This window comes from Notothenia rossii (genome assembly GCF_949606895.1).
Source record: "Notothenia rossii genome assembly, chromosome: 5".
NCBI classification, from domain to species: Eukaryota; Metazoa; Chordata; class Actinopteri; order Perciformes; family Nototheniidae; genus Notothenia; species Notothenia rossii.
Genome location: NC_136903.1, coordinates 14,456,564 through 14,570,355, shown reverse-complemented (window position 1 = coordinate 14,570,355; position 113,792 = coordinate 14,456,564). Strand labels below are relative to the sequence as shown.

General features: G+C 40.0%; 10 protein-coding genes and 1 long non-coding RNA gene across 15 annotated transcripts; 1 reads left to right on the top strand and 10 right to left on the bottom strand.

The window, feature by feature from the left end:
- Positions 1–1,932: 1,932 nt before the first annotated feature.
- On the bottom strand, positions 1,933–10,955 carry LOC307041677 (uncharacterized protein). The gene is made up of 31 exons (XM_079685146.1): positions 10,588–10,955; positions 9,657–9,708; positions 9,535–9,552; positions 9,378–9,449; positions 9,188–9,280; positions 8,712–8,834; positions 8,271–8,327; positions 7,265–7,354; positions 7,097–7,189; positions 6,926–7,000; positions 6,646–6,732; positions 6,479–6,562; positions 5,987–6,061; positions 5,768–5,863; positions 5,528–5,605; positions 5,353–5,445; positions 5,204–5,272; positions 4,985–5,068; positions 4,801–4,893; positions 4,640–4,714; positions 4,421–4,504; positions 4,236–4,328; positions 4,075–4,149; positions 3,880–3,960; positions 3,713–3,796; positions 3,565–3,627; positions 3,374–3,442; positions 3,183–3,251; positions 2,966–3,091; positions 2,726–2,876; positions 1,933–2,633 (listed from the first exon to the last, which is right to left on the bottom strand). The coding sequence occupies exons 1-31, from the start codon at positions 10,903–10,905 to the stop codon at positions 2,171–2,173; spliced, it is 3,183 nt and encodes a 1,060-aa protein (XP_079541272.1). The 5' UTR covers positions 10,906–10,955; the 3' UTR covers positions 1,933–2,170.
- Positions 10,956–11,025: 70 nt separating this feature from the next.
- Positions 11,026–14,839, bottom strand: LOC307041683. The gene is made up of 4 exons (XR_013808844.1): positions 14,701–14,839; positions 13,379–13,452; positions 13,010–13,119; positions 11,026–11,241 (listed from the first exon to the last, which is right to left on the bottom strand). It is a non-coding gene; the product is annotated as an uncharacterized lncRNA (long non-coding RNA).
- On the top strand, positions 11,251–16,704 carry LOC307041679 (aromatase-like). The gene is given in 10 exon segments (XM_079685149.1): positions 11,251–12,242; positions 12,932–13,122; positions 13,396–13,546; positions 13,627–13,781; positions 14,045–14,304; positions 14,306–14,427; positions 14,510–14,624; positions 14,721–14,883; positions 15,352–15,590; positions 15,662–16,704. Coding segments are annotated over 9 exon segments (1,572 nt in total). The 5' UTR covers positions 11,251–12,242; positions 12,932–12,986; the 3' UTR covers positions 15,893–16,704.
- A 65-nt stretch (positions 16,705–16,769) lies between these two features.
- Positions 16,770–28,223, bottom strand: ap4e1 (adaptor related protein complex 4 subunit epsilon 1). The gene is made up of 21 exons (XM_079685145.1): positions 27,888–28,223; positions 26,968–27,039; positions 26,726–26,849; positions 26,475–26,548; positions 26,279–26,400; positions 26,021–26,180; positions 25,772–25,938; positions 25,591–25,664; positions 25,369–25,491; positions 25,176–25,285; positions 24,949–25,088; positions 24,419–24,531; positions 24,213–24,331; positions 22,055–22,357; positions 21,355–21,466; positions 21,142–21,280; positions 20,812–21,061; positions 19,721–20,236; positions 19,021–19,211; positions 18,781–18,941; positions 16,770–18,363 (listed from the first exon to the last, which is right to left on the bottom strand). Exons 1-21 carry the CDS (start codon positions 28,026–28,028, stop codon positions 18,203–18,205), a joined length of 3,372 nt encoding a protein of 1,123 aa, XP_079541271.1. The 5' UTR covers positions 28,029–28,223; the 3' UTR covers positions 16,770–18,202.
- A 501-nt stretch (positions 28,224–28,724) lies between these two features.
- Positions 28,725–33,455, bottom strand: gnb5a (guanine nucleotide binding protein (G protein), beta 5a). The gene is made up of 11 exons (XM_079684657.1): positions 33,198–33,455; positions 32,465–32,601; positions 32,261–32,302; positions 31,696–31,772; positions 31,472–31,604; positions 30,989–31,132; positions 30,801–30,892; positions 30,508–30,556; positions 30,324–30,420; positions 29,879–30,045; positions 28,725–29,777 (listed from the first exon to the last, which is right to left on the bottom strand). The coding sequence occupies exons 1-11, from the start codon at positions 33,331–33,333 to the stop codon at positions 29,766–29,768; spliced, it is 1,086 nt and encodes a 361-aa protein (XP_079540783.1). The 5' UTR covers positions 33,334–33,455; the 3' UTR covers positions 28,725–29,765.
- Positions 33,456–34,214: 759 nt separating this feature from the next.
- myo5c (myosin VC) lies at positions 34,215–45,278 on the bottom strand. 4 transcript variants are annotated; one of them, XM_079684123.1, is made up of 40 exons: positions 45,147–45,278; positions 44,723–44,833; positions 44,456–44,627; positions 44,226–44,370; positions 43,992–44,148; positions 43,533–43,676; positions 43,367–43,448; positions 43,150–43,257; positions 42,960–43,066; positions 42,619–42,884; positions 42,450–42,531; positions 42,212–42,352; positions 42,005–42,127; positions 41,792–41,875; positions 41,558–41,689; positions 41,347–41,444; positions 41,154–41,240; positions 40,961–41,072; positions 39,999–40,210; positions 39,747–39,912; positions 39,508–39,654; positions 39,261–39,425; positions 39,049–39,145; positions 38,904–38,967; positions 38,515–38,789; positions 38,366–38,429; positions 38,199–38,279; positions 37,895–38,075; positions 37,700–37,793; positions 37,560–37,623; positions 36,990–37,158; positions 36,827–36,911; positions 36,648–36,746; positions 36,379–36,533; positions 36,041–36,130; positions 35,754–35,904; positions 35,389–35,674; positions 34,982–35,156; positions 34,811–34,891; positions 34,215–34,688 (listed from the first exon to the last, which is right to left on the bottom strand). In XM_079684123.1, exons 1-40 carry the CDS (start codon positions 45,171–45,173, stop codon positions 34,536–34,538), a joined length of 5,232 nt encoding a protein of 1,743 aa, XP_079540249.1. In that variant the 5' UTR covers positions 45,174–45,278; the 3' UTR covers positions 34,215–34,535. The 4 variants fall into 4 exon arrangements, with proteins under 4 accessions (XP_079540249.1, XP_079540250.1, XP_079540247.1 ...); XM_079684124.1 differs by having other exon boundaries at positions 39,049–39,142; XM_079684121.1 differs by having other exon boundaries at positions 34,811–35,156.
- Positions 45,279–50,235: 4,957 nt separating this feature from the next.
- Positions 50,236–66,792, bottom strand: LOC307040909 (unconventional myosin-Va-like). Its single transcript, XM_079684119.1, has 40 exons — positions 66,583–66,792; positions 65,612–65,722; positions 64,872–65,043; positions 64,518–64,662; positions 64,251–64,407; positions 64,028–64,171; positions 63,574–63,655; positions 63,363–63,470; positions 62,563–62,669; positions 62,177–62,442; positions 62,008–62,089; positions 61,794–61,934; positions 61,533–61,658; positions 61,173–61,256; positions 60,766–60,891; positions 60,036–60,133; positions 59,831–59,917; positions 59,605–59,713; positions 59,294–59,505; positions 59,046–59,202; positions 58,562–58,801; positions 58,159–58,407; positions 57,820–57,913; positions 57,589–57,731; positions 57,288–57,401; positions 56,187–56,321; positions 56,019–56,075; positions 55,129–55,356; positions 54,944–55,011; positions 54,789–54,863; positions 54,511–54,709; positions 54,017–54,110; positions 53,773–53,919; positions 52,899–53,053; positions 52,727–52,816; positions 52,493–52,643; positions 52,130–52,409; positions 51,589–51,763; positions 51,421–51,501; positions 50,236–50,883 (listed from the first exon to the last, which is right to left on the bottom strand). The coding sequence occupies exons 1-40, from the start codon at positions 66,607–66,609 to the stop codon at positions 50,731–50,733; spliced, it is 5,469 nt and encodes a 1,822-aa protein (XP_079540245.1). The 5' UTR covers positions 66,610–66,792; the 3' UTR covers positions 50,236–50,730.
- Positions 66,793–68,004: 1,212 nt separating this feature from the next.
- Positions 68,005–70,031, bottom strand: arpp19b (cAMP-regulated phosphoprotein 19b). The gene is made up of 3 exons (XM_079684120.1): positions 69,813–70,031; positions 69,223–69,345; positions 68,005–69,134 (listed from the first exon to the last, which is right to left on the bottom strand). Exons 1-3 carry the CDS (start codon positions 69,855–69,857, stop codon positions 68,964–68,966), a joined length of 339 nt encoding a protein of 112 aa, XP_079540246.1. The 5' UTR covers positions 69,858–70,031; the 3' UTR covers positions 68,005–68,963.
- An 896-nt stretch (positions 70,032–70,927) lies between these two features.
- rsl24d1 (ribosomal L24 domain containing 1) lies at positions 70,928–73,382 on the bottom strand. The gene is made up of 6 exons (XM_079685354.1): positions 73,221–73,382; positions 72,259–72,372; positions 72,108–72,180; positions 71,954–72,017; positions 71,696–71,781; positions 70,928–71,346 (listed from the first exon to the last, which is right to left on the bottom strand). The coding sequence occupies exons 1-6, from the start codon at positions 73,299–73,301 to the stop codon at positions 71,270–71,272; spliced, it is 495 nt and encodes a 164-aa protein (XP_079541480.1). The 5' UTR covers positions 73,302–73,382; the 3' UTR covers positions 70,928–71,269.
- Positions 73,383–74,823: 1,441 nt separating this feature from the next.
- LOC307038389 (protogenin B-like) lies at positions 74,824–90,884 on the bottom strand. Its single transcript, XM_079679774.1, has 20 exons — positions 90,772–90,884; positions 89,814–90,113; positions 86,769–86,913; positions 85,957–86,090; positions 85,577–85,873; positions 85,170–85,329; positions 84,808–85,055; positions 84,069–84,233; positions 83,488–83,793; positions 82,461–82,646; positions 80,442–80,537; positions 80,145–80,331; positions 79,810–79,937; positions 79,488–79,658; positions 78,934–79,116; positions 78,220–78,343; positions 77,989–78,127; positions 77,748–77,858; positions 75,621–77,655; positions 74,824–74,879 (listed from the first exon to the last, which is right to left on the bottom strand). The coding sequence occupies exons 1-19, from the start codon at positions 90,836–90,838 to the stop codon at positions 77,275–77,277; spliced, it is 3,528 nt and encodes a 1,175-aa protein (XP_079535900.1). The 5' UTR covers positions 90,839–90,884; the 3' UTR covers positions 74,824–74,879; positions 75,621–77,274.
- Positions 90,885–93,400: 2,516 nt separating this feature from the next.
- Positions 93,401–106,368, bottom strand: rfx7b (regulatory factor X7b). 2 transcript variants are annotated; one of them, XM_079683211.1, is made up of 10 exons: positions 105,955–106,368; positions 103,667–103,700; positions 102,329–102,413; positions 101,733–101,820; positions 101,518–101,640; positions 101,317–101,433; positions 100,740–100,824; positions 100,446–100,653; positions 99,630–99,925; positions 93,401–99,533 (listed from the first exon to the last, which is right to left on the bottom strand). In XM_079683211.1, exons 1-10 carry the CDS (start codon positions 106,080–106,082, stop codon positions 96,192–96,194), a joined length of 4,506 nt encoding a protein of 1,501 aa, XP_079539337.1. In that variant the 5' UTR covers positions 106,083–106,368; the 3' UTR covers positions 93,401–96,191. The 2 variants fall into 2 exon arrangements, with proteins under 2 accessions (XP_079539337.1, XP_079539338.1); XM_079683212.1 differs by having other exon boundaries at positions 101,733–101,772.
- Positions 106,369–113,792: the final 7,424 nt, after the last annotated feature.

The window sequence follows — 113,792 nt, the reverse complement described above, 5'->3', positions numbered from 1 at the left end:
CGTTTCATATATTATTCTGGTATGGGCTGATCTGCATTCTGCACAATGAGTACTTTTACTTGATTGAGATTTTTAATGCAGGACTTTTACTTGTAACAAATAATTCTTACACTCTGGTACTTCTATTTTTACTTGAGTACAAGATCTCAGTACTTCTCCTACCTCTGATAATAATAGTAACTTGAACTATAATAAACATCAAAATGTATAGTTGCTTTATATTTGGTATTATAAATGAGAATCTATATATTATATAACTACACTAATAATGTTCTGTTTTCGTTTTTGACAAAAAAGTGAGCTCTAGTCATATTTTTCTCCAGAGGAGGATTAGTAACATTCCTATCAGTCACACTTTGCAACTTGATCTCTGCATATACCCTCTTTGTAAATCAACATCTACAAATTTAACTGACATAAAGTCTATAATGGTCATTTAAAATGGAGAAAACATGTGGTCTAATTGTATTGAGAGCCCCAGGTGGGCTAAGAGCTGCATTGATGTCTCCTCCTGGCTGGTTTTCTCTCTAAATCAATCACATTACTTTTCTTTTCTTTACTGCTCATATCACTCTGTTAGTGGGATTAGATCCATTGAAGACTAAGTAAGCCAGCCAGCAATAAATAAATGAAAGTGACTTTGATTTAGAAAGAGGACATGATTTTTCTCTGGCTGTGTGATCAGAATGGTAATGTTTGACAGGTACATTTTGTCTTCTGGATATTAAACCCTCTTTTTGCTCAAACTCATCTATCAGTACTCAATGTGTGTATAATACATGTAAAGCCCTTGATCATAATTATATGTGTTATCTTACATAACATACCCACAGTGCATCAAAATTACACGATACATTTAGTAAAATGAATTTGTTTATTTCATTATTTTGACCGTGAGAACTCTGTTTCAACAACAAATATTGCACCAAATGAGGTAATATGAAAAGATTATTATCGAAGCAGACTGTTGCAGCTCTGTGAATCTCAACTGTTAAGCCCTGAGCCTGTTTTTCAGGCTCGAAAATGATATTCCCAGAACAAATGACCATATCATCCCTTCTAAAAGGGTTAAATTAATCATTGTTCTCAAAGTAATGATAAACCTGTGAGTTGGATGTAGAAAAGTCAGAGTCAATATAGATGTTTTTTATTTTTAAAGAAAATTCAGATTGAACAAAGTAAAAAACTGTAAATTATAGTGTCCGTCCAAAAAATTGTTTTTACTTATAGTGAAAACTAACCTTGGATGATGGTAAGGTAGACTAAAAGCTTTAGGAACCCAAAGTACAACATATAATAAAAAACACTTCTGGGGTCATTTGGGTGGATTTTCCATATCTCTGGCCCCCCTTGGTCGATTTTGCTGATTGACATCTCTTTCTAACCGTCAGAGCCAATGGAATCTAGGGAAAGTCCCCCATACACACACAGCTTACCAAATAAGGAGTGAGAGAGACGCGTAGAAAAACCGGAAGCTGCGCTAACCTCTGGTGGCTACCATTAGCAGCTAATTTTTCTTCTCTGATTTTTGGATAAAAATTGAATGATGGATTATCAGTGAGTATAGTAAGTGACAGAGACATTGCTATAACCTATGGATTGACCTCGTTTTAATGCCATTGAACACGACTTTTGATCAGAATAACAGCTAAAGTGAGCATATCTCCGTGTTTTGCTACCTAAAGCTACTTGTGTGTTGTCTGTATTTGCTTCCCTTCACGAGTTCAGATCGCTCAGTGATCGTCCTTATATTTCTATAATCTGTGGACTCTCAGGATTTAAGCTTGTTTGTGCAGATCCAATAAGTATATCGATCAGTGTAGCTAGAGTTCTGTGCTAATGGCCTTAAGATTCTTTCGCTCGTAGCTAATTCAGAGGCTCGGCGCTAGCTTTGTCGGTTTTTTTGAAAAAGAAAAAAAAAAGATACATGGATATAAAACATTCTTAGTTTATTGAATATTAAGATGCCCTCAGACGCTGTTTCCTGCAGATGACGCGTTTTTCCCCCAGTATCGGTGGTGCTGTGTAGAAGAGGTTAATAAAACATTTACAAATTACCCTTCATCCTTCATGCCGCTTACAGTAAATCAAGCATTGTGGTCAATAAATTAATTTCAACTGAATGGGAGTTGAAAAATAACTTTATTACTTACAAGGCTTGTGGTAATTCTTAGGTGTATTTGAGTTTGACCTTGCAGATCTTTACACTGCTGTTGTCCCACATGTACAGAACTTTTTTTTTCGGGTAATAAGACAGCATAGCCAGGGTGCCATTAGCTGGCCTCAAATCAAAACTTGCATCCAGAGGACTCTCTTTCATCAAATCAAAGGCATATGTGACTCTTCTGTCTTTATCATCTGTAAAATATAGCACCCCACATACAATGAAAGTATTGCCTGCTTTAGTTGTAGGGTAGTGAGTGTTAATGACAGACTCCACGGAGAATGTGTCAGGATTTAACTTTGCAACCATTGTATCATCTTCTGTATCCGCAGCAAAAATGACCCACAGTCCGTTTTCATCCACGGCAAACTTGAAATACGTCTTTGAGTTGCGGGAAAGATAGTTCAGGTTGTTATATCTGCTGTTTGCCATGGTCAGAGTTTTGGTTCTCCTGGTGTTCAGGTCAAATCTGTGAAATGATAATCAATGGTTAGTTAAATAGACCTAAAAAAAAGTCAGTATAGGCAAGTTAATAAAAGTATGTATACCACTAAGACTCACTTTATAAGTCTGTTTGATCCTCCGTTGTGAAAATAAAATGAGCTCTTGTAAACGACATGACCACAGCCCTGGAAGAACCCATTGGCATCTATTGTCTTGGCTGTTGTATTTGGTGATGCTGAAATGTTCCTGTGCTCCACCAGATGTCGACCTGGAGAGGCAGTGTTTTCAAGTTCAAATATACACATGACACAAGTCTGTCTGACTTTTGGTTTCTTTATAAAATGAAAGGAAAATCACCTGAAAAATGATAGGCCAGCCAGTATCGATCTTGATCAACCTGGGATGCGTCGGACATCCAGGCTCCAAAAGTGCTTTGCATTTTGGTGGCTTTCTCTGAACATTTAATGTTTCTAATGTTGCACTCTAAATCAAAGACACATATGCCCTTCAATATTTGTTCGAATTGACACACTTACATTCAAGCATTATTTGAAACATGATTTCCATAACTGACCAGTTTTTGTCAATCGTTCATTGTTTTTCACATTGATCCTGTTAATAGTCTGGAGTGGATATGATGAGTCTAGAAAAAGGGAAGAACAAAAAAAACAAGATGAAGAATAATTAATCATTTCATTTTAAGTATTAGAAACTAAAATTAGTAGTTCATATTATATAAATATGGGACACAAAACACAATCATACCCCTTTCCATGGGTGTATCATTAATGTTTCCAGTGTTGTTGACCCTCTCCAGGTCTACAGATAGTGAGGCTGCAACATGAATGTAAACACAAATAGATTAACACACAACAATAGTGTAATAGTGCAGAATCATTAATCATACTAAAACCAAGTGTTACCTTTACATATTATTCAAAAAGAGTGCTTCCTACCTTTCAATGATGGCTGTGTAGCATTATTGAGTGCATCACTGTTTTGGTCCGCAGACAGTGGAGCTGTTTAATGAAATAAAACATTATATGTATTGTTTGTTTGAAAGTAACTTGCTTTCCTGTTAATTCAAAACAGAGTGCTCCTTGCCTGTTATTGTCGCCTCTGTAGCATTGACCCTTTCGGTGTGCTTCGATATGTCGTGGCTGTCGTTTTGAGGAAGCAATACAGACTCTGAAATTAAAAGTATTGGGTTTGTTTTCATTTAGTTAAAGTTTGTCTTAACAGTATCCTTGCTGCTCAAAATGGTTGTTTACCAGCTTCAAAGGTTGTGTCTTGATGTTTCTCAGAGTGAGAAACATCTCTGTAGATCTCAGTTGAATATGGTGTTGGTGATTCTGAAGAAAGAAAGAGGATATTCAACAAAAAGCGATGGAACCGATGATAAATAAAAGTGTGAAACCAAATGTGTGAATGATCAATATTGATACCATTTGATGACAGTTGCTTACCACTTCTCACGGGTTTATCAATAATGGTTCCCCTGTTATTAAAGGCATCATTGCTTTGTTCTGCAGAATCCGGAGCTTTTTAAAGAGAGGACACATTCAATAAAACGATTTAAAGTTATGGTCATTTGTTTTGCTAATTATTCAAACATCATATATCCTACCTGTTACTAATGTCAATGTTGCCTCTGTAGCATGTTCACTCTTGATATCCTTCAGTGCGCCATGACCGTTTCCTGGATACAGTGATACTGACTCTAGAAGATAAAAAAAGTATAAGTGTTTTGTTTTTTCCTTCATAGAGTCAACGTTTGTCTTCGCAGTCTCCCTCTGGCTCAACATGGCTTACCAGTTTCCACTTTTATGTCTTGATGTTCCTCAGAGTCAGAAACATCTATGTCGTTGTCAGTTGAATGTGGAGTAGTAGGTGATTCTGCAGGGAGAAAGATAATATGCAATAAAAAGTGATCAAACAGATAATACAAATCTCTCTTTTGAGGGAGGAGGAAAACTAAATGTGTGAATGAATAGTGATTCCAAATTGCGAACCCAGTAGACCGTTTCTTACCACTTCTCACGGGTTTATCAATAATGGTTCCCCTGTTATTAAAGGCATCATTGCTTTGTTCTGCAGAATCCGGAGCTTTTTAAAGAGAGGACACATTCAATAAAACGATTTAAAGTTATGGTCATTTGTTTTGCTAATTATTCATACATCATATATCCTACCTGTCACTAATGTCAATGTTGCCTCTGTAGCATGTTCACTCTTGATATCCTTCAGTGCGCCATGACCGTTTCCTGGATACAGTGATACTGACTCTAGAAGATACAAAAAAAGTATAAGTGTTTTGTTTTTCTCATAGAGTCAACGTTTGTCTTCGCAATCTCCCTCTGGCTCAACATGGCTTACCAGTTTCCACTTTTATGTCTTGATGTTCCTCAGAGTCAGAAACATCTCTGTCGTTGTCAGTTGAATGTGGAGTAGTAGGTGATTCTGCAGGGAGGAAGATAATATGCAAAAAAAAGTGATCAAACAGATAATACATATCTCTCTTTTGAGGGAGGAGGAAAACTAAATGTGTGAATGAATATTGATTCCAAATTGTGAACCCAGTAGACCGTTTCTTACCACTTCTTATGGGTTTATCAATAATGGTTCCCCTGTTAGCATCACTGTGTTGGTCTGCAGAAAGTGGAGCTTATAAAAATAAATGAAACATAAATAAACATCATAAAGTTATGGTCAATAGCTTTGCTCATAATAAAAACATTGTATACCTCTTAATATTGTTATTGTTGCCTCTGTAGCGTGTTCTCTATTGGTATTGTTCAATGTGCCATTACCACCATCCTGGTTAAGTGATACTGACTCTACAATTAATAAAGAAAATAGTTTTTATTTGTATATTCAAAGTTTGTCTTAACAGTCTTCCTTTGTGTCAACATTACTTACCAGTTTCCACTTTTATGTTTTGGAGTTTCTCAGAGTCAGAAACGTCTCTGTTGGTTGTTGGATGTGGAGTTGGTGATTCTGCAGGAAGAAAGATGACATTAAACCAGAAGAGATGGTAGTGATATTAAATCATATTAAAATGTGATGTCTTTATTCCTGAACTGCATATCATCAAGTCCTCAGCTCATAAACTTGGCTGTTGTTTATTTCTGTAGAAGATTAAATCCACAGTTTACTCACCAGTAACCTGGAACATCCAGTTAATCCATCTCTCAACGCCAGTTAATTTCTGGTTGTTGTTGTTGTTGTTGTTGTTTTGGGGTGATAATGAAGAGTCTAAAAGATTATACGACAAAGAGATATATTGTGAGTAGTCTACAACTTTTATAAGGTTAGGTGTATATTGTGCTCCTCCACCTGTTTGAATAAACAGCAGCAGATGTGTATTCTGATTCTTACCACTTTTAATGGATGCATCAATAATGGCTCCACTGTTATTGAAGGAATCGCTGTTTTGGTCTTCAGGAAGTGGAGCTGTTGAAGGGAATCCATTATTAAATGAAGTTTTAAAAAAGTAATTTTCACCCCTTTTACTCATAATTATTGAGTTATTCCTACCTGTTAATAATATAGTTGTTGTATACTGTATGTATAAAGGAATGGATAGTAACCAGATAAATAGATGAAACAACTTTTGGATTTAAATGATTATGATCATTTAACATGGCCTTTTTTATTTTTATTATTTATTTTATTCCATGTGTTTATGATTTGTTAAAAATACATGAATAACAAATGTTTTGCTGAATTTTTATGTCCTACCACACATTTTTCACTTTATGAGTTATAGTTTAAACTAAGAAGGTCTGAAGGATTAAAAAGATCTGATACTGACATTTCTATTGAGAAAAATAACAATACTAGGTCTTAAAATAAATCCTTCCAGCTCACCAGAATCTGTATCTCGAAGTATCTCAGTGCCAGTAACATTAATATCATCTGCGGCTTCATGAGCTCGATGTTGCGTTGGTAAGACTGTGGAGAGTCAATAAGACAGCATGAATAACAGAATGAAGTTAAGACCAAACATTTCATGGAGGAGTCGGAGTATCTCTTACCTGCTAATAACTTTATTGATGTCTCTGTAACATTTCCTGTGCTGTTTTCAGTCCACGTGTCATGTCTGTAGGCTGGACGCGGTGACACTAATAAAACAGAATTTAGATGACCATATATTTTTTTACTAAATGAAATACTAAACAAGTATATGGTATACTTTGTCTTGAAACAACAGTGACTGGATAACTGTTAACTGGATTTTATATTTGTTTTTAGAGTGATCTAAATCGAAATGTGAATTGGTGAATACTCAGATCAAACATAGTGAACGTTTCTTACCACTTTTCATTGGGATGTCCTTAATGTTTCCACTGCCATTGAAGGCGCCACTGTTTTGGTCTTGAGAAAGTGGGGCTGTAGAATGAAACATTATGCAACAGTTACAAACATTAACGCTGTTATAGCACCTTTAATCAGATATTTAATTATAATTCAAAACACAGTTAATACCTGTTAATAATCTGATTGATGCTTCTGTGACATTCTCTGAGTTGGTTTTGTTCAAGGTGTCGTGGCCATACTCAGGATGACTTGATACTGACTCTAGATGGAAACATTAAACAAGATGAAAAGTGTTCTCAGGTCTTAAAGGGAAGTTTTCACATAATGGATGCTTACCAGACTCTTTACTTGTGTTGAGAGTTTCTTTAAAGGCAGTAACATTCAGTACGTCTTGTCTCTCATTGGCTGCGTGTGGTGTTGGTGGTTCTGTGGAAATAAAGATATAATATAATGTTAAAGGAAAAGTAACATGAAGACTAAAGTCACAAACAGCATATCATCTAAATCAGGGGTTCCCAACCTTTTTTCCCAAGAGCCCCCCCAAATGACTCCTGTTGGAAGTTGCGCCCCCCCCCCCCCCCCCCACACACACACACACAGCGGTAATTACAGTTTAAAAGTCTCAAAAATGCTACAACTATTTTCAAAAAATGGATGAATGTGAAGTATTTTGTTAAAGGAGGATGAAAGCGTAATTAAGGAGCACTGTTGGAGTGACTTTGATGGTTATTGGACTCAGGATTCATTCATTTGGATTCCCGCTGTATGAAGAACTTAAAGGACGGCGCAAGTGGAAACAATTCACAAAGAGATTAAACTGTTTAAAACTCATGCTCAAAGTAAGCCGGATTTTGCCGATGTGTTTATGTGGATTCAAAAGTCCTAAATAATCTACAAAATGGAGGAGACCGATCTGATCGGAGCAACTGTGAAAAATAATCCAATTGAAACCGGCATGGACAATGACTATGTTTTAGAAAACCCTGGTTTGGACACTTTATGGGCAGAAGAAACATTTCTATTAAAGAAAGAATTATACATTTCTGTCTTTGTATGCCTTTAATACTAACTTGAATGTTTATTCAATTTAATTAGTCAATGATTTTTTATATGTTATTGTAATGTGGAGACAAGGCTTAGTGACAATCATGTATTGCCTTACAATTATATGTAAAAAAAAAAAGTAAAAAAAGTAAAGATAAAAAAAAGTCTAAATATGATATTTGGCCTCAAATCAACTGAGGCCTGGCGCCCCCCCAGCGATCTTTGGCGCCCCCCAGGTTGGGAACCACTGATCTAAATGATTAACTCATAATTGTTGTAGTTCTGAATGTCATCCTACCAGTGTTGTTTATTGTTGAGCTGCTGTTTTCTTTATCCGCCAAAGAAGGAGATGAGTCTAGATATGAAGGAAAAGATTATAAATGAAGTTCTAACTTTTAAAAATCGTTCTAAAATCAATAATAGAACAAATATGATGTATAGAAATTATTTTTAAATATTTAAAATTCGGCATTTAGGCCAATAAAATATATTTTTAATTTTTCAACCACAATTCCTGGCTGGCAGTGTGTAGATCCCTGATTTAGATAAGATTAGATTCTGATTTAATAAAAAGAAATACAATGTTCAGACACCAAAACTTGAAAGTTGAACGAAATATAAAACGAAAACAACATTTAAATGAATAAAAAAGATGTTGTTGTTGTCAGGTAATACTTTTCTGTTAGAGAAGAACTAACGTGCTGATTTATTAATAATGATTCAGTGAAGATGTTCTCACCCGTCAACATGTTGTTTTGGTGGATGTGTTCTTCGATGGTGTTGTTTCTCACTTCATTATTACAGTACCGAGCAGGACAGGGGGGACCGGGTGGGCCGGCTGGGCCCCTCGGACCAGGGGGACCTGGAGATATCAACAAATAGTTAATGACAGTCGCTCTCTACAACAAGATTACAACATTAAAGCTTGAAGGGAAATCAAAACGTTTTTTTCCCCCAAATTAGTTCTCAAAGGTTTTGGTTCTCTTTTTTACTATATCCCACAATAGGATTACGTTTGTAGGAAAACATGTTGACCATCTTATTATTTTAGAACGTCACAAGTAGTGGAGCTAAACAGTTTAAGTTTGTCCTCTATATAAAGAATATACAAAACTTCCTGATGATATAAAATAAAGAGACAGCTTTCCAAATGTTATCTTGAGTCTGATGATCTCTCTGTTAATATACTTATTTATATCTGGTTAAAAAAAATACCTTCAACGAGAATGCCATTGCAGGTCTCTCCTTTAGGTCGGGGGAGCCCAGCGTCTCCTTTGGTTCTGCATTCTCCTTTTTCGCCTGGACGTCCTAGTCATTGACAGATTATTAGTTTAAAACCACTGAGTTGAGTTCCGGTGCACGCCCGAGGAATTATTCTGTTTATTTCAGACGGAAGATCTCTCACCTCTCCTCCCTCGTCTCCCCTCCAGCCCTGGCACTCCCTGCTGTCCTGCTGACCCCGCTCTGCCTGGCAAACCTAACAGGAAAAAGTGCTCTGAATGAAGTAGCAAATTCACTTTAAAGTAATAGTTTATGCAATTAATTAAGATGCCCATTTTTACCTTTTGGGCCAGGTGGACCTGGGGAAAAATAAAACATTGAAATGTTTAACACAAGTTAAATAGAGTAGAGCAGCACACATAAAAGCCACAGCTGATGTATGTCCACAGAGTATGAAGTGCACCTGTTAAACAGACTCCTCTGGAGCCGTTACACAGATCCATGAGGGCTTTGACCTGAAATGAAGAAAACAGAAAAAGCAGATGAGGTCGATGTTGATGGTAAACACATCTGGAGGCTTTCTACAATTCAGTTTGGTTTTTAAATCACTTGGATGCAAACATATTATTTTTCTTTCTCGTGAGACATCTCTCAGGATTTGAAAGACAAAAACAAGATACAACTATAGTTACCTCGCATTTAAGAGCAGACACGATGATTTGACTAATTGATTAAACACAATTGATTAAAGCAGCATTTTGATAATTGATTAATTGTGCATGTTATCTTTAAGCCAAAACTGAACTATTTCTTCGTCTTCTAGGATGGATCGGACAAAAAAAGCTATTTGAAGTTCCTTCCTCTCGGAACTTGTATTGAGCATTGTTTTTACTATTTTCTAGCACATCACAGTTAAAAACAATTAACCCATGCATCTGAAAAAAGTCAAAGTTATTCAAATAAAGTTTTTGTTTGAGTATTACTAATCATTACTTATGATTATTCATCTTTCCGGTCAATAGTAAAAGTAGATATTGTTTTGGTAAAGCACTTGTGTGCCTCTGATATATGTGCTGTCAAAACACACAGGAGCGCCCGCTGGAGAAAGGCCAGGTTCCCGTCAGATGTGAGTGCAGTAGAGGGAGGAGCCGTCACGCTCCACTAAGTATTTATCCAGAAAACTCTCAGTGGAAAAAGATCTCTGCAAAAAGACTTTTAGATTATTTGCATTACTCAGACATGCTTCTTCTCCCAAAAGGGACAAGGAGAAGGAAATGTCTCTATAAAAGATGACAGCAAGGAGTTGTCGATTGCTCCTCTGTTCTGCCTTATAAAAACATTCTCCACTAGTCACATGTTCTTAGAGCCCACATTAAAATCATTAGGTGTCTTACAGGAACCATGGAGTGTGCCATCATCATCATCATGTCTTTCTCCTCTTGGTTCAGATCCTCCTCCTGGTGTCGTCTGCTGCGTTGGAGCTTCCTCAGCTCTCTGGTCTCTGCAGGGTCTTGGTTCAGGACCCCCGCCTGCAGCCTGCAGCTCTGGGACAGCTCCTGCATCTGAGCCTCCAGCCGCACCAGCTCCTCCGTCAGCTCCTTCTGTCGAACCAGCAGGAACACCAAAGCTCCTGAGCTCAGCAGCAGCAGTGCACACAACCCCACCAGCAGCAGCACTTTCCACGCCAGACAAACTCCACTCCTCTCCTTCATGTTTGTGCCCTGTTGCTGCTCTTCTGCTGCAGAGTAATCTGAGCTCTGACACTCACTAGCACATACAGCACATATCTGATAACCAGCCAACAGATGACACGTCAGAGGGAAACTACGCGGGAGAGAAATCAACATGTCAAGATCTGTTTGTAACTCGTAGGACCCAAATGATGCATTGCGTAAGAAAAAGCATCTGGGAAACAGATCAAGTGTGTAGGCCTGCTTGATTCAGAAGCCACTTATGGACATATTTCAAGAATGACATACCCTTCACACACAGTGTAGTGCCTTTCTTTATTCTCATCCTCTTTCTTTCAAAATTGCCATCAGTCAGTCCTACGCAAAATGACATGAAAGTGGAATAAATAAGTGGTGAACAAGGGGATCTTTCTTTGGATCGACAAAAGAGCTTTCACATTGCTTCCAGTAAGTGTGTGGATGTGTGTGCGTGCAATACAATCTCTTTCTAAAAAATTGTTTTCATGAATACTGTTATGGACATCCAAATGGAAGGTTATAGTTACATGTTTTTCTCCCCTTGTGCTGGTGATGTTTCCCAAAATCTATAATTATCAAGTTGAGTCTCTCTACTACAATGAGAGCTGGCTTGGCAGCCAATTCAGGATAACCCCCCCTCCCGACATCTTCTTCAGCAGAATAACAGCTTTTCATTTCGGCTATTCAGGAGCTGAGCTGGAAGGACAGCTCATCAGAAGCAAACAACTTCTGCACAGACACTGATTTTAAAATGTGCATCCATGCTTATTTTGGAAGTAATGGAGAACGGACACTCATTTCAAATGACAAGTGTTTCCATTTTAAAGATGACAATGTCTTTTCCCCCAGTTTCCTTCCTGAATGGCTGGTTAAATCCCTGCTCTCTTTGACACGGGTCAGTCTGACCCAGCTAATTAATTTCCCCTGAATACCCTCCTAACTGGGTGAATTGGACAGTGGGGTTTCTTTCTTTTGAAGAAATGTGAATAAACCCCTATTAATAAAAACTAAAGATACAGAGTACATCGTATGAAAGACCTGTGGGTTTTGCTTTCTTATGAATAAAAAGACTACACTTTTTGGTCCCTCTGAGGCTGCTTTGTGGTTCAGATGTGCGCTGTTATCCTGCCTGTTCACTGTTCGGCCATGTAAAAGTCCTTGTAGCCCCAAGTGGCAGTGTTCCTAAGCAACCATTAAATAAGGGCTTAACCAAGGATTTATAAACACTTGAACCAGTGCGATTTATGAGGAGAATTAAATCATCTGGAAAACCAGCGGAAAGACCTGCCTCTTTTCAAACTTTCCTCTCACTCTTCAGGAGCAGGACACTAGCAAGAGAAGTAAGTGACGTGATTTGATAACTTGTGCATTTTAGAATTTAAATACATTTTCGTAATAGTAACACGATATACATTTAATATATACTGTATTTGCTATATATTTATTTTATGTTGTACTTTTCATCCCTAAATCATTCTTACCTGGTTTATATGTATTTGAATGTCATTTGTCGATGTTATTATTGTGTGCTGTTATTCTTGCTTATTTATGCTTTGCCTTAAAAATCAATAACATAATAAGTAAATGATTTTAATAAATAGATATAAATATTTATTTTAATAATCCTGTTGAAGGTGAATTGTGTAAAAACGTCTTGGTGTGCAAGCAAATGTTTAACCACCTTTTTAGTTGATACAAATACATTAAAACATGTGGACTTTGTTCCTGTGTTGAGACTTAGCCACTAGAGCACTAAAGTGAAACTTTTTTTTGAATTTAACATTTTGAAATGTAATTTAAACTCTTATTCTGCATTGTGTTTCGATGTAGTTCTGCCTCAAATATACTCAGCTAACTCTATATATGCTCTTGGGAGAAGAGACTAATGTTATGAGCATGATAAAACTGCTGTAATGTATAAAGAAGAAAAGGTAATCAGGACAAGAGAATTACAAGGGATTTAAAGGTAGACAGTTTACGGTTCTGTTTTGTAACTAATGGATTAGTTTGTGCTGTCCTCTGGCGAAAGGAGACAGACCTTTATGTGCAGAGGACAGACAGAGTGAGGTGCGTTTGTGAAGAGGATGCAGCCGCTGGAGAAACTCACTGCCATCCTGATGGAGGTCGACTCGGTGTCTGAAATCACCGCCGCCCTTCTTCTTCTTCTGCTGCTGCTGCTCTTCACTGTCTGGAGTCGAACACACCGCTCACATATACCTGGTAAAAGACTTCTGTTCTTATACTTAGCTCGAAAGATTCATCCAATTGTGTGCAAAGGACTGCAGGTGTTGGCAGATAGATACGATTTTTTTAAATGTTCAGCGTTTTGCATTTGAATAATCCCAGTAAATGTTCATAATTTAAAGTAAATGTTTCTGCATCATGATATTAACACAATGACATGATAGTTCACTGATTTCCATAAAGTTAGACCTGTTTTAACTTAAGGCATTGGAGCACACAGTTAATGTATCACCTGCTTCCCTCTGGCAGGTCCTTTCTTCCTGGCAGGGCTCGGTCCTCTCCTCTCCTACAGCAGATTCATCTGGACTGGGATAGGAACAGCAAGCAACTACTACAACAAAAAGTATGGCAGCATGGTCCGAGTCTGGATTAATGGCGAGGAGACCCTCATTCTGAGCAGGCAAGTCAACAGAAATAAACAACTCTGTACATTTACCCATTATTATCTGATAAATCTGTAGTAAGTCAAAGCGTCTTCAGGTCCTCAGCAGTGTATCATGTTCTGAAGAGCGCCCACTACACGGCCAGGTTTGGGAGCAAGAAAGGGCTGGAGTGTGTCGGGATGGAGGGGAGGGGGATCATCTTCAACAGCGATGTCCCGCTCTGGAGTAAAGTGAGGGCTTATTTTTCTAAAGGTGAGCAATTACCTTACACAAGAGAGTATGGAGTCAACGTTTTTTGGTGCATTATTTTTCCTCTTTCTTTGAAGAAACATCTACGTATACAAAAAATATAACCAACGTGGACTTTTCACTCAATTAAAAAGTTTTAAGGGGCCCCATTATGCTCAAAGGGAATTCCAATGGATAAAAGGAAAGCTCTCTACAAACATCAAGTGTCTCTTTTCAAACCCCTGCAGATTAAAGTCTGGCAATCACCACTGTCATTTGTTTTACAGCTCTGACAGGCCCCGGCCTCCAGAGGACGGTGGGGGTCTGTGTGAGCTCCACAGACAAACACCTGGACCGCCTGCAGGAGATGAGCGACCCCTCCCAACACGTGGACGCCCTCAATCTGCTGAGAGCCGTCGTGGTGGAAATCTCCAACAGGCTGTTCCTCAGGGTGCCGCTCAACGGTCAGCAGCAAATGTATAATACAAACTGTGAATCACCTGCCAGCAAACATATGACATTGTTCTCATGTTTTATTGTCTGCTTATAACTCAGAAAAGGACTTGCTGCAGAAAATCCAAAACTACTTTGAGACCTGGCAGACAGTTCTTATAAAGCCTGATATCTTCTTCAAGATTGGATGGCTGTACAACAAGCACAAGACAGCAGCGTAAAGCCGCACATCACAACAACTTAACATCTGCCTCGTGGTTTCTTCAAGCTAATCTCTCTGTTAATTGTTGTGCCAACAGCCAGGAGCTGCAAGATGTGATGGAGAGCCTTCTTGAAGAGAAAAGGAAGATGATAAATGAGTCTGAGAAGTTGGATGATGATCGTGACTTTGCAACAGAGCTGATCTTTGCTCAGGTATGTCTCTTTTAATACATCTATTCCACCAGTCCTATGGTTCCCATCCTGATGTCATGTCATGTTTGCTGTTTACCTTCATTTTCTTTTGAACAGAACATCGGAGAGCTTTCAGCGGATAACGTCCGGCAGTGCGTGCTGGAGATGGTGATTGCTGCACCTGACACTCTTTCCATCAGCCTCTTCTTCATGCTGATGCTTCTGAAACAAAACCCAGACGTGGAGCTGAGGATAGTGGAGGAGATGAACACTGTTATAAGTGAGTAAATGTGTGCTTCATGAATTTCAGTTTCTCTCTAACGAAACTTTTCCAACAAACCTTTAAAGGTGGGGTAGGTAATTTTGGGGAAACCAGCTCGAGTGCGCTAGAATTTGAAAATACACAGCCGGAAAAAATCTGCCACTTCCTTACAGAGCCCCTCCTCCAACACACACGAACGCGCAAATGACCAATGAGGGCACGAGATAAGTTTGTGCATAGATGGAAGGCTGACAGGCAGGTAGGCCATCCAGTCATTTTAGCGGGGCCGGCTAAAATGATTGGTCGTGCTTTTTACAGTGCTACAGCTTCCACAGATGACATTTTTCTATGTATTTATTGTCAAAGCACTTAAGATATACATTGCTATCAGAATGTTAAGAGCATTCCATGGAACATAACAAAAACTGTATCTCGATCCGGTTTCTCAAACTTACCTACCCTTTAATGCTGCTTTTTCATTTCCAGGTCAAAAAGATGAAAACATTGATTATCAAAGCTTGAAAGTGCTGGATAGTTTCATTAATGAGTCTTTGAGGTTTCACCCGGTGGTTGACTTCACGATGAGAAAAGCTCTGGAAGACGACAGGATCGATGGCATTCAAATCCCAAAAGGCACCAACATCATTCTCAACATCGGTCTCATGCACAAGTCTGAATTCTTCCCCAAACCAGAGGAGTTCAGCCTGATGAACTTTGACAAAACAGTAAGTCATCTGAACATTACGCTTTGTAAACAGATACAAAGCCTCAGTGTTTACCCTCTTCTGTTTGGCAGGTTCCCAGTCGCTTTTTCCAACCCTTCGGCTGCGGGCCGCGTTCCTGCGTGGGCAAACACATCGCCATGGTGATGATGAAAGCCATCCTGGTGACCTTGTTGTCTCGTTACACCGTGTGTCCTCGCCGCGGCTGCACGCTTGACAGCATCAGGCAGACCAACAACCTGTCGCAGCAGCCGGTGGAGGACGAGCACGGCCTGGCCATGCGCTTCATCCCCCGGACAGCATGAACCCACACAGGAAGCACCGAGACACACGCAGGGGTTAGATTTGAGGAAAACCAATACAAAGTATGTAAAGTATCAAACTGATACAAAAATATTCCTTGGCCAAAATGTAATAAGTTGCAAAAATGCCACAAACATCAGCAATTTCAAAGTTTGAAATTTTGTTTGGAAGTTACATCAGGTGTTTTTACTACCTTGCCATTATTGACCTTTAGAAAACAAGGTTGGAGGTTTTAGCTGATACAGAGCAGAGAAGGCTTGCTTTGCCAGCCCTTGGGATAACAGGGTGGACATGTATACATAGTTTGTTGTCTTGAGGTCACAAAAAACAATATAAAGGCAAACGAATAAAACTACATTTGATGTGTTGCCAACTTCCTTTTGTCTCATTTGCTTTTCACATTAATCCTAGTTCAAACCTGTTCAGATGTACTGTTGTTATGTCGTGTAAATATGTGTTAGTGTGTTTTGTATTCATCTGTGTTTTCTTTGGAAGCTCAGAGATGCTGTTGGTCTGTTTTTAAAATCCCACCCTTGTTTTGTTTTTCTCTGCTGTTTAAGACTCAAGCACAGGCCAAAAAGAAGGTTTGCAGGGATTATCTGTACCGTTTTCAAAAGAAATGTTTGATCTTTCAAACAGGAGAGGAAAACAAATTGCCAAGATTTCTTTTTGACATCATGGGGAAATGAAATCACACCTGGAAAAAATCATGATTGATTTAAGTGTTATTTAGAACATAGGGAGAAGGGCACTTCCTATCCTGTGCACCTCATCAGAGTATTAGTATCATATGAAAATATTTTCTTTACTGTAATAGTCTTTTTTTTGCTTCCAGCTAATATGTGTGTATTTAATGAATGAATAACAATTGAGTCAAAGTTTATTTACATGTGTATTTATTCATAAGTTAGCAGAATGCAGTGACAGGCACAACATTGATTTCCTCTGTACCACAGGCACAAATCAAACACGCCTCCTGGCATTAGATCATAAGGCGTTGGGTTAGAGTTGAGTTTCACACACATTGTTAACTTCATGCCGTGCCTGCAGTCAGGACACAGGCCACAAAGAACTTCCCTTCAGGTTGGGTAAACTAAAACAGGCTGAGACAAGTCAAATCTCTCACAGCACGGTCAAATGAAGGAGCACTGTGACTTTTTTCTTTCAGAGAAATTAATATAAAATATTTTCTGTAAGAATATAAATCCAATAAATATGTTTTTAATACTGCATTGATACAAAAATATAATAATCAAAGACCACTAAAAATCCACCTTTCAGCGAAACCCACAGAAACATGAATGCATAGATCACCATATCACGCAGAAGGCAGCGTCTGCAAAACATGAGGGAAAACTGAAACGCTCCTCACATTAACGCACAATATGGACATGGAAGAGTTAAATGATCATTGCAATTTTTATGACGACACACTCTCTTCATAGATGTAAGAAACAAGTATAACGGCTGCATTCAGTGTCAGCATAATGCAGTCCTTAAGACGTAGAGACAAACAGGCATGTAAACATTTTCCTTGTGTTTAAACTTCAGCCATAAGGATGAGCAGGTTGAGTTAGAGTGCTTAAAATGTTCCTATCATGATTTGATTCCTAACCAGGAAAAATATATACATTTAATTTGGTACTGCTAAAAGATCCTTCCTGTGCTTCTCCTCAAGACACCTTATAAACAACATCAAGCAACCCAATGCATGTGTCCTTGTGTCAGCGCTTCACTCAGTATCGCCTGTACATCTTTTCACTGATTACAAATCACTGTTATGATTGTTCTAGCCTAGAAAATAAAGCAGATTTGATATCAATCATTTTACCAATCAGAAAGCAGGACATGATATTTGAGTATTTAGCATGCAGACCAGCAGCAAAACACGTACTGTAGAGATTCATGATTTCCCCTTCATACCAAGAAAACTATACTTATTTCCTCCCTAACAGTGTTTCAACCATAGAAGTATTCAAGTCATCATGTAGCCCTGTCGAAATCTTAAGACATTATTGTTATTCTTTAACATCAAACACCCTAAGTAGCTTAAAAACACAATCTCTTGGCCCTGAGGTTATTATTACCAGCCATGTCTTTCAAATTCTGTAAATAATTACACCAGTTCAACGATCACAAATGAATGCTTCATGGACAAAACGTTTTAGTTGTAGTGGAAGAGATAAACAGATGGTTAACACAGTCATATAAAGATTAAATGCATCTGTGTTGTCTACTTCCTCTTCAGTGTTTAGGGTTTGGTGATTGTGTTGCTCAGCAGTGTATGTTTTTGGGGGGGGGGGGGGGGGGGGTCAGTGCTCCTGTAAGGCTCTCTGACAGAAGTACATCAGGCAGTCGGGCAGGTCGGGGACCGGAGAGCGCAGCCACACGGCCAGAGTCCCGGCGTGCAGGCGGCAGTGCATCAAACACGGCTGATCCTGTAGGAGACGGCAAGCTACAATGCCCTCCATGCCTGGAAGGACAATTAAAAAGGTTATGTATTCAGTAATAGCATGAAATATAAAACATATCAACAACACACATATCAATCATTAGTCAAATACTGCATCACATATGTAGGTCCATTTTTAAGTCAACGTGTAGGTCAGTTTGAGATGCCTTCAAATAATAAAAAACAATTCAACAGGTTATTTTAGAAACAGTTGTTACAAGTGGGAATTTGCAAAGGCTGAGACAACGCATTCATTCACAACTTGATGCATTCTCTCATACACACAACCTTACAATCATTTGACTTTCATGCCTACTTTCAGCCTCCTATGGCAACAGCTGTGACCAAAAAAGAGAGGGAACATCTTGTTGCCTGGACTGACGGAGCAAGCTATGGAGCTGCCGCGGTTGCCTCAAGAAATGCTAAATGTGTTTTCACCTATGATTTCCACGACATGAAGCTGGAGTTTCTTCTTCAGCACACTCAGAGAAGCTGCGAGAGGTTCAGGGTCGTCACTGATCAGCGTCAGGTTCTGCTTTGTGTCGTGAGAGAAGTCTAGCCACATCGTCCCGTACTCCTCTGTGGACAGGGTCAAAGGTCTGAAGAAAACGTTTGAAATAACAGTCAGCAACTAACCGTCTCTGCACGGACATTTGGAGAAAAGGAAAACAGAATCACCTGATGAAGCTGGAGAGAGGCAGTTTGTACGAGAACTGCACCGACTGAGGCGTCCCGACAGGAAACTGGTAAGAAACCGTCCCGACCAGTTCAACGTGGACTGAGGGTCTCTTCACAGACAGGGAGTACTGACACACTGCTACACTGTGGCCCCTCGCCCCCCCCACTGCACCGTCACATTCACAGGACACCTGAAACACATGACAACACACTGCCATTTAATATAATAATAATAATAATAATAATAATAATAACAACAATAATAATAATAGCAAAGTTGTATCTGTTTAGGACTTTTCTGTGTGCTCAAAGTGGGTAAAATAAGCGAGATATTAAATAAGATAAAATAATAATAATTAAATAAAAGCAACACAGAAATAAGACACAATTAATAAATATAATAAAATATAAAAGTAGTAAATACAAAAATACAACTTTTAAAAAAGAGAAATAATGGTGGGATGTTACTACGGTAATTAAAAGCGTAGTTAAAAAAGTAGGTTTTAAACTGAAGTTAAAAAATGTCTGCAGAGTTTTTGGACTCATTCTTCTTGGTAAGGGGTTTTTAAGTTTGGGGAAGTAGTCAATAAAAGCTTCTTCCCAAATTTTATTTTGAGGGACTTTGGGAATATAAAAAATATATATATGAAAGGCTGATAACTATAAGGCTACAAAATAATGTGCTCCATAATTACTGTACCTCAAGTTCCTCTGAGTCCAGCTCCAGTAGAATCTGTTGGATGTCAGAGTCAGAGGAGTTGTAGATAAAAACCACCAGCACTAAATCACCCTCTTTCTGCACGTGACAGGCGGAGAGATCCAGGCTTTGGTCGGAGCTCAGAGAAGTGATTTCTGAGTGAGAGAGTCCAGAGAGTTCAGCAGGAAGATAAGAACTGAGCAACAAGTCTTTAGGTGGCTCTTCATGTGGAGCCGGATCAGCTGCAACCAGAGCGTCATCCCCAACGAGAGAGGGGCTGCTTCCCTTCACGTCACTGTCAGGCAGCTCTTCATCACAGGAGCCGTTAGTCTGTTCCAGAGGAGAGACGTCCGGCTCGGAGGTGATGCGGGAGTCCAGGAGGTTGTTACACATCAGGGTATCCACGGTGATCGGTGGAGAGACCAGGGAGTGGGATATGTTCTCGCTGGCACCAGAGGATGAGGCGGGACTTCTGGCTTTTCTTCTGAAGCGCTGGGGTGTCGGCTCAGATTTCCCCATCTGTTAAAAAGAAGATGTTATAACAGGTGCACTTACAGTGCAGGGTTTTTGGTCTGTTATATTTGCAAAGGGCTTCAATATCACAGCAGAGTGGGAAATAGAGCTGATACAATGAAATTATAACAATTTTTGTAACTGAATATTTTAAATAATCTTCAGAACAAAAATGGCAACATTTGGCTCCAGCATCTCTGATATGAGGATTGTGTTTTTTTTTGTATTGTGTTAGATTTTGGAAAAGACATTTAAAGATGTCAGCTCAGGTTGTGTCTTAGAAGACTTTTCAACATTTCTTGACATTTTATATGAAAAAATGTCTGATTTAATTGAGGAAATTAATGGCGGATAAATAAATTTAAAAAATCATTAGTTTGTAAAACATTAATCCTGCATCCCCCTACATTTTGAATTCTGTGAAGTTGCATTAAGCACCAGATTCTTATGTCACATGTCTGCTGCTGCTTCACAGTAAATGTTCACATAAGTCTTCATTTGATCTGACACTAGAATTATAATATCAGACAAATGTGTGCATTCCCACTTAAACGGAAAAATATAAGAATCCAACATCTCACCAAACACACAGAGCTGTGGGAGCTGAGGCCCACAAACAGCGACGAGGCCAGCTGCTGTTTCTCTAGCTCGGGCTCGGGGGTGGGGGTGGGGGTCTGGCTTTGTGACCCGTCAGCCCCTCCCTGCTGGCTGGGGGACCGGAGGGTACTGGGGACCTCCACATGGGCTGACTCCTCCGCAGGTTCCCTCTGCGCCAGGTAGCCCTCCTTCCCCCACACCCGCTTCACACCATCCAGCTTCAGACTAGAGGAGCTGGTACAGAAATCAAAGTATGAGCATTAGACCAGTCGTGCATTTGTGTGTAAGCTGTTGTTCTGTGTGAGTCTACATACCCTCCTTTGTGAGAGAGGTCATTGCTATTGCCCGACAGCCCGGAGCTGATGGACAGCAGCATGGGAGACTGTCTGTCTGTGATGCTGCAGGAGGACATGCTGAGGGGCAGGGACAGGCCGTATGGCTCCAGGCTCAGCGCTGAGGAGGACAACACAGTCAGCACAAATCAAAACAAAGCCAAATCTGCCACAATCTGAAGCTCAGTGTCTCACCTTTGGCCTGAGCTAGTTCCTCCTGCCGTTGGTGCGGAGGCTTGTATGGAGCAGCGCCAGCAGCCAACGCCTCTGACACAAATCCATCCAGAAATGAAAGAGAGGAATCCACCTGGAAAACAACACCAACAGTATGTTAGACTTCTCCTTTATCCTGAGATCATTCTGAAGAGTTAGAGACTAAAGAAGTTACGTGTGCTTGCAAATCAATATCTTATCAACTCTTAGTTGTGCAACAAAAGACCACAAAATGACTAGAGGAAGCATCTTAATCGAATTAAGAATATTATTATTGTTCTCTACTTCCATCCGATACTTAATGCAGTTCAATCGAAACCCACCAGACTACTTAAAACATGCCTAAACAGCCGCTTTGATCTCAACTGAAAGGATGATGAAAACAATCATTAATGTAATTAGCTGGTTGTCATGGCGGGCAAGTGCATGCAAGTCCTGTTTCCCTAACATCAGATAATGAGCACTTAACTCTGCCAGACAGAATGAACTACAAAGAAACATCATACTCTGTGGTTACAAGAAATAAAACGTTTACAATGTTTTTCTTTCCACAAGTTTCAACAGGAGCAGATACAGTGTTTTTATGCAACCTGTTTCTAGGAATACTGATGGGAAACAACATCACATTGATAAATGCCCTACAATGTAACATCATTATTGTAACTCTGCAGCCCCACGTTACCTCCAGGGGCTCCAGGCCGGTGTGTCGGGGTAACACCCGGGCTCGTAGCTCCGGGTCCTGGCTGAGGTGCCGCAGCTCCTGGGCCCTCTGCCTCAGCACCGTGTCCAGAGAGCTGCTGTATGTCTCAGAGACCCCCCGAACCACAGAGACACCGGCCCCTCCCTCACAGAGCTTAGTCATGGCCATGAGGACCCAGCTCTTAGTCTCACTGCTGGTGGTCTTCATGTCTAACAGCTTGGCCAGCAGCCTCAGGACTGTGTCCACTTCAAGGTCCGCTCTCAAACAGGAGTATTCCCCAAGGACCTGTGCATGGCAGAGGGGGGGCCAAGCTTTAGTGTGTTAATCACTCAATGTGGAAGGAAAGGGTCAAAAGTAGAATTGTTGGGGTTGTTTTAAGTTTTAACTGCGACTTTGTGTATTCTTGTGTCCTTCCTGTGAAAATGAGTTCCTTGGTCTCAATTTTAACTCTTAAAAGTATGCTTATGATCTTGCTGGACATGTTTGAAACTCTTGGTCTGGCTCTTGTCTTGTAAGACTTCTTAAGTGCCCGTGAGCTTCCTGAGATCTTGACTGATCATCCACCAGGAGACACACCAGCATGACTCTGCTTTTATCGCCTGGGGCATAAAACTTTGATATTAATTCCCTATCTGAGTAACTTAGGCCACAAACTGTTTAAGATATTTTAGAGCAGGGGTTTTCAAAGTGTGGGTAGGTGAGCCCTCCCCTCAGAGAACATAAGAACAGCCGCGCCCCCCCTCCCAATTATTATTGCTGTTATTATTATTATTGTTGTTGTTGCTATAATGCAAGGGTATTCAATTTCATTTCAAAGAGGTCCAGTAAGAGAAAATGTAATTAAATGCTCTGTTTTCGCTGTCTACCTTCCGCCATTTGAAATTACTCCGACTGTTTCTCTCCTCTTGTCTCGTCTCTGTGTGGGTTTGAATCTATCGTGCTGACTGCACCAATTTGATTGGCTGAGTAGCGTCACCTCCTTAAAACATTAAACAATAACTTTTTTAAACCTTTACATTTTTATGTTTTAAACATATTGTATAAAACTCCCCCACTACTCGGACTATTCCTTGCACCCCTCTAGAATAAGCCCGAATGGTCTCAACCATATTGAATCAGTAACGTGCACTTGTTATTATAACAAGATCGCAAGGACACTGGTAGCGATCGGAAAATTGAGTGTTGTTCAGTTTGTGTGTTGTGGAACATGCGTGTCCGTGCATGATAATATACCACACACCAAATTACAATTGCATGTTCAATTCACTACCCTGGAAGTTAATACAGTTGTTAAAGTTGGAACAGCCTGTGGACAGCCGTTCTTCCTTGCATGTCAGTCGCCGACACCTTCTTACAGAGGACAGGCACATCTAGCTGCAGCACGACCCGTATATTTCCGCACGCCGTGTTCTCAAGACATATTTTTTTTAACATTTTCAACATGGTGGATAAATCCTTATATGCTCCCGGTAACACACTGAACGTCAACTTTGCTTCCTTATTACACTCACCCCTACTTTAGTGGGAACAATGAGTCTGCGTCTTTGATGCACACAGGAATAAACGCAGATCATACTCTGGCTGCAGCCTTTACCGGTACTCGCTTTTGATCAAAGTCAATGCGGAAAACCTGCACTCACACAGGTAGGTGGCGGTGAAGGGAATGAGCACTTTTACAGCCTTTTTGGCGAGGTGGGGGAACTCGGTCTCCACAGACAGCCACAAGTGGGCAAGTGTCACTTTACTCGTCTTTTTCTCGTTCTTTTGTGTCTCACGCTGCGCCTCCCCTGAAGCTCTCTGGCGCCCCCCAGGGGAGGCGCGCCTCACACTTTGAAAACCGCTGTTTTAGAGCATTCCCACATTTAAATTATATGGTTTCTCTAAGGGGATTGCAGTATAACATTTCTTTTTTTATTTTACTGCATTTTATTCTAAACTGTCTGAAAACCTAATTCCTCCTGGGGACCAAAAAAAACTTCCTGTTCTGATTCTGTCTTTCATCTTCTTTTAAATGCCTGCATATTGTGAAGTTATAAGTAGAGTATGAATTAAACCAGACCTTTTTGGTTACGCTGCTTTTTGTTCTTCTTATCATTTCAGAACATTTATACAAACTGCTCTTTGTCCCACTAGCACTCACCCAGCTGATGACTTGGAGGAAGCGCTGAGGCAGTTTGCCAGGCTCTCCTTGCAGCAGAGAAACATACGAATCCACAGCAAACAGCCTCAACTTCCTGTCTTCCTCCACGCTGTCAAACCCTGGGTCATTAGAGGAAACAATTGCATTGCAAAATGATAATAAACATTGGTATCAAATGACTGTAAGTAAGTGTTGGGGTATCTCACCCTCAGACAGGAGTTTCAGGAAACTGTTGGGGATGTCCGGCTGCATCGTGTCTCCTCCCACTGAAAACACCGTGCTCATGGTCTCAATGAACCACTCATTGTCCGGTGCATATGTATAACGGTTCATAGGAAAACATTAACACAATAAATACGAACAAACAAGGTATGAATAATGATTAACAGAGTTTGTAACCCTCTCTATTTGAAAAAAACAAAAGGCTTGTTTGTCAAGATCGTGAGCTTCCAATGGTCTGAAACAAGACAGTATGTTGGTTGGAATAGGCCTGAATAATTGCCTCTTGAGTTCAGGTGCATTAGGAAGCTTATCTTTTAGGAAAGCTACTTTTCTCCATCATGAAGTTATACAATGCAAAATGTGCTTCTTGAATCAGAAAAGCAATTCCAGTTGGAGGCTCTTATTTCAACATGTATAGCAGCGTCATTTGTGACTGGTGTACTTCATAATTTTCTTTCCATTCTCTGGGAGCAGTGGGCCACCAAAAGATACAAATACACGTGTTAAAGGATATTTTTCCGCCAGTTCTGCCACCTTCCCCACCAGGTCAATGGTGGTGTAGTCATCTTTGTTGATGCGCAGAAACTCCAGCATCTTATCCACGATGACTGTGACATTCTGGGCGTTGGTGATCCGAAAGAGTAACTCCAGAGTCTACAAGAGAACAGAACGAGAACTATAATGCTGCAAGCCCACCATACTAAGACACCTAAATCCAGACTCCAGCAGTATCTGCCTCACCTCACGCTTGATGATGAGGTCGGGGTGATCGAGACACTCGATGATGGTCATCTGATGCTGCAGGGCCAGTTTGGGATCCTGCTGGACCACGTAGGTGAGGGCCTTTAAACCTACAGAAGCAATTCATAAACCAGTTACTACAGTGTACATCTGAGATCCTGATTGTTGGAGAAAAACATCATTTGAATCTTACCGAGATATTTGAGGTTAATCTTCGATGACAGAACAAAGTTGCCAATGCACTTTGCAGCTTTTTCCAAAAGTTCCGATTTGGGATGAATTGTGTAAATACATTTTACACACTCAAATAATATTGCTGTAAATATAAAACAGATTTCAACAAGTCATTAAAGACATTACTGAAATGATTTCACACAACCAAATGTACCAAAGCAGCATTTTAAATGTCACATACCATAGGTGATGTTATGATTAATCTCAGCTCTTCGTAAGGACTCGTCGAGGACTTCATACATGATCTCACTTGTACTGTCAAAAATAATGACGGACTCAAAACATGTACTTGCAAGCATTTGAGTACAAAAACATCAATGCATAACCCGCAGATTCCTGTGGAGAAAATAATGAATATTTACCTCTGGTCATTCTTCCCAAGTAAGCACATTATTCTGAGGAGCTGAATTTGCAGCCATGGAGCAGGAACACTGTGATAGTTGAAATCCATGGGCAGTTTTCCTCCCACCACTTGCTTCAGTATGGTGACAAAACTTGTCGTCAGGTCCTTATAACCTTCTGGATTCTCCTGTAAGAAAAATAAAAAACCAGTGATGAAACTGGATCAGTAAATCAAAACGGAAAGTCCAAAGTCTAGAAAAATGTATTACCTCGATCAGCTGTAAGTAGATGTGTAGTGAAGCTGTCATGACGCCGGGGTCCTTGTCACACAGAGCTTTGCGAAACTTGTTGTGGATGTGTTGAACTTGATTCGGTGCTATTAGGTAGAATTTATACAGTGCCAGGACTGCTTTTCTTCGAATGATTTCCCTTCAAAAGGTTAGAAGAAACCCTTACTATCAAAAGATTTAGGCAGATTTTTCACGTTGTAGTTGAACACATATTGGTATCTAGATAGCATTTCTTACTTTGGGTGGTTTAGTTTCTCCTCCACCAGAGGAAGGATTGCAGGAATCATATCTTTGGGAAACATCTGGCTGACAACAGTTAGAGCCATGCACACCTCAATGAGGTTTGTGCTCTGAAGATCCTGGAAACACAACATACATCAACACCTTGTGGCAACACCGCAGATCACAAAATGCTGTAATGCCAAACACCTACCTTTAATACAGTGTTCACAAGAAGAAGAAGCAGCTCATGACTTTCATTCAGGAACAAAGACACAGCGAGATAACCTAAAAGTCAGACGCATGGAATTATTCTTCTGCCTAAAGCACTATAGGAAGAGGCAATGGACTATGGTCAAAAAAAGGTTTAAAAGTGATACTTATTTAACTTAAAAAAGATGCTATTCATGAGATTTAGTCAGTATTGCAAAAACACGAATGAGTGATAATGTCAAAAGAACATACCGACTCTTTTCTCCAGAGCGGTGCCTTGTTGAGCCAGTTTGATGGCATGAATATAGCTGAACGAAGCCTCATAGCCGAGCATTTCACAGTAGATCGCTCTCACCATGAGCTCCTTCATCTGCCTCTGAATCAGATTATGACACAAGGAAGAAGTGAACAAAAACATCTATCATTTTAGACATCAATGGACCTATTTCAATTATTTGTGACCAAATCAAATTGGAAAAAGAGGAGATTTGTACCATGGAGGTGTTGGGGGAGGAAACCTGTTCTTTGATGGATGTTAGCTCACGCTGAATCAGTTTTTCCTCCTCCTGTAAAAGGAGTAACACAATTATTATCACATACAGAGAAAATGCTTGTTTATGTTGATAAGACCATCAAAATGACATACTTCAGCTGATGAACTACATATCAGAATCTCAAAAGTATTAAACAACTTTTGTGGTGACGTTATTAAGTGAGATATTATTTGGTGATGTTATCTCTGACATAGTCTGATCTGTATTTAAAAAATATTTTAAAATAAAGTTGTTATTAAATCAACCAAAACAAATACAAAAAACGTTTTCTTGGCGTAGTATGTTATGCTGGTGTTCAATGAAAGACAAGTTCTAGTGACTTAAGCGATAGACAATGCTTCAAATTGAACATTAGTTATTATGTCTAGTTAATAACATTGACTGTGTAACTCATTCCTGATTGGTGCGTTCAGGTGTGTGTGGGAAACTACAAAACCAAGGACTTTAGAATAAGAACAGCAGCAACACTTTTTAATAACGTTCATATTTTCCTTCAGGATGAACTTTTCTGCAACCCAGTGTGTGAATGCAAAGCATAGTGGCAGCTGACTCTTAACACACTTAAAATATCTGGGTTTATAACAAGCACGTGAACGTACCAGCAATAACAAGTTTTAAAAATAGTCCCAGCTCTGATTTCACCTGTGGTAGCACGTGATAATAACAACAACAGAAAGGTTGTCTATAAATCACTCCAACACGTAAGGAATATAATAGAAACAGGATATAAAAGCCATTCAGTAAGTAGATTAAAACACAAATGCCTCTTTTTTTTGTTAGCCCTAAGCTAACGTTAGAGCACATGATCAACAACACACATCTAATTTCTCCTAAGCTCCAGTTTTTGGGGAAAGACTCACATGTTTGGAGGTCAGCTCGGTGATCCCTCTGATGAGGTTTCCTAGCTTCGAGCTGGAGGACAGTTTATTGGATCCAGGCTGGGAGTCTAGAGACAGCAGACCAGGCAGAGCTGTCAGGGTTTTCTCAACAACATCGCTCATTTTGTCACCGAGAAGAGGGTCCTGGAAGCAGTTTTGTTTCTTTCTTAATACACTTATTTAATCATCTATCCATCTCAGTAAGAGTTTCGTAAACAGAGTCAGGGAAAATCTATTGTTAAACAGTTAAAAATATCATAAGAGGTAAAATGCTAGCTTGCAAGTCGGCCATTGTTTTGAATCAGCAGACTGGCCAAGGCTGGGTGGCGATGTCACTTCCGTTTGTGTTTAGGGAACTTTATGTAAACCTTCAAGGGAGACACAACAGGGAATTGGTCAACTCTTTAACTAATAGATATTAACATGACGTTTCCCGTTCGATTACTTACATTACATAAGTTACCTTACCCATTAAATTGTTTGTTTAAAAGTGAAAATGATGAATGCTAATTTGCATGGATTTCCAGAAAAGATATCTGAACAGGAGGGATTTTTTGGATATCTCTTTTTATTACTTCGTAAATAATCCTGTCATCAGCAATAACATTTAAAAAAGCATAGACTCAAATTTAAAAAAGACACCTTAATGTGTATTTTTGTTCTTATTGTCTGAAAGATGACATGTTATGGAAGCAATATAGAAAAACAATTCTAAATTAACCAGTGCATTAAACAGAAACAGTGGCTGAAAAGTTAAAATAGATCAGTAGAATAAACTAAAAGAATACAATAAGGTAGAGAACAATAAATACAAAGGGATGATATTCAAAACTCAGTTTATTATGTTTTGTAATACTTTAATAAACAGTCCCTTTATTAACTGTACACTTAACTACAATAAAATAATTACATTAAATATGAAATTACAGCCATTGGACAACTGCATGAGAACATTCTATGAATTTAAACATGTTTTTATATATTAGTATTTAAATATCTAGAGGGCGACCAAAGGTTCAGGGTGTTTGCACTAAATGTGCACATAGAGCAGGAAATAACAGAAGGATGAGAGGTAAACCTTTTAAAATCATAAGGAAGGGAAATCATCAGCATGTATTTTAGGTTACCTGTAAACATGTGCTTTTTTTTAGAATAATATCGGCAGGTGAGTTGCTGTCAAGGCTTCTTGGGCGCACTGGGTGTGGAATTAGATATATTTCCATCTTAAATAAATCACAATTCTTTACTTTTGTTCACAATATTATAGGCCAATGCTCCTTCATGTCAAATTCTATTCATAACTTATATTGATTTATTTTTACAAGCCAATCTAAACATCCTCACTTCTAATACTCCCATCGCGATACATTTTTGGTCTCAAAACATTTCATAAAAACCCTCAGTGCTTTTCCTACAGATGCGTTTTGTTCCTAGCATCCCATTTTCTTCTACAGACTACATTCCTCCATTATTTATTGTGTGCAAAAAACAAATGATTAAATAAGTAATGTCCTTTATGTGGGCACATACAATACATCACTTTATTGTGTCACTTCTACCTTAGACTGACGCTAGTCACTACCAATGATATTTTCTGTAATATACATTTTTCATCTTGAGTTTTAAGTACGTCTGTGCAATTTTCTTTTGAAACATACTGTAGAAGCGCGTGCCATTTGGATACATTTTCTCTCTGAAATATGTAAATCTACCGTGGCCATGAGACTGGAGTATATACAATGCTATTAATATGCCCTATGTACAACCAGAACTGAGTCTCTATCTCTGTGATTGTACTTTAGCAAACAGAAACGTTGATGTTTCTCAGTAGGTCTGTCTACCGTTTATTCCTCTTCATCCTCAAGCCCAGATCTGGAAAAATCAACAGAACACAATCAGAATCCTCCCCAGAAATGTCACTACACATTGCAAAGCTGTCGGATCAGATAATATTAATAACGGACGTCTCATACCCGAAGAGTGTGGTCCCAGGAACCTGTGCAGAAGGACGTCCCATCCGGGGAAACACGCAGCGTACTGACGCGGTTCTCATGTCCGAACAGAATAGAGACCCGTGTTCCTTTGAGAACATCCCAAACATTTATGGTGTAGTCGTTATAGCCAGCGAACAGTAGCCGCCCTGAAAGAGTAAAGAATAAACATTAATCATTTTAACTCTAATAAACAAAATAAATCATTCTAAGCTGTTTGGTCGATGTTATGAAAGATATGGCACATAAAAGAAGAAATAAATTATATTTAACAATAGGAAACACGGTTCAAACTAGAAAACCAACAAAATAATTAAAAAAATTGAATTAATTATTATGAAGATGCCATTTATAGAAGTTACCACACTTAGCTCTTACTGAATATCTAATCTTATATAATATCACCAAACCAGTGTTTATATCTTACCACTGAGAGAGAAATCCACACTGGAGACCCCAAATATGATGCTGTCTTTGGAATAAATCGCCACTTCTCTGTCTGCCCTTAAGTCATACAGGCGGCACTGAAACAAAGGTCAATGTTTTAGTGTTAATAAGATCACTTCAAATGTTTTAAAGTGCACTTTGTGTGGTAAATATCTTATACTTACTGTAGCATCATCTGAGCCAGATGCAAATGCATCCCCACTGGGATAGTATCTATTCAAAAAGAAACAGAAACTTAAGACTAAATACTTCTGTTTTTATAAGATTTCAATTTAAATGACTTTTAGCGACTCCCAGTGGTGGTATGAATAATAATACTGTGTCTTAGAATGAATTAGCTAAAGCATACAATTTAAACCTAGATTGAAAAATGTTTTCTACAAACAAAAACATTGTATATCAGAGCAACTAAAAATACGTTATAAAAAATTGCTTTCTACACCTAAAAAGTACCTACCGCACACTATTTATGTCTGATTCATGAGTTTCAAAGGACTGAATACACTGTCCTGAGCGCATGTCCCACACATTGGCCTTCTTATCACAGCCCTGCAACAACAGAGAATAAAGCAGAATATGACCAACTATTTAAAATAATTCAGAAAAGTTGAAATAGTAAGTAGCTATAGTGAAGGGTTTTCTCACCCCTGAAACAAACGTGTTTCCAGTCTCGGAGGGAGCCAGGTCCAGACAGAGCACGTCTGCTGCGTGTCCATGGAAACTCTGCAACAGCTGACCACTCTCAACATCCCACAATGCACATGTCCCGTCCCCGCTGGACGTCAGGATCTTTAACATAAGCAGAAAATGAGGAGGAAGGAAACTGGTTACTCTAAAGATCAGTAAAAGTCTATGTGGGCTAGCAAAGTGTTATAAATGGATTGTATTTGTCGTGTTAAACATCATGTGACCAGGACATAAAACCAGGAGCTGCTGTGAATTATTAACTAAGTGGGGGAGCTTCATCCACTGGAATAGTGAAGGCAGTGATTTCTGATTAATTATGAGAGAAATAGGAAGGAAGAAAAGCAGCTGGTTTTGCAAGACATTTTAATTATCTTTGCAATTGATATTTCTATAAACATTTTAATTACTAGATGTGTTTTTGTGTTTGATGGATATTCTCACCTGCATGTCGGAGTTGGTGAAGCTGCAGGCTGACAGGTAGTTTGTGTGCATGGCCACCGACTTCTTCTTAGCAGCCAAGTTCTCATTCTTGTCCAGAGACAGAGGATACACTGAGCATTTATTATCCAGGCCCCTGCAAAAAGAAGATAACCCCATTCAAAAACAAAGGGAATCCAGACTGATGATAGTCACATTTGGATCATCACGGGTACAAAGGCACTCACCCACATGCTACAGCACAGCCGGAGGGGGCGTAGGCGCAGGCCATCACCCAGGTGCAGGGCATTGTCACAGCATGCTCCTAATAAATATCAAAAGACACAGCTGCATGAGTCGCGCCGGGACAGGCAGATGAATCAGATCAATTCAATCTAATTACAGCAGAACAGGAAGCTTTGGTTACACATTATTGTTGTTATAGGTTTTCCAGAAGCAAAAATGTAACATTAAATATAATTTACTATCACTATTACAGTACATTCCCGTTTTTAATGAATTTATAATTAACTTGATTTTCAAAGCTATTTATTTACACACACATATTCGTTAATATGTGCCTGTTGTCTTTTCAGATTTGCAGTTACTGGACAAAGTCACGTTAAATTAAATGTTTCTGTTGTTACATATATTTTACTTCCAAAGTTTTGTTGCATAATTTTTTTTCAAATAAATAGATAAAAAAATGATAAACAGTGTTTGACTTTGTGAAAATTATTTTCTTAAAAACCTCAACATTTTACTAAAAGGGTTCTGTAATAAAATATAGGTATGTTGAAAAATAGACATTACCTTATTGGTGGTGAAAGCATCCCAAACTATCACTTTCCCATCCTGCAAAGAGATTAGAACAAGATCGATATAAAACAAATGTACTGTAGGCCACATGCAATTCTAAGCCAGCTCTCAAATGAACTATTAGATATTGAAAATATGGACTAATCACTAAAGCATAAAAGTCAGCAGGAGCTTAAAGAGTGTTAGAGAGTGTGTTACCTGAGAGGAGCTCACGATCCTCCTCTTGTCCTTACACCAGTCCATACACAGGACTTTGTTTCCATGGCCCTTCAGAGTCCTCCGGGTCTTCATCACAAATTGACCCAGCCCCTCCACCTTCTCTGCCACCTGATGTACTGTAACACACACACACACACACACACACACACACACACACACACACACACACACACACACACACACACACACACACACACACACACACACACACACACACACACACACACACACAATGTACAGTACATTAAACATTGTTTACATCCTGGATTAATTTGTCCAGAAGCAAGAAGGATTAGGCCAACCATCAAGAGAGCAATATTTTCATCTTTGCATAATCATGTCCTCAAATAGCTCATGTGAGCATCTCATGAAGCAATAACAAGAGACTGTTCCTATGATTATTTCCTACAGCTTATTTTCCATTATGGCAAGCTGAGACATGATTGGTCAAAAAGCACAACATAGCAGTGGGCTGTGAAATGGGGAAGCAAACAAACAGCCTTCTCAGGTCCCCTGTCAAATATCTCAGGTACCGTCAAGCGTCAAGCCTACCAGGTCAATAACAATCAGACACATTAACGCCTCTGTCAAAGTGGGCGTAAACAAATCCATATAGAACATATTTGTGTCTAATAATGAATGTTGTTCTGTGATTCGTCCCGTCACACTGAGCGCAGCGGAGACTCGAGGCCTCTCCATTTTCAGCACTCACGCTCGACATCGTGCAGCTTCGCTCTCTCCTCCTCCAGCTTCGACTTCAGCGTCTCCGACTCCGTTTTCAGATGCACGAGAGTCTCGTTCAGCTGTACCTCCTGTGTCGCCATTTCAGGGATGAGAGGGGATCTCATATATTTCCTTTGTGCAGGCAGCGATCGGCAGCGAAAAGGCTTAAAGCAGAGCTAACAGCTGATGCTGCTGTCATGACGTCACAGGGAGAAGATGCTCCTCCGGTTTCCAGATGGAGGAGGAAGAGGAGGAGGAGGGTCCTGCATCCTGGTGATGCTGTTGCTGCATCCTCAGCAGCTCCACTACTCTGCCGCTGAATAATGCATTTAAATAGTTCCGACATGGAAAACCCAATACTGTTTGTTGCTGATTCAAAAATCACAGCAGCAGATAAATAAGGCAAATATGTTTATGGAATCAATTATGCAACAAACATGTTTTCATATTAAATAGATGTAACAAGAAATGTATCTTTAAAAATATATTATGTTATATACTCTTGTTTTAGTTAAATATTTAAAATCTTCCAACATGGAAAACTGAATACTGTTTGTCAGTGATGCAAAAACAAAGCAGCAGATACACTCCAGGTTTTTAACATATAAAACCATTTATTTTAATGGAAACATTTATTCAACATGTTTTAATAGCTGTTACACAAATCTTTAAAGAAATAGATTAACATTTTATGAAATTCTCTGTTTTGAATTAATTATTTAAATACTGTTTTATAGTTTCCACTTCCTTTTACACTTTAACAGCGCCTGAAAGCGCTGAGGTCATGTCCTTAGTTGGATCATATGTCAGTATGAGACTTCCTATATATTTCAATTTGGCTACTTTGGCTAACCTCATCAGAAAGACTCTAAGCAGCATTTAAACCTTTATGTTGGGAAAAGTATTATTAAAGGCTGCTTTTTCTAGATGTATTGAGCTGAATTCAGGTAACAGTGAAGTAACAGAGACAAGTACAAATCTTAACACTGAAGGAGATAAACCCAGGGAATGGCTGGGGGTTTTATTGAGAGAAGATTGAAACACCGAATCAATTAAAAAAAAACAAGAGTTGCTGGTTCATTTTCTGCAGGTTTAAGTTAATATGAGAATATATGGTTGCAGTTCGAACTAAATAAATGCTTGAAAATATAAGAATCTATAGAAAATATATTTCCTTATGGAGGTGATGTACTGCGAGACATGACTTCTATTACACCTATATACTGTTTATTTAAAGTGTTTACATATTTATATATACAATGACATACACAGCCATAGATTCCTGCACTATGAATCAGTCATGAGGAGTGAAAGGTCAGGATCTGTGTCAGATCCTGGAGAGGAAGCCCAGGTGGAGGCTGCTGGGGACCTGCAGCAGCTCCAGGGCCTGCGCGGACGGGCAGAAAGGAAACGTGACCTGGAAACGATAATCTGAGTCCAGCATCAGCTGCGTGGACCCGTCGCGATCTTGTAGTAACGACTGCAACAAGGAGCAGATAAGCATACTTAGTGAAGTACAAGTATGGCAAGTCTTTGAAGACATTACAATCTATTTCACATTTGAAAAACTTGCTAAATTGAAAATCACCAAATCAAGCTCACCTGAACTTTTCGGACAAATGACGACGTCACTCTTTTCTCAAAATCATCAATGGGGGTGTAGGAGTTCAGAATCTTGACAATCTGCACATTTGAATGAGAGTATTGTTTCAGTGTGAAGCTGGGTGTTGTTATATAACAGAAATACTGCAGGTGCGAAAATGAATGAAGTACCTGAACGGGGTTCAGTTCAGTGCATGTGCCGGTGATCTCCTTGGCGTCCTCGTCGGTGGACTTGTTGACCTGCAGCAGCCAGGCGGCCTGAGACAACGGCCTCAAAGTGTCCATCGCATTCGAGCTCTGCAGCTCCTTCTCCTTCAGCCATTCCTCCAGGTAACTGATGTTACACCTACACAAACAGAGAAGCTATGAAATAATATATTTTCTGTATTTTCTTAAAAAGGCATTTAACGGCTTTATTAGTACCTCTAAAGATAGACAGGCTGCTGGTCGAATTGAAACCTATATCAGTATTAGTACAAGGGACATCCTTCTACGCCAGGTGAGCTACTTGGCACCCACTATAACTATTTTGTATCAATGTAACAATACTATTTTATTATCAAAAAACAACCACACACCTGATTTGCATCCCCTTCCTGCAGGAGCACATGTCTTTGCGCAGCATGATGCTGTTGAGGGTGGTCGCTCCCACTTGGTAGAACATTTGTTTGACAGCCTGTTTGATGAGGCGCTGCTCCATGCCGTGCTGGCTCATGGTGGATTGGAAGACACTGAGCTGCTGAACGATGGAGGAGATGGTGTGTGTCTCTGAGTCCTCGTAGATGCTGTTCGAACGCTTTCTAAAACCCGTCGGCTTCATGCTGGAAATCCCTTGTAGACTCTCGTGCTCCAACATACCAGGGACTGTCAGGAGAAAGTAAAGCAGCACACTTAAGGTTGAATACGGTTCAAATGTGATAATGAGGAACTGATGAGGAAATACCAATTGCAGGAGAGAGGGTCTTCTCCATGATTGAGATGAACTGATGGTAGATTTGAATGGCCAGGTCGCTGAGAATCTGTCTGTGTTCAGACAAATCAAAGTTCTGCAGGCAGTGTTTGTTCTGGCGAGGAGTATTTTGTTTTAGGAACTCCTTTTTTAAAACCAGAAAGAAAAAAAGAGAAAGTGAAAATATAATTTCTACTGTACAAGATTTTGTTAACAGATACAGCAGCAACAACAACAACAACAACAACAGTGTAACCAGCGTGAGTTCGGTGAAGACAGACCTCCTCCCCGCTGTACTGCTTTAGACAGTTGAGCAGCTGATACGTGTTGGAGAGCCAAAAGGACAGCAACTCAAAGTCTTTGAGGTGACTCTGAAATGAAAAATTGTCCTTTCATTAATTTTCAAACAAATGATTTCTTTCTAAATGTGTAGCTGTTTATCCTTTGCACATTATCAATATCACAAAATGAATTAATAATAGTAAATGAAACAACTGCATACAATCAGGCTAACTAATCTTAGATAGGATTATTAATAACAGCATTTGGATCATAATCATTATTCGTTTAGCAAATCCACAGTCAAGATAAAGGCTAATGACATGAAACTCAATCTCACCATGATGACTTTTTTGACAGCACCGATGACTCCATTCATGAGAGTCTTGAGTTTGACTTCATCGTTGAGGTAGTCGGTGTGGCGCACGCACATGAAGAGGATGTAAGCCGGCAGCCCGGGGATCATGTTGACCACCACACCTTTGGGCTTCAGATCTATGAGTAGAATGTATCAAGTTTGCTGTAGTTCAAATGTATTCCTGCTCTATTAGCATTAGTAGGGCAGACACAGTCACGAAATGAATGTAGAATAATGCAGAGGACGAATACCCAGAATGATGTTTTGAATGAGTCTGGATTCATCCTCTCTCTTGTACTCCAACATGCCGAGGAAGTCTTTGGGGATTGCAGGCGCAGACGTTTGCTTTGCTGTGTGACAACCATAACAGAGATGAATATGGAGGAGGTGAATTCATTGTATGAAACGTTAGCACAAGCCACAATGCTACCTCTCTGTGATGTTTCAAGGCTTTTCATTTGCTTCTGTAGCTTCTTTATTAATCTGTCTTTCTGGTCGAGCTGCTCCTCAAAGTCCTGAAAAGAAAAGCAGGATGTGTTTAAAGTGTTTCGTTCATACAAGACATTCGGACACTTGCATTGTATCACACACACCATATTGTCAGCGGTTAACTGTGAAGTCTCCTGTCTCAGTTTGCTCTTGGCCTCGCTCTCCATCTGCAGCTGTCTCTTCAAGTGATCGTTCTCCTCTCCCAGCTCCTCCACTCTGCCTTCGAGCTCCCTCTTCAACTCCTCCAGCTCTTCACTTTTCTCCTCAAAGTGCCTAACGAGCAACAAAATCAGGCCGACTCAGAAATTACCATCACTTCTATAATCAAGAAACCGACATTGGTTTCTTGATTATATCCCAAAGACGACCATCCCTTGTTTGACTGTTTCTATACACCGATTGAATGTATATGTATAGATGTGTATGTATGGTCACATGTATGTATGTGTGTATGTGTATTGAATGTATGCATATGTACATGTGTAGACATTTGCTATTTCAAACAACCCCTGTGTACTTTTTCGTTTTTATTTTACTTTGACTAATTTTGTTTGCTATTTCATTTGTCACTTTCGGGTCTCTAAAAATATATGATTTGAAAAACTGTACTTGTATTATAATGTGACCCCAAATAAATAAAGAATAATAAACCGACATCAATCCAAGTATCTTACCTCCGTTGTGAGCTCTCTTCTTGAATCTTCTTTTGAAGCACGTTTGTGATCTCCTCAGTTTTGTCTTTCAGAGTACATAAAAAAAACATTAACAAAAGAACAAGGAATGTGCAAAAGAGCTTCAAAGGAAACGGATGTACCTGTTAGTTCTCTGCTCTGCTCCTCTACATGGGCCTCCAAATCTTGTTTTTGTCTCTGAAGCTCTAAAGCCTGAACTTTCAGCTCCGGGATAACCTGTGGATCACGTTAAATAAGAGAAAAAGCACAAATGACAGCATGTTCCGAACCACATCTATACCAAGAAAGTAAATGTGGCCAAGAAGTTAATTACGCACTGAGTTCTCGCTGCTGAGCCTGGACACTTCTTGGCGAATGTTCTCGTTGACATTACTTTTCTCCTGGAACAGGTTTTGCAACTTGCTGTTCTCATTTTCAAGGTGGTCCACTTTCAATTTAAAGCCTTCCACTTGGGTCTCATAGCCCTCCTTCTGCTCCCTCTGGTGGTTTTCCAGGATTCTGCCACAAAAGGTGAAACCATGTCAAACAGGATCAAAGGTAAACAAGTCTATCACACAGGCACAAAACTGTTTATACAGACATAAAGTGAGAGGATTGCTACAGTCGTCAGTCAATATAGACCTGGTCGCTTTCTGTAGACCATCAAAGGCTGCCAGCAAATCTTCAACTTCACAGTTCTTCTCAGAGTCGTCTGGAGTTAGCCTTCAGAGAAATAATGTGTGAGATTAAAATCCTAAATGAGCTATGGAACAACTGTGTGAAATAAAAACCTCAAATATTTGGATTACCCCAAAAGACCGCTCTCTTCAACGACACCACCAAGAAGTTGTCTCGTGATATCGTTCATTTTAGCTGCAAAGAGATATTTAGGGATCATCATCAGTTTGTAGTTATGTGTAATACTGTAGGTATTCTTTTCATAACTGAAGGTATGTACCTCTGGCTTGTTCTGACTGCTCTCTCATCTTCCGGTCCATGTTATTTCTCTGGTTCTGCAGGTTGTTGAGATCCTTCCGTAGCTCGGGAATGATTTTGACATGTTTGGTGAGTTGGATGACCTGCTCCTGTAGTTCAGCGTTCACCTGGTCCCCCTCCTCGATCTTTCTCTGCAGGCTGACTCTCTCCTCTTTCAATCTCTTAATCCCCTCTTTCAGAGTTTCCACCTCCTTCTCGTGGTCAATCCTCTGGATCTCAATGTTGTTCTCTGCAATTCTGCTAACAATCAACTCATCACCCAACGTATTCAATGTAACCACGGAGCCACAATGTGCTTTTGCTAAACAAATATTTGATCAGTGCTGTAGAAAAGATGCATTCATGACTCACTTTCTAAACCTTGCTTCATGTTCTTTCTCTTCCTGAAGATTCGTCTTCATATGGTCAAAGCTCTCTGTTAGAGTGTTGAACTAGTTACACATGTGGTACGAACTACAATAAGAATAGCATGTATAAGAATCATGACTCCTTTTACCTTTGGCTTCTTTGGACGAAGCGTCAAACTTTTTCTCCAAGTTCTGCTTTTCAAGTTTGAGTGCATCTATTTCCTTCTGAAGCTGTGTTGTTATCTGCTGATAGAATACAACTGCTTTAAAAGGGCTCCTGAAGTACACTTCATAACCAAACAGAATGCTGCAAATACACCAACTACTGTATTCGATTCCAAGCATCAACTTCATGACTAACCTGGCTAGCATCTTCTTTCACTTTCTTCTCTCTGGCCTCCAAAGACACTTTCTGGTTGGTTGATTTTTCCAGTTGTGCCTCCAGACCCTGCAGCCTGTCCACGGTGTGAGAGTGGGAGTTGGCCAAGCTGGAGAGTCTTTCCATCAGTCCACGGTTCTCTTTGTTCTGTACGGAGACAATTATTTAGATATATCCTCGTCATAAAAGCCACATCTGATAATGATAATAACCTTGGAAGCATCTCTACCTGCTCTTCAATCTTCTTCCTGAGCTGCTGCACCCTGAAGGAGAGCTGGACGTTGATCACCAGCCGACGCATGGTCTGAAAACGCCGCCGTGCCAGCCATGCTCGGGCATACTTCTGTAAAATCAGGGCTTTCTGCTCCTCCACCATCTGAGGAGAGAGTTAGCAGGGCATGAATCCCATGTGGTTACACTTGGTAATGTCACCATATCAAATAAATTATTAATCAACCTCTCTCTGACCTTTTTGTAGAGTTTACGGGCAATCCGGCCTCGTGTGAAGGACTGGATGGTGACGGTGGCCACACGGACTAAATGGAAGATCTGTCTCATGCGGTAACCTCTCCAGCACCTCTGGATCACCAGCGCTGCCCAGCCCTGCTTCAGAGCCGCAGCAGTCACTGTTTTACTGCAAAAACAAGTGGACGTTCATGTCATAAACCTGACATACACAACAGGAAGGCATGCAGGAAGAAATAACTGTAGCCCTCTAACCGGATTGTCTTTGTTCCCCGGATGTACTGTTGCAGGATGATGGCCGCCTCTCTCATGCGCAGGAACTTCCTCCTCTTGCTCCACCCGCGGACGTGTTTCTGCAGGGTCACACAGGCTCCTCTCAGCCGGTCCAGACGCAGCTTCTCCAGATAAGCTACCTGACCAGCCCGGAAGAAGATCTTTGTCCGACCAAACTTGTACTGGTTGGAGTCCTAGAGATCAAACCACAACAGCTATAAACAAACAAGCAGTGCCCAGTATTGCATGAGAACGATGCATTTAAATTAAAAGTTTGTTTAATGTGGGATGGATCAGTTTGTTTGTGTTATTCTGTGACTTATAATATAAACGAGATATGAACAAGCTAAGCAACAGAGGCAGCGATAGACCAGCATCCCCTGTGGTCTGCATGGTATAATAACAGTTTTTTCACAATGGATTCTGCTGGCAAGGGGAGTTGATTATATAACGGTGGCAGTTTCCCGTCTGCTCCCTCCCGTTGATAGCATTACATTGTTTCTGTCAGGGTTGAGTGAAGCAGGCAGGACCCAAATGCAGATTTCAAAGAAAAATACCTTTATTCCAAGGCCAAAATGTCAAAGACAGAACTCTACCCAGTGAACACAGTCCAACAACAACAAGGAACTCACAAAGACTAACAGAAAACACAGAACCTAAATGCACACAGGACTAATCAAACAACACCAGGTGAACACAATCAGGTAATCAGGTAGGAGGGAAAACAGACAGAAAGCAACAGGCAACACAGGGGGTGAACACTTTTCAAAATAAAACAGGAAACCAAAGACAGAAAAAGACAAGACAAAACGCAACACAGACAGATCGTGACAGTTTTACTTCCTTGACGATACTCTTGCCTGTTCCTCTTGACTGTGCATAAGTACCTCATACCGCCCCACTTCAAATATAGCAAAAATAACACTTAAAAAGAGGCGTCTAACCTGAATCAACCTCTGCAGCACGTTCTTGCAGGTCTGTTTCTTGTCACTGAGGTCTCCTTCCTGATGTGACATTAGGATACTGTATCGGCTGTAGAACTCAATGTATGTCCACCTGCAGACAAAAAACATGTTTGCCTTTAAAAACATGAGCATTTGGACTTATTTTTGGGAGTCTCATATAATTGAGAGTCACCTGGAGGGATAGCTCTGTGCACTAATACGAATAGTTTCCAGGACTCCACAGGCTCGCAGCTGCTGCACCACCCTCCTGGAGTCATATCTGGAAAAACAAGCAAACACACGCTTACACCTCAGACACAAACGTGCACAACGATTTAGGAGAACACACAGTGGATGGTGTCAAACACAGTTTAACCAGCACTCACTCAAATGGGAGCTTTTCGTCATTGGGCTTAATGCAGCGCACATAATGAGGGGTGGTAGCATTCAGTGTTTCCATCAGTAAAGAGAGGGAGCTGCAGAACTATATCAAGGAGAGAAAGGAAACAATGACCTTGGTAAATACAGATTATTATGGAAACTTCACCGAGGGAGTTTAATCTCCAGTGAGCAGCAACAGTAGGTAAACATGTTCACCTTATCTCCCACTGAGGCTCTCTGCTGTTTATTGGCTGGTTTCACTCCGGGTCTGGCGGGCCTCACTTTGACAACTTTAGTGGTCACAGGTTTTTGCTTCTCCTCTTGGAAAAAGTTGGCCACAAAAGGAAACTGAACGAAGTAGAAATGCGATACAGTTAGAAAAAGAAAGCTGCATTGGTTGGCAATCATGACACAGATGACAAGCTAAAATAAAACAGGGCCTTTGATTACCTCACTGACTCTCAAAATGTCCACCAGTTCCTCATAGAGAGTGTCTCTGTTCTTTTCTAGAAAGCCTCTGCATTGATATTCCACCTGTTAATGTTCAAACACAGAGATACAAATCAATCAGGAATCCAAGAGGCTTATTAATGTATAACAGAAGAAGTAACTTTGTTGCTAAATCATGCGTGAAACGGGTTCCTAAGGAATATTGGGCTGGACCTTGTCAGCAAAGTGTTGAATCACAAACGCCTCATTTGATAACCTGGGCTTCTCAAACAGAGGGTTGTCATCGAGATATTTGAAGAGCTTTTGCAGCCAGCTTCGATCCGTGCCCTGAGGAAACTGTGGAATCAAATGAAATATGTCAAGGATGCAGAACAAAACAAACATTAATAGTTAAAGTTCTCATCACATCCATTCAATTACCAAACATTCTTCATCAAGCAAGTCCAGGATCCCCATCTTTGCTTCAATCAGGTCAATGACCGGCTGGTTGTCATAGAAATCTATCAACGTCCATGGGATGTCCTCTTTCATGTACTCCTCTTGCTCCAGCTTGAACACGTGCTGATTGAAATGAATAAAGACAAGAGAATGACCCTCTGAGTGGATAATGGTTTGTATGCAGTGTTTTGCAATGATTTGGGATGAGTGTGAAGTTTACCAAGTTAAACTGCTGCTGAAGCTTCTCATTTGCATAGTTGATACAAAACTGTTCAAAGCTGTTGGTGTCAAATGTTTCAAACCTGAGGGCAGAGAAAAATCAAAAATAGCAACTAAAGTGACCTGAATCATCAAGCAGCTGAAAAAAAAAAGTGATGTATCTGAAGTACCCATAAATGTCCAGAACACCAATGAAAGCGTGTTGCTTTCCTGGAACCTGCAGTGCTGTGTTTATCTTGTTGATGATGCAGTCAAACAGGTGGGCATAGATCTGCTTGGCTAGGGCATCTCTGGCGTTTACTGCCCGCTCTCTGGGCACCGGCTTCACCACCGTCTCCGCCACTAGAACAATCCTCCGGTGGCACAGCCAGCGAGCCAAACACTCTGCACTCACACCCAGCAACTCACAGAAGACTGCCAGGTGTGGATCGCTGGGCTGGAAGATATGGAAACCATATTTTAAGATCTCACCTCATAAACAAAATGCATAGCTGAAGAAGTTGGGACTCACTGGAACTGATGATTTTCCATCTCCAGAGTTTTTGATTTCCAAATTCCCCAAATGCAGAACTGCTGCCAACACTTTGAACACATCTGACTGAAAGTCCTCCATCAATCCTGGAGAGGCAGAGAGAGAGCAAGGTTACATTAAGCCACACTTAAAGCCAGATACAGTCTGACAGATTACGTGTTTTTTTTACCCAGGAGTGAGAAGGTCCGCCGAGTCTCCTCCATGTCTTTCCCATCATCCACACCTTCAATAGTGATCTCACCGCCCATGCAGGTGTACGCAAACTCATCTGCACTCACTGATGACAGGAATATATGATCATCTCATCATACAATCTTATAATACAGTTATACAATGAAAATGTGTAAGATTGGACTGTAGAATAAACCCTCAGGACAGACACTCACACAGTTTTAGATTCTTGAACTCAGGCAGGTGAGCACAGGAACACATCTGGTAGAAGATGTGATAGTTTCGCTCGTTGTCTGCCTGAATAACAAAAGGTACTATTGTTATGGATCGGATATATACTATAAAGAATGTGCCAACAACATCTTTCATCTTATACACTACCTGAAAAACGACTCTGGATTTCTCTAAGAGATAGGTCCTCATGTTCGCTCCAATGATCCGGTACCGCCTGTCAAAGCCGATCTCTGTGTATTTCCCAAAACGGCTGCTGTTGTCATTCCTGGTGGTCTTTGCATTTCCTATTGCCTGAGAGAAAATCCCCTCAGGTCATCATTTCTCTTTTGAAGTTCTCACAAGGATATCAATTATCTTAAATCTAGCTCACCACAAGTTGTCTTAAAAAGTAATTGAGTGCTACATATACGTTTTTCGTTGTCAGAGTACTGAAACATTGTCCATTTATCAACCTTTCCCAACTTAATAAGCTATTGTTAGCTCTGTTCAAATACAAAATAAATAATGCCATTTTTTAAAGCACTATGAGCTGTACTTTTAGTATAAAAAGTTCTGTACATATAACAGTCATTACTATTGTTTATTGGAGATTTTACTAAAACATACCTCTGTTATCGGATTGGATGCCAGAACTTTGTCTTCAACTCGAGTCTGACTTCCAGATTTGCTTACAACAGCAAAGTACCTCATAGCGTACCGAGCAGACACTGTTTTCCCGGCTCCAGATTCACCACTGACGATGATGGACTGGTTCTTATGGTTTCTGATAATAAAAAAACATATATACAACTATAACTAGACTGTATATCCTACTTTATGATCAAACCAGCTTTTATTTACCTGGCCATCTGTTTGTATGCTTCCTCTGCCACTGCAAATATGTGAGGGTCCATGTCTCCCATGTTCTGGCCTGAGTAGGCATGAATGATTGCATCTCCATAGATATGAAGCTGTTTGTAAGGATTTACAGCTACCAGTATAATACCTGAAAATGAGGAAACAGTAAACTGAGCCAGGATCACACACACTGTAGTGCTTATATAAAGTGTGCCAGTGAAAGGAGACAGTACCACAGTAGGTGTAGATGATTTTGGACTCCACAAAGCGCACTTTAAGGTTGTGCAGGACTGCAGGTTCATGCAGGTAGCTGAGAGCCGTGAGGTCGTTCTCCCCCACCAAGATGTCCGGGTTGCGAAGAGGAGGGAGTTGTGGTTTTGCCGGGTCAACAGGGTAGTGGTTCTCCTGTACAGAGATTATGTAAAGTCATCTGTCACTTCCCACCATCATAAATCCATTGCAGTTGCATGTGTATGTTTTATTAGTCACGTTTTACTTACAGTGCCATCTTCAAGCTGCAAGTCAAGAACATTATCTCCAAGATGAAAGTCTTTCAGAATCTCAGCTGATCTCCACACATGACCTGCGTCTGGTATCCACACTCTGTTGTACTGGAAAGTTTTAAAAGTTACAATTTAAACATATATTAATGTTTACAATAGTTGTTAAAACAAATAACACTGTAAATGTAATGATGTAGTTATCATTCATACATTCAGTACAGTTTTATTAACAAGTAATAAAGATATAGGTGACATTTAAAAAGTTAAGTAAAACAGTTATATGAGAATATAAATCCAGCTTCCTCATAGTTATGTCTCTGCAACCTGCCAGAGCCCTGAGAAAGTTTCCATATGTTTTTGTGAAACTACATTAAGGTATTATTTTCTCTATAGTATCACAGATATGTAATTTTTCTCTTACCTCGGTGTAGAGTTCCAACAGAGCCATGTTTAATCATTATTGTCTTAGCCTCTTTTGTCAGTATATTTAATTATCAGCTGCTGTATCATTGTGCTTTCCAGGTTACCAACGAACTCCCTCCCTCCCCCTCACAAGTTCACAACTATGCGAGAATCACCAGAGTCAAGAGAGATATATTTACTTAGCTTATCCGGTTGTAACTTTCAAAATAATGCTCAGTGAACTAATCCAAAATATCTTTTTGAAATTCAGTATAAATTGTATTTCACTATTAAGGCATACTTTGTTTTAAATGGCAAAAACATTTATGGCTGTCTGACAGGTTCAATTCTATGTAGGCTATGTGTATTTGTAATATTGGGTATTTTTTGCATTTACTTTGGAATTAAAGTCTGACTCAACTATGATGTTCAAACATTTATCATTTATTCCCATTCACTTTATTAAACTGATCTGTAAAAATGTGTTTGGAAGACACATTTGAGGAGTTACAAGGAGAAGAAATGTATATGTTAGACATTTATATTTAACACTTTTTTCATTACTCTTTTGTTTTTCTGTAAAATAATGGATACCCTCATCTATCTGGACCTCTGAAAGTAGACATTGCTTCATTTTGAGAGGTAAAAAGTGAACATTATTGAGGCTGCTATAACATTAATAATCTCAAAGTTACAAACCTGATGCTTTTATTTTTGAAGGCCTCGTCCCTCCTGCTGCAGTTGTTTCTCTTCCTGTTTGACAGTCGCTCACCTGCTGCGGACTTTGACTGAAGACTCCGCCCGCTCGTCTTGTGACAGCGGCTGACAGAGTGGGAGTGTTCCTTCAAGGATTCTGACAACAATAGAAACCGGATGCTGATCCTCTGTCAGCTCACCATGAGGATGCACTTCAGCCACTGCTTGACCACAAGGACTTGAGCAAAGAATGGAAAATATGACATGATTATGATACGAGTTTTACAATATCACTGCACTTGTTGAGGAAACAGTGGGAATGCCAGGGTTGTAACTTCTACAAGGAAACACATTCCTGGTGTGCACAGTCTGAAGCTTTTAAAAGATGGATTAATCAGTTACGAACTTTTAGGTATTCACAAACACAGAGCAATGATGAACAAGGAAAAAATGACATGCTCTTGCTGCATGTACGGTCCAGATATCACTTTAGACTGGGAGAAAAGAGTTACACTACACTGCTTTTTTCTAGATCCTACATCCCCAAACAGTTTCCTCTAAAAAGTGGATTCAAGCTTCATTTGACAAATAGATGAGGATTAGAGTGTGCATACAGTATTTATCATTGTAGGATACCTGATAACACGACTCATCATTACAACAGTGAGTGTGCTAGTGTCAACAAAGACAATACTTAAACATCATTTAAATATTCTAAAAACTCAATGTGGGACTCCCTGTTGTTTCTTGAACTTCGAACAAACCCCACTGAGCTTGAGAAACCAGATCCAAAGCAACTTCTGAAGTAGTGAAACTCTTTGTGTTGTACTGTTAAGCAAGAAACCGGAGTGTTGCCACACTGCTGCTTGCCTATTTCCTTGCTGCTGTCCTGACGTGGTTTTGCTTCGGGAACATCGTGGATGCTGTTGAGCTGGACTGGGAAAATGGCAAATGTCGTGTTTCTGCTGTGCCTTTTTTTGACTGTGCTGGACAAGGAGAAGTTCGCTAGTCATCCTGAAAATTCTGCTGGATTCGGGTCCGTTCTGCCGCCCGCAGTGGACATCCCCTGTACAGGTTCGGATGGGTTGCACAAACAATTGCTAGTTGCACTGTCGCGGACATTCATTTCGTCACATGTCTGTCTTTCTCACATGCCTGCCACAATGGTCCTTCAGAATTTTTTTTGAACTCTAATCTCACTTTTGCGAAGTTTGCTGGTGACTCTAGAACAGCTGAAAATGTATGTGTGTTGATTAAGAGGAAAAGGTGCTTGGTATTTTTATTGTTGTTACTATCAGGAAATGTACAGCCAAATCCGGGTCCACCTGGTAGTTTTAGTCAAATAGCTACTCCTGCTGATTTTATTTCTAGATCGGGGTTAGGTTTAATTCATTTAAATGTGCGCAGTCTGTTACCTAAATTAGATTTTGTCCGTATTTGGGCGAGTTCAACTGATGCTGATGTCATTGTCTTATCAGAAACGTGGCTAGACAAATCGATCTTGGCCTCTGACATTTACATAAATGGTTACAATGTATATCGCACTGACCGTCCTAAAAAAGGTGGTGGCGTTGCCATTTATGTGAAAAATAAGTTTTGTGTAACAAAAATGGTTTCCAAATATGTTAGTAAACAACTAGAATTTTTAGCTGTGAATGTCGAAGTAACAAAGGGTCAACAGGTCATGGTGGTGGGTTGCTACAGGGCCCCCTCGGCTGTCAAGGACTCCTTATCTTCATTGGCAAAACTGTTATCTCAACTTTCCTACAAGGAAATAGTGCTGCTTGGTGATTTTAATTGGGACTGGTTAACTTCTGTGTCAGAGGATTTTAAAAACCTGTGTACCTCTTTGAACATTACTCAGATTATAGACAGTCCTACTCGCCCAAATATTAAGTCCCCAAATAAATCCTCCTTAATTGATCTCATTTTAACAAATGTTCCATATAAATACTCATCTGTGGGAGTATTTGCTAATGATGTGAGTGACCACTGTGTTGTAGCCACAATTAGGGACACTAAGGTCCAAAAAGTTAAACCACGCATCATCACAAAGAGAGATAAAAAACACTTAGTGGAGCAGGGTTTTTTACATGATCTGTTTGATTTTGATTGGGGAAAAATCGATCTGTGTGCTGATGTAGAAACTGCATGGTCTTATTTTTATCTTGGTTTTATACAAATTATAGATAAACATGCACCTCTGCGTAAATTTAGAGTGAAGGGACGAAACAATCCCTGGTTTTCTGCTGAACTGTCCAGTCTCCTTCATGAGAGAAACAATGCCTGGGCAAAGGCTAGGAAATCAGGCTCAGAGGTAGAATGGCTACGCTTTAGGCAGCTAAGGAATAGCTTTACTTCACATGTCAAAAGTGCTAAGTCAAAGTACTATTTGTCAGTTACCACAGAAAACCTGAATAATCCTAGGAAATTTTGGAAAGCCATAAAATCGATTTCCACTGGTGATATCCCAAATGAGCTACCTCCGTACCTCACCACAGCATCTGGCATTATATCAGACAGGGCCACCATGCTAAATTGCTTTAATAAGCATTTTGTCTCTTGTGGCTCTCTGTTTGATTCTGTCACTGACTGTGCTTCTGTTTCTGTGAACGCTCCAGTCCTTGACTCTGAACAATGTGGTCTGGAAAACCCTTTCAGTTTTACTCCTTTAACTGTTGGTATTGTCCATGAAGCCTTATCCAAGTTAGATCCTAGGAAACCGGCTGGCCCGGACAACGTAGAACCTTTCTTTTTAAAGATAGCTGCAGATTTTATTGCTCCACCTCTTACTTCTCTTTTTAACCTCTCCCTCAGCACAAATACAATTCCTAAAGTATGGAAGTCTGCTTATGTCCTGCCTCTACTGAAAGGAGGGGAGGCAACTATTTTAAATAACTATAGGCCAATCTCTAAATTGTCAGTTTTGGCTAAGGTGCTCGAACGACTTGTGAGTGAACAAGTAAAGGAGTTTTTATGTATAAATGATATCCTGTCTAAACATCAGTCAGGCTTCAGGAAGAAACATAGCACCATCACTGCAACAATGAAAGTGGTAAATGATATTACTAGTATGCTAGATAATAAACAGAGTTGTGCAGCTCTGTTTATTGACCTTTCCAAAGCGTTTGACACCGTTGATCATCGCGTCTTAAAACAGAGGCTACTCAGTACTGGCATATCCAGCCATGCAGTGGGGTGGTTTGTGAACTACCTCTCTGAAAGGTCCCAATGTGTTCACTTTGATGGGCTGTCTTCTGAGTGGTTAAACATTGCTAATGGTGTTCCTCAAGGTTCTGTTTTAGGTCCACTTTTATTCTCCATATATATCAACAGTTTAGGTGAAAATGTGGATGAAGCTACTTTACATTTTTATGCGGACGATACCGTGATGTACTGTGCAGGTCCCTCCATTCAGGAGGCGGTTGTTAAATTACAGGCTGTTTTTAACATTATTCAGACTCAGCTCTCTGAACTAAAGCTTCTTTTAAATGTGGATAAAACCAAGATAATGCTCTTTTCAAAAGCTAAAAAGACACCAGAGCCTGTTTTAGATATTGTATCAACGCAAGGAACAAAACTTGAAGTTGTTGCCTGTTACAAATACCTTGGTATCTTGCTTGATGACTGTCTCTCTTTTAAACTTCATGTCAATAACCTGCTTAAAAAACTGAGGGTTAGGCTAGGTTTCTTTTTTAGGAATAAGTCCTGTTTCTCACTTGAGGCCAGGAAAAGGCTAGTCACTGTGACCTTTTTACCTGTGCTGGACTATGGTGATCTGCTGTATATGAATGCACCTGCCAACTACCTGAGCAAACTAGATGCTGCGTATCATAGTGCTCTGAGATTTGTCACAAACTGTAAAGCACTTACTCATCACTGTACATTGTATACCAAGGCAGGTTTACCATCACTCACTGTACGGAGGCTCAGTCACTGGTACACTTTTATCTATAAAGCTATGTTGGGCAAACTCCCGTATTATATCTGTTCATTGATAAAGCAGAAAGTTGCAAGCAGCTATTGTCTGCGATCACAGGATATAGTCTTGTTAGATGTGCCAAGAGTAAGGACTGTCTTAGGTAAGACAGCTTTTATGTGCGCAGCTCCACTTGCTTGGAACAGTCTACAGGCAAAATTGAAATTGAGCATTTTTATTTCTCTGAATGTATTTAAGGCATGTCTAAATGAAATGCTTTCTGACACTCTGGGTATTTGTAAATATGATATCCTCTGTTGTTTGTATGTTGTTTTTATGTTTCATGTGGAACTAAATGATGCAGGTCTCCCTTGTAAATGAGATCGATGATCTCAAGGGACCAATCTGTCTAAATAAAGGTTTGAAATGAAATGAAATGAAGCCCTTCAAAACAATCTTTCTGAAAAGCCAGCCATTGATGTTACAGACAATATTGAGAAATGTAAAATACATATTTTATATTAGTCGTTACAGAAATATATGAAGTTACAGAAATAAAACAGAATCTCATCTTCAGACATTTTAGCATTTAAATCCAATGCACAATACAATTTTAACTTCATGGTTATTTTTTTTTTTAAAGATTTGTCCATCAAAACAGTCCTAGCATACATTCATCTATCCCAACAAACTTGCATGTTTTATAATTTGTCAAATGTCCTTACTTATATCTTATATTAGGAACATTGTGAATACCTGTTTTAGCAATATGAGGCGTGGCAATAGATGACCTTAAAAACACTTTTCTTGCAGATTCATTCAGTTCTGAGTCTTTGGCTGTGCAGTGCTGAAAAGCTATAACATAGATGCATGTAAACAAAGTCGTCTAATTCTGCAGCAGTTCTGCAGTAATCAGTGACATTACAACGTGTAGAGACTTTGGTGTTTCTCCTCTCGTAAACACAATTCAGTCTCAGAGGTTTCTGGTCTAGATGCGGGCGAGGAAGCCCAGATTGAGGCTGGTGGGGATCTGGATGGTCTCCAGAGCAACAGAGGAGGGAGTGAAGGGGAGGGAGACGGAGAAGATCTTCTTGGTGTCCATCATCAAAGTGGACGACTCGTCTCTGTCTTTCAAAAGGTTCTAAAATGTGAAAAAGCAGATTATAAAAAGCCTTACTTAACATATGAAATATTGTACAAGTCTATCTAAACTGAAAGTAGGATTTAGGAGCCACATCATGAATGTTAGGAACAGGACCTGTAAAATCCCATTTGTTATTTCTTGTAATTGTAAAAGTAATTTCTTTCTGATTGTTTTGTAAAAAAGCAAACAAACAAATTAGCAAGACAAACATGTCGCTGATGACGATGACCTAATATTTTATTTATAAGGAAAATGTATGCTAGAGGGGGGTAGGACCAGAAACGTGTTTTTAAGCTTCTTCTTGCCCCTGTTGAACATGACAGACTATTTGAGAATGTATTTATGTATCTTTTAATTTTGTTTTTGTACTTTGTTATAATTATTATTATGAGTGAAAAAAAAGAATATATATATATATTATTATTGCTGTATGTTTTGTTTCTGACATGTTCAATAAATTGACAAAAAAAAAATATATATATATATATATGACTGAACGTGAAAGTAACGTTCAGTAACACAACCTCTACTCACGTTAAGAGTTGTGAGGAACGTGGATGACACTCGCTCTTCAAACTCAATCACTGGAGTGTACAAGGTCAGCAGTTTTACAATCTGCAAAGAGAAACAAACAAAGGTCAAATCACTAGCAGCAGATCATGTCTGCAGATGAAGAAGGCAGAACACGTTCTGATGGAGGACCTGTGCTGTGGTGAGCGCGGTGCACATGACGCTGATAGCCTGGGCGTCCTCCTCCGTCTTCTTGTTGATCTGGAGGAGCTGAGCAGCCTGAACCAGCGGCTCCAGAGTCTCCTTGGCTCCGCAGTCGGCCATCTCCCGCTCCGCCAGCCACTCCTCTAACTGCCAGACATTGTACCTGGAGCCAGAGGCGTTGGAGACATTTAGACAAAACGGAGGTCACAGAGCAAAGTCAAACCTGACATCTGTGCTGTGACACCAGAGACATTCTTAAGCATCATTAAAGAACTCCCCCCTACTCAGAAAAGGAGTTTACCCCATGGTTCTCCAGGGAGCAATCATTCTGCAAATAACTATTATCTTTTTACACGATCTTAGTTGTTGACTCCACTGTGCATGATGTTTTTGTTCAGCCTCATTTATGAACAACCTCACCATTGGGTGTCTGAGAAACAAGGACCAGCACACCTCAATCCAAACCCTCCCACTTCTCTCGTTGCGTTAAATAAAGTAACGACAGGCCGATGAGCATTCTGTGCAGTACCTGATCTGCAGGCCTTTACTCCAGGAGCACATTTCCTTCCGCAGCAGCAGGTTGTTGAGTGTGACCGCACAGATGATGTAGAACTGCTGCTTGACCATTTGTTTGATGAGCTCCAAGTCCATCCCGTGCTGACACATGGTGGTGTAGAAGAGGCCGAGGCGCTGCAGCAGGATCTCCACGGTTACAGCCGCCTCTGAGGAACTGCTGCTCCTCTTCCTCAGGCCGGTGGGTTTGGAGCCCAGAATGCCTTGGATGGTTTCGTGCTCCAGCATGCTAGCCACTGCACATAAGAAACAGAACAAATACATGTCATGTGGTTATGGAAAGGAGAAGGAAACATGACGTGTTGTGAGACCTTCTCACCGATCAGGGGCTGCATGTTGTTCTCTGTGCATTTGATGAGCTGCCGGTAGATTTGGATAGCTAGATCACCAAAGACCTGCTGGTACTCCGACAGCTCAAAGTTGGCGAGGCACTGCTCATTCTGCTTAGGAGTGTTGTGTGTTATGAACGCCTATATGAAGAGGATGTACAGACGTCCAGGGTTAAGTAAGGCAAATGTACAGCTGTGAATATATCTGTAGTATAAAGGCTTACCTCGTCTCCACTGTACTGCTTCAGACAGTGCATTAGTCGGCATGTGTTGGCCAGCCAGAAAGACACCCTTTCAAAATCATGTCCTTTCCTCTATGGAAGAAGATTACAAATGAATCAAAATCAAAGCATCCCTTAAGTTTCTTTCCACAAATCAAAAAGGTATATACCCCACCTTTATGACCCCCTTGATGCTGCTGATGGTGGAATTGAGCAGCGTGCTGACTCTCTGATCGTCATTCACATTGTCTGCATATCGCACGCACATGAAGATGATGTAAGCCGGAAGGCCAGGAATGAAGTTGACCGCTACGCCACGTGGCTTCAGATCTGAGAAGGTTTGAAAGCAAAATTCACAAATGTGTTTTCAATCTTATTTATTTAATATTGTTTACGTTACTTTGTATTTAGTTTTTCCTTCTTATTTCTTTTCATAGTTATGCGGTTTGATTATTATTTCAGCCCTGGAAATTGCCACGTAATATTTGTATTTGTGTATATGAGTGCATTTGTGTACTTATACACCTGAACATATGGTGCTTATGTATATTCTGTGTATGTGTGAACAAAAAGTCACTTGAAAATAAGAGCTCACAATGTTTATATGCATATATTATTATTATTTATTTGCCAAGTACATGTGTACATATATATATTTTTATATATAGTATTTTCCTTTTCAAAAAAGATAGTCAACTGCTATTGACATGTGCAGAAAATGACCCTATATGTAGTTTTCATATATATATATATATATATATATATATATGCATTTATTTATTTTTTCACCATTTTTCTTTATTTCTTTATACTCCTTCATTTCTATACGTTTTTGATGTTGTTATATTAGGATGATTCACGGGAGGGCTACTTCCCATAAGCTATGCTTCAGCCCTCCTGCTTCTACTAATTTTGTTTATCTTTGTGTGTATGAACTATATTTGTTTCTCTTTTGGATGAATTAGTAGAATAAATAAATAAAAATAAATCTGTGAAAAACATTAGCCTGTCATTTTAACCCATTCAGAAAATGGTTTCCTTTAACATACCTGAGACCAGATTCTTGAGCAGGCGGCTCTCGTCGCCCCCCCTGTACTCCAACATGCCTCGGTACTCTTTCTCCTTGCGGGTGATATTCACCGCTCGGTGGGGAGCAGTCATCACGGCGGTCTTATTACTCTTTTGCTGTGAACTCGCTAAAAACCACACAGACACATTATAAGAAAAGCAAGGGGGTTATGACGTACGAGTTATTTAGAAAATGCGCTGTATGAGAACAGTCGACGTGAATACCTTCAACATCTTCAACTTTTTGAATATAACATTTGAGATCTCTTTTCAGCTGGCGCATGGTTTGGTTCTGTTGCTCTTGCTTCTTCATGAGTTCCTAAAATGAAGTAAACATAGAGGTTAAGTGTGTGTACAACACTTTAACACGGTGCTCATGCTTATACAAATGTGAAATTAAAACGTCTTAAAATTGCAGCATTGTGAATTATTTTTAAAAGTCTTAAATCAAACACTTCAAAAACATTACATTTCTCTTCTGTATTTGTTTTGCATTTTATTTTTTACCAATGCAATAAAAACATGCACCTGAAAGAATAGAACATGTCATCTCATTTGAAAAAGAGGAAACAGGTAGACGACCCTTCCAAAGGTACAGATCCAAGAGGAGACAGAGAACTGTTTACTATGTGGGGACTCTGCTTTGCGATCGTATGTGTACACAGTCATGATATGAATGAGAGGCAGAGTGAGAGATCCAGTCCAGAGTGCACACTCACCAGGTTCTCATCGGTGAGCCGTGTGATCTCGTGCTTCAGACTGGCATCGATACGGGCGCCTTCAGGCAGGAGGAGGCTCTGGGCCAGCAGCCTCTGCTGTTGCTCCTTTTCAACCTTCAACCTGCTCACCTCCTCCTGCAGCTTCCTGTTCTCCTCGTTGTGAACACGGTGCTGCAGCTGCATCTGGCTCTCCACGATCCTGTAAGATAGAGAGATTGTATTTACTTCTGTGTGGCATGGACTTGCTCCAATGCAACTACAGGATACGATTGGATTACCTATTGGTCTCTTTCAAGCCTTCATAAGCCAGCCACAGCTCCCCATCTTCATTCAGTGTGTGGATGTCAGTGGACCTGAGGAACAGATCATTTCATTAATAGCACTTAACTCTACTACCTGAAGAGTTGAAGCTGGAGTGGGAGCAGCAGCTTACCTGTCCACATCTTGAAATGAGGGAACGTCATTGAGATCCAAATTCACCCTTTCCCCGAGCGCAGAGTCCTAGAGGTCAGTTGATGCAGGTTAAAGGTTATTTAGGTATTGTCACATGTCTGTTGCATTGAATACAAAGATACTAAATAAACAATAAGAGCAAAGTCAATGTAATTCACTTTTCACCTTGTACTTGAGAGCTTCTTGGCGGACCATATGTGAGCGGAGGAGCAGCACTTCCTCTTTTCGCATATCCAGCTCCTCATTGGAAGAAGTGAGTTGATCCAGCAGGATGTTGTAGGACATAGAGCCAGCAGCAGGGGGCGCCAGATCCCTGTTCTCATTGGTCAGAGAATTACGCAGCTCATTCAGATCCTGCTTCAACTTCTTGTTGTCAGACTCCAGTTCTTGCCGCTAAGACATTTAGAGAAACAGTCAAACATCCCAAAATGTTGTTTTTTGTCTCTATTCACCTTACATTTAGAGATAGAAAACTGTTTTTAGGAACACTATTGTGATGGCTCTTTGTGGACATCTTCTTCATGGGATGTTGGAAGAGAGCTATCTACTTGTACCTGTGATGTTTCCTGCTTTTACTTCCTGGTAAAGCCGTACTATCTCCATGAACAAGTTGTCAAATAAACTGTTGGCGGATACCGTTCATTTGTATTCAAAGGTAGTTTTTATGAACTCTTCAACAACATTGTGACATCCTTACACGTGTACGTAACTCTGACAACCAACCTTGTTTCCCATGAGCCCTAGGCTTTCTGTAGTAGCTCTCTGATTGGTTACACCATGTCTGTCTATTGCTATTAGCCAATACCTTGACAAAAGTAAACAAATGGGACATGGTACATCTGGAGTACTGCCTTTTTTATCACTATCTCCGACATCTTTTAGTTATTTTTTTAATCTCTCAAATGTTATCAGTGTCCTTTGTTGTGAGGCGCTTCGAGATTTGTCTTAAATGCACATGCATACACCTTTTCAAAATATAACTACACCACAACATCAACAATGGAAATAACTCCTGGGACGTTATTGTGTTGTCCTGAACTTTGAATAAGTCCTACCTTTAGTGTTTCCAAATCCAGTTCTGCTCGGCCAACAGTTCTCTGCACCTCCACCTCCTTTTAGAAAGAATACACACAACAAATATCAAGCCACAAAATGACCACTAGCTTATTGGTGAATAGCAGAATAACACCATTAAGAAACAAGGTTATTTTTTCATTCCATACTTTGGCCTTTTCTTGCTGGGCTTCTTCTCCCTTGTCCAGCTGCTGCCACAGAGAGTGCTTTTCCTGCTCCAGTTCCTTCACTCTTCTCTGGAACTTCAGCAGGACCGGCAAGTCTACCGCTGCCGGGGTCTCCTGCTAACAAAACACAGAAAGCATCGGGTGAGGAATCTCTTCACAAACTAACTACAATGCTGCACTAATAGGATTATAACACAGACAAGAGCAGACAAAGAAAGTCCCACAGCTGTTCCAAAAAAGGGTCCAGTGTTTTGTAAACACAAACCTTGTAATCTAATTATTCACAGTGATCATTCAGGGCTATTCAATTAGTTTGGAATGCGGGCCGGTTGATGAAAATGATCCAAAGCAAGGGGCCAGGAAAAAAATGGCTTGAAATATGAGCAATCATATTAAGAGCTTCAGATACAGTAAATACTACAACAGCATAGTGGAGTGCATATATTGTGTTTAATTCAATCAAACAACTTAGCCCCAAGGCCTTTCTAGATCAAAATGGCAGGTTCAGAACTCAGTAGGCCTACATGTGAAGCTGATTTAACCATCAACATTATTTCATTTCATTTCATTTAGGTGGAATGATCTAATCGTGACAGGAGTTGTCACTACAGTAGCTAGTAGGTGGGTTCGAAACCCGAGCCCGCAGAAGCTTTCAGGCAATGTCTTCCCCTCTATCCCTCAATGTAGCACCCTCTCTGGAATGAAGCCACTCTGGCCCAAAACAAACAAAAAATGTGTTTACTTTTTAACATTATACTCAAAGGGCCAGTAAATATCACCCCGGGGCCGGATTTGGCCCACGGGCCGCCCATTGAATAGCCCTGATGTATACCAAGCATTGTGACTGACACTTCATGTCAGTAAAGCCGTTTTCTGTAGACAACACCAATTTGTCCATTGTGAAAACTGGAATGTGTTGTAACTGTGTTCACACCACAGCTGGTATTCTTGTCAACATATAACATGTTATACAGGCAGCTTTTAGCTCTCAGGGGGAGCTTTGGACACTCAAACATTTACATTGTATTTCTATCAACATCATTCTGATACTGTGTCTTGACATTGTGTAGTTTTCAACATTACCTCTGGTTTGATTGGGCTGTCCTCTCCCTCAGTGGAGCCTAAGCTCTGACCGAACCCAGATGAGTTGCTGCTGTAGTTGGAGTCTGTCCTGGTGTGACTACATTTGCTCGAACTCTGGTTAAGTATTTAAACAAATTAAAAAAACGTTAAGAAGCAGAAGATAGTCAGACCATATTATGTTTTTTCATGACTACTGAACTAAATTGTGTGAGACCAATATGAAATTGCCATGTTGATCAAATCCATAGACCAACTCTTGTTGTAATGTCAACAATGTGGCAGCAAGTGAAGAGTTCCTCACAGTGCTGAGGTCCAGCTCCTCCGTCAGGTCTCGGTGCCGCTCCTCCAGATCCAGGTGTTCGCTCAGAAGACTTTGGTAGCGAGAGCGCTCTTCAGTTAAGTCCTTCTCCAGCTGGTCAGCATTCTCAACGTTGGTTTTGATTTCTGAAACCAAACAGTTGTATTCATCCATTCATTGTTAATGCAGCCGTTACTGAGAGTATGAGGATGGTTGAGGCAAACTGCTCAGTACCTGTTAGCTGATTGGTTTGTTCCAGGAGTATTTGGTTCAGTTCATCTTTCTCGCTGTTCAACAGAGTGTTCTTCTTATTAAGGTCTTCTACCATCTGATTGGGAAAGGAGGCAAAATCATCTTATCTTAGTTTTTAATAATCATTTCAATCATGTCTTTTGAGGTTCTTGAAACTGAAAAGAGTAGGAAACAATAAACTACTAAAGTTCATCAAATGCCCAAAGGGCTACCTTTAAACCATGAACTCTGGAAATGCAGATATTTAGCAAAAAGTGCCATGTAGAAAATGGTATTGAAGTTACCAGTCAGTTTGGATAAGTTCAGAGGAAGGAGACATACCTGTAGTGTGTGCTCCTTGTAGACCTTGGTCTGCTCTGTGAGGTGTGTGTTCTCTCTGCGTGTGTCTTCCAGCTGGTGCTGGAGGAAGGACAGCTGATCCAGGAGCGAGGGAAGCGTCGCTGCCTTGCTTTTGGCCTCCTGCTCTGATCTGCGTAGGTTTTCAATGTCTCTGCTCTGCTTCTCTCTCTCAGTGGTCTGAGTCTTCTGCACAACAGTCAGCCTCTCACTGAGCTCTCTGTTTTCTTTGTGCTGCGGGGGGGAAACAAACACATGTTGTGCATGTGATGCCACCACTCCCAATGACCCAATGTTTCTTCAGCCTCAATTATTTTCTTTTTCACCAGATTCCAGAATGAAGGACTTACCAAAGACTAAACTAAACACCCACACAGTCACTACTCACCTGCTCATTTATCTTGTGCTGCAACTGCATAATCTTGTTCTCCATGCCACTGTTGAGCTTCTTGATGCGCTCCACAGAGCGGGCCTCCACCTTCAGCTTCTTTAACTCCTTCTTGGCCCTCAGGCGACGCACACAGCTCTGCAGCAGCACGATGGCTGCCAGGGTGCGTCGGTAACGCCGTCTAACCAGACAGCCTTTCACCCATTTCTGGATGATAACTGCTTTTTGTTCATACATCAACTGTGAGAGAAATATATACATTATGTTATGTCAAAATATAATTTTAAAAAGTGTAAAAAAGGGTTACAAGATTTTTATTAGTAGGATTTAATTAATGATTAAGCTCAACTGAAAAGGCAAATAGAGGCTGATGTTGACATTGCCTCCTTATGTCATTAAGATCTTATTTTGACTTTAAAGCCTTACATCAAAGTACAATGAGTGTGAAAGGACACCATATCCAGTTCCTTAAGCTCAGGGTTACCTTAAAGTACTGCTTTCTAGCCATGTAGGCCCTCAAGATGCACTGAATAGTGATGGCTGCAGAGCGCTGCTGCTGGTAGCTTCTCCTGGTCGCCCACATACGCACATTGCGCTGAATGACAACAGCTGCTCTGGTTCTTTGCAAAAACTTCACATAACTGGGAGTGGAAAACAAGTGTAAGAAACATGATGGATCAGCTGAGCTTACCATCAGCTCTTATTCTGCTTTTGTTGAATGTCTCCACTCACCAGCGCGCCTGGTGACCCCGGACATGTCTCTGTATGGTGAGAGCAGATTGCTTCATCCTCAGGTACTTTTTGCGAGCGAGCCAGCAGCGGATAGTCTTCTGGATGCGAACACAGGCATTACGCAGCTTGTCAAAACGAAGCTTCTCCAGGTACGCCACCTGACCAGCCCGGAAGAAGATCTTGTTTTTGCCAAACTGATACTTCTCTTGGTCCTAGGAAACAAACAAAAGATACGTTAGCAAATATAATATGTTGTTTTGTTGGGTCTGTAAGAGCTCCAATATTTAGTTTGCTATAAAACTCAAACAAACCTTTATTAGTTTTTCCAGGAGATTTCTGCAGGTTTGTTTTCTGTCAGAGAGCACATCCTTTTGCTTCATCAGGACCCGATAACGACTAAAGAATTCCTGATAGGTCCATCTGCAGCATTCATATAAACAAGCACATTTGATGGATTCTTTTGAAAGGTGAAAGTTATATACATGTATAAACTGCACTTGGCCCTGTGGTCTGTACCAGATGCCGTTGAAATTCTACCTCGATGGGAAGCCTGCTGCTGATATCCGGATTGTTTCGAGGATGCCACATGCCCGAAGCTGCTGAACGGCCCTCACAGGGTCCATGCTTCATTCAGGATAAGCAACACAAAAACAAATGTTTTCAAAATAAGAGTACTACCCCTTCATCTGTGCTTCTTTCTGTGCTACTGCAGATATAAACAGAAGAGTGAAATCATCCTCACATGAATGGAGATTTGTCGTCATTAGGCTTGATGCAGCGTACATAGTGAGGAGTCGTGGCATTTAGTGTGTCCATCAGCAGTTGAAGAGACTGCCGAAACTAAGTCAAAAGAAAAGAATAAATCCTTTATACACAATGTGGAAATAAGGGAATTGTAAAAAGTGTGGTGAAACATTCAGATTAAATCTCTATTATCAGATTTTCAGAGTCATATTTTTTTTTTTGAAAGGCATTTAGATCAGACCAGCTCTGGAAGCAATACATGAAATCCTTTTACATCATCATTTTTTTGTATTAAAAGGTAGGGTGGGTAAGAATGGAGAAACCAGCTCGTGCGCTAGAATTTGAAAATACACAACCGGAAAAGATCTGCCCATTCCTTCAGACTTCCTTACAGAGCCCCTCCTCCAACACACACGAACGCACACATGACCAATGAGGGCACGAGATAAGTTTGTGCACAGATGGAAGGCTGACAGGCAGGTAGGCCATCCAGTTATTTTAGCCGGGCCGGCTCAGATGATTGGCCGTGCTTTTTACAGCACTACGGCTTCCACAGATGACGTTTTTTATGGATTTATTGTCAAAGCATTTAATGTATTCATTGCTATCGGGATGTTAAGAGCATTCCATGGAATATAACAAAAAGTGTTTCTGAAGTGAATTACATAGCCCACCTTTAAGCAAGTCTTTTCGCACTCCTTCCAACATCATGCTCTTTATGTTCATACCTGCAGTCCAACTGTCTTCTTGTTATCCCTCGGAGTCGGACCAGCTCGTCCAGAGACACCACTTCGCTTCTTTGTTGAACTTTTTGCCTTCTCGTCATCCTCAAACAGCCTCCGCAGCCAGTCAACCTAAAAATATTATTGTTCAGAGATTAAAGTTGCAAAAATACAATCCTTTCATTGGACAGCAGGTGGCAGTGTTTTCAATCCGAGATTCAAAAGTGGGTGTATTTCCTCCAATAGTTGTGGTTGAACAATTCTAGGGTGTGTACCCAGGAACATGCAATACAAAATACACATTTGCTTTAAAATGTTGGGTGGTGACATTGAATCCCTGCAACTTCCGTGAATGGACTGATTGAAAAGAACCAGGAAGTGAAACTATAATGAACTATTAATAAAAATTTCACCTGGCTCTTTTTCAGCACAGTGATATGCTCCTCGTTGACCGTGTCCTTGTTTTTCTCCAGGAAACCCTCACACTGGTACTCCACCTTGGCAATAGGAAATAGGTGTCATTTCAAAGTAAAGGTCATATTCATTGTTCAAAGTTTAAAGTGGACTGGTTTGTAATGCTATAATAAATAGAATCATCGAACATTTATTGTAAAGGCATGAAATGGTATCTTTGCCAAAGCTCATGTAATGTGACAGTTGACTTTGGATGCTCTGCAGAAGTTATTACAATGTCACACATGACACATGAGTCATGCATCCATCCACTGACCACATAATGCCAACTCAGCAGGTGATAAACTGCGCTTTATTACCTTGTCTGCAAAGTGGAGGATGATGAAAGCTTGGTTTGATAACCTGGGTTTATCAAAGTGAGCATTCTGCTTCAGGAGTGTGTTGTACAGTTTCTGGGCCCATGAGTCGTCAGAGCCTTTGGGCATCTATGGAAACAGGAAGGGCTGACACATTAGTTAGTCATCTTGGCCTTACTCATAACTTCCAAAAAGAGCACAGTGGAGATTTCCCCTGTGGAAAGTAGCTCGACATAGAAATAAATAATAAAACTGGCATTTTACCTTGCACTCTTCATCCAGCAGGTCCAGAACACCCAGCTTTGCCTCAATGAGATCAATACAGGGCTGGTTGTCGTCAAAGTCAATCAGTGTCCAAGGGATCTCCTCTTTCATGTACTCCTCTTGCTCCAGTTTGAAGACATGCTGGAGGAGGGAAAGGATTTACGGGAATGTTCCGAGGACAAACTGAATGTGTTGAGCAAGAGGATACACATACCAGGTTGAACTGTTGTTGAAGCTTCTCGTTGGCATAATTGATGCAGAACTGTTCAAAGCTGTTGATATCAAACGTTTCGAACCTGAGGGGGAAACATTGTTTTACATTAAGAGCTCTGACAATCCAGCGAAAAAATGAAAAGGCCACAAACCTGGGGAAAAAAACAAACCCGTAAATGTCGAGGACACCGATGAAGGAGTGTTGTTTTGCTGCAGACCTCAAGGCATTGTTAATACTGCCCACAATCCAGCTGAAGATTCTGGCATAGATGTGTTTGGCGAGGGCATCTCGGCCATTCACCGCATTCATTTTGGAGACAGACTTCACATATGTTTCTGTGGTCGTCTTGAGTTTCCTGTGACATAACCAGTGGGCCATCTCTTCACTGGGCACCCCCATCAACTCACAAAACACCATCAGGTGGCCATCGCCTGGCTGAAAATACATTCACAATAAAGCTCTTAGACGGGTACAAATGTTAACATCCTCAATACAACAATCGAATAGAAAAAATACCAAATACTAATGTTGTATTTCGAGGAAATCAGTGTTTACCAAGATGCTGCTTTTGTCTGCCGACTGATCCTTCACCTCCACATTGCTAAGATGGAGAATAGCAGCCAGAATTTGGTAAATTGACATTTGATCCCTTTCACTGATTCCTACAAAGAAACAAACAACAACAAAAAGACAGATTATGAAAGGTAATCCAGAAATAAAAACAATGTTTTTCCATTTTTGTATACATCAGGGGTGTCAAACCCAAGGCCCGAGGGCCAAATCCGGACCGCGATTTCATTTGATGTGGCCCCGCAAGAGCTTGCAAAGAATATAATTAAATATAAAAGAATAACGTTTATTATACGGTTACATGGCGCTTGACAGAAGCACGTTGCCCATAAACTACATGTCCCACAATGCATCTCAAATTAGATTTTTTTGGGAGAATTAGACTTTTTTGCTTCAAAATGTGTCTTTTATTTGTTAGAATTTGTCTTTCGACTTTTTTTCCTCAAAATTTAACTTTTTCGTAAAATGTTGAATTTGGCTTTTTTTTTTTTTTTTTTTTTACATTCTCACTGAAGAGACTTGCAATTATTTGCCCTAGACTTCTGCTTTCAGACTTAGTTATTTATGAAGTTATCCGATAATAATCCAATGCAGAGGCAATAATGTAATATAATATACGTTTATATTGATTAAATATTTATATATGTATTTTTATATAGTCTTGAAGTTACAACCGGCCCTTTGAGTGCAACCATAATGCTGATGTGGCCCGTGATGAAATTGAGTTTGACCCCCGTGGTAAACATGATAAATGCAAACCTCATTGAAAGGCAACAAGCACTCACCTAACCGTGAGAAAGCCCTCCTGGTTTTACTCAGGTCTTTGGCGTCATCCACTCCATCAATGACTGGGCTCTGGCCCTGGTTAGTGAAGTGGAAGTCGTCTGCACAACCTTCAAACAGAAATCATATCACATTTTAAATTAAATATTTACCAAATGGATCTGTTTTAAAATCCGGCTTGAAGGACAACTGATAGTTGAGTGACTCTTATACCTAACTGAAAGGCTTTGAACTCGGATAAATGTGCAGAGGCGCACAGCTGGTAGAAGATATGGTAGTTCCTCTCTTCCTGGGCCTAAAAGTAGTGCAAAGGATACAAAAGAGGAATCAAGTAAATCACAGATGTATTGCAAACATATTTAGGAAAATGTATAGTTCCTTCAGTTAAAGGCGCATCGATAAACTGCAAGCCCAAGATTATGTCTCTTTTAAATAGTTCGCAAAACCAAGTATGTTGCCATCTTCCTGAGTGAAGGGTCAGGCAGGCTAAAGGGAGTGTTGTTTATGATTGTTGATATTACGTTGCTAATATATAGACATGTTGAAATGTGACATTCACATGACACTGTTAAAATCAATTAAATGCGAGGAGAAACAAAGCAAATGGAAAGATATGGAAGGCCACATTCAGATGGTGGTCACATGATAGCATACCAATGAAAATTACCTGAAACACAACTCTAGACTTCTCCAGTAAGTAGGTTCTCATGTTGGCCCCAATAATGCGATGCTTCTTGTCAAACCCAATCTCAATGTACTTCCCAAAGCGACTGCTGTTGTCATTCCTTGTTGTCTTGGCATTCCCAAGAGCCTGAGGAAACGGACAAAAGGCTTTCAAAAACCGTGGTCATTTTCTAATTGTTGTCATATTTCCCTGTTGTGTGATTCACCTCCATGATAGGGTTGGAGGCTAGGACTCTCTCCTCAATGTTTGCCTCGCCCGAGGAGCAGCTGACTGTGGCAAAGTAGCGCATAGCATACTTAGCAGAGACAGTTTTGCCAGCTCCAGACTCACCACTCACTATGATGGACTGGTTTCTTTCATCTCTGTATGAAAAGATGTGATGGCATACAGACGGAGGGTATCAGCATGGAGGTAAAGTAACATTTAATTCAATTTGAGATGTAAATTATAATTTATTTGAAGGTAACAAAACCTGGCCATCTGTTTGTATGCTTCCTCTGCCACTGCAAATATATGGGGGTCCATGTCTCCCATGTTCTGCCCACAGTAGGCATTGATGATGTCCTCTTCATAGATGGGAAGGCTCTCATACGGATTGATGGCAACGAGGACGATTCCTAAATACCACAAAGATAATCAGTCAGAATCTGAATATGTTATCTTACATGATTTTTAAAATTAATAAAGTGTGTGTTCCTTTAAGAGCAGCCTGAGCCACAATAATCAGCATGATATACTGTAGATTATCTCAGAGCGTACAGTGAGCAGGGTTTCAAAGTCTGCAGTGACATTGATAGTGTGACTCAAAGGAGATGAAGGTAGTTACCACAGTATGTGTAAATCGTCTTGGAGTCGATAAAGCGCACTTTGAGGTTGTGTAGCACTGCAGGCTCATGCAGGTAGCTGAGAGCTGTGAGGTCATTTTCGCCCACCAGGATGTTAGGGTTTCTCAGTGGTGGCAGGTCGTTGGTTTTGGGATTTATTTTGTGTTCCACCTCCTAGAAAGACACAAGAAGGAAGCTATGAGTACCCACAGTGTGAGACTTAAGGAAAAAAAAGAAAAAACAATTAAAAATAGATGGTTAAGCAATCAAATCTTAGCATCAGTTGAACTTCATGGTAAAAGCTAACCTGCAAACACTGTGCTTGGCTTGTTCATGTTCGCTCATGATAATGCTTTGGCCTTATTTCCATACCTGGAGAGCATGCCCAAACTCGACCTCACAGCTTCAGGTAGCAAAGCTAGAGTGAACAGAGTGTAAAAACGAACTGTTGGTCAATCAGTTGACTTATTTTAGACCCAGTACATTACCCTGGCTTCCTGTATTCAAGGTGTTGTATTGTTGCATACAGAGGCAGAATGTCTTTGTCTTGCCTAAGTATTTCTAAGCACTAACCAAACACCACAGCTGCCTAAAATAATCCCACAGCACAATACAGAGTTATGAGTCTCTATTGCCAGTGCTCTTGCAGAGAAATGTGCTCATGGCTTTCTGACAGAATATCACACCCATTTCCACCTCAATGCCGTGTGTGTGTGTGTGTGTGTGTGTTTTCCTGTCTCACCGTGCCATCCTCCAGCTGCAGAGCCAGCTTCAGGTCGCCAGGAGTGTAATCTTTGATAAGCTCTGCTGACCTCCACACTTCTCCTGCATCTGGCAGCCATACACGGGCATACTGATGGACACAGTGGAGGGGATAAGGGTCAGAGCCATTCAACCACTTAACATTACAGTCAAACAGTCATTTTTACAAAGCTACAGAAAAACAGCGATGACTTGTAGCTCAGGAGAAAAGCAGGATGGCAAATTTGAAGTTAGCAGACAGCATGTCATGCGAATAAAATGGGCATTTTAAGTGGGAGGCAGAAAAAAACTCAGTGGTGGAAGAAGTATTCAAATGCTTTATTTGTGTAAAAATACCAACATTATGGTCAAAATACTTCACTACAAGTAAAAGTACAAAAGAATTGTCAGCAAAACGTACTTTAAATATAAAAGTAATCATTGTGCAGGAAAATAGCCGTTATATAATTATGTGTGTATATGTGACATTTATAAATAATAGTGTTGCATCAAGTAGCATATTAGTGTTGTAGAAAAATATCTGATTTACTTAATATGTAAAATACTAAAATAATTTGACTCTTTTGTGACTTCTAAGACTTTGTCCAAGTTTAATTTTTAGAGATGCATCTTTGTTAAAATAAACAAAAACTTACAGGATTTATCTTCTAAATGTAGTGGAGTAGAAGTACAAAGTAGCATAACATGGAAATACTCAGGTAAAGTACCTCAAATGTGTACTTAAGTACAGTTTGGGTAAATGTACTTAGTTAATTCCTACCTCTGTAAAAGCAATACATTTAGTTATCAAAAGGCTAAAAACTGTTCTGTAAACAGCCCTGACTAATTAACGCGAGTAAACCAACGTTATTCAAAGAAACGTTTTTATTTACATTTTTGGACTAGCATGACATTAGCAAGAGGAAACCGTTGAATGAGCCGGAAAAACCGTCACAGAAAAACTGTTCCTACCTTCGCGTAAAGTTCAGAGGCTGCCATGTCTCACAAGTCCCTCAGTGAGTCCTCAGAAACGTCCTCTGCCCGCAGATAAAAGAAGCAACATTTCACTGACTCCCGGAGCAGGAAAAGTTAACTTCTCTGAGCTGCTCTCGTCGGAGGACAGTCTGTCTGCTGTCAGCTGCGCGTGCCCTGACACGTTTTGCTCTCGTGCGTGTTTCCCGCCACCTAGCGGCCAACACGCTCTTGGCTACTGTTGGCACGGGTGGATTTTGAAACAATGGGCCCCCCGGGCACAGTAATGGGGGGGAAAAGGCCCCGTCAACTCTCCTACACAGTAGCAGGACCATGAGCAGGACGCACAGATTGTAGTTGTTTTTAATCTTCTGACTGTTCTTTTCTGTCTCTTTATAGTCATTTTAAATCAAGTTTGTGTGTGTCATTTTGTAGTTGTTTAGTTGTTTTTGTAGTCATCTTTTTTTATGTGGTACTTTTGCACCTTTTTGTGCCTCCTGCTCGATGTTTCATGGTAATTGTGTTTTTTTTTGTTAAACACCTCTTGGTGGTTCCTGTGATCTCTCTTTAGTTGGTTCGTGTCAAAGTGAAATTGTTTAGTTTTATTTGTACATGTAAGTACAGGCGAGGGTTGCAGTAACTCTGCTGAGTGAACCGAGGATAAGGCTCAGGTGGTGTAAACATTACTGCCATGGGATGGAAAATCACACCATGAGGCCTAATAGCTCTCTCATTTTGGTCATAATGTAAGAAGGGTAACTTTACAGATATACATCTAAAAAGGGATTGTTATGGGACACACGGCGGCGTGTGTTGAAGCTAACTAGTTTATTTTGCTTGCACATAACTAGCAGTTTACATCAAAAAAATATAGTATTGTATTTAAGATGATTTCAGTAACTGACTATCACTAATATGTAATAAACTACAATAAGAAGACTTTGTTTCATTTAATCTGAAAGTTATTTTTTTGCCACTTGCAGATGAAAATATACTTACGTTTTTATTTTTACTTGGCAGGGTAAGGCTTTACATAAGAGGTTAGACCTGAGGCCATATGGGAGTTTGCCTCCACAATAAAACTAGTAATCATTGGTCAAGGTATCAACCATATAACGTTGTAAATGACTGCATGTTTTAAATATATGTTCTGCTCTAGTCTCAACACAATTAACTCACTTACATTGACATTAATCAAGCATCCATTGTGGTTACTTAGTTGAATTTATTCACACATGTTCCTCAATTTTAGTGATTCATATTTCAGTAAATATAATGAAAATACCAAACCATGTAAGTTGTTTCTAATCTTAGGTGAGTACACCACAAACTGGGCTACTTTTAGTGCAGGTAGTATTAGCAACATTTGAGGGTAAAAATAAAAGCAAGGAAACATTCAGTTGAATAAGTGTACTTGTAACATATTATGCAAAACTATTTTATTTACAAAACAAATGGCACAGTGTGACTGCACAGTAAATGCACATGCACACTCCAGACATGTCATGGGAGTTTCTTTCCATAAAATCCTAAGCGATTCCAGTCAGACAGTGACAGACATTTCAGGCAAAATGCATAACTAAGATTCTCACTGAGGGAGCAAATATTGCTCAAGAGGAACAACGATTCATTACTTTTAAGGCCATTTTAGATGTCAGGATGAGATGGAGACCAGCAGCAGTCATTGCAAACCAATGTCACTAAAATGAATTAAATACAACTGGCTACAAAGCATGTGTGATCCAATCTTCAGTACTTGGAAAGCACAGAATCGAACGGCTTCACAGAGAGAGGAAGGGAAACAACCACGGGTTAGAAACAAAAAAGCAGGATTTCACCACTTTTCACTATTTATGTGAAATATGTGCCTCCATACGAGCAGTAGAATAGTCAAAACCATTTGAAACTGAAATACATATCTGTGAATTAGACTTCTACTTTTTGAGTACATCAATGCCAATGGTCTGTGGTGGTGACTAGTATTTTTGCCTGTGATGATCAGTTACATGGCGGATTAAGATTCCTCTGCTGCTCTTTAGCTGCTGTTAGACAGGCAATTTGTATGGAGGTATATATCCTTAAAAAGTGAAAATGTATAAGATAGCATTAACTTCTACTCATATTTATAATATTTTTTTGTCATCAATCACTATTCAGCATTTTTAAGATCTTGAGAAGGATTTGCAGCTTTAACTTTTTGTTGGACTTAGCTCACTGGCTATCCAGTGCCTGGCAGTGGCCATTTTTCTCAAGAATTTGGCTTGGTTCATTACTTGTTCTTAGAGAATACATATAAAAAGGTGAACATAAACAAAAATAAACCAAAAAGAAGATATAAAGTGGGGGTTGGAATGGTAACATAACGGTAAACATAAAACCCATTAACCAGCCAGTTTGCTGGCCACGATTGATGTCTTTCTTTGAGGCAGATCCTGAGGTGTTGGGATGTGCCCCCCTGTGATCTCGGTCTTCTCCGTTGGGGCTGATGGAAGCTGTTTATTCTTCATCTTTGCCTTTGCCATGTTGTAGTCACCAGAGTCAAAATACTTTGGCTGGGAAAAACAAAAATATATAAAGTGAGAATATTAGTATTGGTATTTACTCAGCAAAGAACTAGCCAGGTTTACATAAGAAACACACCCCCTTCTGAAGTCTCTTCCTCAGTAAGTCAGAGCCACCAGGCTTGGCTGCCAGGTTAGGATACCTGGCCTTCAGCTTGGCCTCCTCTGCCTTCTCAGGACTGATTACCGTGTCCTCCATTTCCTGCAGAGAAGAGTAGTGTATGGATGGAAAATGCACCACTCAGCTCACATAATAGGAGATGAACACTGTTGTTAAAAATGCATACGACATAAATGATTCATGAATCGGCAATGATATTATGGTACCAAATACAGCTAGCATGGCTAACGTACAATTTATATTTCAAAATATGCAAGGGCCGCCATAAGGTACAACTCCAACTGGTGTTTGCACTAGCATGAATCTTGCTAGTTCACTTAAGCTACATATGAACCCACTTCAGATATGCTATTGACTCCGAAACAGCAGGGCTTTTGTTTTAGTTTACCAATATATGCTAGGAGCTATTAGCTCATTGCTTGGCGGTTAGCCTCGTTCATGTCATTAGCTAACTAGCTTACTGCTAGCCGTGTGCTAATTCACAAGATTCGACGTGCTAGCAGCGCAGGCTAACTGGTTAAATTAGCATTTTTTCACTAGTAATTTACCTGCTTTTCCTCCGCAGTTCTTGTTCCCTCAACCTCTTCAGACATCGTTGTGTTTAATCCCTGGTTTTCTCGCAAAACTGCAGGTGTAGCGCTAGCCGTTCAACCAGCTCTTCTGGGATATGAAAGGTGGAAACGTTATTGGGAGCGACTCGGCGGGCGAGGGAACAGCCTGTACAGCAACAGGCCGGGGAGTCGATGCAAGAGCTGCGGATGGGAAACAGAGGATGTGGTGCAGGCTCCTTCAGTTTATTATTTTAATCATATACGTTGTGGTCCAAAAGGTATATTCTATACAATATTAAAGCTGATTTGTAAAAATGTGTTAAAACATTATTTTAAACAAGGATAATGTCGTATTGTTGTCTGATTTTAATTAAAAAAAATAAACATTGAATAGGCTATGTTGCGTTATGCTCCAAATTCATCTGTGTAACATCTTTAATGTTTTATATAAACACTTGTAAATTCATATTTAAGACTTTCCATAACTCAATGTCGCCTCTGTAAAATAAACTTCAATAATCAGAATTGTCTTATTAAAATGTAGGAATATAGTTGTTTGCACTTGTTAGGCTTGAAAGATTGGTTATTTTGTTGTTTTTCTATGTTTTACCAATATTAATAACACATATCCCATCTGATGTGGTCTGTGGTAAATACCAATCAGACTTACTTTCCCCACATTGAAGCCTTCATATTTATGCGTAAAAATAACTGACATTGTCCCTCTGCTAGCAGATAATGAATATATGTAATGTTTATCCCTGTTATAGCCTAACGGTTTAGATTTGGAGGCTGAATGTGACATTTCAATGTATTTTTAAATACAAATAACACATTTGTGGAATGCATAAATGACGAACATTGACTAAGCCTACACTGTTAAATCCGATGTAATGTTTAGATTATACATGTTTTAAATAATTTGGTTGCAGTGTGGGAAAGGCAGCTAATGACCATGGGAAACTAAGGCCTTAACAAATATCCACAAGTAATTTGCTAATTGAAAGGTTTATCGTTCTGACAAAATATTTAAGCCAAAGTATATTCAGCTGAAGTATAAATATTATGCTTATAGTGAATATGTCGAAACAAAAACGAAAGTTAAGAAAAAATAGTTGAAAAGATGTTTATTACCTTTTTGTTTGTTACCCTTTTAAAACTTTTCTGTATTACTCTAATACACTTTACTATGCAAAATGATCGAGAACATTCTTTAAAGCACAAACTACCACACAGGAAAAAACAAACGAACAAACTTGGAGGCATGTGGTTAATTACTGCTGCTGCTGCTGCTTTAGGGGCAGATAATTGTTAGATCAATGCGTTCAGTCCTCTTAAGCCTTTTAAAACTCAAAAGGATTACAGAGTCCATCATCAGCCAATTGGACATTTTAATTCCAAAAAGGAGTACAGTATAATACATGTTAACTTGGTCATGAGACTCTTTCTGAAGATTACAGATCTTCATCCGCCATGTCCACATCTTCTTGCAACTTCTGCACCATCTTGGCTTCCAGTTGTTTGGCCTTTCCTATAAACAAACAAACACAAACAGATTTTTAACAGTGCTAAAATGACAACCGTATCTTATGTATATTAGTGAAAACAAACATTACAAAATATACATCATCTCTAGATTTTATCCAAGACAAATGTCTTTCCAATCAATATCCACCTCTGATATGAAAAATAATTTTGTTTTATGTCCGGACATTAGGTGTTGTTTGTTTGATGTCTCAAGCTTCATTGTGTTCATTGTACTAAATGGGTCAGATGCCATCAGTGAACAGAAAGAAATGTCATCAATAAAAATACTTTTACATGATTACAGGATACTAATTTTATACCTTTGCTAAATTTGGTTCCTAAAAAATGCTTACCTGCATGTGGTGCTCTGATAAGGTGAATATTTTTCTTCACTTCGGTGATGGCCTCCTCCTTCTCCAACATTTTGCCCTTCTTTAATCTATAAAGTGGAGGCGAAAAAGTAAAAAGGTAAGGCAAGCACTGTTTTTCAAATCCTGTCAATCCAGTATTTGTTGAATCAATAACAGTTTAACATAAGATGGTGTCTCTAAGATGCAGAAAGATGAACTCAAAAGAAACATCAAAGAATGAAACCAAAACGCCTTGCTCACCTGTTCATGATAAATCGTGCCTGTCGTTTCCGTTTGATTTCTTCCACCCTCTTCATTGCTTCCACTGTAAAAAATGTAAGTGAAACATGACTACTCAGCTCAAGAATCAAAACAGGAAAAAAACCTACACATAAGAAATAGATTTCTACATTACCTGTCTTATCCCAAATAGCTCTGTTATATTTAACAGGCATATTTCTTCGTTTTTCAAACTCCAATGCGTTATCCTGAAAGAAAGGAAATGTGTTAAGTTACAGTAAAACAAATCTATGACAGCTATAGAGCTCTATTGATAAACCACTCACCACGGTCAATTCCTTTCCTGAGGCCTTTCTGAATGCTTTGGTCCATCTGGTCTTTCTAGGGTTACGCTTCTTCTTGAAGTTCTTGTGGCATTTTGATCTGCAGAATCTGAACGACTGTTTACAAAGAGGGGCAGAAGGACACATTTTTTGTGGTTATGCTTTTGTAACACCATTCATTTCCCCCAGTAAGCAAAGGGAAACTGCAGCAAACAAAGGTATTCTGATTCTTTCTGTTCATCCTGTTTCAGTTACACAATAACATTTATTTTACAGAATAACATGAAAGGAAACGGACAGCAAATGATTACAATTGTAAAATGTAAATTATAACAAGTTGAAAACTAGTGGGTTTTATATACATTATTGTATTAATATGTATCAAAATATGAAGAAATGATTAGCCTTCGAATCTTGTGTTCTGTAAAGCTTATGTTTTCTCCTTGTTGTGACTTTGTCAGGTGTTAAAACACATGTAGTTCTGCCAATTGAAGCCTTAAAAATGAATGCACATTATTTTGTGCAAGTATCGCTTGACACATCTCAACCAACACAAAGAAAGTTTAGATCAATAACCGAGGGTGTTTATGATAAGTCCAAAGTGAACCTCTAGAGGGCGCAACTACTCCACGAGCCAAACATGAGGCCCTGCTGTTTAAATGTCCGGCCTCAGCATCGACTAGATTTTCATTTAAGGCAAAGTTGATCTAACATTTCAAAAAGTATCAACATTATGCGCTCTAACCTCGAAATATAAACCAATTAATGCGAATAATATAATCACCATGTTGAGTTGTTAACAGTCTTTCAGAAAGAAAACGCATTTTTTGATCCCACGTGAGTCCCACAGCACGTTATGTTAGCATGCTAGCTAGAAAGCTATCGTTATTGGGCTAACGCTGACAGTGAAACACGAGCTTCTATTAAAGTTACAGGATTATTCAGATGGAAATACACTGACATACCTTGCAGTCGTTCCTTACAAACATCATTCCATGCCCGGGATACACTGGTCCCGAGCAGAAATAACATTTTTCGATGCGCATTTTCACAGCAGAGACGCTGCGTGCGAGCACCGATACAAACAAGACCGAGCAGTCTCTTCTCGTTCTTCCCGTTCCTCTTTCCCCGCCGCAGCTGCAGCTCCTGCCCCCTGCTGGCCCTGTGGTACACTACGCTTCTCCGTGGAGACATACAGTATTCTAATCTAGCGGACTCAAAGGACATAATTTACCACTGTCTTTGTTTACACACTACCAATGAACTTCATGCAGTGGTGTAAAGTAACTAAGTAGCTTTACTCTTAAGTACTGTACAATTGTCAGTTACTAGTATCTTACTTGACTATTTTTACATTTTTTGCTAGAGGTAAACTGTATATTTTTACTCTCCAACATTTATTTAATAGCCTATACTTTTAGTTTCCTTGCATATTTAAATGAGAATTTAGTTACAACTGAAATACATTTCACAAGCTACCCTGCAGCATACAAAGTAATTAAAATGAGCTGCACCTTTATGAGCTTTAAAAAAACTTAAATGCATCAATAATGTGTAATGTAATCTGCAATGAGTACTTTTGGTATTATAAGTACATTTTGATGCTAATACTTTTGTACTTTTACTTGAGTAACATTTTGATTGTAGGGCTTTTACTTGTAACAAAGTATTTCTACACTCTATATACTTAATTATATATACTTTTTCAACCTCTGACTTTATGGGGCTTCTCTGTGATGTTTTGCCTTCACACTGACTAACCCTGTGCAATCGTTACCGTCACTACGGAAACTTAGAATGTTGAGTGACGTTTGCCAACAGTCAGGTTGTTGGGATTTTATCTTTTTTTGACATGTTCAAAATAATAATCTAATCTAATTTTCACATTCAACTTCAGTGTTTGTAACCACATTTTACTTACTTATACTGTAATTTACTTTTTTTTCATTATAGTAATGTCCTTTTTCTTTTTCAAAACTGTTTGGATTTTTTGTAATGGAAATTTCCACCAAACCCTGTTTTTATACCTTTATTAAGGAACAGGTTAAAAGTAATGAGTTTACTTTAAAAGATTAACACAATTTTAGGCTATTTCATTTGTGAATGATTCAATATGTAACGCTATATGTTATCATCTCATACAGCTGGTGACCATTGTCTTAAATGTCATGATTATGGAGTCAAACATAGCTCTCTATGATCAATAAGCCAAACACCAGGACATGTGTGGATTTTACTCAATTGTGAAAAATACTTAAAATGTATGAGGAAACCAATACAACCCCCCCACCCCACACACCCCACACACCCCCACCCACACACACACACACACACACACACACACACACACACACACACACACACACAACACAACATTTTTCAATAAGAATTTTATTATCTAGTATTTGGGATCATCTTGAGATTATCAAAAAGTCTGTTGCAACATCTAAACACTTAAAATAATTTGTTTTGTTGCTCACTTTGGATTAAGATACATTTTGGTATTCAAAAGCAGAAATACAAAACAAAAACATAACTTAAATATTAACATTTAAGTCTACAATCTAAATCTACATTTGGCACCTGAGTTAAGTCAGCAAAATTATCTGTGGCTTCAAATTAACCTTTCATAATAATGAATAACACAGACAAACTAACAGGTTAAATGTAATGAGTTTACTTTAAAAGATGAACACAATTTTAGGCTATTTCATTTGTGAATGATTCAATATGTAACGCTATATGTTATCATCTCATACAGCTGGTGACCATTGTCTTAAATGTCATGATTATGGAGTCAAACATAGCTCTCTATGATCAATAAGCCAAACACCAGAAAATGTGTGGATTTTACTCAATTGTGAAAAATACTTAAAATGTATGAGGAAACCAATACAACACCCACCCCCGCCACACACACACCCCCACACACACACACACACACACACACACACACACACACACACACACACACACACACACACACACACACACACACACACACACACACACACACACACACACACACACACACACACACACACACACACACACACACACACACACACACACACACACACACACACACACACACACACACACACCACAACATTTTTCAATAAGAATTTTATTATCTAGTATTTGGGATCATCTTGAGATTATCAAAAAAGTCTGTTGCAACATCTAAACACTTAAAATAATTTGTTTTGTTGCTCACTTTGGATTAAGATACATTTTGGTATTCAAAAGCAGAAATACAAAACAAAAACATAACTTAAATATTAACATTTAAGTCTACACTCTAAATCTACATTTGGCACCTGACTCTGTTAAGTCAGCAAAATTATCTGTGGCTTCAAATTAACCTTTCATAATAATGAATAACACAGACAAACTTTTAACTTGAACTTATTAATTTAGTCAAATGTCACATTTTAATTGGGAAATGTTTTTGTTGACGACATCATCTAAATTCAAATTTTCCTTTTAACCTACTTAAGTATCATTTGGGTAAGATTTCATGGTGATAAAAGGACAGCAGGACAGTTGGACATCTCAAGGTTTAAAAAAAGAAACTATGTTAAAATGCCTTTCTACCAATCAAAACCATTGGAAATTATATCACATTTAAATGCAAATAATGTAAATGAAACCAAAGAAAATCACTAAATAACAGAGACTTCAAATTTCTTTGGTTAGGATTATTTGTATTACAAAGATATAAAAATTGATTATGTTGCTCTTCACACATAGGGTTTCCATTTTGATAGTCAGTATCCTTCATTGTCACACCTGGACAGGAGTTTTTATGGAGAGAGAAAAACAATTCTTCCCCATCGGTGATCGGTAACAGATGATTCTCTTAAAAATAATAAATATCATCATCTATCAGTGGCAGGACAAACTAGATCTTTGGTCGTGTGTCAAATATTTCCACCTCATAGTACCAAGGATCATGTGAATGAAAAGCCATACCCATCTGAGGAAGGAGACAACTCTTTGGATAATAGCATCGGCATCACCGCTGCGTTTAGCAATGGTTTAGAAGGCAAACGGAGCACAAGCCAGGGAGACTTGTGCTAAAGCTTTTACCAGAATGAAGCGTCAAGAAAATGTACACTAAGAAAAGCATTCAAACCACCATTCTAAGGGAAATTTACATCATTGGCAAGAACAATATTTTTGGCAAACGCACCCTTAATGTATAATCTTTATCTTTTTGGTTGCCTTAAAATATCTTTTGTTTTATCAAAAACTCTTTGGGTACAATTTTTCCCGTCTTTGGATCTCGTCTTCTATGGTATGCAAAGCCCTTTCGATATTAAGGCCATGTTAAAGCTTTGAGTTCAGTGCACTGGAAATGCCAAACGATATCATGTGATAAAGCTCATATAGTTGGACCATTTCTAAAGCACTTGTTATTTTCACAACATACATCATTCAAAGACAATGCAAATGAAACAAAAAATCTTTCAACCGTGAAAATAAAAGTTCAGAGAATTAAAGAAATGAGCACCTCCAAAAAATAACGCCTGAACAGAGGTAGCAAGACATGGCAATGAATGTGTGTCCCCTGAGTCTGAAATAATACTGCACATAATGTGGTGAAAAAGAGGTAGTAATGTATACACAAGAATGTGGAGGTAGATAATCAGTCAAAAGGGTCCAACTTCACCCTCTGCTCCAGTGAAAAGTAATTAAATATAATGAAAATGTATCACAGTACATTCTTGACATTCTTTTTAACATTCATCATAGGTGAGCTTTGGTTTAGGACAGATAACGGCGAACACAGACAAACAGGTAGAAAGTTAAAAAGATGGAAATAAAATGTTATAACGAACATCCATACAAAATCCTGAGGTAGATCCGAAGCGAAAACACCTTTCGTCCATCGTAGCAGCTGGCTTCCTTAACCCTTGTGCCTCAGGAAATAACCAAGAGGCTCAACTCAGGAAGCAAACGAGGTAGAAGTGGCGTAGCTCCGGCTGCTGGAGAGCAGCTTTAGGCCTCCTGATGTCAGGAGCCAACGTCCTGGGCCGAGTGCAGGGCAGGAGTGGAGCCCTGCGAGGTGCAGCAGAGTTGGGTTGCATCAGAGGCGGAGTGATGGAGGGGATGGCTCAGCATCTCCTCGTTTTCCACAACAAAAGACTGCTTCAGCTCAGCAACAGTGGCGCTTTGGCTGGTGGAAGGGTTGCTCAACTCTTCGTTGCTTTCTTCGTTGGAGTAGTGTCCCGAGTCCCCCGTCCCCTGGCTGCCCTCACTGGTGTGAGAGCTCTCCGAGTGGTAAGGTCCGAAGATGATCTCGCGGGATGAAGGAGGCAGAGGCGCTGAACCTAAATGCTCCTCATACCTCAAAACAGTTTTTCCAGCCTCGTACAAGCTGGCTCTCCTCTCAGCCTAATGAGAAGGAGAAGAGAAAAGGAAATTAAGATAAAAAAGAGAAGTCTAAAAAGAAAGTGGATTGATCAGAATAATGTTGCATCACTCACATCACTTTCAGATGTGTTCCTCATTTCCCTCTTGAAGAGCAGCCACCTCTTGCTTTTATTCTTGCTGATTGGACCGCCACTGTCTTTGACAATATTAGACCCGACCTGGAACTAAAGAGAAATAAATCAGATCAGATTTTCTTTTATGGTCGTGTGCTCTTTTGAAAATCAGACACATAACTCAAATATATTACATTTCTGAAACCAGAAGAACCATCATCACACTTTTTGTTTGTCTCACCTTGGCATCTAGAAAGTTGTGACTGATCATGGGTATAATGGCCTCAACATTCTCTGTATGCTGTTCATTGGGCCAGGAAAACCCAGCTTGTGGACCTCCAGGATCTCCAGCAGCAAGGACCTTTTGACTGGAGGATTTCCTATGAATCATACAAAGATAATATTGTTAGAACATTTCAGGAGAATATAATGTTAACTGTTAAAAAATTGAGTAAAAATTGACAAAATGTACCTTGGTCTTCCCTTACTGATGAGGATTAAGGCACATATTACAATACAGGACAAGGCGATGCTCACTCCAACAATGATGCCTGTCATGGACCTCTGGTCTATGTGGTAGAGATCATCAGAGTAGACTGGAAGATAAACAACAGTGTTTTAGATGGAATATAATTACATATGTTATAATAACTGAGAGAAATTAATTGAAAGAGGGGTGATAAACCTGAATGAAATACAAAAGTAAATGCCCTCAGCATAAAAAATGCTGTTTAACAACCCTTCACATTCATAGACTGATGTTTACAGTTCATGATTAACACTGTGTGAAGGCCTGAAGGTATAGCTTTCATTAGAAACAAACTAAACTTTTCACTGTCCTATTCAATGTGAACAAAAACGAATTGCATGTGAAAAAAAAATCGTACAACATATATAATATAATATATGGTTACCAGGTGTTGCTGACCTACACCTCCTTGTGGTTTGTTTTCTAACAGGAATGAGATTTTATTCTCTCCATTTTCACGAATGATTATGAAACCATACTGCCTTTAAAGTGTATCACCTCACCAATGTTTTTTATTAAGTTACATTAAAGCCTAAGAGAAATTCAAACCATTTAATTTCAAAACAACACTAACAACTGAATATAGCTTTACTTTAATAATGAATGCCACATAACTACCAGCTTAATATAAATAAGAAGCAATCTAATGATGTGTACCTGTTGTATCGGGGAAGTTTTCAGAGTGCCTGGGGTTTTTGGTGCGGTGTTTGTTTCCATTCTTCAGAGCCAGCTCCACGATCTCAGAGAAAGGCCCGTCACCCACCTGGTTGGAGGCAGATATTTTCACCAGGTAGACGTTCCCCGCCTCCAGCTTCTCCAGCAGCGCCATTGTGTGGCTCCCTGTAAACAAAAGCAAAAATGCAATTAAGTACAATTATAGAAAATGAATTCTAGTGCACATCATTATGCTTAAATAACAGTTACACCCCCTATGACATTATCTTAGGCATGTACATTAGTCCCATTCAACTAAGAAATACATTTTGTTTCCTGGAAATGTTTGTATATTTAAAAATAGTCCTATGGCACTAAAATGCTATGAGGGTTAAAAGGGATTAAGACATTTTTAGTGGATCATTTATTTAGCTTAAAGCATTTTTGCGAATCTCTTGAATCTGTATTGACCAATGTGATGTTCTTAATAAATATATATTTAAAACTGTAATTATACCACCAACAAAACATATTTTATGATGCTGTCCACTACTCACCCTCCCTCTGCAATATCTGCCAGTGTCCAGCCATCCAGGCCTTCTGGGAGGCGTACAGGATGGTGTAGCGTGTCACCACCACATTGGTCTCGGTGGGCTCCCTCCAGGACACCAGGGCGGTATCATCCTCGATCAGAGTGACTCGCACTCCTTTAGGCGGCTGGCCAGGTGCTGCAAACAGAGAAATCATATTCACGGTAAATTAGACTTGCTGAGAAATGTTCTGAGCAATATGCAATTAACTGACTTGTGTCTCGAGAGTAGAAGAACTGGACAAACAGAAACATAATCATGGTGAAATGATGTTACAGTAAGTTATTACCTGCTTGTAAAGTCTGACGGTAAACAACAGAACTCCAAGGACTCGACATCTGGTCCACATGAAGACGCACAACAAACTCATAGCGAGTGTTGGTTTCCAAATTCTGAACAGTCATGTTTTGTCTTGTGCTGTGGACAAACAACATTTATATATATGAGCTTTTGACATACAATTATACAGACAGCAAATTAAAAAGAGTACAACGGCCACATCATTCACAAACATGCAGTGTTACATAACATAAATACTTAGCAACAAAAACAAAAGAGTATTCTGAGGCTGTATTTGTCATGCCAGATGTAAAATACTGAATTTGTTGGGGGTTCTCGGCTTACGTTTGCAGGTAGCGTATAGCAGAGGCGTTGTGGGTGCCCACAGGCGTACAACGGATGGTATAGCTGACAGCCTTTCCAGACGAGAAAGCAGGACGGCCCCAGCGCAGAGACACTGAAGACGAGTTGGTGGCTGAGACAGCCACATGATCTGGAGGTGGAGGGGCTGTCGCCAGTTTGTCTCTGGCCGCTGAATGATGGAAAAAAATGTTTTTGTCATATCTCTCAATTTGTGAAAAGTTGTAAGGTTTATTTAAATTAAAAAGGCGTTTGAAACAAACAACAGAGAGATGTACTTACACACACAACCCGGGGTGCTAACTGTTTGGTCCGTCTGATAGCCATCACCAGCTTGACCGACAGCCAGAATCTTGACATGATACTTTCTCCTTGGATCTGAAACACAGAGAATACATTTTCAGTCATGTTGTAAAAACTAAAAGTGAAGGTAGATCAAAGTGACTGCTTTAAGTGCAGCTTTTAAAACCTGAGTAGTCCAACAGGGCCCAGACATAATTCCAAACCCTGAGAGATTTCCATTAAAATGTCAAAAGCAAGAATAGATAGAGCAGCATTTATTAAAAAGAAAAGCAGACTCTTTCACAACTGGCTGCAGGAGGGGACACTTGCAGCTCATTAATGGCCCTTCCCCGTGCCCTGACAATGCATGGCCCCCTGAGTCACCCCAACCCCTCGTTTATCATGCATTGTAATGAGTAGGGAGCATGATAAAGATCAACCAGGTCCTAGGCCAAGTAAATATGGTGAGATGATCAATAAGCTCTAGGAAATTATCACAAAACTATATTGTCTTTTACATTTTCAAATCCTATAAAGATTTTACAACCATGAAATGGCAGTGCTAGGTTTAAAAAACTAAAACACACACATTACAAAATTGGAGGGAAACAAGAGAGGCAAGATGAGGTTCATTTTTTAAAATAAAGTAATTATGGGGAAAACAATGTTGTATCAAGAACTGGGTAAAATACATCAGGAAGATCATTGTGGTCTGGGGAGGGAAGCTTTCGTTTGAAAACATCAGTAACATTTTAACTTGAGTAAAACAATTTCTTTACTTGGAAAGCATTGCATCAGCTCCTAAATCAGGGTGTTTGAGGGACTGTTTAGGCTTGTTTTATGCCTCCAGTGTGAAAGGTCAGCCAATGGGTATTGACCAGTGAAGGCGGTGTGTCCAGGCCTGACGTGGGGGCTGGGCCAGGGGCTGCCTTCAGCTGCTGGGATCCGAGGCCCATGGGACTGGGGGGGGGGGTTTGCCTCGGGTCACCAGGTCAGGCCAAGATAAAACAGAAGGAATCTGAGCTCAGGACTGTGGGAGGAGCCGGGCCCCTTTTGTTCCCCCATTCACGCCCTTCCTACTGGCCTTGTGTTATAGCCTTAAACTTGGATCAGCGCAGAAAGAAACATAGCTCCAAGACAGAACTTTATATATCAGGGATATAATAGAACATGTTACCAGTGACAGCGACTTGTGTTATTATTAATATGGAATAAAAATGAAAGGGCTTTTACAGATCCAGCATATTGAATCAGCTTGTTTGATTATTAGTAAAGAAATAAAGTGAAGGGTTTACAGATAAAGAGAGTTTTACTGCAAGCAAACATTTAATTTAAAACGGCTTATAACAATATACAGATTGGTATGTTAGCTTTTTAGGTATACACTGCATAGGATGCACACTTATAATATTAACAGGCCCTGGTTATCTGCATATAGATTGGGGTTGGGGTTATTTACATGGACAGCACAGATGACCGGGGGGGGGGCAGGGTCCTGATCCAGGACTGCTGTCTCATGGCTAAAGGTCAGTGTCTCAGTCCAGTTTTGACCAATCCCAGGGGTATTTGTTTGTGTGATTCAGTGTCCGGCTAAAGGGGGCAGTGGCCAGGGTCTTACAGGGCAGGCCTGGCCTTGGATGGAATACAATGGCCAGGGTAATTATGCAAGCCGCGGGATGGGAAACGGTGGTGGGAGGGACATCTGGATCCTGACCTCTAACCCTGGGAGCCTGCTCTCACACTATACTGCAGCAGGACTGAAGGGGGCAACAGGGGTCAGCCCATATTGATCAGCACAGAGGGTGAAAATGCAAATGTAGCTTCCAACTGCCCACCGGATTAAATTGGGACCCATTTGAACCCATCGGTCACTCTCTGTTTTCCCTACGTCAATATCCCTGGTCTAGATGGCAGAGATGCACTAAAATAGTCAAATATACAAGTGATCTGTTCTTCACCCAATCCACTTCCCATCATCTCACAACACTAAGGTTAGACAAGCTACAGTGCATTACTCACCAAGGCCACTGATGGTGTAGGTGTAGTTTTGAGCCTGCAGCTGGAGGATGGGCTGCTCTGGTTGGCCTTCCTCATGGTAACACAGCCGGTAACCCTGGACAGCCACAGACTGAGGGGAGGTTTCCCAGCGTGCCATAATGGAAGTGCAGTTAAGCGGCTCAAGTTGAAGAGTAGGGGCTGAAGGCACTATGGGGCAGAAACACCAGACATGGGATCAATACACACATTTGAATTGAAAATATTGCTAAGCACAAAGGATGAATAAACAAAAAAACAACAGGACACAGGGTATAGAAAAAGGATGGATGGTAGGTGATCTCATTATCACAATGGATGGGTGTGACAGAGTTATAATTTAAGTTGCACTGCGTATAAATGCATTAACCACACACATATCATCCCTAGTTTTCATATTCTAGATCTTGATCTCTAATAAAAAATGTATAATTCTGTCGACTGTGCTGCTCTACATCAACTAAATATACAACCAAACTTTTGAAAGAAGAAGTTCAGCTTTGGTGGACAAACAGCCTCCCCCAACACACCAGGCCATGAAAAGAGGCTATTCTTTCCCCCCACATAGACGCCTGAGGCCCTCTCTTTATGACCCGTGACTGAGGCCACTCTAACATCACTGACAGCGAAGGGCAAAGGTTCCTGGGTAACCAACACAAAGACTGTGGGACAATGCTACAAGAGCAAACTCTAGTCCAAAGCCGGCCACTCTGCATGAGCCCTAGTGATCCTCCTGGTATTCTAACAGCAGCAAAACAAAACGATGTTACAAAAGCAGAAGCATAGCCGGCTACAAGTTTGGTACCACGATATTCTATTACTCTCTAGCATGTACTTATTGTTGGCTTTTGACCCTGCTAAAGATGCCTGCTTTTGACCCTAAGAATACATTCAATTACACTTCAAAACTTTGTCACAATTGACCAAAACTGCTCTATACATTAGAATGACATTTAGCTTTCACCAGCTTGCAGCATGTTGTGATTTCCCTTTCCACTTTCTGCAGGTTTACCTTTGCTGCTGGAGATCTTAGGTGTACGGTGGGAGGTCCACGTAGGAGGCTCACACCAGCCCACACGGGTGGCTGCAGCCATGCGGAGCAGGTAGATGGTGTCCGGCTGAAGATCTTGCAGCAGATATTCGGTGCTGTTCTGAGGTATCTCCACAGAGATGACAGTGCTGTCCGCAGCCGTGCGATAAGAGAGTCTGTATGCAGACAACCGACCGCGGCTCAACTTGGCGGGCAGCGGCTGCCAGGTCACCTGAATATCTGTGGCGCTGTGGCTGGTCAGACTCAGCTCTGGGGTACGTAAAGGCACTGCGGAAAGACATAGATATTAGAAATGTATTTAGTCCAATGCACTTCTTCAACATACAAGCATGCTGGCAGAAACCTCAAATGTCATATTTCCAATTAGCATTCACATAAATGAGCTCTAAGTAAGCAGAAAACTGTGCTAACAACAGAATGCCCATCCCCCTTATTTCAACTCAAAATGTGCTCTGTACACACATCACTTGCAAGCAAGTTAGCTTTACTACCAGAGTGATTTATAGCAAGGAATGCTGGGAGTCTCAATGCTTTATGCTTACCATCCTCCAGGGTATGTTGACTGACTTGGTCTGACATACGACTGGCTCCCATTGGCATATAAGCCACGATGTAAAAAGTGTAGTTTCGAGCTGGCTCAAGGTCATCGATGATATAACTGGTTGTGTCGTTGCCAATAACAATTTGGTATTCTTCGTTGTTTAGACCTGAAAGAGATGGAGTGTGTTAAGATAATCAAAAAAAGAGAGGGACCTCTAACAGTTATTTGAAAGGCTTGATGCTGGCTTTTTCCAAATGTCACTCATCTTTTCTATAAACATGGGTAATGAGAGGCACAACCATATACCAACCAACAAGGCTCTTAACACAAAGCTGATAACCTCTTAAAGTGTGTTTACTAAAAAGGCAGATATGACATAGGGTAAGTTCAATGTCAATATAATGGTTAAAGTTAAATATCTCCTGATGCTACTGGTCTGCAAGACTGTGATGCTTTTAAAAAGCTACACTGTCCCTTTAAGTGCAGGCAGATTGAGCTGGGGAGTGGACAATGGGCTGGCTAAGCCTGTTGTTATTTCAGCAAAGTTGCCTTTCTGAGTTGTCCTTGACCTCTGATCTGCGCAGCAACAACAGATGGCCTTCACCAAGGAAAGTTGATCACATGTGAGAGAGTGAGATAGCGTATTGTTGCATCTGTTCACACCTTCATCTCTCCCAATTCATAACAGCTCAAATAAAAAACCATGAACAGAATTAACTGGTTCTTCCTTTTGGTCTCACCTTCAGCCTTCATATAATGGATGGAGTAGGCAATGACTTTGTCTGCATTGTAGAGAGGTCTCTGCCAGGCCAGTAAGATAGCAGAGCTGGAGATGGTCTCAGCGTGGATGTTTCTCGGTGCACTGGGCCTGTCCTCGGACATTACAACAATAAGGCGAGCCAAGGACAGCACAGAGCCCTGATCATTCTCTGCCATGCACTGATAGATGGCATCATCCTCTGGGATGATCTGAGTTATCACCAACTTACTGTGAAACAAGAAACACAATATTAATATTAATCAGTACTCACCTTAGAAAGTACATTGAATGTGATTTACACAGTTTATTGGTATGGTACTTGGTTATGTTTGATTTCAATACCTGTTGTACATCTTGATCCTCCCATTTAAGTGAACCTCTTCTCCATTCTTTAGCCAGCTGATGCGTGGCGAAGGCACTCCCTCTGCTTGGCACATAAACCGGGCAGTACCTGCTCTCGGACGGGTCTGGCTCTCCGGCCTCTCAACTAAGGATGGAGGCACTGAAACAGACGTGTAAGAGAAAAGCAATGAGCACATAGTATATTGCTTTAAGTTTCGTAACCCATAGCAGACTACTTGAGTTGCTTCTTGCACCATATCACTTTCTCTATAAACAATGTGGACTTATCTTCGAAAGTCAAAAATATTTGCACATCTCAAAAAGCTTTAGCTGTATTATGGAATATAGGAAGCACGTATGATATGTTGTCAGAGAACCAGTGCTATATAAGTGAGACTCCACTGCACCTTGTACTGTGATGTTGGCTGCAGCAAGAGTGTAGTTGCGGGTTCCAGGGGTGGTGGCCCTGCAGAGGTACACTCCACTGTGCTTGGAGTTGACATCAGAAATAACAAGGTTCCCGTTGCCCAGCACTTTGGCGTTGTACACGTCGATGGGTTTCCTGTCAGCGCGGCTCCAGGAGATGATGGGACAGGGGTTGCCTGTGGCCACACACTCCAGGACAACCGTCTGGTGAAGAGACACTGAGACATTCTGAGGTCCGGCAATGATTCTGGGCCTCTGACGTGGTTTAGGGCCAGCACCTTAACAAGAAAGGAACATTTTCAAAATCAATTTCCAATATGATATGATGGCTTAATGGTCAGCCCTTATGCACTCTCTGTACCTTGGTTGACTTTCAGTGTGGCCTCTCTACTTTTCAAACGGCTACCAATGTTAGTTGCCACACATTGATACTGTCCTGCGTCTTCCAATCGTACATTGTGGATCTGAAGAACTCCGTTAGGCAAAACTGTGAATCTGGGAACATAAAACAATAACTTTAGGCACAAACTCTTGGATTTTATTTACATGTATATGAAACGGAACACATTTGTGTGTGCATTGAAAAACACAAGTGTGGACCCGGAAATACAAGTGTGAATCCTTTTGCGGATCATTAAATACAAGTGTGAATCCTTCTGTGTGCATGTGTGTATTATGAGTCTGTTCTGAGCCCATATCTATCATGAAATCTATATTAGTACAATAAATGCAATTGGGAAAAAATAAAGTTTACAGAAATCATATATTGAAACTTTTCTATTTACTAGCTGCGTATGTACAATAAAATAGCATGTTTTGTTCAGGATTATTCAATGATGCAGAGTAAGGAATTAACAAAGGCCTTGAACAACCCATGAACACAAAAAAAAAAGTCTTTTTTAAATGAGTGGTTGTGTAGATGAAACAGGATATCATGTGTAAAATCAAACCTTTTACAAGGGGCATATCCATATTAAGTCATATACCTAACCTTAAAACATATTAAGTATTACAATTAAGCTTTTACCAAATGTTCAAGTCTTTGTTCGAACTCTGTCTACCAGGTAAACCACAGTTTGAGAGCTGCTTCTAAATAACAAATTCACATTGCTCACAAGACAATAAGATGTTATGGGGTCTTATGATGGGGAAAGAAGGTGTGTTGATGGGTACCTTTCGGTTTTCAGAGGTAATGTGCTTTGGTTGAGCTCCCAGGTGATGGTGGCCGGAGGGCTGGAGGTGACGGCACAGGTGAGTCGTACCACTGAACCCTCAGTCACGACCATAGGCACAGGATGCAATACAAACTCTGAGATACCTGAGGGGGGGAAATACATTATCAATCAATGTAGCAGAACATTAAAAACATGTTTATTAACATACTCTGAAAATATTCAGAATTTCTAAGTAGTGGGCTGCTGAATTCAATATTTACTAACACCGATTTGTTTGGCACTTAATTGTGTTTGTCACTTACTAAATAGAGCATATTCTTTCAATATTTGGTAAAACAAACCATACATTATGCATGCAACACCCTGACTGTGATGGATGTTAAATGATTGTATGAAAGGTATTGATCTTTGTGCGACACCATGATCTTGCTTGTGTGCAGATGAGCTATCAGGTCATATACTGACCAGCTGGTCCAATCAATGGATCAATTGAAGAATGACACTGAATGATTCATTGTTATAGGTAAAAACTAATCAATTCACTTTGCATAAGTAGGAGGGCCAGAAACCTTTAATATAATATAACATATCAAAAATACTGTTTAAATATAGAAGACAAACTATTACTTGCAGAAGTCAACATGACACACCATGTACTGTATATCATTTGAATCTTGAATTGAATTTTGTCGGACTTGTGTTGCAAATGTTTTACAGCTATGCTTGATATGCATATTTAAATGTTCTGCAAGACCCTGCTAGATCAAGTATAACTACATTTGCTTTAAAACTACTAAAACCACTGGGATCAAGTTCATAACTCACATTCTGTCTATGTGTTTTCAAAAGACCTTTCAATAATCACCACAATAAGCAACTCAAAATCTGCATTTGTCTCCAGAAGGATATTACAAATGACCTTCATTCATTAGGGGGATAACTCTCTCCCTTCCCCCTCACTCACAGGAAGGAAGTCAATATCGTGTTAAAGAAAATCAATACCCTGTTCCCCCACTGAAACCCCAAATTTAAATCCTGAGCTTTGGGACATCTAAATTAAAGAGCAATCCTTTAATTCAAGACCTTAACTCATCAATATTACACAAATAAATAGCAACCCTGCTGATGTCAAGTGAATAAACCAGGGCCTTAAAATGATCCATGAAAGTTTGATTTTGAATGATTTCTCGGAAATGGCAGGTTTTCCTTCAGTGTTAGTACATGACAACCTCTCTATTTGTATAACAGACCGTCTTCACTTAGGCAGGGATCAGAGATGTAGATTGTGGGTGTGGCCTGCACAGACACAGCCACTAATATGGTCACCTCTGCTGTGAAGTACAAATCAATGTCTAGGTCAAAAAGCACAAAGGTTTCTCTAAAGAGGTCAAAGTTCGCCTTTACCCCCTGTCCATTCAATTTGAGCCCAAACTGGGAGGCAGATCGAACTCAGTCTACCATTAGTCTACCAGAGTGAACCGTGTCATTTCTATGTTGTTTATATCCTATATAAAATGCTACAGTAGTATTACATTGGAATGACAAGAGACGTAACTTCTTCTATAAATGTAACATTCTCATGGATATGTGATACCCTGTGAATCCAAGAGGTGCTTAAATAAGTTATGTAGTCCTAGAAACAACAAGGAAAACACCTCCTGAATGTAAGCATGTTTTGAAAAGATCATCACTATTTACTGCAATATCAGGCCCGTTCAATCACATGACACACTGGCCTTTCTTTAACAAAAGGGGCTCTGCTTGACACTGCAACAAAGCGGCTGATCCAGTCAAAGGGATTGTGGGCTGGGAGAAAGAACAGCAGGGCGGCCGAGCCCGGGCAGGCCTGTGACATCACAAAGCCTTTCCCTGCTGACCCCCGACCCCCAGGACCTCTGGACAGAAGGGGAGCCCAGAGGAGGCCCATCCAACCCCTCCCTGCCTACAGCTGACCAAAAAACCTTTAACCCTTTCACTGACAAAGGCTGGACACCCGGCCACATTTGAGGGTTTTTATATCTTATCACACAAATAAATGGATATCTAAGTTTTCTTTTAATAGATTGACAAACATCATGACATAATTGTCAGAGTAGAGTTGGGGTCTCCATTTGTTTTCCTACTTGTATTTCTATTATTACGATTAATAATCTCTTGCTGTGGGTTGTATTTAGGCCTTCAAAGTTTTGTCCTGTTGAGTATTGGGATATATTGGCCCAACGTTTTTATCCTCAGTGTCAAAATCAGTATATTTCAGAAGGCCATGTTGGTTTCCACGACACAGCTGATGGGATATCCTTTCTAAGACCTCTGAAAAGTGTCCATGGTAGACCAGGCCCATTGAAGAGACACAGCTATTCTGTCCACTGATATGTGGACAAATAAAATGCCCTGAAAACCTAACCTTTTCTTCTGGGGCGGTCAGGGTGACTCCAAACAAAGGCTAAAAGCAGGACAGCCTTTCAGAGATTCCTCTGTGTGGCAGACCATTCAACAATTAAACAGAGCCACAGTCCTTATTGACAATGTAATCCCACTAAACATAAGAAGAGAAAAGGCTAAATCCTAACTTTTTGCAAATGTTTCTTACTTTCATAGGAGAAGAAGTTTTAATTGTACTAAGAACAGTAAGAAGATAGTTTACTCTGACTAATGGCTGCCAGTTTATGGAGTTTTTATGAGCTTTTAGATTGACTCTCCATCTACTTTTAACTGTCTCTTAAAATTATCCTATAACTGGACTGACAGCTCTGAACTCAAGCATGACCAAGTCTAAACAACTTCCAAAAACATGGAAAGCCAAACTTTAGAGGTTTTTCCTAAGCAAAAAAAAAAAGAAAGTGGGGTGGGGTGGGGTACATCTGCTTCCCATCTCCAGGTTAATAATCCATGAACTTGCCATTCTAATGCCTGCATGCTGACAACACAAAGTGGATTTCACCGAAAAGTTAACTCATCCTCATCTTGATCCTAACCATGGAAAATAGGAACAAAATCCATGTTGTCTTCAGAGAATATCTTTCACTTTGAACTCCATACTTACTTGTGATAGTCAGACGTGATCTTTGGCTTAGGATAGCTCCATATTTGTTTTGGGATAGGCACTGGTAGAATCCTTCATCTGAATCCTCCTTGGTATGTTTTATCTTTGGTATGTACAAGGAGCCGTTGGGCAGAAACTGTATGTGCTCACTTTCTGTCAGCCGAACTCCATTTCTCAGCCACTTGATAGTGACTGGAGGCAGCCCATGAGCCTGACAGTCCAAGACTGCAGAGTCCTTTGGTAATAAGGTCACATCACTGGGCTCTGTGATGAAGGATAACTCGCTGAAACAAAAAATACCTAGAGTAAAAACAAAGGGATCATTAGTAAGGACTTGGTTATGTGTCTGTGCAATGAGACTACAACTGCACAACAATTTATACTACTTCCATAAAGACCATAATGTAATAAAACAAAATTCATTGATATTACCTTATTTTTAAAGAGGACACGCAGAATACATTGATTTCGTAGTATGATTGACACTCTATTGATATTTGTAATTAGAAACAGCTGTATTAAGCATACATAATCATACATTAATATACGTTGATTTATAATTGGCTGGATAGAAAAAGGTATTTCTGTCAGAAAAACATTGATGTATGGTATGTTGTTTTAATATTTGCATTGCATCTATAAATATTAGAATGAAGAATCCGGACCAGGTTAACAGTTGGCTGACATTAATGACAGAAAAACACAGAACCAGAATAAAATAGATAGAAAGTAAACGGTCACTTCAAATATAAAAACATGTCTTGTAATATTCTCATCGTCAACAAGGTTCAGAATACAATGTTGTCTCTGAAAAACATAGTTACAGAAGGCATATTTCTTATAGGAACAATAGATAACGTTAGCCTGCATTATGTTCACCTAGTGCCATCAACAGTCCGCGCTCGGAACACATTATATCAGGTAAGCACTAAAAACTCAACAAAAACAAGACACTCACCTGATAAAGGAAGAAACAAAACTAAAAACAACCAGTGCTGGTGGACTTTCATCTTAAACTTCGCCATTTATCCAGATGTATGTGTCATTTTCCCCGAGCGCGACCCGCCGCTCTCCTGCGTGATGCTGTCCGTATATCCCCGAAATCACTTCTGATCTGCTGGCAGCACAGCACCGGCGCCTCTACAGGGGCCCCGCACCCGCCTCCTCACGCAAGCGCAGACCGCACAGGCCAGTAGCAAGTGTGTCCAAAGTGAGGTGTGGGGACCCCAGGGGCCTCCAGGAGGAACTGTCACAAAACAGGAACTGGAGGATACCTTTAATTAATAGACAACGCAATGTTTAAAGAAGATGATACTTGTATACTACATACTCAGCTGGATTGAACAGCTTACTCAAAGAGGGTCATATGTTTTACATATAACCACTATCATGTCTGTATCGGCTAACAGTGTGTATCTATCTTCCTAATGAAATAATAATAATGGGTGCATAGATGATTAAGGTCACATTATTTTACAACAATGGACATTCGGTTTCCTTTGTGTTGTTATTTCTCCAATGCTTTTTTGTCTACTTTGTATACAATACATTAATTGCAAGTCTGTCCTGACAGAACTAGACCTTTACTCTGTTGCTCTTCTGTTCTTGTGGTACTCCTTTTATCAATGTTAAAAGGATTTTTAGGGGTGTCCAAATTCAGATAAAGGGTCTAAGGACAATGAAGAATGTACTGTACATCATTTAGTTTGTAAATATTGTTCTGACACAAATTTTAGATATTGGGCTAGTAATGGATTTGTGACTTTATACTTGATTCAAGTCCAACAAGTGGAGCGGTTTTTAGTTCTTTCAATCTATCTATATAAAGCCAAAATGCACATTAACTGGATGTCAAGCTTGTGTCAGGTCATGATACATCTTTAAACAATATTTTTCAGACGACAGATTGATCAGACATCAACATGATTTCCCATGTAGCAACCTAGCATTGTGAGATCTTCTTTTTGTGCATCAGATATTTAAGACAATAAACTAAGATGAACAACATAAATATCAGTTACCAAGGGCCACTGATTATAAGGTCACCCTGGACGGCATCTGCTTCTAACACAAAACCTAGTAATTATAAGGAGATATTGATGGATGCATGTCAGCTGCCTAATGAATTCAGTTATTGATCCAGCGACCGTGCCTTTTGACAATGACCCTGCCGTCTCCCAGCCCTCATTCAATAGCAATACAATGGGCTCCAGCTGTGGGATCAGCCATGCTGTATCAGCGAAACACCCATTCATTGGTACAGGTAAATGCAGTCGTCACATTTAGAACAGGAAGTGTGTTGTACTTTCCAAAATATATTATATAACTCGTGTTTTCAACAACATCTGTGAATTGTTGATTAAGTATTTGTATGGATGACTGTCATAAACATGCACCCCCAAACTTTAATATCCAATCAAATGAGGAGAGTGGAGTGTAATTATGTATTGATTAGAGCTAACTATTGATTTAATCATCCAAAGCCTTATAATTTTAATTCAAATCTCAAAACCTAGGGTCAGGTTAATATCATCCTTTAATGTGTTGACTTAATAGTTTAGATTTCAAATTATTTAATTAAAGATTCTATACCCGAGAGAAAGTAGTGCATCTATTATTATATATTTAAATACCCCTTTCTTTATTGGGACATCACTTATGTTGTAGTTTATTAGTTTTATATGATTTTTAACTAGTTCAATTTATTGACATGCATTCGTTGGCACTGATGTAAAAAGCATATATTTAGTTTATTTGGAGGCAAAAAATATGTCTTCCTCACACTGACGATTTTAGAAGTGAAGAGAATTAAAAAAAATGTAGGTGGATAACATAAACAAAACATGAGTTATCTGTATTGCTGCCACACTTTATCTATATCTGTGCATTCTATGGTTATTGATAGGTTGTATACAAACAGGAAGCATTATCCAGTATCGCTAAATCTGTTGAGTCACAGATGTTGTGTTGTGTAGGTTACCGCTGGCCTTCACATGGCTTAAGGTTAGGCTGTTTGGCCATGATCAATAGGGTTAAGGTCATTAACATGTTATGAATATCATGATTTCCTGGGAAAGCGGAGCAGAGAACCAACGAACTGGCCTCTGATTGGCTGCAGCGTGAAGCGGCCAACCCCCACTGACCACAGAGGTCATCAGAAGAGCAGATGACCTCTGACTTCATCTCGGGGGGGGATGAAAAGGTTTGGACACTCGACTACTAAAATATTATAAGTGTGTGGGGTTTACCCAAGAACAAATAAACATCAGTATTAGTTTGACAAAAATCAATACCATAATGTCACAAGCTGGGGTCAGATCAATCAAAACGTAGTTTTTATCCTGCAATGTTTGTGTTGGAGACAGATACTAAGCATCTTTCTTAAATATAAACTCTTTCAAAAGCATTTAGGCAATGATATTTCATATAGCATTGTTTAGCTAATAAATAAGCCAATTGAAATATTTATAATCATATTCTTTAAATACCACAACTACTAAGTCCTGTGAAGTTACTTCATGCTTTGAAGCATAGTTTTATTTAATGGAATAAAATACAAAATCATGAGCACATGAACACAAAGAAGATTCTTTAAAAAAGTTTATTGGCTTTTAAAACCACTTTAAAAATCTCACCAGTGAGTACTTTCCATTGAAAAAAGAAACAACGCGTTTGCAATATTAACAAGCTACTGTACATTAAGCAGTACACCAGACAACACCACAGAGGAGGGTTTTTTTTTCTACCGGTAGAAATGGACAAGATAGTCAAACAGAGTTGGTTCTGGGTCAGTCAAAGGTAAAGAATCAGAGTCACTGCTTGATGGAGCTCCTGTGCTCATTAAGAGGTGCATTTCCTTCTTTAAAATTCAATTATCAGTGCCTTATTGTTAAAGAAAGAATTAAAAGTTTCTTCACAAATGCATTTAGCAAAATAGGAATATGTCAAATCAACAGAAAACAGTCATCAACATAACATGTAGAACAACATTAACTGAGTAAACAGCACACAACAAAATTATGTAACTCATGAAACTAGCACTGCCAGTCTGGTTAACAGAACCTGCCCAAATCACAGAAGACAGTGGTTACCAAGAATACAAAGTACAACAGAAGTCATCACACATGCGTGCGTACAATCATTTATCAACATAATGCGCATGTAGGTTTTAAAAGGTTGTTTAACATTTTTTTTCCCTCAATGCTTTTTATTCTCATGTATGAGAATGAGTAAGAAATGTGTATCTCACTGAGATTAATGCACATTTTGCTACAAGACAATTAGTCATTTTCCGACAGTTAATTTCCCTACTCATCTCGTCATAAAAAATATTTTTTTCTTTTTTGTGGGCACCCATCATTACATTTGTCCATAAAGATGTGGCAAAGCCGTGTCATAAAAATTTAGTGCAATAATGTGAACCTCCAAAGTTTGTTGAAACATGAGTAATCGTTTTTTTTCTCCAGTGTCTGCTGAAAGGCTTTGAGCACAATGTCTGTCACAGAGATGTTTGCAACCAGCTAACAGTATCACAACTTTTTTTCTCAATATACCATGCTATTAATCCTGCTCAAAGCACACATCACTTCTGCAACTGCAGAGACCTATTATCTTTGAATAGAAAAAAAGTAAAAGAAAATCAGCAAGCGAGACCAGACAGCATTACTTTACGACACATTGAGCCAGAAATGTAACACACAACATACAGTATCTTGCCGACTATAGATCTGTTAAGCTTTTTTTTCTTTTGAATGGCACATACTTGGCTAGAATAAGGGCCATAATATAGTGTCTTGATACATCAAATCTCTATGTATCTATTCTATTTACAGATGGAGCTTAAACATGACTTATACAACATTGACAATAGCCAAAAACTCAAGCAAGCATCCTACTGTATCACAGAGCCTACCTGGCTAGCAGTGATGGTTTCAACATGCTTTCAGGTCCATGGTTACCTATAAAACATAGGACAGCGACCATTTCACAAATTTACATACTGTACATAAGATTTACGCAACTTAACCCTTTTCCTCAAATGCAATAAAACTCTTTTATATCTCCGAGGCGCCCCGTTTCTCATTGTTGGTAATGTTTCCTAGGAGTGTCTCGATGTGTCATAATCTCATGTTATTCAAATGGATCATCTTTGGTATGGAAATAAGGCTGGATTCTCCACAAACATAATTTCATTTCCTCTTGATCCCAAGATGACATCAAGACATAAATGTCAGCCTCTAGCTTTCTACGTAACTAAGCCTTCTCCATACCATTGATATTCTTATCCAAGCTGGGAGTATAGCATGCCAAAAAAAATCTCATGACTGAAAGTGTGCCTGCCATGGTTGATGGACAGCGTATCAAATTTCTCTAAATCCATTAATAATAAGGGCACACACAGTGTAGTCGTTAGCCTATACAATACGCATCTATATTGTAACACTGCAAAAACAAAAACAATAAGAAATAGTACAGCTGCCTTGATATGATGAAGCTCTGGATGGTTCAGAATGTTCTTAACATTATACTATTTACAGTCTCTCTACAGATGGCATAAGGCCTTGGACTTTGGGATTTAAGGCAGCCAGTTGTTGATTCCTTTCGATGTATTGTCCACAAAGTGGCCTGAATTCCCATCTTCTCCCTACTGATTCATCTACTCCCTTTATAAGATATTAAACAGTACAAGAAGTATAGGCTTTAAGAAAATGTCACGCTCGGACAATGCTCAGATGTGAATCAGTTTTCCAATGATTTGGTATATGATAAAGTATAAAGAATATGTCATAAATTCAGCACCTGGCAGCATGAGATGCTACCCTTTTTTTATATTCCGATATGGCAGGCAAATGTACTACAACTATTATGTGCATATACTTCAATCCCGATATTGTCTCCATTTGGTTGAACTTGAACTGCACACACTGAAAATAGTATACAACAGCATAGGTTTTTTGGTCTTTTGTGCCAAATTTCATACCCATCTCTTTCTTTCATTAAGTGTCCGTTAAATATAAATATTGCATTATTGATTGGTTATAACATGGAAGATTATGTTTCTCTTAATATCCATACCATTTGTAAGAGCATGCTGCCACCAAGTACTCACACTTCTTACTTGAAATGCTTAGATTTCTAATTTCAGATGAGAGAGAGAGAGAGAAAAGTACTGAGTACTGAAACTCAGGGTGACAAATGAAAAAGGAGAGAAGAAACCAAAGGTCAGTAGGAGAGATTTTCTGGTAAGCCTGGCACTTTGAACAGAACGGATGGCAAAGTCCAGACAAATCCCAACAAACTATAGTTTGAAAACAGATAAAATACATACGCACCAAACAGACAACAGAAAACAGAAATAATACAGATTAAAAGATAACGTTAGCCCAGCATCTCTACTGTAGTTGGCTGGTCTTTGCTTTCTAGCCAGTCAAAACCAGAGTTCACAGTATCACTGCATATCTGCTGAAAAAGCGGGTCGTTCTTCAGTTCTTCCAGTGTTGAGTCTTCATATTGTTCCTGCTGTTGATTGGGATCAAACAGCAGGTTGGTGTCCAACGTGTTAAGGTCAGTGATGCTACTGGACAGATCTGAGGTCAGTCTCATGTCATTTGAGAAGTCAGACGCCACAGCGTTGAGCTCGGAGGCTACCTGACCCACCAACTGGGAACTGGGGTTGAGGCCATCGTGCCCCAACAAGTCCTTGACAGTGTTGTTGAAATCCAGCTGCTGTTGCTCGTCCTCCACCTCCTGCTGCTGTGTGCTCTGGAGGAGGAGCTGTGATTGTGTCTGCACGGGATTCTCCTGGAGCTGCTGCTGCTGCTGCTGGTCTTGCTCACCAGGACCCGCTTGTGCTTGGCTGTCCCCAGTGGAGAAACTCACCTGTTCCCCACTGCCGCTGTTGAGGTAGCCATGCTGCTGCATCTCAAAGGCAGCAGGGCTGGAGCTAACAGGCAGCTGATTCTGGTGAGCCGATCCTCCAGAGAAGCTAGGGGTGGTCTCCAGGATCTGTGTGAGGTTCATACGGGCCGTGTAGTTAGAGGGGAGGTTGTTTATACCCAGGCCACGGACTGAATCGTCCCCATCAGCCTCCATCTTGCTGAGGAGAACATTGGTGATTTTGGCGGTGTTACTCTGCCCCTGAACAGGCATCATCTCACTCTGCATCATGATGTTCAGGGGCACAGATTGGCTACGCTGGACCATGCTGTGGACAGAGCTGACCGTCTGGCTGTTGGACAGTATGTTGAGCACCTCGGCGGTGATGGGGGAGTTAAAGGGTGACACCACGGTTCGGGTGGTTGTGGTTGTATTTATGATGCAGGTCTGAGGGCCCGTGTTGCCACTAGAGTTTCTCTGGAGCACTGCAGGGCTGACACTGCGGCAACGGAAAGTACTAGACGCGGATGAGGTTGATGCTTTGTTGTCTAAGGGTGCAGGCACAGCAAAACTCTCCTGTTTGGTTGGAGTAGTGACACCTGTTAGCTGCTGCTGTTGCTGCTGTTGCTGCTGCTGCTGCTGCTGCTGCTGCTGCTGCTGCTGCTGCTGCTGCTGCTGCTGCTGCTGTACCGGGGAAATAGGAGTCAAACGGCCAAAGTGAGAAGCATCCTGTCTCGTCTGAGCCTGAAATGACTGACCGGGAATTGCAAAGGCATGCGGCTTACGAAACTGGTCATCTACAAGGTCTTGGTAGCTGGGCAGAATGCCAATGCTATGGTTGGGCAAAGGACCTGTGGAGTTGCTGTTATAGCGGTTGTTGATCCATTCCAGTTTGGCTTTGTCAGGGTGAGTAGCCATCGGCCTCTGCATGGGCTTTACAGGGCTGCTGGAGACAATACTGGCGTCGTGGTAACCTGTGATACTTGAGTTAATAGGCGTGAATGCAAAAGGGTTCCTGCACTCCACTGGGCTCGGGGGGACGCTGCTGCTGCAGTTGGAAAGCGGTGTGCTGATGGGGGTGTGGCGACCCATGGCTCCATCCACCGGGGTGATGGGAGCCATGCGGGAGCAGGGGCTCTCTCTCGTCATGCTGTGCCCAAGCGTCATTTCCGAGGTGGGGGTGGGAGTTGGGGTCGGTGTTGGGGTGGGAGTTTGGACCGGAGTGGTGCTGCTGTGGACCGAGTGGAAGAAGGTGGAGCCAGCCTGGTGAGCATTAAGCATGGAGCCTTGACTGCTCGTCGACTGGCTTTGTAAAGACACGTCAACGCAGCTGTTAAACAGACCCTTCAGCTTCATCTGCTCCTCCATCTGGACCAGCTCCTCCACGATGCTGTCCTGGGTCATGTCATCGTCATTGAACGGGAAGTAGTCCATGTTGGGCTGAGAACCTGCAAAGTCGACCATCTCCTGCGTGAGGGTGAGTTGACTTGAGGCTTCGGAGGGCTGAGCTATTAGGGAAAGTTGGCCAGTGGGGGCTTGTTTGTGTTCTGCTGGGATCTGCTGCGCAAACGCCTGCTTCCGGAGCTCGTCAAGCTGTCCCTCCTCCCATATTGTGCTCTTTAAGTGGCTCATCACAGAGGCTTCGTGTGCTCCTGAGTTGGCTGCTAAAGCGTGAGGGCCCCCAGTGATCTGCCGTAGCAAAGCCTGATCCGACGTGCTGGTGTCGGCGCTGAGAGAACGCTCTTCGCGTTTCAACACCAAAGCTTGGGGTTTGACAACAGTCTGGGAGCCCTGCGTGTGTGTGATGGGCGAGTCGGAGAGTGCGAGGATCTGTGTGGGCCCGATGGAGGTGTGTTTCACAGTCACTTTGCAGGGGGCACTCTCTGGTCTGGCAGGAGTTCCTGGTCTGGGGATCCTCTTCAATGAAGCAGGTTTGGGATTGTCAATTATAGCGAGTGGCTGCTGGGAGATAAACACCCTCTTCACAGGAATCACATGCGACTCCCCGCCTGTGCGCTTCCTGGGGCTCTTAGCATCTAGGCAGGGGTCCTTTGTCATGGGGGTAACAGCGGAGGAGCCAATGGAGTTCTGATTATCAACAGTCAGGTACAAAGTACTGTCATGGCAGTTACTGTTATTGCTGTCCCGAGTCCCAGCTGCAGATACAGAGATGAAAGTGGACATGTGGTCACTTTTTCCCCTTGCTCCTCTGTCTGGTCCCGGAGAACACTTAATCAGGAAGCTGGGCTCACTGGCGGCCCTGAACTTAGCCATTCTCTCCACAGAAGCCATTTTCTCTGTGCCATGGCCGTGGTTATTGTCATTTCCAGCTGCATACGTCACTTTGGTGTCAGTGGAGAGGATTGCGGTGGCGACTACGGCATTGGGTCTGATTGCACTAGACTGAGAGGCAGTTGAGAACGCACCGTGGAACTGCATTGACTCATCCAAAGCAGCGATTGTATTCACACCCGCCGAGGCAGGACGCCCTGTTGTGCTGCTGCTGCTGCTGGGAGCCAGAGCGATGGCCGTCATCTTCACCACGTTCACCGAGCTGACGTGAGGTGTTGGCATCACAGTTTTCATGGGGCTGTTGGTGATGAGCAGAGTGGGGGGGGAGCGCAGCGTGATGGCACTGGTGGCAGAGGGCTTGGGGAGGATTTGTGCGTACCGTGTGCCGTGTCGTGCCATCCGATCACCCACAGGACTAGCGGAGATGTTCTGGGGATGTTTGGGGGACTGTTTAAGAGACTGAGTGACAACTTGGAAGTTCACAGGCAACACTTTCCCCTCTGCTGTCCCGATAGGGCTGGGTGAGGTCATCAACTGCCTGCCTCTCTGTACCTGGGAGAAGGAAAGGGAGAATACAGAGTAACATTTAGGACCATTTGTCAATAACATGTCTGATCATAAATAGAGAAAGAAATGTAAGCTGCATACCGTGACTGGGCTGGGGACAGCTGCCACCACGATGCCGATGGTGGGCTGAGGAGACAGCAGAGCGGGGCTGCCACAAGACATTATGGGGCCGGGGGTGCTGGCCTCTGTCCTCTTCATCTGGGCCTCGCTGGGCAGAGGTGAGTGGAGCTTCTGCTCCTGCTGCTTCTTCTGGATTTTGCGCTGCAGTTGCTGCTTTGCATCAATAGAGGGAGAGGGCAGGGTCTTCACCTGGGGCTGGAAAGAGTTCGTCTCAGCTGTCGGCACAAACGCAGAGGATGGAGTTGGCGTCTTCATTCCTGTCAAGAGTAGAAAAATACACTGTCCTTCAGAGCAAAACACATATAAGATTTGCAGTGCCAAATACAGTATAAGCAACTAAAGTACTAATGTTTGAAAACCAGAACCCCTTTCAGCATAGAAAATCTTCCTTACATATTGACAAGTACCTAATACGAGAGATTCGTAAGTATTGACAAAATACATAATTTTCGATTCCGCTCCTTTTGAGGAAGTGTGAGAGAATTGTCTTTTTGGATTTCAAGCTACTTTTGGTTTGTGCTTGATTGCATTAAAGCCAAGATCTGACTGTTGTGAGTGCTTTGGCCACAATGTAGTCAGTTTGACAAAACGTTTTCTCGAATTCAACAATTAATTCAACACCTTGCACAGAAATAAGTGAAAATCCAGGCGCCGTAAACCATGATGTCCAATAATGATAAATATAAGGCACATAAATGAAAATGTAAACAACAAATGCTGTAAGGTGCACACAAACAACACACAGTCCCACCACCAGCAGATCAGAGGGCATTTTACCTGTGGGAGTTCCGGTCATAACAGTGAGTGCAGCCATGGACTTAGTACCAATGTAGTGGCTATTGAGTAGGAAGCGGGCCAGGTCCTCCACGTGGTCAAACTGACGACTCAGGACCTTTTGGGCCCACTCGCACACCAGTCCGCAGGCTGCAGATCTCATTTCATCCTCAGCGCTCGGGGACTGTCCCGAAGGCTCCATCAGCTCACACTAAGGGAGAGAACAGCAGGTTGATGACAATCGGGCCTTTTTACAAGTCAAACTAGATTTTACTGTAGGTTTTTTGTGTTACTTACCCCATCACCAGATGTCTGCAGATCCAGGTTGGGTAAGGAGGGCATGTGAACAAAAGCTTTCTTCCTTAACCCGCTATAACAGTATGTGAGAAGGAGTTAAGGTGAAACATCATAAAATGATAAAGAAATGTAAATTATAGGCTGGTTTTACGTTGGGTCTGGACAAATTAGATTTTGCGTCTAGTCTATATTGCTCAAATCTTCCAGGTCTGAGCAAGAAGACCTCTATAGCCCTCACGCGATAGCCTTTATTTACCTATCAATGCCACAAACACAATTGTAAATGGGCAATAAGTTTATCTAAATCTAGAATTTTAAAATGTATGTGGACGATATGTGCCATTAATTCAGCTGATGGAAAGCTTATAACCTTAATTTTTCTTATTTAAAAGTTAAAACGGAAATACATTCTCCTCTTCAAATCTTGCCGCCACTACATGCCTACAACAAACAAACAGCATCAACTTAGTTGCTCACAATTTGAAGACTATGAAGGCAGAATAAAGTGATGCAAAGACAAAAACAAAGGTGGACATAGGAAGACTTTGTTAACCGGTTCATCTAAATTAAAGGATATTTGGATTTGCCCCTCATGCCCAGTCGGCGTGCCTTCATGTTAGGAAAGACATTCTTCATGATCTTTCCAAAGTCTGCTGCACTCAGTGGGTTGTAGCCGAGATTGTCACAATAGCTCCTGCAAGAGAAGAGCACCCTCCATAAAATTAAAGGTGAAATACATATTGATATTAGTTCTTTTTTTCGTTTCCCACACACTCACTTGTATTCATCGTACACCTCTTGCTTAGGGAGGGAAGTCTCCGGGTGCTCTTCTAGGTGATTCCGTATCCAGTTGAATGCATACATCTGTTGAGTACGGCTTGACGACATGGAACTCTGATCACTGAAATTGTTACAGAAAGAAAAAATAAATCTAGTGAGGCAATGTCCTCCATTTGTACACATCATTTCTTGTTAATACAGAAACTTTAATACCATAATCCAGGTGTGGAGGACCCCCTCTCATTCTCAGTCCAAATGGGCAGAATTTTGGGGTTGGGGTGATGAATAGATATGGGGAAACAAATGAAACACAGAAAGCTAGGTATAGCAAAAGTCTACAGAAATCAGTGGATTGCTTCAACATGATAATCAATCATACAGCCGAAAAATGAATGATAATTTCGTACAAAAAAAGCTCACCAATTACAGAAACCCCCCCAAAATTTGAAGAAAATATTCATATTTCCCCCACCCAGTAGATAGCAACAAGCAATGAGACAACAGTGCCAATAATGTAATGAGAACCATAACAAAGCAGCCTTATGTATGTGAGACACAAAAAAGTTAAGTGAAAAACTAGAAAAGTAAAGTGTGTGTGTGTGTATGTGTATGTGTATGTGTGTGTGTGTGTGTGTGTGTGTGTGTGTGTGTGTGTGTGTGTGTGTGTGTGTGTGTGTGTGTGTGTGTGTGTGTGTGTGTGTGTGTGTGTGTGTGTGTGTGTGTGTGTGTGTGTGTGTGTGTGTGTGTGTGTGTGTGTGTGTGTGTGTGTGTGTGTGTGTGTGTGTGTGTGTGTGTGTGTGTGCCATACCTTTTATCATTGCCACTGCTGGGACCAGAAGGCAACTTCAGGTAGAGGTAGAGTTTTTCGATGTCTGTAAACTTCTCAACATCTTGCTGTATAATGAAATAACCACAGAAGGAAAATGCTTATTCATATAAAACTAAGTAAAAATGGTTTCCCAAACTGACTAAATGAATAGCAATATGCAATATGGATAGAGAATGGAGAAATAAGGTGATCCAAAGACTTTAAAAGTTCAATTTAATCCAAGATTTCTAATTGTAACCTATTCACAGCTGGTGATGTTAGATGTTGGTTTGAATTAATTGTAACATTATAGTTGTATTAAATGTGTTAGTAATTATATGTAATACATCTGTGATTGGATGTGTTTTAGTTATTATAGTTGTTAGTGTGATGGACACTAAGAAATGTTGTTGAATGTTTGATGGAAAATAGCTTTTAGCTATAATCTGCCATATAGCATCTCATCTCTTCTTAAGATAAATGTATTTATGCATTGTCCTTGTTCAAAAATGTTTTCGACTCAGAATTTAGCGCCTATTTTTAAACGCTAAAAAGGTTAGAGTTACACTCAACCTTCCTACTATTGATCCCCCCCAATTGAAAATTGCTTTTCAATTGGTTTCTAAGAATGGATTCATCTTCCTCTTTCCTTTTCTATTTGCCTCTTTGTTGCTATGGGAACCAATACTTGAATGAATGAGGTGAGAGCCGTCAGCCAATGAGCGCTGAATGAAAACGCTAGTTACTAAAGCCCATTGCTACAAGCATAGAGTGAATTAGTGCTTCTCAGCTGTTGGGTCTTTTGGCACCATGCCCTTCAAGGTTTTCTTGGATATTCTAAGTTGACCTTTACACCTGGCGTCAGAAACGTATAAAAAAGGTAACCAAGGCTTCCTCAGAGGTTCGGTTTACATAATGAGATGTTCATTTACAAAATCACATGACACAGATTATGGAGCCGATGCAAGCACTATGTGTATATCACAGGTACCATTACAATAAGCTTTTTTGTTTTCTACATTTGAAGCTTACATTTAGTTTAGTTTTTTAAATAAGCTTTGATTGTCTGTCCTTATGTTTTGGGCGTTATCAGCCGAGCATTTTTCTGGATAACTGTAATTTATGGTGCCATTTGATTGCTGGGCTTTACTTTTCGAATGGAAAGGTTTTTTTTATTTGACTGTAGTGCAAAATTATGTTTTTTGAAGGCTAAACATCAACAAATATTACACAAAATCATGTTTTTTTAATACACAATACTTCCCTTAAAGGATTTCTAATGTATGAATGTGATTAATTATAATTTGCCAGTTAAATAATTCATGTTATATATACTCACCAATATGCTGTCCACTTTTGATTGTACAGATTTGCTATAATAAAAGAAGAGAGCAAAAGACAAATGTGAATAAATATGACCTGGACTTAAAAACATTTATACATGCAAGATTTCCTCATTTCATTTCATTTAGTTTTTTCCTATCCCTTTTATTCAAATACATTTGATACGAAACAGAAAGAGTTTTTATAATTTTCCATCCAACACTGTTTTTCTTCTAATACAAATAAATACGCTTAACTATAATATACAACTTGACGTGCTGTAAAATCTGCTGCATCACCATACCGTAAAGAAATTGAAATAAAGAGAAATATATATGGCACATCAAAACAGTGTCGTACATATTTATACAAATTATAAATCTCAAATGTGTATGATAATTAAGACTCTTATAAGAATCAACTTTGGCAAAAACTCCAGTCTCAACTCTTCTTTCTGGTGGTTTCTCATTGGGTAGTGTGGGAACTGCCATCTGCAAGATTCTCCACAGATGTTTATTAGGCTTAAACTGGGCCATTCAAGGACATTTGGAAACGTTCCCAAAGCCACCTTGGCTGACTGTTTTGGGTTGCTGTCGAGTTCAACTGTAAACCTTCACCTCAGCACCCTCTCTGTGTTTGTGTGCACTCTGGAGAAGGTTTACGTCAAGGTCCTTTTTGTATTTGTCTGCTTTCTTTCTTCCTTTTGACAAGTTTATGTTGCAAAGAAGCACCGCCACACCATCATGCTGTTAATATCCCTCTGCTTTATTATAATTAGTGATGTTAGCCAGTGATGCTGGCTGGCCAGTTTTAACGTTTTTTTCAACTCATTTGAAATTTGACAAAGGAAAAAAGCAATGAAGTTATAGGTTGTATACTCATCCACAACTACCAATGGATACCCCTTTAGTTTATTATAGAGTGAGATTTTTTTTTAAATTGTAAATTGTCATAATGTTTTGGCAGTTGTAGTGTCACACAATTGTAATTTATGCATCTTTAAATGCACCCAATTGCTTTTGGACACTACTTTTGTTGTCTACATAACATTACACATTAGGACTCACTATGATAGTAAAAGCCCAGGTGCTTTATTAAGGAATCGTAGTAAGCTGTGACAGTGTGACAGCGAGCCAGCATGCACGATACCAGGACCCTGAAAATGCAGCAGCTAAATTCAACTCAGCCGTCATTGTTTTCATTATGAAGCTTTATTAAATGGGACTTCTGTCCAAAAAGGAACTTCTGTGATTTAAGGCCACCATTAAGCATATTCCATGTATATTCAATTCAAATTTGGACTAAATAAAATGTTTTTGGAACTGGACAGCAATACTGCACCATATCGGTATAGGAGTTTAGAATAGGGGAAAAGGCATTTCAGACGCATCCCTCGATATCTCAACAATAATCAAAACAGGTGTAGCAAATACTTTATCTGAAAGAGCAATTTCATTTTTAGAAATGTTAAAATTACTTTTGAAAAAACCAAAAACAATCTAAAAGGCATGTTATCACTTTGTCATAATGGGTAAATTAGTAAGAAGATGAAAAAGGTAGAGGCTATAACAGCACTTTGTTTTTTAAATTGCCACATATTTCCTTTTAAATCATCTATATTAAAGGATCCAGTTAAGTACATTGTGTCTTAATTCGTAATAACATGCAATTCATTTTAAATTACATGAATAAAGTAGGCAAATGTGAGGTTTACACTCTTCCCAAAGCCACAGAACAAAACGTTATAAGATCTGAGTAGATATAGATAATAAAATGTCAAGTTAATTGAGTTGATTTAAATCACAATTTACTGCAGGATGATGGAAAATCAAACAGAAAAAAAGGAGGTGTAAATAAATCCAAAGCCACTCCAGAACCTCAACGTGTAAAAACTGCAGTATTACCAGCAGTGTGTTGTGTTGTTATTATCAGCAATAAATGAGTGTGGGTCTGCCTCTGGTTTGACACCTGTCATCCTGAGCATCAGCACCAGCGGTGGGCTTGGTTTCATCCATCACATGGCCTCCTATGGCTCAATGCTAATGATTACAGCTACTACTGCTGCAAATACCCATATTTTAACATGTTATTAATGCATAAACAGTTTGCATATGTGCATCATCCCTCGCTGTTCTCGTATTTCCCGTTAAATACCCTGGGTTAGCACGAGAGCACTGGTGTTATTTGCAGCCGCTTTGTGCAGCACAGACTCCCTGCCTCTCCACAGCTAGATACGCTAATTATGAGGCTAATGCTAGCGAAAAAAGGACAGTGTGGTTGCAGGAGGATAAAATGCATCCTTACCAAATGGAATTCTTTATTTTGAACTGTAACGCGTTAGCCTCGGGCCCCTGGAGTCCTGGCACCAGCGCTGGAAGAGAGCCTAATCCCGAGGCAGGCTTCAGACCAGGTTGTTGTTGATCATCAGCCATCGCGATGGAGGGGTTGGTGGGGGAGCTTTAACAAGTAGGCCTCATCCCCGGCTGTGCTGCACCGGACCCTCCGCTGCTGGAGCGGCTCAGGCAGCTAGGACAGCCCGCTGAATCCACCGCACAGCATAGCTACAAACACTGGGATACCACCCTTAAGAAACACTAAATTAAAACCAAAAAAAGCACCCGGGAATACAAAAGGCATTTCGCAGAGGTCTCTCTCCGCTGCCGCAAATAGCACGCCTGCAGCAGCCAGCAGCAGCTAGACGAGCTGCGTCAAGTCACACACAGGCAGGGCGGAGGAGACGGGAAGTGAACGGGAATTTGGCCTTCGAAGTAAAAGCATGAAATGTGCCATAGTATGATGTATCTAGGACTATAGGTTATCATGCTCCTATGCTCCACAGCTCAACATCCTATATAATGTGTCACTTAGTAATATATTTTAAATGGTTTTATGTTACACTCCCTGGATCAAAAGTCGAACGCAGGCCTGTGTTTTATGGAAATGTTTTTTCTAGAAATCACCCAAGACGTTCAAGACGTAGCCCACTGATTTTATACTCTTTGATTTCAACCTTACATTTGCAGGCTTAGATTTTAGACATGCATAACAGATGTGTCGCTGAAAAGAACGCATTTTTTCCTGTTTACCATCATTAAAAATGCATTGCATCGATCTTCTTTGTTTTTTTGCAATTTTTAACTGCGAAAATATAGCCTATTTTCGAACAGTGCAGGACCCTGTGAACATAAATAGGACCCTCGAGAACAATTCCAAAATGTTTAAATCCATCTTAAAATAATTCGAGATTTACATTCAGAGAGTTGATAAGAGAATAATTGACGTGCATTATTCATGTGATGGATACATCTTCCATTGTTAAAGTATTTTGAAGATTGGGAGACAATAATATAATCAATAACAATTAGAAGTAAAATGCCAAACATTTGCCGGGTCCATCTTGAATTTTAACTAAATCTCTTTGGGTGTTTGATTGTTGGCCATTTGAATATAATATGAATGTAATATTTGCAAATGTTCTGGCATTTTGCACATAAGCCTACAAATATTCAACAATTAGTTGAAAGACTTAACAAAGATAAAATAATGTTTAATTTCCACTGGTAGTCTAATTGAAGACATATTTTCACCTCCTATAAACTGGCATGAAATCAGAATTTGTTTGTTAAATAGATGCACTCTAAAGTATTGTGCTGTCGTTTTAATTTTAAAATCCTGAAATGTATGTCAGTTTTTCATGCGGTGTTTTCTTGTAACTTGACGCTGGTCTGTGCACTGCGATTCCGCTGTCAGCCTGCAGGGGCGCTGCTGCAGGAAGCATTTTGATCAGATAGTGACAATGACGGGTAAACAGCCAGGATGATATCACCTCAACAAATAAACCGTAGACTGTATACATAAACCGGTCATTTACCAGCACGGGTATCAATCAAAACATCTGCCAATATGTTTCTATCGACTGATAATGTTATCAGTCTCTTTGCTGAGGAAATGCAAAAACAACAAACACATCTTCCAATATTTGTCTTTGCTCATCACACGGCATACTATGTATTCCTCTGTGGAAGTCTGAGACACAGCTGGCGGTAAAACAATAACCTGGGATGATGAATTAGGTTGGGACTTTGAGTAGCAGATATAAATAAAACGTTCACTTATGTCCCCCTAATAAACCTGCCGTATAATTACATACATTACACGCATGCACAGTCAATTTGCTTTGAACTACTGCGTCCAACCTATTTATAATCAGTCATGTCTTTATATCGCCTTCTTGGAAATATAAATGTGGAATGTGAGAGGAATGAAGCCACCAGGTCAAGAAAAACAAGACCTAAATACATTCTTTCATCGTGACTTATTTTGTACTGCCCTCTGTTGATGGAAAAATGTAATGTTACTCCACTGCTCCACTGACACCATGCACATGAAACAGTAGACACACACACGCACATGCATTGCACGCACACACGGGAAAGACATGTATAGACATGTATACAGTGGCTATTAAGATAAGAATAACAGGAAGAAAAGGGAATAATTCAAAATGTTGCTACAGGGCTTCTGTTTGTTTGCAGGATGTGAAGTTGTTTATTAAATGTTCCTGTTTGTCCTGTGCAGTGAGCATCATCAAGGTATACAAACATAACATATGTGGTGGAATGTAAATAGTTCATTTATTCAAGTATTTTTTGCCACTTTTATGCTGTTGAACGTTTTAAGTCACTGCATCTATTTTTTACGTTACTAGCTTTTTTGAAATATCTGATTATTCATACGAAATATTAAATAATAAGTGGATATCAGTCAAGATGTCAAGATGTGAAATGTCAAGATTATTAATGCTTAGACCTAATGGATCAGTGCAATTTTAATATAATTAAGTAATATACAGATACTTTGACGTTTAGTACTTTGAGTTTATTTTCATACTCAATCATAATTTTGTTGGTGAAGCGTTTTGAATGCATTGTGCTTTGAACAGATTATTCGACCCTAAAAGACCAGCGTACTTGGGTACTTGAGTGTGTGTGTGCGTGTGTGCAAGCAGGTTAAAGGAGAACTGGTTCAGTTTTAACACTCTCCAACCAGAAACTAGTTTAAGTGATGCCACTTAGTCACCTCAGGCTCATTTACATGAGCTGCTTACATACCAAGAAGAAGCCAAACAAACTCACAGACAAATGTGCCAAATGTTATTTATTTCAGTATTTATGTTTTACTCAAACAAACTTCTCTCAAATTCAACCCACAAGTATGTTCAAAATGGATGAGAGGTAACACCCTACGTTGTTATTGTTAATAACATGACCTTACACAATGTCATTATAAAAATAAGACACAAAAAATTGACAAAAATGATTCAAATAAAAACTTAGCCATGACGATGTACTAAAATCAGAGCATTCCTAGAAATGAGAATATGACATCTGTGGGCGATAATTGTCGAATTTGGTGGTTTACAAAGACACTGGATTCATAAAATAACATGAACATTATGTATAATCCTGAAATTGGTATTTAAATGTCAGTATTGGGATGAAGATGATGATGCTAAAGCCTAAATAGTGAAGCTACTTATGACAACATGTTTATTTCTTATACATTTTCTGCATATTTGTAATGAGTATATATTCTATTCTTCTGTTTGGCAATAAATGAGCATATAAAGCCGAGTTTATGAGTGTGTGTTGTGTTTATAAAGGCTATTTGCTCTTAAAGGTCATACGTTTATTAATACCAATATGCATACTCCACTGTATACATCTTTTATCATATAGTTAAAGAGAGATGTTGAGCAGAACGGAGCAGTGAGCTGTTTCCTGGAAAGCACAAAATAGTCACAAACAAGAGGACATGTGAGGAGGAAGTCTTGTGAGGTGAGGCATGAGGTTGGCATTGACCAGCTATAAATAATATAAATAATATATATTTGATGTATGATGATATTCTACTCTTCTTTGCAGATTGTAGTGTATTGGTGGCCACCATAGCACCCTCTGCTGTATGAAAAGCAAATAAAACCATGATTGTTTAGGATTGTAATTTAGTTGTGGTGTGACTGAGATGTCATGGGTGTTTTGGATACAGCCTGAAATTGTGAAAAACATCTCTAAACACGTGATTTAATTATGATCGTGTCGCCAAAAAATTAAATAGATTGTAATTCGCTTAAAAATGTGTCAACAATTTCTCCTTCTCTCTATGTGTTATCACACACATCCATCAGAACTCGTCATTTTTCTGGCTTGTTAACAACACCAGAGGTGTGGAACAGTGACACTTCATCTAAATCTCAAGAAAATGTTTTTCCTTGTTAGTCATTGTTTTCTCACTCTATTTTTGACCTTCGGTTGCTGGCTATTCTGGACTGATTTATTTTACTGTCAGTCTCCTGTCACTTCCCATTTGGGCTTGAAGGTCTCATCTCAGCAGTCTTTGCCCTTGCTCATTCCTCCGAACGCTAAGATTTACACAACTCTCTTCCAAAAGTTGCTGCCATTTTTGTGACCATTTCATGGAACCTTCTGAATTTAAAACATCGCCTCAATAAAGCCTGTTTAGTTCTGATCATGTGTTGGCTATTATTGCTTGATGATCCAAAAAAAACCTTTTAAGAGTAATTGTATCACAACATACTTAGCCATATTTTCACCAAACACATGCCGAATATTTCCGAGCACCTACATATAAGAAAACATGTTAAAATGAAATAAATAAATAATGACAAAGCTGATAAGGGCCACCCATTCTTGACGGTTGATATTTTAATGTACATACTAAAGAGGATTTTTATAGACAAGCAAAGGAAGCTGATTGTGTGCTGGCACACTTAAACACACTCATCGCCCCTAATCACCACTTATTTTGTTGTTGTATAGTTTTGATTTCATTACTTGCTCCCTGCAAATGAAGCAGGTCATGCTCTAGACTGGCAGCAGTGACCTTAAGCCACCCGTCCTCTCCTCGGAGGTTATGGTGAATGTGGGACAGTTACCGTGGTGCAGAGGTCGGTGAGTCGAGCTTACACGTGCACCACGCAGCAATGGCCGCTCCAATCCTCTTACAACCCCCACTTCGTCCTGCACTCAGGCCAGACTATAAGATCAGCTCTCCGTGCTCGGGTCTTATCCCGGAGAAACAGGAGATTCTCAGCACAGAGTCACGCCAACAGGTATCAAACACCACAGCCAACACGCTTCCCTCTGTATGCCAACAGTAGGCCTGCTTGCTTTAAGATGCATTCACTGACATGTCCGTTAAAGGGAAACATGTAAAGATAACTTCTGTATGAATTGCTTTAGTAGAAACACAATACTCTTAAAAGCTGGCTGTTGTAAGTGTACAGCCATTAACCACATTTTGATCTGTCTGATAAAATCAGAACTACTGTTGATAGTAAACTCCTTCTAATTCAAGTGCTCATCCAAAAATAATGTTTGTACGAAAGCTTTTTAATTAATTGGCATCTATTTTGATAATAGATGGCACATATTGTATGCTTCCAGCTTTTAAATTGTGAAAATGTGTTTTTTGAGATACAGAAACAATTGAATACATCAACATGGCTTATGGTCAATGATAATTATCTTCAAATCTTAAACTAAATATTACGATGAAGTCATGGAAAGCGTGCAGGCTAGCATAATGTGGCTGTGAGTAAGGAAGAAATACAAAATAATGATTACCTCTAAAATATGGTTTGATGTGCAAGTAATAATACCGTAAATGAAAAGATGTGTAGCTTTATCTACGTTTACTTTCTGTTGATCAGGTTAGTAAAAGGATATAGTATGGGAGTCCCTGGCTTCTACGTCACCACAACCTATCCCTGTTATTGCAGATTTTATACGGCATTTTTTTTCCTCCGCCTTCTTTTCCTTGGCGTCCTGTGGGAGAGCGGATGGGAAATTCTGATGTCATCAACCTTGGCGCAGCGGGACAGAGGAGCATGCAGACCCTCAGGGTGCCACGATTGGTGCCCATGTGTTTGTGCCCCGTAGATGGTGAAATAGATGGTGTGGTGCTGCCCGCCTGTGCTGCACCTGCGTCCCAGCATGCTGATTGATCAGTTTGGTCATGTGGAATGTCACCATCTGCTCCCCAGTCCCACTCACCCCTTCTTGTGTGAATGCCAATCACTGGCAGGAAGATAGTTATTAGAGCCATGTCAAATCAGGCGCATGACGATGAGCAATATGCCAGCAACACTTGAAATGTGTGTTGCAGGCGTAGTATGCACAATCTTACAGAAAAGGACAACCATGACTGCGAAGTGGTATACGTTGTATTTTTGTTTATATAGGTGAGCCATATCTAAATCGTTTTTACTTTTACAAAATGCAATCACAGTTTTTGCCTTTAATATATTCTGCAAATCAAATTGAATTTGATAACTGAGGGCTACAGTGAGTGCATATGTTTTGCATATAAAAGTCTTAATTTCCTTTCTTATTTCCATCCTTTCCTCCCATGTTCTTCAGTTGCTTTTTGGGCCTCTTAATGGCCAACAACTTATCACGGGGCCATCAGAAGTGACATTCTTCATTGTAGAGCGTCATAACCAATGACATTTCAACCATGGAAAAATAAAGATATGCAAATCTGAACTCATTAACATTTGCATTACCTGTTTGAATAATCGCACTCCTGACAAGACTGCAATTAACTAAGATTGATGCAAAGTTCAGGGTTAGGGGACTGTATATATTTGCTCTTGGATCATTTACCCAAGGTGTGTGTGTGTGTGTGTGTGTGTGTGTGTGTGTGTGTGTGTGTGTGTGTGTGTGTGTGTGTGTGTGTGTGTGTGTGTGTGTGTGTGTGTGTGTGTGTATCCTTAGTGTGCCAGATAGGAGAACTGATTTCTGTCAGAAGAAAAGGTCATTCAGTATCCACTGTTGTTCCAGGATTATGTGTCCTGATTTCTGTCATTTATTTCACCTGCAATAAGGACATTTCCTCTTTATAACTAATACCATTTGACAAAAATAATAATTATAGGAGAGATGCTATTCCTAGAAAATAAAGGAAAGTTCAAGAAATGATTGTTATGATGAAGAGACTGACCGCCAAACCCAGTTAACACTAGCGTGGTCGGGATTAGACTTTGAGGAAGCTTAGGTTCAAACAGATTTAAACCAGAAAACACATTTAGTTTTTTCTGCTCTAAGATCAGGGTTTTTTGCACTTTCTTCCGTTGACATAACACTCCTTATCATGGCCATGAATGAAACTTCATAAAAAAAAATTAAAAATGGAAACTATATAATCGGCTCTTTAAATTATTTCTTATAATCCTTTAAAAAGATTCTTTGAAAAAATGTGGTTTACTATTTTTGAAATACACGAGCTGTGCATTTAAACTCATACATAGGGGCAGCACAGCATGCATTATGGTAATGACTCAAATGGAAATGTGGTGAGAAGATTCCACATCACACAGTCCCATGTGTCTTCAGTGTCAACACTGCAGGGTTAGTATGACAGTGAGTTCAAGATAAGTGCTGAGCGGCTGGCTCAGGGAAAATGATTTGATTGGATTCTTGTGAGGTCTTTCTAGGACACTTGCCGGCACACTCCTGGTCTGAGCAGAGTTGTTTCTCCCTCTCCGGTTAACTATATTTATGTAACATACAGAGAGATTACTGCACAACATATAGCAGCTCAGCGCCTAGCACCGTTGACATCGTCTATCCTATTAGTATTTTAACATTAGCAGCTCAATTAACTTCCTAGAATCAGATTTAATTAAGTACTAAATTAAGAGCAAAACTCTTTTTAAATCTATTTAAAAACTGATTTAAAATTAAACAAGAAAAATAAATGTTTACAAGAAATATAAACAAACCAAAAAAGGTAATACAATAGAAATATGAAAATAAGAACAATGATATATGTGCAAAATCTCAGGATTTAAAAGTGGAAGAGCTACGCAGTTTTAAAAGAGTTAACATTGTGCAGAAATGTGCAAAAATAAACAGGAAAAGTTAAAGGTACCCCGACAGTATAGGGTATGAGGATTGGCTCACAAGTTGACAGTGAGAGTTTTCTAAAGCAAGTACCCTAAAATATCTGAGCTGTTTGTTTGCACATGCAGTAGGTCACTGTCAGTTTCAAGCAGTGGATTTACCTCACACAGGAAGTGTTTTCAGTACCAGGTCACCCAGACAGGCTGCTGTATAAAT

What these genes read in the sequence shown, in the direction of transcription:
- LOC307041677 (XM_079685146.1), bottom strand. Translation starts at nt 10,905, where the DNA reads ATGAAGGAGAGGAGTGGAGTTTGTCTGGCGTGGAAAGTGCTGCTGCTG. An exon ending in AACAATAACAATATTAAGAG is followed by an intron (nt 5,273 to 5,352) that starts GTATACAATGTT and finishes TATTTTTATAAG; the next exon opens with CTCCACTTTCTGCAGACCAA. An exon ending in GCTGGCCTATCATTTTTCAG is followed by an intron (nt 2,877 to 2,965) that starts GTGATTTTCCTT and finishes CTGCCTCTCCAG; the next exon opens with GTCGACATCTGGTGGAGCAC.
- rsl24d1 (XM_079685354.1), bottom strand. Translation starts at nt 73,301, where the DNA reads ATGCGCATCGAAAAATGTTATTTCTGCTCGGGACCAGTGTATCCCGGG. An exon ending in CAGGAAAGGAATTGACCGTG is followed by an intron (nt 72,181 to 72,258) that starts GTGAGTGGTTTA and finishes CCTTTCTTTCAG; the next exon opens with GATAACGCATTGGAGTTTGA. An exon ending in TATCAGAGCACCACATGCAG is followed by an intron (nt 71,347 to 71,695) that starts GTAAGCATTTTT and finishes GTTTGTTTATAG; the next exon opens with GAAAGGCCAAACAACTGGAA.
- ap4e1 (XM_079685145.1), bottom strand. Translation starts at nt 28,028, where the DNA reads ATGAGCGATGTTGTTGAGAAAACCCTGACAGCTCTGCCTGGTCTGCTG. An exon ending in TAATCATAACATCACCTATG is followed by an intron (nt 25,492 to 25,590) that starts GTATGTGACATT and finishes TTATATTTACAG; the next exon opens with CAATATTATTTGAGTGTGTA. An exon ending in ACCTCATCATCAAGCGTGAG is followed by an intron (nt 25,089 to 25,175) that starts GTGAGGCAGATA and finishes GTTCTCTTGTAG; the next exon opens with ACTCTGGAGTTACTCTTTCG.
- arpp19b (XM_079684120.1), bottom strand. Translation starts at nt 69,857, where the DNA reads ATGTCTGAAGAGGTTGAGGGAACAAGAACTGCGGAGGAAAAGCAG. An exon ending in GAACTGCGGAGGAAAAGCAG is followed by an intron (nt 69,346 to 69,812) that starts GTAAATTACTAG and finishes TCTTCTCTGCAG; the next exon opens with GAAATGGAGGACACGGTAAT. An exon ending in GGAAGAGACTTCAGAAGGGG is followed by an intron (nt 69,135 to 69,222) that starts GTGTGTTTCTTA and finishes TGTTTTTCCCAG; the next exon opens with CCAAAGTATTTTGACTCTGG.
- gnb5a (XM_079684657.1), bottom strand. Translation starts at nt 33,333, where the DNA reads ATGAGATCCCCTCTCATCCCTGAAATGGCGACACAGGAGGTACAGCTG. An exon ending in TCACCAACTCCGACATGCAG is followed by an intron (nt 31,133 to 31,471) that starts GTGAGAATATCC and finishes CTTATGTTAAAG; the next exon opens with ATCCTGACGTCCAGCGGGGA. An exon ending in TCAGACATAAATAGTGTGCG is followed by an intron (nt 30,557 to 30,800) that starts GTAGGTACTTTT and finishes CTTTTTGAATAG; the next exon opens with ATACTATCCCAGTGGGGATG.
- myo5c (XM_079684121.1), bottom strand. Translation starts at nt 45,173, where the DNA reads ATGGCTCTGTTGGAACTCTACACCGAG. An exon ending in GCACAGAGCTATCCCTCCAG is followed by an intron (nt 41,073 to 41,153) that starts GTGACTCTCAAT and finishes TTTTGTCTGCAG; the next exon opens with GTGGACATACATTGAGTTCT. An exon ending in CCTTGAAACATCACAGAGAG is followed by an intron (nt 36,747 to 36,826) that starts GTAGCATTGTGG and finishes GTTGTCACACAG; the next exon opens with CAAAGCAAACGTCTGCGCCT.
- LOC307040909 (XM_079684119.1), bottom strand. Translation starts at nt 66,609, where the DNA reads ATGGCAGCCTCTGAACTTTACGCGAAG. An exon ending in CGGGGTCACCAGGCGCGCTG is followed by an intron (nt 59,203 to 59,293) that starts GTGAGTGGAGAC and finishes TTCCACTCCCAG; the next exon opens with TTATGTGAAGTTTTTGCAAA. An exon ending in CCCAGCAAGAAAAGGCCAAA is followed by an intron (nt 56,076 to 56,186) that starts GTATGGAATGAA and finishes TCTTTCTAAAAG; the next exon opens with GAGGTGGAGGTGCAGAGAAC.
- rfx7b (XM_079683211.1), bottom strand. Translation starts at nt 106,082, where the DNA reads ATGGCTGATGATCAACAACAACCTGGTCTGAAGCCTGCCTCGGGATTA. An exon ending in CAGCAGTGGCAATGATAAAA is followed by an intron (nt 101,821 to 102,328) that starts GGTATGGCACAC and finishes TGTGTTTCATTT; the next exon opens with GTTTCCCCATATCTATTCAT. An exon ending in TATGACCGGAACTCCCACAG is followed by an intron (nt 99,926 to 100,445) that starts GTAAAATGCCCT and finishes TACTCTTGACAG; the next exon opens with GAATGAAGACGCCAACTCCA.
- LOC307038389 (XM_079679774.1), bottom strand. Translation starts at nt 90,838, where the DNA reads ATGGCGAAGTTTAAGATGAAAGTCCACCAGCACTGGTTGTTTTTAGTT. An exon ending in AGCCAACATCACAGTACAAG is followed by an intron (nt 85,330 to 85,576) that starts GTGCAGTGGAGT and finishes CGTCTGTTTCAG; the next exon opens with TGCCTCCATCCTTAGTTGAG. An exon ending in CCATTATATGAAGGCTGAAG is followed by an intron (nt 84,234 to 84,807) that starts GTGAGACCAAAA and finishes CATCTCTTTCAG; the next exon opens with GTCTAAACAACGAAGAATAC.